This window comes from Saccostrea cucullata, unplaced genomic scaffold (assembly GCF_032062105.1).
Source record: "Saccostrea cucullata isolate Sc308-1 unplaced genomic scaffold, CSIRO_AGI_Scuc_v1 ctg71, whole genome shotgun sequence".
Classification (NCBI taxonomy): domain Eukaryota; kingdom Metazoa; phylum Mollusca; class Bivalvia; order Ostreida; family Ostreidae; genus Saccostrea; species Saccostrea cuccullata.
The window spans coordinates 240,589-384,767 of NW_026936410.1; the positions used below are offsets into that span (position 1 = coordinate 240,589).

General features: G+C 33.2%; 6 protein-coding genes across 7 annotated transcripts; 4 read left to right on the forward strand and 2 right to left on the reverse strand.

Moving 5' to 3' along the window:
* The first annotated feature begins 576 nt into the window (after window positions 1-576).
* Window positions 577-32,862, forward strand: LOC134245532 (glypican-6-like). Of its 2 annotated transcripts, none has more exons than XM_062727812.1 (8): window positions 577-1,148; window positions 10,510-10,668; window positions 14,743-15,134; window positions 17,060-17,225; window positions 23,609-23,739; window positions 25,122-25,477; window positions 26,345-26,520; window positions 29,833-32,862. In XM_062727812.1, exons 1-8 carry the CDS (start codon window positions 977-979, stop codon window positions 30,291-30,293), a joined length of 2,013 nt encoding a protein of 670 aa, XP_062583796.1. In that variant the 5' UTR covers window positions 577-976; the 3' UTR covers window positions 30,294-32,862. The 2 variants fall into 2 exon arrangements, with proteins under 2 accessions (XP_062583796.1, XP_062583797.1); XM_062727813.1 differs by having other exon boundaries at window positions 580-1,148; window positions 29,836-32,862.
* A 5,248-nt stretch (window positions 32,863-38,110) lies between these two features.
* Window positions 38,111-93,769, reverse strand: LOC134245527 (dedicator of cytokinesis protein 9-like). Its single transcript, XM_062727808.1, is given in 54 exon segments — window positions 38,111-39,103; window positions 42,229-42,367; window positions 42,619-42,719; window positions 44,458-44,648; window positions 45,064-45,274; window positions 45,942-46,091; window positions 46,221-46,331; window positions 46,481-46,603; window positions 46,698-46,807; window positions 48,029-48,086; window positions 48,476-48,691; window positions 49,872-49,907; window positions 51,060-51,113; window positions 51,527-51,640; window positions 52,002-52,127; window positions 52,444-52,500; window positions 52,752-52,889; window positions 53,170-53,285; window positions 53,499-53,611; window positions 53,732-53,785; window positions 53,922-53,988; window positions 54,191-54,345; window positions 55,155-55,287; window positions 55,562-55,814; window positions 56,064-56,242; window positions 58,541-58,555; window positions 58,847-58,955; window positions 59,260-59,343; window positions 59,597-59,743; window positions 60,849-61,055; window positions 61,178-61,247; window positions 63,993-64,108; window positions 64,995-65,048; window positions 66,670-66,762; window positions 69,773-69,855; window positions 70,022-70,081; window positions 70,084-70,112; window positions 70,344-70,519; window positions 72,385-72,477; window positions 72,935-72,995; window positions 74,568-74,761; window positions 75,656-75,874; window positions 76,204-76,368; window positions 76,617-76,697; window positions 76,833-76,901; window positions 79,794-79,804; window positions 80,227-80,386; window positions 82,229-82,360; window positions 82,608-82,700; window positions 83,201-83,273; window positions 83,744-83,916; window positions 84,212-84,334; window positions 93,183-93,248; window positions 93,520-93,769. Coding segments are annotated over 54 exon segments (6,087 nt in total). The 5' UTR covers window positions 93,559-93,769; the 3' UTR covers window positions 38,111-39,016.
* Window positions 93,770-98,536: 4,767 nt separating this feature from the next.
* On the reverse strand, window positions 98,537-101,468 carry LOC134245534 (uncharacterized). Its single transcript, XM_062727815.1, has 3 exons — window positions 101,203-101,468; window positions 99,301-99,497; window positions 98,537-99,067 (listed from the first exon to the last, which is right to left on the reverse strand). Exons 1-3 carry the CDS (start codon window positions 101,215-101,217, stop codon window positions 98,782-98,784), a joined length of 498 nt encoding a protein of 165 aa, XP_062583799.1. The 5' UTR covers window positions 101,218-101,468; the 3' UTR covers window positions 98,537-98,781.
* A 517-nt stretch (window positions 101,469-101,985) lies between these two features.
* On the forward strand, window positions 101,986-104,559 carry LOC134245533 (insulin-like growth factor-binding protein-related protein 1). Its single transcript, XM_062727814.1, has 4 exons — window positions 101,986-102,726; window positions 102,913-103,056; window positions 103,415-103,588; window positions 103,861-104,559. The coding sequence occupies exons 1-4, from the start codon at window positions 102,309-102,311 to the stop codon at window positions 103,902-103,904; spliced, it is 780 nt and encodes a 259-aa protein (XP_062583798.1). The 5' UTR covers window positions 101,986-102,308; the 3' UTR covers window positions 103,905-104,559.
* A 32,271-nt stretch (window positions 104,560-136,830) lies between these two features.
* LOC134245523 (uncharacterized) lies at window positions 136,831-138,144 on the forward strand. The gene is made up of 3 exons (XM_062727805.1): window positions 136,831-137,366; window positions 137,621-137,693; window positions 137,825-138,144. Exons 1-3 carry the CDS (start codon window positions 137,076-137,078, stop codon window positions 137,989-137,991), a joined length of 531 nt encoding a protein of 176 aa, XP_062583789.1. The 5' UTR covers window positions 136,831-137,075; the 3' UTR covers window positions 137,992-138,144.
* A 4,366-nt stretch (window positions 138,145-142,510) lies between these two features.
* LOC134245543 (uncharacterized protein F54H12.2-like) lies at window positions 142,511-143,818 on the forward strand. Its single transcript, XM_062727823.1, has one exon. It carries the CDS (start codon window positions 142,511-142,513, stop codon window positions 143,816-143,818), a length of 1,308 nt encoding a protein of 435 aa, XP_062583807.1.
* The last annotated feature ends 361 nt before the right edge of the window (window positions 143,819-144,179 follow it).

Sequence of the window (144,179 nt, forward strand, 5' to 3'; positions counted from 1 at the left end):
ATTATTCCAAAGTATCATTTGTTAGCCACTCTCCTGCTGCTGGATGCATAAAACTGTCAAAATCGAAGAAAAAAACAACTCCACTCCGCTTCAAACTCAATCGGAGAAATTCTGCAGTCTTCAGTCGTTAAATGTTCAAGTTTAAGAGACGATAGGAAAAGTGCAATTAAACACACTAATAAGCATTTTACTAGGAATTGTATCTTCGAATGCATATGTGACGGTTAACGGGGGATATCTACCGAAATCTCAGGTACCTACCTTTTTCGATTTGTTCCCGCCGCCATCTTGTTTTGTCCAATCCGGCACGGGATCACGACAGTGTTGTTGAACAAATTCATTTGTAGAGTTTAATTTTTCATTCGAACTAAAAAAAAATCAACATACCCAATAGGAATATATATTTCTGATAGACATGATAAAACTATTTTTATTTGCCTTGGCCTTTTCATGAATGAAAACACAAGTGTGTTATGATTGGACACACGTGTAAAATAGACGGCCAATCAAAATTCCTCTTACATCTGCTTTGAAATTGTCTTAAACTCCCTCGCAGTACATAGCTTTAACCATTTATAATCATTTCGCTGATTAATCGTTTAAAATTCATAAAATTATATTTGAAGTCTTTAGAAATGTAATATTAAAAAATCGGCCAGATTAGTACCTTATTCTTCAGTGAGATAAATGCGAACTACAGAAATTCGAAACTAATGTTGGCTGTTCTATTTTCCTCCTGCGCTTAGTGAGTGTAAACACACACATGCCGAAAGGTTCGTAGACGGATGGAGTGAAATACCTTTCTTTTTCGTTGAGGATTTATTCTTTGAAATATGTAAAGGATATTATGGACAATGTTTCGGAGAGTAAATTTTGGATTTTTTGTTTATAGTTAACAATCCCAGACTCGTTTTTGTTTCAATAATCAGCGAAATATTCCAACAAGCAGTGGATAGTGATTCCAACTTCACAGAAAATGGCCGACATTCGAAGACAAGGGGTCGTTGAGATTTGGTTAACATTATGTGTATTTCTCATTTTATTTGTTTTTGGGCATTGTACTCTTGATTTAGCCTGTATAGAAGTTAAAAAGGCATACACGGAAAGGGGTTTAAATGAAAATGAAGTTCCTATCCAAGCTATTTCGGGTAAGTCGGCTGATTCAAAATGTTTTAAAAACTGGAAAATAAAAATTCAAAACTTTATCAGCACAATTTAAAAAGCTGTTTTGAAGTCTTAAAGGAATTTTTTAAAAAGTTATTAAGTAAATCATGTATTACTGAAATGTCTAGAATAACTTCAAATTCAAAAGGGATTGTTGTATATCAGCTGATACAAATGTATATGTCCTGACTAGTAATTTCTATGACTTTAATCATAATCAGATTATTAAGTTATTAGAGGTAAAAGTCTTGGTGCCATTTAGGCCACCTTTTAAAGTTGAGTTAATGTGATTAACAAATGCCGAATATATACACGAAATTGCAAAATATGATTTATTACATAATTAATTAAATTTTGAAAAGATTCAATTAGCTGAGGTGTTTCTGTCAAGTTTAATTTAATTCTTTGAAGTAAAGCTTAAATTCCGTTGAAGTATTAATTTACACTTTGAAAATTCATAATTGAAAGAATTATCTAAACCACTCAGAAAAATAAAAAGGTCTTTATGCAGATTTTATGAACTGAGTGATATGCAAATTTAAATTCCTTCTTAATTGATATGACAGAGAAGAATTTGTGGAGAAAAAATGGAATGAAGTTTTACATTGATATTCCAGTAGGGTCATTCTCACAACACAGTCAATAGATATTTGAGAAAAAATTATATTGATATGGAGAGAGAGAGAAAAATGATTCATAATCATTGGTAGTTTTAGTTGTTTTAACAGAATTAAAATGCTATCTTATTTTGAATAAACATTATTTTTTCACACTATCATTATCAGATAACGTTTAATCCCTGGCATGACCAAGTTAATGGCTGGAGAATTATCTTTTTATTCCAACACTCTCTGGATGAATGTTTAAACCCATACTGGGCTACTTAGAGGTCAGCTGACCTGGATTCTGTTGATTGCTAGTTAAACACTTGATAGCTGAAATACCAGACCAGACCCTGTAAATTAAACCCACTCCTTGTTCGTAGAACATACAGGGGAAAAAATAAATGGAACAAATATTTATGTGCACGATACATATTAATCGGAGTGATCGGAAAAATGTCTAACAATGTGATAAAGAGGAAATTGATTGGTTGAGGTTATTAGGGGTAAAGGTCACTCTGGCTTGGGTAGAACTTTCTAAGAATTCGACATTTTTTTCCTTTATATAAAAATTCAATGACCACAGTGCTCAAATTCATTAGGAAGAAATATTAATATTAAAAGAAGCAGCAGAATGTCGACATATACCCACTTAATTTTAAGTGATTTGGCAGGTATTATAAAGACATTCTTTAATTGAAATTTTGTTTGTTGAAGGCAGGTTTTTATGACAGCTTAAGCCTGGTTGTGTGTTGATTATGTTCTGACAGGGAATTTGTCACTTTGCCACCCTACAAGGAAGACATTAAAGAGAATTAGCATACAAATTAGGTCTGCTAACAAACACCCCAGGTCCCTTTGTCCTAAGGCCATGGGTGGCCATATCAACTTGTAAACTTACATCATCAAGATTTAATTGTTGACTCTTTCTGTAGAAGTGGGGAGAGATTTGATAGTGTTTAGAGCCTTCCACACATTATTAGGTGGGGTTAGGTTGTGCTATTGATACAGTGGTAAGATACTAATTCTATTATTGCCCCCTGGTGTCAAGTGGATGGTGTAGTCATTTGTCAGAGGGGGCAGTCATTAATTACAACACAAAAGGCTACAAAGAAAAATATACTTGTTTTACAAATGTAGTCTTCATTCTTGTGTCAGTGACTTGATTGATTATGACAAGTTAAACAAAAATTCCATTGGAAATATTTGGTCATTTTTTGTTAATTGACTGTTCAGTAATTTTTTAACAATGTTTGCCAGCATAGAAAAGAGCTTCCCAAAATCTTCAGATTCCATATAGCAGTTTCACTACAAAAAAAAATCAGGAATTTTTAAATTTCAAAAATGTTGTTGAAGTTGAAGGCATTGTCAGATTAACCAAGCTAGCACATGTAGCGTGAAAAAAAAGAAGATGTAGGAGATTCCTCATGTTGCAATTACATCAATGTACATTTTGTTGGTTAAAAGCTAAACAACTGTTCAATATCTTAGTGAATAACATCTTTCATCAGCTGATGGTAGATAAAAGGCAAGCTTTGTCCAGAATGTTGACTTTAGCCTGCCTTGTATTGTTTTTAGACCAGGGGGTTATCTTGACTAGTAGAGATAAATAAATTGGATGATGTGCTAGTGGGAGATGAGAAATCAGCTGTGGGGAATAAATAATCTACACCAGGGGAGAAATGTGTACATATATACAATCTATTTATATCTGCAGAGAAAGGAGGGATGGGACAGGGGTGTGAAAGGGGGAGGCAACCTACAGATTTTTTTGGTTAAAAAAGTTATTTTTGTGATGGTCTAAGTTGTCAATTGGGTATTTTTCAGTGCAGTTTTTCTCAGACAAGGGATTTTCTGTCAGGCTATATCTCAGAATTGTGTTTATGCTTGTGAATGTAAAATCAGTCTCCATCTTGACCCCATCAATCTTCTCCATTGCCAGTCTAGGGTTCTCTGTAGTTTTGGTGTTATTGATGGGAATTGTACTGTAAATGTGCTAGCTCTGATGTTTTGCTCAGAAAATATGGAAAGGACAAAAGAAACATTAAGTTAATGTGGATACTAAAAATAGTGAAGAAACCTCAGTATTATGTAACAATGTGTTGACTATATGTACTGTTACATAAACCAGAATAGTACTAGATAAGTCAGGCAATAAAACCATGAACTGCACTAATTAGTGTGCATTAGACAATCCAGCTTGTCATAAAATCCATCAGTGAAAGACTTTGAAGTTAGGTTTTTATGGGATTCTTCATACCATTATTTTTATAGATTTGAGCAATTGTTTTCGACATTCAGATGAAATGAACAGTGCAGATAAGGTCACTTCATAGAAACTACAATTTACATATTGCCGATTGTATTGACAAGATAAAAGTTAGTCATGTTTATTTTTGGACAAAAATTGAACTTTGATCATGTTTGATGTGATTGATTTTAAACTTTTATAGATGATGTTTTGTAAGATTTTCAAGTGAATTACGTAACTTGCACTTGCTTATTTGTTCATGTGCCATGGAGTAATTTTTGAATCAATATGGTCACAGACAAGAATGCCAGACGCTTGGAGAAATCTGCAGAAGTTTAGTCACTCTGATGATTGTAATTAGCCAAATTCCTTGCTAGATCTCCATTCCTATTGGCCATGGAGAAATCTACTGGCAGTAGATGTTTTGACTTGAACTGTGAAGAGAAAGGCACCTTGTCTGTATAGAAACCCCCCTTCTCAAGTCCAGCGTAAAATCGATTGCAGGAGATTGCATCTTCATTCTGCCATTAGGAACTAGAAAATTGTAACAGAGATCAAATCATTTCACTGGTAAATTGAGAAAATGGCGAATTGAAATCAGTTGCGGAAATCACAATTTCTTTAGAGAAATTGTGTTTTGCACAATTGCACACAGATTTGATTCTGTATTGTAAATTAAGTAGTCTAACATATAGGATGGGAAAATACAGCTTTTTGTATACTTCGAAGTTTGCTTTTTCCCTTTGAATCATAATTATTTGAACCTGTATTACACGTAAGAGAGTGATTATGTTGGTGAAAGATGAATTAAAAAAAGGTACGGTGAAATGTCCTAAAGCCTCCAAATAAGTCATGCCTGTCTGTTCTGTTTTGTTTTGTGTTGGCTCTGACTGTCATTCCCTCACTAAAGTCACAGTTCATCACCAAAGGCCATAAACTGGCAGTATGAACTAGCCTCCTACATCATATGGTAGGAGTAGGATGGCTGCGCATAATAAAACCCAGTGTCTAGGTCATATAAGGTCACTGGTTACCAGGGGTAACCTAATCACTCATGTGAAACCATCACAGTGTTAATTATACTGTCTGAGAAAAGGCTGAAATGTAGACATGTGTCATTAAAAAAAGTATATTAATGGCAGTGGTTTCATGGGGTAAATTCCTATTACAACAACAAAAGGTTTACTCAGCGATTGTCATTTCAGTGCTTGTCACTGAGATGAAGTACTTAAGTACTTGAGTATTGCACTTTGTGGAGTGTTCCTGGGATTAGAGTGAGTGTGAGACGGGAAAAGATGAATGAGAAAAGTTGATGAATGGAGGGTCATGACGACATACGATTTATATGATGCATATTTGTGTATTTCTAACAGATTGTAAATTAAACAGTGCTGGAAATGAAATCATTTACTTAAAGAAACGTAGTATTTTATTCACAACATAAATTCATTTATCAACACTTCTCATATCAATAGATCAGCAAATTCTACACACTTCCAGATATAAACAAATGTTGGTTTGACTAAATAAATATGTTGGAAAATGTTATCAGAAACAAAATTTGTAAATAGATGCCTGAAAGAGCTGGAGGAATGTATTATTGTATACTGCCTCAGTGTTTTACAGAGAAAGTAGAATTTTGATTTTATACGATTTAAATAAATAATTATTTCCATCAGGAAGTTGTATATATGAAATATTGATAACCCTTAGACAAATACATATATATCTGACACACTTTTGAATATATCATTATCGTGGTAATGCATTCCAATGCACTTCGGAGTAGTAAAATTCAAAAAAAGTTTCAGAAAATCAGCTGTGGAACATATCAATTGGTTTGGATATACTTTATTTTGTCCTTTCTGAATTTACCAGAGCCTTCTCTATAGATACTTAGTCCTACATTCTCAGTGTACTTTGTTGATCAGATTTATTGTTTGGTTCAGACAAGATCTTACTGGATGGATTATATGTCTAGTCCTATGACTTAGCAGGTTTTTATCCATGTAGAGATGGTTTAGAATACATTTAACTTAGGTCTGGTCATGCTATACCACACATACAAAGAGGATAATGTTGCACCCCCTTCTATCTCCAGCTTTGTTGTCTATCTGAAAAGGTTGCCCAGATCTGTTAAATTAGTGGCAAAGAATTTTATCATGTTTCTTAACCCTAACCCTGCATAGGTTATCACTGCCATATTTCTGTTTTTATTATATTTAATATTTTCTGTATCATTCTTTGTTTAGCTAAATCAATGTACCGCAATGAAATTTTACAATCTGTATGTACATAATTTATAGATGAGAAGGCCTTCTGGTTTTGTGAAATCCTGTGTTATTGAACTACTTATCAAATCATGCTAGATAGTGAAATGTGTATTGAATCCTGTCATATCATCATTGGCCTATAATGAAAAGTAATCTATTCAGTATATCTACTTGAATTTCCCTAGGGAAAATGGAAATTTATTATAGTCTGTTGTGGTCAATAAAAAGGTCTTATTCACGTGTACATACATTAGTAATGGACTTACATGTGGGAGTAATTGTGATGACTGTACATGATGACCATTGTGCACATTTTCAATATTCTGACCAGTGTATTTATTTTAATGGCCAAAATGAACTAAGTCCTTTAAAAAATGATCAAAATTTCTGGACCAGTTGAGGGAAAAATTATTTCCCCCTTAAGGCTTTTGAGTAGGCAAGGAAAACATATAGCCAATACAGTACAAAACCATAGCCTGTAGTATGAAAATTGTCTATGGAAGCACCTTTAAGCAATGAATTAGTACAATGAAAGATCAAGCATGTTCATTTAGAAAACTGGGGGTGACATGTGAAGCATTGGTCTTTGTCTCAAAGAAACAGCCATGAAAACACAGCCTGATAGGTGTTGTGGGTCTTAGACACATGATCCTGCTCGGATACAATAGAGGGGGAACTTTTTACACCTGGCATGGAGTTCTGAATACTCAGAGGTATAAAGCTCTATCAAAAACTGACAGGGCAAGAAAACAGATCTTCATGTATGGTCTTTAAAGAGGATGTCGCAGAGGGGACTATCTGTATAGTCTTTGTTGTTATATCTGGTTTTACCATTGCCTGACTCTTGACTGACAAGTTCAGACAATCTCAGTGCCCTTGCTTCAGTCTGTTTCATTGTCTTTAAGTTCATTTTAAAAATAAAGTTTTGGTTGCTTACTCATCTTGTGTGTTGTTGGATCTTTGTTGAATAACAAGACACAAAAGTTAAATGGGTGCGCACATAAAGAATGATAAACTCAGGCATATGGTTGAACGGTAATTAGTATACACTGATTTCTATCTACCATTTGGTTAGGGTGAATGGACAGGATTGAAATACAGTTATTGTTTAGATAAGTCTTAGTACAAGAAACGTCAATGTGATTATGACAGAACTGGATATCACCTGATTAAAATGCTTTTCAGTTTTCATGTTGCATGCTTGTAAAATAATCAGGAACACCAGAAAACAACCCTCAATTGGTTGGATTAAGTCTGAAAGTCGCACATTTAGTTTGCCAATAGACAGTAAATCCCAGTCAACCTTTGTTTGGAAATTGGAAAATAATTGAGTCTCCCTTGAAAGTAAGCGTGTAAAGTATCCCAAAGACCATTATGAGCCATTGTTAGGTAGCCTACCAGAAAAGGGGATTTTAAGTAGTTGAGATTGAAATCTAAATCAGCCTGTCTTGAATTACTGGTTGGCATGACATGATTTTACCACACAGATGTTATGTGAAAGAAAAATATACTGAAGATTTACCATTATGAACAGGCAAAATAATCAACAATATAAACCATGTTAAACTAAGTGTCTCATTGAAAAAAATAAAATGTATCTATAGTGTTTATTAGGATAAAGCTTTTTATGAGCAAACATATGAAATATTAAAAATTTGCAGAGCCACTTGCCTATACAGGGGAAAAAGAGAGACAGAAATTCAAAAATTTCAGATTGTTTGATTCATAAATAAAAGACATTAGTTGAAAAGCCTGTGTTTAAACTTGAGAGAGCCATCCAATTTTGCAATTTAGTAGCAGTAAATAAAATTTTCTGATATTTTGACTTGGTCACATATTTTCAGCAAGTAAAAATTAGCAGAAAGTTTAGTCTCCACATGGGGTAAAACAAGATTATAGTTTTAATTTTGGTAAATCTTTGAAAATCACAGTACCAATTTGCCGTAAATGAGAATGATATACATCTGATTGAAATAAGAAACTCTGTCTCCGCTGAGGTAAAGTTAGTCTGATCTGGTGCGGTATTCATGGCATTTTGATGATGCTTGTAGGCCAGTCCTTGTTTGAATGATTGCTGATCTGTTCCTTTGTATTTTGTCCCGGTATTTTCTATTGAGGACCTTGTTGTAAGTGGGCACCCTGTATAATCTTTCTCCGTTTTCACAATTCATGCAAGCTGCAAAACCACGTGACCTCATGTCAGAGTTATTAATATTTGTAGGAGAGATAAGGTTAATTAATCACTTCCTCTAGAGTCTTGATAAAAGAAACCTGAAAATTTTTGAAATCTAAATTTAAAATTTTGTGGTGTACTAAATGTTTGTCAGTAGAATGCAGCATTCCTCTTTTAATTCTGTCAGTAGCTAAAATACTAACTTTAACATAATCATGATGTATTATTTACTCCCAAGTGTTTTATATTGTGGAATTATGATAGATCTCAAGTTAAAAAGGTTAACAAAAAGTACCAGACACAGAAAGGCTCGTCCATTAATCCGCGTCTAAGGCTATTCAGATTTTATATTGTGGTGTCATAAAGACACTAATACAACTGATGACTTCCTTTGAAATTCAGCCCATTTGAGGGATACCATAGACCTAGAATGTAAAATGTATGTAAATATAGAGATCAGATTTACCGCCTATACAAAGGAGGTTTTCATTCATTGACAATTTTAATTCATATCTTTTTTATAATTTAAACAAATTCCAGTTTCCAGAACGCTTTGAATGTGTGGTTAAACCGTGTGCAATTTTTTCATCTCTCTGTATACCTGTATACAATATACACACCAGATTTCATGAATTATGTATTAGATTTGAAGCCAATGGGTAACAAATTGTAAAGTTGGCCTGTATATAATATGTGTTCAGTAACAATTGGTCAGATTAAATTTTCACCTGATTTACATAATCCATTTGGTTCCGGCGAGGAACTTTAATGAATATTCTTGATTTCCTTCAGACATTTTAAATGAATATTTGTATGTTATGTGACTCAGAATTAATGTTGGCTCAAAATTGTCCAGATGTATTTGATCTGATGCTTGATGTTGGGTGTATTGACTTCGGAAGTTTGTCTTTTTCTGCAACATGTTTGAGTTTTGTAGTTCACATGTAAGAAAATAGTATCCAACATTCTCTGTAAACTAAGAAAGATAGCTTATAGTACTTGCTTATAGTACCTGGTAATTAAGATCTTTATAGTGAGCAACACACTTCCATTCTCCCACTTACAAAACTTAAAATCTGTTAAAACCTAGAGTTCACAACTGGAATAGTACTACATCAGTGAAAGTCTTCAGTAAATTTAAGTTTGTAAATCACTCAGAATTATTACTATACAGTTGTTCTGCTCAAACAGTGGTTAACATTCCATCCTTTTTGAAATGGAAAAAATATGTTAATGAAATGGAAGAGAAAATGAGCTGTTACATAAAATGTGGATATTTTTAAACAAAATATTTTAATGGCATTTGGCCCCCCTCTTTTTGGCATGCTGTGCAGGTTTGTAGATTACTAGACTGGGGATCTCCACTGTGTGTTTGGAGAATCTTGTTTCTGAAGAGCAATGCTTCTGGAAAATGTCGGCTTTCCTTGTAATGAGAAGCAAGATAAACCAAGCATGGTACCTCTCTTTAATTAGAGAGCTGTGAAAGATATATTGTTAGTGCAAGGAATTTCTGTGCATAGAGTTCAGAAAAGACAGCGCATTTTAAGTAATTTGCCTGCAGATGGTGCACAGATAGGTGACTTTAGATATGCACCTGATTAAGAAAAAGAAACATAAACCTTGAGCATAAATTGACTGGGTCAACCATGGTAACTGAAAATGACTGTTTAATGTGTAACAATTTGTCTCTGAACCGAATAACCTACTCAAGGACAAAAATTTAGGATTTTAGTTAAAATGGGTCTTATTTTCATTTGGCAGTTTTATTCCTATAATCTGAACTTTAAAAGCAGTCTTATAGCAACATTTCCTTCATCCATTTATAACAATCACTTTTAATTAAAAAGAAAGTTCTTTGCTGTTTTATTTGTTTGTCAACAGGGGGTGCTTACTTCTTCTAGGCCCCTGATCCCACCTTTTCCTCTGTTCAATATTCGTTTTATTATTGAATTGATGAGATTGATCCACTCTTTAGTTGATTCTCTTCACCTTAAACATTTCACAGGATTATATGTGATCTAACCAGTATTTTATTGCTTTTTTCAGGGAATCATTTAGAAGTGTGTCCTCAAGCTTCCACCTGTTGTACGAGAGACATGGAGTCCAAGCTTAAAGCTCTTAGTGCCAGGGAATATTCTAAATATATAGGAGATGCATTCAGATATGCCAAAAATACATTTGTTACAAGAACTAGAAAATTTGATGGTAAGTTAAAGACTAAAACACACAGGCAAACATAATGCATCATTTCATCAGGAGTTGCTCAAGTTAAAAATTCATTTGTAATTTTTTACAGAATGAAAATGAATATTTTCAGCAGCAGACAAAAACACTCAATGTTAATGTATCTGTGGCTTTGTTAATCACGTAAGAGCAAGGCTTGGTAATGGATCTGGTGAAAGGTTGGGATTGAATCTCACATTCACGTGCCTTGTTCTGATTTATCCCCTCCTTACATTTCACCAGGGCTCCGTGTGTACTAACATTAGGTAGTTACACTCCAAATGTGCTCCTGGTCCGCCAAAAACTGAATTACTGCCAGGGTTTGGCAATTCAAATTCAATTGTGCCATCTGTGCAGACTCCTGAAAGTTGTTCCATATGTGTAGAGGTTCCTTGTGTCTATAGGTTAAAAAAAAGTTTATCGTGATTCAAAGATTAAAGGAATAAGAATTTTTTGTTAAAAACTTCAAGAATTTGAAGCAAATTGTGTAAAAATTTCCTTGAATAAAGATAACAAATTGCATGATGTGCAAAAAAATATTGTAAAGGTATGAAATTTCCCATCCTTTTTTTTCTAAATAGTTTGTGCACAGTTTGTGAGTGAAATTAAGAAATTGAATTATTGAAATGAATATTTTTCTATTTCATTTTTGGAAATTATAAAATTGGTTTGAAATATCCATCATTATAATCCGTAAATTACCTAGTTAAGGAGTAATTTAGCTGCATATAAACATCCCCCTTGTGGTAATGATGTATACTATGAGTTTGACATATCTGTGGAGAAAGACAGCTGTATATTTTAATTTAGACGTACACTGTAGATATTCAGAAAGGAAAAGAAGTGTCAGATTCAGGTCATAAACTGATGATAAACTTTTTATGGTCAGGCCCAAGCACCCAGTGTATTAATAGTATCCGTGTGACAGATGGTCATATTATGACAACAACCATTTGCCCTCTCCATGGCATAGGAAGAAATTCATTACCTCCCCATTTGATAAGTTTGTAAATTGATTTAGATAACTACAATACAATTATATTAATGTATCCGCTCAGCTGATATGGTATATTGCACAAAGTGAAATCTTGAGAGAGGAACTGATGCATAGTACATAAAAATTATCCACCATCTGATAATGAAATGAAAAAAATATTACAATAATTTCACCGTTGACTGACGTCCATTGATTGTCTGAGATAAATTTATTTCTACATTTGTGTAATGTGTTATGCTTTTCCTGTATCAAGTTGTGGGAAGGGTGTTGCCACTTTTTGTCCATAAAAGGTGTCATTTAATTAAAGAAAACATGTTGTTACTCCCGTATACAAAGACAGGTATCTTGTATAATTCCCCAGGTGAGGTGTAACAACTTTATACCGGTAATGTGCAGAAAAGTGCTCTTTAATGGAGCCGCTTGTAACAGGTTAATTAAATATGATTCAATCATTTGACACAAATAGTTTTTCATTCCAAAACATTTCTGATAAGCTTGTGACATTTAGAGGATAAATTGGACAATTTTTGAACACTGCTTCCTTCCAAAAACAAAATGTTTGCATGAATTAGGTGGTACAAAATGACTTTGCCTATGACCCCTTGCAACACATTTACCCTTTAGCTTGACAAAGTACCAAACCATGTATGTACAATGAAATAATAACCCTATTATGTATTTTGTGATAAAGATCAGCTTGAATTTCCAGTCATTAAATGCAGAGTCAGGACTAATATTCAGTGTCAGACTGATTGAACATGATTGCTTGATCCAACAGAAAATCAGGTTTTCGTAAAATTCTCGAGTTAGGCTAATGCCCTTTGTTGTCACCTTTTACCTATAAGTGAGGAAACTTAGGCTTTGAACTGTTTGACATTGTATTTTAACAAAGGTCTCCACACTGTCAAAAAGTCCCTACCACCCCAGGCATTCTAGCACTTGATCTTTATCATAGACTTCCTAACTGGTCTGTAATGAATTTGATCTAATTATGCCAGGAAGATGTGAAGAAAAGTCAGATATTGTGAATATTAAATCTTTTATCCTTAGGGTAAAGTTGTGAAAGTTATTTCCAGCAATATTTTGGCAGGTCATTTGTGGCCTTGGTCCTTGGCTTTGTAATCGGATGAAATTCATTTAAAGCCTCCTATTAAATGTAAATCAGCTATTGATAAGTCCTCTCTTGCTGTGAATGGAAAGCTATTTGCCCTGTTTGCTTTACATACAAGAGTTAACAAAAAATCATGAGTAGCATATTTTTTTATTCATTTTCTTTCTGTAAAGGCCAGACATGTCAGCTTTAAGTTCAGCATAGTTGATCAATTAACATACCACATCCCAAAAAACCAGCTATCAGAGGGCTTAGAGAGAAGAGAAAGAATGCCGGGGAAAAATGATTGGCCAGATCAGCCCCCATCTTTCTTGAAACTGACAAAATTTCCATTTAATAGACCTCTCCCTAATTACAGTTTGTGTGTCCAGGAGCACTTCATAGAGAAAGCATAATGATAGGGCTACAGTTAGGTCTTTTAGTATTCATCATGATCCACGCTTGCCAAATCACCAGTGGCTCAGATAGAACTAAATATTTAAGTCTCATCTACCTACTGAACTCAAGTGAAGGGGACATGATTTAATATCGAGCATTTAGTTGTAAATATTGACTTTAAATGGGAGACATATCCAATATCAAGTATCTAAATATATAGCTCACTCTTACATTATCTAACTCCTGGATGTTATAAGTTTGATTATTGTCAAACTTGGCACAGTGGTTTAATTTATTGCCAGGTATCTAGAAAGTTCAAGATGATTCCCAGTGTGGTTAAAGCTATAACTTAGAGTGAATTATTGAGCAATTATAAATTATTTTTGACTAGCTATAAATACACTTTACTAACTGTAGTATTAGTGTCGGGTGTGAGAACTCAGATATATTGTGTGGCTTGTCAAAGTGTCTCCCACGTCATCTGTAAACCAAAATTCAGACATTTCATGCTTTTGCAGGGTTGTCCTTAAGTATTGAAAAAGAAGGGGGATCTGGCTGTGATATGTGGTACCTCCCCTAGTGGGTAGTTTGGAATGAATACCAAAATAAAGGGGGAATTACATCATGATAAGCGGGAAATTCCCCAGCCCTTAGCACTAAGGGACAACCTGTATTGAGTGCTGGTTATCATAGATTAGAATTTATCTAAGTCAAAGTCTACACAGTGATAATGCATTAATTTTAAAAAAGTACCAGTAAAGCTCCAAATTTCTGATTACAATAAAACTTTTTTTTCAGAAAACTATATACAAAGGATTTAGGATTGTGGGAAATAGACTTAATTATACTTGAATGGTAATTCCTGCTGAGAAAATTGTTTCTTTGTGGAAGCCAGCAGGGAGAATTCTTGTATTTGAAATGCATACATTTATAAAATTATTAAAGACATACCTACCTTTAGATAGTTCTAAAACTGACTCTGAATATAGTTGTGATTCAGACATAGATAACTTAAATCGGTAACAATTTTCAATTAATAAGAAAAAAGTTCAAACATATAGGACCCGTAATTGCGTAATAGAAATGTTATCAAGTAGATACAGCTGTTGAACATTTATAGAAAAGCAGAAATAATTTAGTTGTCATTTATGTTGCGTGTGCAGAAAATAACTAGGCCTGATGTTTTATGTTGGTGTTTTTTGCAGACAACCCTCTGTGACAAAAATTGAAGAGAATTTGAAAAAAAAACATTTCATGTCAAACTTGCTCATTTCCTCAAGAAGTATACAAAAATCAGAAGTCTAATTAGAGCACATCTGTTTGCATTTGTAAATTTTAATGATTTATGATTTTAGTTTCTTATTTACAAATATTTAAACAATAAACTTGTTTTTAAAAGACTCTAAAGCTATTGCTACAATTGAAAATTTGATTCATGCAAAACAAACCTTTTCAATATATAAGTATTTTACAGTTTAATTGCCACTATTAAAGTAAAAAAAAAAAATATTTGATATATGTTCCATAAATATTTATGTTTTTGATAATAACTCTTCATTTTCTTTTTCAGAATTCTTCACAGCCCTTTTAGACAAATCAAAAACGGACTTGCATACAATGTTTGTGAAGACATATGGATTACTTTACCAGCAAAATTCACATGTATTTACAAGTTTATTTCAAGACTTGCGGAGTTATTATAAGGGCAAAGACATGAGCTTAACCAGTGCTCTTGACAATTTCTTCAAAAGATTGTTTAGCAAAATGTTTGAGTTGCTATCTGTTCCACACACATTTTCGGATCATTACTTAGAATGTGTGACAAGTCAGATGAAGAATTTGAAGCCATTCGGGGATGTTCCGGGAAAACTTTCCACGCAGGTCAAAAGGTCATTTGTTGCTGCTCGTACCTTTGTTCAGGGTCTTGCCATTGGACGGGATGTGATCATGGAAGTTTTAAAGGTTTGTATGTTAAAATCTTACTTGATTAATCTACACCTTTCTCTTATGAAAAGAGTTGCATCTCTTTCATTAAAATAAGAGCTATAATCAAGCCTTGTTGAGGTACATTATGAATTTGCAGTAAACAAGCACATTATGGTAATTTTCATTTTGAAGAAAAACACAAAAAATGAGTTGATACACATTAAATTCTCATTTGTGCATCCCCCTTGCCTGTAAAAACAGATTCTGATTCTGCTCCATGTATTGAAGATGCACTGTCTGTAGAAAAGAACTCAACAGAACATCTGATTTTATTGATTGACAGAGATCAAAGGCAGAATACCTCTGCTGTATCAATGAGGTGCCTGATCTTCTATCCTAGGTCTTCAATGGCATAAACTCCATTTTACTTCCAAGGAAAATTTATTGTTTTTCAATTACAACTAAGGGCTATACCATTTCTGCAAGTTGTTTGGAATCGCTTGTTGCAGCAAAGTGTCATCAATTGATCAAACCAGATGGCACCAGTCCAAACTGGTCCAGACAGATGTGTGTACTGTACTATCTACCACCATGCTGCAGTGGAGGGGGAAAACTCTTTTTCCTTGTCCATGTTAATCAGCAAAGATTGACCAGATTTTGTAATGAGCAATGCTAAGCAACAAGGTATTGACTACTTCTGTCAAGATAGATATGTCTGATAGGAGTCTTGCAACATTAGGATGATGGACTGAACACATTGAGAGCATGAGAAAAGATTCAGTTTTTTTGCTTATCGTTTAAAGGCCTTTGTTTTTCATTTTACCTGGTTTTGACTTTGGAATGATATCAAGAAAAAGGTATTTTGTTTGCCAGAGAGCGATTGGATCTAATCTTTAACTAAATCACAAGATGTGGTCTCGGTGAAAAACTTGCTATTTACCCCAGGTATTTTCAGGTATCTTGTCTGAGTTTCAGGTGGGGCTTGCTTTCACAACACGTGTTTCCACCTCGTATTGTTAAGGTAACAGGGACCCCTGCACATTCCACTACAGCGGCACAATAAAAAATGCACAATCTTATTCAACCTTAGATTTTAGCCGCAAGGTAGAGCAGAGGTTTATTATAGCTGTCTGTTTGCTATTTGTCATTGTATGCTGTTTTGTTAGTGTGTCCTTTTCACAATCTCGGGTTACATTGTCTGGGGGTAGCGGAGATTTGTATGTGTCTAATCGTACTGTGAAATGAAGGTGCTAAAGTTTCTGCACATCACACATACTTGTCCTCGGCCCCGTCTGGCCAGGTTGATTGCTGGAGGTAATCATCAGGTAAACAACAGGTAAATCTCAGGTGTAACGAAGCCAGGATAACAGGGTTGACTGGCTGAAGGGGGGGCTCCAGTAACAGTTCACAGACTGCCATCTTAACTCGCTGTACAGGTATACAGAGATCTGGCTTCACAAATACTTAATCTTGTCAAGCTAGAAGTCAGATAGAGCAATAATCAAGTTATTCACTCCTTGTCCCCTGTTTCTAAGTTGGCCAGCTATAAATAAAGTGAAAATAGTTTTCTCACCGAAAGCGATTGAAGAACAGGTACCCCTTTCAACTCTTATGAAAATCCATGCTACTGAAGAATCCAAACAGTTGAGAAATTTAATTCCATACTTGTATAGCAATGTATATCTGTATGGAAAACAATAAATTAACCCCTTCCCCTCCTTGATTTCACTCTACCTTTTGTTTATATCCTATATATCGGTTAGATATTAAATCTTAAAATCATAAATCTTAAAACATTTATATGCATTAAAAGTCTAGATCTGGTAGACATCAGAGTTTGATCTGTGTTTTTGTTATTCATGAAGTCAGTCTATAAATATTCTTAATAAATACATCAAATACATCACTCAATCACAAGTTTTATATGAAAAGAAATTAAAACATTTGTATGATTGTTGTAGATTCCTCCGACAGAAGCTTGTAACAAGGCTCTGATGAAGATGATGTATTGTCCACACTGTCGAGGACTGACTCAGACTAAACCCTGCAATAACTACTGTCTGAACACAATGAAGGGATGCCTGGCCTACCACTCTGAGCTCAATGCAGTCTGGAATGATTACATCGGTAAGAATTTCTCCTGGTTGGAAACTTTCATTTTGATGTCAAGAGAGAAAACTTGCAGACATGACAAGATGTCTATCACAAAAGTGAATAAAACAGTTACTGCATACAATGGTGATAAGGGTGTCTTTTTCCCACAAGACGTGTTGGGTTTTGATAGATATTTTATGTGTGTGTGTTCAGATTTGAAATGGTTATATGTGTTGACGTTTTAATGGCTAAGGTCGACCAGAAGAGATGTATGTGTGTACTCTGAAATCTGGGAATTCACTCCATTTTAACAGTTAAGAGGTCATTGCTTCTAAAGCTCACATCATTCTTGAGAGAACTACGAGCTCTAATGGTTTAGCCTAGGTGAAGCAACATTACTTTGAAGACTTCTGTCTTAATTGAGCAGAAAATCTATAGCTGTATAGGTCTGATGCCTTATATGTAATCCAGACCTGATAAAGCCATTTGTTATGATGAAACTTTCCAATCATTGATAGGAAATGGGAAATCAAGACAAAAGAAGGCTGTAAAGATCTAAGTAGCTCAAAATGAGTTTTCTGTGTGAGGCTCGTTTCACTTTGGATAATCGATTAATGTTCTCGGAACAGCTTACTTCGTACTTTTAACAGAATTCCTTTGGACAATACATATTCAACAACTTTTCTTCTAGGAATAACGGCAAATTATATATTTGTCTCGTTTGATCTGATGATCCGCACCTAAAAACAAGTCTATTCTAACAGTATAGTATACTGTATACCATACATTTAAGAATTCAGATTTTATGGATAAACCAGTCTATTGTCTATTTACGTTCATAAATTTATAAATGAAAATTCTATGAAAATCTGATTGAAAGATTAAGACGCCTACAATGGACAATTGAAAACTGTCATGAAAGTAAACTGCTATAAATAGATATTTTCTACTTTAAGTACAACTTGATAGACCTCTTAACTCAAGTACTACACTTGTAGAAATTTCCTGGTATCTACTGGTACTCATGGCTCTTCTTGTTCAATTTTTAACTTCACTGTATTTGTTTCCCACCATGAGGAAAACATTGTTTTTTAAAAAGCCTTTTCTTGTCACCCCTAGTTTTATCATTTGATCCTTAAAATAAAATGTGGAAATATTTCTTTTCTCCAGTTCTTGAGCGCAAATACGAAATAAAGATTTCTTTTTAAAAAAAAAACATTTTCAATGAAAAACTAGATTAAGTAAATAAATACATGAATAAAGATATTAACAGTTAAGTACTTGGTCCTTATCAGAAGAAAAATTCCAATCAGTCAATATTCTCAAATAAAATCTTTCTGTTTGACTAGGAGCAGAAATCAGATTTCCTGTGATGAGTCACTTTCAGTTATGAGTAGATATTGGGTATTTAAATAAGTTACAAGTATCTGATTATTAGAACCAGAAGTGGGGGTGGGAGTTGTGGTTTACCCGGGGTCATATGTGACCATTAAAATAGTAAAAGCTTTGTCCAAATTCTTCACTTGCTGTGTTCTTAATATAAACCATGATAAACTGTGAGTAATGTACATTAAATGATTACACAGTTATGTTTGATAATCCACTGTTCATCAATAATCAACAAAAAAAATGTATATATTATGTACTATTAAGTTTGGTAAAAATAAAAAAAAAAAGTTTTGGCAGCCTATATGAGTAAATCTTCCTACACATAACTCTGCACAGTACTTTATCTATAGGTATAGTTTCATCATAATTAATTCATAAAACAGTTTTATTTATTTAGAGATTTTTGTGTTTCAGTATTTAAATTTTATTTTTACAGAGGGAAAGCTATTTCTCCCTATCCACACTCTCTGACTCCTAGCTGTAATTTACATTCTAAATGAACATATTTTGATTTTGTGTAGTCTTAAGGATTTGCCCTGAGTGTGTGGCCTTTATTGATCAGAAGTGAATCACGTAACAGAATGCTGTTTTGCCTGTAATGAGATCGGAGAACCCGTCAGAATTTTATGCCCCGTTTTCAGACCATAGAACACCCTCTCTTGTCTCTGAGTTTGTGAGTCATACATTAACACTCCAGCGACAAGACCCAATATAAAGCAGAAACTGGACTGTACAATTAGGGATTACAAATGACAGTGATTGCTGGCAGAAAGATCAAACATACTGGGGTTAATTTTCTGTATAAAGCTACTGGGTGGTTAAATAAAAATTGGATTCCAGGTTGACAGACTTGAAGAGCAATTAGATAATAATTTGTCATTTTTTTCAGGAAGGAGAGAATTTTCCACGGTCAATATTGAACAGGAAATGGTTGAGAGTCGATAAAAAGTTATAGTCTTGTTAAATCAATATCAAGCAAATGAATAATCCCTGACAACTTTATCTTTTTGAAAAAGTAGGGGAAAATGTCTCCTCAAAAATTGATAGTGGAAGTACCTAAAGGTAAATTGTACCGAAAGTGTTATGTCAAGATTTTCTTGAGACTTCATAAGTATTCCAACGCATTCCAGAGTGTGCATGAAGAGGAAAGAGAGAGTTAATCATTTGGTCCAATTTTCCTCGTGGGTCTAAAACAAAGTCACTTAAGTTTACTGTGACACATCTTCATTTCCTAATAATGTTAGGTTTGTTGACAACTGGCTGCATTGTTTGAATTTTTCATGAGATAAGACATATATGATCTCATAGTCTTTCTGTAAAGATTTTTGCACTGATAAAACTTTAGTCTGTAAACAGAAAAATTGAAGTGTTCAATTTGAATTTTACTGAGAAAAACTTAATAACAATGAGGAAAAATAGAGAAAATTAACGTCTCATTTAGAAAATGTTTGAAAAAGTTATAATTACATGGTAAATAATCTGACATCTATTGGAATAATGGTAATGGAAAAGTTGAGACAAAGTTCCTTGTATTGATGATTGAGAGTGGAATAGGATACAGAAATTATATTTCCATGTTATTGGAAAATCATGGTGATAAATCTGAAATAACTATAGCATTGGAATCGTTAGCATTAGCTCTCAGAAATCCTACCATAGTCTGTCTGAGATTGTGTTGAATATTCAGATATTATCTTCAAAGCTTTTCAGTTTCGAAATTGCTTTTTACTGAAGCTATTTGGATGAAATTCCATTATGAAGTTTAAAAAATGTTGTTACATGTGTGTGAATGTTATCAAAACAGAAATGGTAGACATAAGCCTCTGCAGAGAAGATAACGTGAAATTTAGTAAGCAGATCTGATTGACCTAATGATGGCTGTGCTGTTCCTTTAAAGAGGGGAATATCAGATATATCCCTTGATAGTGCAGCCAAGATTGGGGTGTTTATTTGATAAGATTTATCCTTTCCTTAGCTTTCATCTGCACGCTTTTCTGTATATATGCTTTCTGCACCTTGGCGTTCAGAATCTTATGTATGTATAGAAAATATGCACAGAAAAATTGTATCTTAATGCTTTGCAGAGAGAACTGTGTATGTTTGGGTAAATGGGAAGTCGGGCAAATAAACTGATGCTGCTGTTGTAATTATATTTTTCTCAGCCTTGTCTGCAAGTATTTGTCTTAAAATCGATTTTCAAGACACTTTTCTAGGCTTTAGTTTGATGATTTGATGCAATTGACCAGATAACTTCAGTTCGAAATTTGGCTCCTCTTAAGTCTCAAGTTGACTTAAATGGTGAAGAACAAAGTTCTCATTGTTTACTTTTACAATTTTGTATGTTGAGGGATAGCCTTTCTTACTTTCATACAAATATTAAAAGTATAAATCATTTTTCAAATATTTGATAAATATGGTGTTATGAATTTATTCAGAAAAATGTTTAAATATGATAAGTTTTCTTTATTAATGTTTTGTGGTAAATCAAAGTGATGCATCATTCATGTTGATACAATGTCCAGAATATTTTGAGTACATTAGTACATGTAATGTCTTGTGTCTGTATGTTAATGACACTGCAGAGTTTCAGCCGGAACATAAATAACAAAGGCCTCCAAACATCTGCTACAGCAGAACGCAAGATGGCCAAAAAATCAAGAAGTGAACTGAGTGTTTTGAGGATTTTTATGTGGGCTTACTGCGGAGATGCTAGTATTTGTGTTTAAGGGCTCAGTGTCACTGACGCAAATTACAAAACTTTTATCTTATATAGGAGTATCTGCAGCTTTTTTGTGCTCTGTTAAATGTATGGTTTGCTTATAGTCTTACGGTTTACTTAACTTTCACAGAATTACTGCATACGTTGCAAATTTGAGGCATTTTGCTAGAATTGTTAGAAAGTTTATCTTGTACTGTCAGAATTCTTTAATTAAATCAATCTACAGTTTGATTCTGGTGTGTAGAAATCAAAGAGAAATGCAGTCAGGGGAAAGGAGCATTAAACAGAGTATGTTTGAAATTCCATTGTAGAAATAGAGACTGCTTGCTGTGAGTTTGTTAACTTGTAAAGTACAGAGAGGGAGAAGTTAGACTATATTACACAAGCCATCACAGCTTGTTCTATAGTCACCAGTCAGTAATTAAATTGTCAGAAGAATCAAACGTGGATCACCTGCCCACAACCCTCCATACAATATAACCTTGTAAAGACTATTTAACTTTTCCTAGATTGGAAATAGAGCCACTAGACCATTGGTACCCCTAGGGGAAGGGTAGAGTGTTTCTCTAATCAGGGTGACATTTTACATCTCAATTTCCTCATAAAAGGTGAAAGTCTAAGGCCAGGACTAAAGTCAATCAAGCCAGGGGGCAGTAATCCAGCCCCGGTGTATTCCTGCTCAGCTGTGTGAGTTATTGCTCTCCTCAGCTGATTAAATTAGTATTTTAACATAAAAGGGAGGCTTAGGAAGTTAATGGAAGGACCAGTATTTCCTTTGATATCTAATTTATATGAGATAATAAACCTCTTATATTGCATCTCCAATACACATTAAGTATTCAGGTGTAAAACCTTCTCTTTGTGCTGAAGTGTGTGTTTGTCCTTTGCTAGTTAACTTTTAAACAGAGATAGAAGATTTTTCGGTGAAGTGTTTGTGCCGTGTGGAATATTCCACACTCTCTGCAGAGTTTTCTGTTTTGTTGTATGTGGTGCATAGAGAGGGGGTAATCTTGGTACAATTTAGAGTGGGGGATAATTGAAACAGTGATTATGTGAGGGTAGTCAGACATGACTAGATAGTAGAGATCTTCAACAAGACAAGGCATTCAAAAAAGTTAAATCCAAAACCGGTGTTAACAGTGTGTAAACGGACTTTGTTAACTTTTTAACAAAACCACAATACAAAACCCCAAAAAACTTAATCAGCTATTTTGAAAATTAAGTGAGGCAGTTGTTATTTTGGCAAAAAAGTTATTTTTTCAAATTTTTGCATTTTTTACTGGTGAGTCAGTCAGAGTCACTGATTACTTCATTTCTCGGTTTTAATGAATCTTTTAACCAATTTTTATACAATTACGAAAGGAATGATGAAAGATCCCGCGATAGCTTATTTGCATAGTTGCCTTGTTCTCTGGTAGATTGTCAATAACAGAGGACTATAAGGAGGTTGGCTGTCTCTTTCTGCGTTATTAAGTTTCATCTGACATCTCCTTCCCATAAAAAAATGACTCAAACTTGACAAAATTATCCCCCCATCTCTGACTTTTAGCATGCAAAAATTTATTGCTTTCATTGTTACAATGTAACTGTGGTAGAGAAGTTGTCTCTTATTGTAATATTTTCTGTCAAAATACAGATTTTAGAGTAGCATGATGAACATTGTTCAAGTTGTTCTCTTTTTGTTAGACAAACTAGACAGAGTTAATAGCAATGACTTGAATTTTGCTTTTGAAACAAGATTTTGTGCTGTTCATTATTAAGGTTATATAAGAAATGTTCTATTCTGTTTGTGTTATTTTTATCGATGGGTTAGAAATAAATATAACTGAGTGGTTAGAGAGGGTAGGTTATTAATAGAGCCAGTAATCCTGTCTGCTATGTACCGTTCCTCTTGTTGGACACAGTATGGTTCCTCTGCCCTGTACACACGACTTCTACTTGATGAATTATCTTTTTCAACATAACTCTGTCCCTGCTCTTACTTCAAAGACATTTTTCCTCGAGAGATTTCAAAAGGATATTGAATGGATGTGTTGTTGTAGGGAATGCGGTGTAAAATTTCATCAAATAATTTCCATATCTTGGGTGGCTGTCTTTCTGTCACTAGTTTTTTGGTTTGCAGGACACTGTACATCAAACTCAAAAGACTGAAGGTCGACACTAAAGTTACGCCTTCATACTTTCTAGACCTCTTGTATAATCTTGTTTATTTAAGACATTGTGTTGACATAAGTAGTAAATAATAGATATAATAACTCATGTCTGTGTTCATTGATTAAAATTGCAACTATTTTGATGTATTTTTCAGAGGCTATGAAACAGTTGGCAAGCCGGCTTGAGGGCCCCTTCAACATTGAGTCTGTAGTGGACCCAATAGATGTTAAAATATCTGATGCCATAATGACGCTTCAGGAGAACAGCACGAATGTCAAACAACAGGTGAATATCCCTTTAATACCTGAATATCATGAGAAGATAATCTAATCTTGAAAACTAATGTTTACTTTGGTTTGGCCTTAATATTTCTGGCAAGGGAGATTACTCCAATGGAATGTTGGCTTGAGGTAAAAAGTTCAATATTCTAACACAGATTTTTATCTCAGTTACATGTGGTCAGAGCGCATGATTTAAGAGCTCCTCGATGAATTTATTTAATACATAGATGAAAAATACATTTTATTATGGGAAAAAGAATCTCACGATATAAAAGAGTACTCCAAAACCATACCCAACTTAAACATGAGATAGGGGAACATAAATATCAAGTCATATTTGACTTCAGCCAAAGGCTTGGACAAACGGTATCCATTTTTCATGTGTGAGTGATGGTCCCCAGGTGTTAGTTCTGTGTTAACATCCTCAGGAGAAGTGGACTCCCAGAAATAGACAACAAACTCTCTTGTAAAGATACAGAGTTTAAGTCATGTAAATTAAGATTGATTTTAGATCAGAAATGATGAAAGAAAATAAAGGTTTTTTTTAAAATTAGTTTTTGTTTTTGAAGTGTATAAATTGAAAGCATAGCAATGAAGTTTGCATTGAGAACTGGTTTTGGAGTAATGAATGAACATGTTTGAAGTTATAACACCTTTTTAATTAGTGTAAAACATAATGGCCTATTTTATAGTTTCATATTTAATTGTGTGTAAATTAGAAGTGTACACCTCTTTAAGACAGTTATGGTATGCATGTTGATGTATAGGTTAACAAAACTTGTGTCCTAATTTTCAGCATTTTTTCAAAAATTACAGCATACGATGTCAATCATATGGAAGTACATTTACCTATTTCAAGAAGATAAAGTATTGAAACTTGATAGGCACAAAAATAATGATTGTTTAACAGTTTTCTTAAAACAATAAAATAGCTAAATTGATTACCACTAATGATTTTGCTGTGGTAAAATTTTCAATTTTATGACAAGGTATACAGGCCATATTTAAACATGAAATTTATCTGTATTGTCCTTTCACCTGATTCAATACACCTTAATTATCGTGACATTTATAGAAACTCATTTTTCATTAATAGCCATTGTTGGAAGATTGTAAAACTCTCTATAATGAAGTGCTGCACAAATTTTCAATTTGCTAAATCAATCAGCACTGAAATTTAAGCATGTTTAACACAGAGCATCAGATGACTGCTATGTTTAGTGAGTGAAGCACCCTTTGTATATTTTTCTGATTAATTGCACATCATATGAGTTACACCATCAGCAGTTTAGTTTGAAGTCTGTGTTAACAGTTTTGACAAGATAAATTGATTATTTCCTGCCTAAATGATTGACATTGGGATATTTTTTTTTTTTACCCCTTTAGGTTCACAATGGATGTGGACGTCCCAATCCTCAAAACATCAAACATAAACGGGAGGCCAGTAACCCACCCCTGGCAGCCCAGCCCATCCTACCGGTCAGTAAAGACCCTGGGTCCCTGGGTCACTACGACGAGTTTTCTCTCGGCAAGTACTCAGGACCAGGTGACCAGCAGAGGTCAGTCAAACCAACGACGGCAGCGGGAACCAGTTTAGATCGTTTGGTGAAGGACATCAAGGAAAAGGTGCGGGTCGCCAAGGATTTCTGGGTACAGCTCCCATACACCGTCTGTAACAACGACCAGATTGCGGCACAGCCAGGGAATGATACCGACTGCTGGAACGGCAAAGATAGAGCCCGGTTTGTAGTTAGATTACCTCCCAATATATAGGTTACTTAATCTGTAAAACACAGCATTGTGTCAAATGTTGTTCAAAAGGCAACCAAAGTATTTCAACTACTGAATGAAAAACAAAGATAAGTGGAAGCCAAAAAATATGTGTGTTGCAAATAGGTCTGGAGTTCCATTGGTACTAGGTTGTTCAATAGGCTATATTGAAAAAATGTATATATTTATATATGTTCCACTTCTTGTGCCAAGGTCTTTAATAAAAGATGAATGGTGAAAATGACATTTGTCTGACATTTGCTCCTGATTTTTTAAGGCATATTTTTTGTCTTCATTCATATGGAGATCTAATCCACTATTTAAATAGTCAGATTTTCAAATGGTTAAAGTGTTTTAAAAGTTTGACCGAGAACTAAATATGATAGCCTTTGGATAGGCAGGTTTCATATGTTACATATGTCATTCACAAAATTGTCAAAGCATGCACATGGTGACATAATTTTTATAGAAGATTTTCAGTGCAAACCTATCATTTAGTTCTGTACACAGACCACACATTAGGCATAGAATAATTACAGGAAATGCAGATTGATAAATTAGAAATGCAAATATATTTTCTGATCAATAACACTAAACATATGATTCTACGTAATCTGTTGTAAATGATATTCATTTACAACTGACCCAGCTTTAATGGTATCTTATATGTCTATAAATAGGTAAACAGTCATTTGACATTTAAAGAAGAAAATCTTAAGATTGTTAAAGCTTCCATATTAATCACAATTTATAATAAGAGTACATTTTGTTTATAAACCAATAATTCAATGAGCATAAACTTGTTCCCGAATGATAGATTGTAATCCTGGTTTTTGTAGGTATGATAGTGTTGTACAGAAAGATGGCATGATGTATCAGATCAACAATCCTGAGGTGGAAGTTGATGTTAATGAGGCGAACTACATCATAGAACAACAGAAGATACAACTCAAGATCATCACAGGCAAACTCAACAACGCCTTCAAAGGGGAGGAGGTCACGTGGGTCAAAACAGGTACAGGTCACGGACAGTCAGTGGTTTTATCACTGGTCACTTAACTCTTTCACTGCTTACGTTTTACTTTATAAAGTGAAAGAAACAAGATAAGTATGGAATCCTGTTAGGGCCATGTAGTTTATTATTGTATCATTGCATCATCACAGTTTGGGTCAATAGTTTGATGATGTGATAGTGTGACAACAAAGTGATGGATTGATAAAGCCATAGCGCAATGAAGCAATGGCATGATAAAGCTATAGCACAATGAAGCGATGGCATGATAAAGCCATAGCGCAATGAAGCGATGGTGGGATATCTATGACAGGATGGTGCGATGATGATGGTGTGATATTCACTATCGCTCCATTGTGCTATCACACCATCGTCATCACATTGTTTGCGCCACTGCATCATCATCATTGTGGTTTTGCACCATAGCTTCATCGCAATTGCAGTAGTGAACTGCATGGCCCTTTCCAGAGTCCATACAAACACATTAACTAGAATGAAAGTGAATTAAGTAAGTTCTGGTTTTGAGGCAGATTTACCCCTAACACACACTAACAAACACACGTATTTCATTGATTGATCCAGTTGTGACTTAATACAACTTCTTGTAAAGAAGGAGTTATATTTTGTTCTTAATTAGATTATATAATGTTTGAGTACCCAGGAGATGAAAATATCACTAGATGTCATTGGCGCCTATTGTTGATGAGAGCATATTTCATAAAGGATGCCCTTATTTTTGAAGGACATCTTGTTATGAAAGTTTTGTCTGGTCATGGCAGCTGTAATTGTATAATTGCTTGTATTGGGTCTCGCACAATCAATACCCTTCCATGGGTTATAGCTACAATAATTTCATGTCTGTGGCTGTGTTTGACAAATTAGATTTAATTCATTTTTTTTTTCCATGCAAGGAGGGAGCATTTCTAACTTTTGACATTTTAATTTCCACGTCTGGTTTATTAGGTCTTGGTCGTATATTACTTGTGCTTAGTCAGTAGTCTTACCCCCTTGGTTGAAAAACTTGGTCAGAAAGTTATTATTCTGCTTGTAACAGTGAGTGATTCTTTTATATATACTTTAAGGGAAGGTTTTTCACGAAGTTAAGTCATCTTGAAGTCACAATGGATTAGATGTTGATTTATCAAAAGCACAAAGAATTTTCCTGTGTATAGATATTATAGAAAGTTGATTGACTTTTACAAACACCAGTTGTGAGTTTCTTTGGAGATAAGAGAGATATGGTGCGGACTTGGTGAAAGATGAGGGGGTGATTTCTCTTCCCAGATCCCCAGATATAAATTGCTGCAATGGGTTTTAGTGGAAAGAATCTTTTTCTTCATTAAATAATGCAGCTTTTATACTACTCTGCATGCCTTTTGTATTTCATCTTTGTCAAACTTAGTGCTACCCCACCAAGAAATCATGAATTATTCAAGGTTTTGGTCGATATCTTACACCTGAAAATTGATTATATTGCAGACAAATATAATTACATCAGGCATTCAATTTTTCTCCTTTAAGCTGTGTGCAGCCTGAAAATGTGTTGTTATAATGCTGTTTTGCTTATAATAAAGATTAACATTTGATCCACTTGATGAGTAATGTTAGACTTGATTTTATTTTTTGTTGTTTATGAATACTCTAAAAACCCGAGGAATGTGTAGTAAAAATCTAGTTTACATGGGCTTTTTTTGATGTTTTTGTTGTTGAACATCATGACGTAATTGTTCTGAAACATGAGAATGCTATTGGACCAGATTTGAAAATAATTTATAGGGGGTATAGCATTGACCCTAGTAAGAACAGGTAATTCACCTGCTAACAACACAAAGATTCTAAATTGTCAGGGAATATTCGTCTACAGTGTCTGATAATGATTGTTGATTGGGGCAGAATTCCAGACAAATGTTCTATTGTTACAGAATTAATTGAGTCGTGTCTTGTTTATACATGCATTCCCACTGCACTCTGAGCACTGACATTGTACAATCCATCTTACATCCATTAATCAGACTTGGAGACCAGTGATCTGATACATAACACACTCACTAATCTGTCTAGCTTATAGTCTCCACTACAAAGGATTTTACATTTGATGATTGTTTTTCCTGCATTTTCAGATTTGAAGATGCACATTGTCCTGTATTTCTATTAAATTCTAGTCAATTAAATAGATTAGATATCAAGAAAAATACTACTGCTTTCAATTAAGATGCTGCATTGAAACTTATTAGGGCCCCGCAAGAATTTGCGGGTGCCCTATAGTAATCACTCTGTCTGTCATTCTGCCGTCCACAAATTTTCTGTTTTTTTCTAATAACTTTTTTTATGGTTGCCCAATTAAGTTCAAATTTGGTATGGTTGTTCAATAGGCAGAAATACATATTTTGACACACTTCTAGTTTGGAGCTGGGGTGGTGGGGTAGATTCCTTAATCTGTCTATGGTTGCCCAATTATATTTGTCTCCACATATTTTACAAAGGATTGTACACTTTATTGATGATTCAATTTTTCCAGTAAACTGAATGCTTTCATGAGATTAATTAGAAGAAAATCCAGAGCATTATCTTTATCTGTCACATTGAGATTAATTACCACCTCTGTCTGCAAACTTCAGAAGTTTTTTTTTTAGAAGTTAACTTTTGAAGTTAAATCAATTTGGAATGCTATGAACACTCTGAAATGTGGATTTAAATATAAATTTTTATTATTTTTTTTTTGTTTGATAGTTATGATTTCATTAAATTCTTAAAAAAAAAAAAAATAGATTAAAGAAAAATACCACTGCTTTCAAGAATATTTTTAATTTTTAATGCTACATTGAAACTTATTTTTAGAAGAAAATTCTTGCTGCAGAAAAATAGGCTTTTCTTTTCTGTCACTTTAAGATTAATGAAAACCTTAAATTGCTGTTTGTTTGAAGTTAAGGTCAATTGAAGGCTGGCATTTTATATAACACAAGTATTCATTTGTTTAAATATACATTCAATGTTAAGTTGTTCTTTAATGTCTAATGTAAATACATGGATAATATTTTCAGGTTTTTGAATATTCAGGAATTATCTTGAAATTTTAAGAATACAGTTGCTGTTGCTTTTTCTTTGTACATTTATTAATCATTCTGTAAGCTGCACCCTTTTAATTCTACCCCATGGCGGGGCCCTTGCTGACTGGTCAGTTTTCTAGTTTTTCAATTCTTTAGAAAATAATGTTCTTTTATTTTTAATTTTTTTTCTTGGTAAAATGGAAATAAAATTGCCCATAAAGTTATTTATTCTAATGATATTTTGACAAATATTTCGGTTTGCTTTCAGCAGAAATCCCCGACATATATGGTACAGGATATGATTTGGGTAGTGGTGATGATCTGTACAGCGGTAGCGGTGACCACCACTTTGAGGGTTCGGGAGCGGGAAGTGGACACCACATCGGTAGCAGTGGTGACGGATCCATCGGAGACGATGAGGACTTTAACCCTAAACCTACACATAATCGTGGCCATGGCAACATGGACAACTTCAGACCGCCGCAAACAGTGGGAAGTGGAGACGACCATCCTAATCGGTATAACCCTCCGTATACCGGGGGTGTTAACCCTCCTGTCAATAAGCCAGGGGGACAGGATCCTACATATAATGTTAGGAAATTCACCCCCAGGCCACCACCTTCTAAAGGTCCAGAAGATCGAAGTGCGGGAGTCAGTCCATCCGTGTCATGGTGGTGCTTATCCATTGTGCTCATTTTCCTCAAGAGTGTGCAGATCGTTATGGAATAAAAACAGATTCCTTCAAAATGCACATGTGATTAAGATTGTACAAGAAATAATTCATTGTATAGGTTGTGTATATTTATATTATGATAATATGCATACTCACATATAAATGTATTACAAATCAGAGAGGAGGAAAAAAAATTGAAAATTATTTGTTTCATTTAATGTTTAATGTCCAGGTGTGATACCTACTATTCCCACATGTGCATATGCATTTACTTGGCAAATGTGATAAATTCTTGTACAAAACTTTCTAGAATGGAGAGACCATGTAGATGGTCGGGTGCCATATGTTTTCTTCAAACGAACTATTAAAATTCATATGAACTGAACTGCAAAAGTGTTTGAAGAATGAAACACAATTCGTAGTGACCATTTAGTTGTCTGAGCACACCTAGTTGGACTGTACAGACAGTTGTATGTGCTGTACTGTGAAGAGAGGAGTGTATAATGTGATTTCATCAGTGATATATCATCTGAGGCCAAAGACACATGAATTGACCCTGGCTGTCCTCCCGGCAGCTGACTTAACATCAAGTGCTAATATAGATATGGGTAAACCTGGCAAATCAATGGCTACAGTCTTAAGTATTTCTATAAAAGACTGTGACCCTTTATGATTGTGTAGGAAAAATGCCTGATTTGCAAAGAAATGATTTTTTTTTTTTTTTTTTATAATTCATGTGTAGATTGTGTGTACATATTGTATAACTTTTTCATGTTGATATTGAAGTATTTTTAGTGTTTTTAACTGATTGCATGTTTATGACTGATTGATAATAACAAGCCAGGACAGCAAATTGTTAAATCATGGAAATCAAAAATAAAATGCAATGTTACTGTCATCTTTTTCAGTATTTCAGTTGACCATTTTTTTTAAAGTAAGGAAAATTGTGTAAATTATTTTAATGCCGTAATACACAACTAAAAACCTCATATATACTGTAGCAATGTTTATATTATTTTTCCTTTGACTGTCAGAGTGCACTTGTACTGATAAATTCAATTTTCCATACCAGAAATGGAAGCAGTCTTAACTGATATTCTACAGCATGTTTTTATTTAGCTCAGGGTTTTCTAGCTATTTCTCGTTTCTCATGCAGCATTCATTTTGTTTTCTTGATTTATTTTCTACATACTTAAAGGTACTTAAATGATTTTAACTTGAGCATTTTAAAATTCCATTTGATAAGGATGATTTATAGTTTTTATAACAGTTTTTACTACACTTAAAACAAAATCAAAAATGATGATCTAAACACAATAATGATTTTGTGTAATGTGATATATTAAAAAATCTCTGCTCGATTTTACTTTCAATTTGTAATATGTACATAATGAATCTTTGTACAGATTTTTTTTTTTAAAGAAAGTCAATCAGTGCTCTGATTTTTGTGTTAATTTATTCAAGCTTTGTACATTTTGCTGTCCACCCATACTAGATTATAGATGATTTGAGACTTGCGTCTTTGAGTTTTATCCTACAGTATACCCATGTACATTACTGTATGTGATTATCTGGACATGATGTTAATTACACACCAAAGAATTGTTTTATACATCTCCTACACATGTAGCCATATATTGTTAGCATACCCAGAGAGAAAAAAAAGAAATGTAATCTTTATCCATCTTCAATATTGGACATATCTTTCAACAAAGTTGTGTTTTATATATATGTATGTAATTTTATCACATCAAGGTGCTGTGGTCATTTTTCACCATTTTTTCCCGTTGTATACCTCGTGTGAAGCTTTTAGGAGTAGAATGGACTGGGCACTGAAGGCATTGAGATAGCCTCACCTCTTGACCACTAGAAAACATCTACCCACCTTATCAAATCGAGTGCCTTCCTCAATCCCAGTTATTAGACTATAGCAATGTCGCTGTGTCATTTTCTACCTATTTTTGCATATAATCCATAACTACTAAGTTTGGAATTCACAGATGTTAATTTTTTATACCAAATTATTTCTTTGAAGATGTATAACAATTATAAATTATATTCTATTTCGTTAAATACAGGTTCTGTTATGTAAAGGATAGAAGTACCGTAAGTTAATACAGCATTAGGATTTTTGTTAACAAGAAATCCAGTGATGCCATGTGTGGCATATTTTTTTCTTGTCTCTGTGTATTTTTAAGGTTATGACTTTTTTTTTTTGCTTTGGGACTGGCTTTATTCCTTAAAAATATCCCTGTTTATGAAGTTTATTTTTACATTGAAATTTATGATTAAGTTAAACAGTTTACAGGAAGTTTACTGGCCTTTTAATATTTACTGCAAGTTAGCTTGAATAGACAAAGTGAAAAATTTTGAAGTTTTAAGTTTGCTACTTTTACCATATTTTAAAATGTTGGTACATTTTAAACGCTACAATTTTACAGCAAAATGTTTGCACAGCCAGCTGAAGTTTGTGTTGCTTTCATTGTCATTTTCATCTCTATTATTGCCTTTCATCAAATCATTTCTCTGTTGCAGACATTTTAGTAGCATTGTCAATGTTTTTGTTCTTTGATAGTATCATACAAAATTATTTTACTGGAATAAAAACTGTATACATAAAAAACATATCTGGCTTCTTCTTCTTTGAAATTGGCAGTGGTGTATGAAAATGAGTGGAAAGATAACAGAATCAATGCAAAGATGAGACAAATAGGATAATATATAAAAGCTTTGGGCTTGTCAAACAATTTTTCACACATGATTCTGTTCTTTAATTACAGTAAAACTTGGTTATACCGAAGTCACTGAGACCTTTGAAATTACTTCTGTACATCCATAATTCTTAATATCCATATAAGGAATTCATTTATATAGCTGCAGGGGATCCAAGATCACTTTGCTATATCCATGAAATCAAAATATCTGTGTTCGTACTAAACAAGTTATACTGTAATATCTGGATGTCTTGTTGCTCCTTTGTGTTGATTCTAGGCACTAACAGTTCTTTGAAGAAGTATCAAATTGACAATTTTAGTTTTTTTGGACAGATACCTAACACTTGAGTCTTCAAGTGGAGTAAAATTTGTGGGGTGAAAAACTCAACATACATTGGATTAGTTTGATCATCCAGATCATTGGTCAAGTCAAATGTAAGACGAAATATCTCAGATGAAGCAAATACAAAGCAAAAAGATAAAATACTGCAGTAAAATATTGAGTTGCTGAGTAATAACTTAATAAATAAGCTATTTATTCTTAGTGGAAAATGAAAATTTCACCCTTTGACCTAATATTTCACCATCAAGCAGAAAATAGCTTTAGTCTTTTTTATCTAAGAAGCTTGTCAGAAATGACACCAACGGTTATGATGGATGCTCTTTGTACAGTTATTCTGAACATAACTTTATCTTCATTAAAATTACACAAAGGATACAATGACCTTTGCTATTAAACAGATTTATAGATGCTACATATGTGGATTTCCTCCAGTTAAACTAATTAAAGGTAATCATAATGGATATGATATACCACTAAGTTACTGAACTACAATTTAAAATTCTCTCCTGTAATCCCAGTATTTGAGCTTGATTCTTTTTGACAAAAAATTCAAGTTTGAGCTTTATATTTTTCTCAAAACAGTCATATTTCAACTATTTTTAAAATAAAGCTTCTGAGGCAAGGACTCAACCTTAACAGGGAATGAAATATTTACACAGACATCTACAATAATAGTTGACAGCAAGCTCTTATTATGATCATTTTGAAAACTGTGAATATCAAAACTTTAATTTGGATGCAGTACTGTATAAGAGCATTCTTTTACTAAGCTGAATCTCTGCTCACCCAATGTCCATCAGTCTGTAAACTTTTTACATTTTCAACATCTCAGAAACCCTCTTGCCAGTTTGAACCAAAGTGGCCCCAGAGGAGTATGGTGTCATGTTTGATAAAATGGTTATACCTATCCTTCTGTATGGTTGCGAGATATGGGGATTTGAAAATGTAAACATTATTGAGAAACTTCAATTAAAATTTTGTAAACTTATACTTCATCTTAAGACATATACTCCAAACTATATGGTTTATGGCGAGCTTGGTAGATACCCACTGAGTGTTAATATTAAAATTAGAATGATAAAATTTTGGGTAAAACTGTTGAAATGTAAAGAAACAAAATTATGTCATATTTTATATAATTTGTTATACAGTTCATCAATGTACAACAATGTTAATTGTAGTTCTAAATGGATTGAATATATACAAAATATTTTACAAGAATGTGGTTTGAATTAAATTTGGATGTCTCAAAATGTAGAAAATGAAAAATGGTTGTTAAATATAATTAAGCAAACACTCATTGATCAATTCGTACAAAATTGGAATTCAAATTGTGATGCATCGAGAAAAGGCAAAATTTATAAATTGTTCACTAACAGTAATTTTACATCTAGGCAGTATTTAAATATCGATGTGTCAACTAATACTATAATTACATTAGCAAGATTTAGAACCAGTAATCATAAATTACCCATCGAAATAGGCCGATGGAGTAATATACCCTCAAACCAAAGACTATGTACTTTATGTAATAATGATATTGGAGACGAATTCCATTATATTATGTCGTGTCCAGCTCTAAATGATAGTAGAAAACTGTTAATCCCATCAACATATACAACTCGACCAAGTGCTTACAAGTTTTCAAATTTATTTTCATGTAAAAAAGTATCCATTATCAATAACCTTTGTAAATTCATTACTATAGTTAATAAGAGAGTTACCCCTCCAGGTTAACGTATACTATACAAATACTAAAGTTTTGACTCCGAACATTATTTAATCTAAAACAATAAAATTCAACTAGTTATACTATGTAAATCTATTGGGTCTATTATTGAGAGAGTTGGTTGCTTGATTTATGACACTGTCATTTTTCATCGTTTATTTTATTTTTCTCACGCATGCTGTATTGTATTGTATTGTACATAATTTATGTTTGTATTTTCTCTATACTGTTGTGCAGTTTAAGAGAATAAACTATTGAATTGAGTCATCGCATTTGGGAATTGGTTTTACATGGCAATATATAATCAGCACTTTTCTCAGGAACTGCAGTCACACCATTTAAATGCAACATTCCAAAGTTGAGTGGATTTATTTTTTTAATCAAATTATGCATCTTGGCTAAGAGTTAGCTAGAATATGGAAAAAAATTTTAAAATTTAGAATTTTTTAAAAAATCTTCTGAGGTGAGCATTGTGGCACATGGTCCACTTGTTATGTATCTTCAACATTAAATAGATATCATCTTGGAAACTAAAAAAATAACACACACAGGAGTTTCATGATTTTACTTGATTAAGTGTTTTATAAAGTACATAGTAACATTATATTGAGAATGTGATACACTGCCCACATAAAGCAAAATATAATAATCATAATAATATAATAAAATTATTATCACAAATATCACAGTCAACACAGATTCAATGGCATTACATCAACATGAAACCTACAGATCATCTTACATAATACATTTGTCTCATACTCCTAACAATGCTAATGAAAAAATTGTGGGCTCAAATTTAACCGTTTAATAATAAAGAAACATTGATAGATTTGGAGACTCTACAAAGAGATAAGGTGGTAAAATGAATATAAAATAAAATGATGCAGTAAAGTACATGAACCCTACAGCTTATATTACCTCATAAAATACCCAAAGCTGATTATTCATGATGATATTCTCTGTCAATACACAAATAAAATTCTCTGTGTATATAAGTTATCAATACTTCTTTTTAAGACTTTCGAATTATAATTTGAAGTCCGTAAGATAATTGAGAAAACCGATATATTGAATTATGTACTTTTAAATCTGTGAAAGTAACTGATCATGGCTAAGTCAAAGAGTGCTGAATCTGGTTAAACTTCCAGCTATAAAAAGTAATACACATCGAACACTTCCTGCTAAAGCCACACCTAAATGTAATTACATAATGTACAAAAAGAATTCTCCTCTAACTATAGGCACACACTACCCACCAGTAATCCCATAAACACAGTCGTAAATTGTTATCACATGCAAACCAATGATCTATTCTCTTTAAAAGGATGAGCCAGTAAAGATGTTTGATCATTAATGTGTGAAGAAATTGCTCATTTCAAAGCAGAACTGGTGAAATAAAATACTTAATGCACTCCTAAAGATCAAACCTCAGGCTAGGAGTTTTTATACCAGAATAAATGGAGCATTTAAAATAATGTTTTTATGAATTCATTGAAAAAAAAACTCAGAATTTACATCTTGACTTGGATTTTCTGATATATGCTAATTTATCTTTTGATATAAGATGATAATTACTCAAAACCATTTTAAAGAAGGAATGTTTAAATTGCAACACTTAAAAAAAGACTACATATACTTCCAAAATAATGTCACCATATTAAGGTATTTACAAAACCAGAAGTCTCTGTCGAGACTGTAGCTCTACTGGTTTGTACTTATCAAAAACCATTGCACTATTTTATGTATCTTTGTGTAATCTACTTGTGTGCCAAGTTATATTGAAATCAGACCAAAACTGTAGAAGGAGTAGCGTTTTTAAGGAATTTCACAGAAAATTCTATTTTTAGTAGCCATGTAATACCGTTAATCGAAATCAGAAACCAATGCACTATTCTTGTATCTTAGTGTAGTCTACTTGTGTGCCAAGTTATATTGAAATCAGACCAAAACTGTAGAAGGAGTAGCGTTTTAAAGGAATTTCACAGAAAATTCTATTTTTAGTAACCATGGCAACACTGTTTATCAAAATTAAAAACCGATGCACTCTTCTATCTATCTTTGTGTAGTCTACTTGTGTGCCAAGTAATATTGAAATCAGACCAAAACTGTAGAAGGAATAGCGTTTTTAAGGAATTTCACAGAAAATTCTATTTTTAGTAACCATGGCAACACTATTCATCGAAATCTAAAACCGATGCACTATTCTATGTATCTTAGTGTAATCTACTTGTGTGCCAAGTTATATTGAAATCAGACCAAAACTGTACAAGAAGTAGCGTTTTAAAGGAATTTCACAGAAAATTCTATTTTTAGTAACCATGGAAACACCGTTCATCAAAATCAAAAACCGATGCACTATTCTATGTATCTTAGTGTAGTCTACTTGTGTGCCAAGTTATATTGAAATCAGACCAAAACTGTAGAAGGAGTAGCGTTTTTAAGGAATTTCACAGAAAATTCTATTTCTAGTAACCATGGCAACACCATTCATCGAAATCAAAAACCGATGCATTATTCTATGTATCTTAGTGTAGTCTACTTGTGTGCCAAGTTATATTGAAATCAGACCAAAACTGTAGAAGGAGTAGCGTTTTTAAGGAATTTCACAGAAAATTCTATTTTTAGTAACCATGGCAACACCGTTCATCGAAATTAGAAACCGATGCACTATTCTATGTAAGTGTAGTCTACTTGTGTGCCAAGTTATATTGAAATCAGACCAAAACTGTAGAAGGAGTAGCGTTTTAAAGGAATTTCACAGAAAATTCTATTTTTAGTAACCATGGCAACACCGTTCATTGAAATCAAAAACCCATGCACTATTCTATGTATCTTAATGTAGTCTACTTGTGTGCCAAGTAATATTGAAATCAGACTAAAATTGTAGGAGGAGTAGCGTTTTGAAAAATTGTTTACAACGCAACTATCGCATAAGCTCTTCTGGTCTCTGACCAGTAGAGCTAAAAAATGTCGCATTGAAATGAATTTTATGTGGGAAATCCTGAAATTACTCAATGAAATATTAATGTGCTACCCTTTTGTTCATTATTGGCAGGTACACTGCATGTAAATAAGTGCTCTTAGGCACATTTGTTCTTAAAGGACTTTTGACATGGAACTAAATAACTTCTCTGATATTGCCAGTAATATTTTGTCTTTAATATATTTGTAAAATGAGTGCTTTACCCCTGGTACTTAAGTCAATGTCAGCTAAAAGCATTTTACAAGCCTCTCATGAAAGGGAAAATAAAGTGCATATTTAACAGTTGCATAGAAAATCATTAATTTAAAAATATTAAATGCATATAGAACATAGAAAAAAAACAAAACATATACAATGTACACTTTTGCATATATAACAAAACCTAAGATATACACTCATACGTACATCAGCATAAAAAAAATATACACAAACACAAAATATGTTACCGGTACAAAAAAATCAAGCCAATATGTTTACAATAATAATTAACACTTACAGAAAGAGAAAGTACATTTGCAAACAAAACAGTATCTTCTTATTAAACTAATATAAACAGAAAAGTTACTGTCCTCATAAAAAAAGGTGTAAAACAAAATAAACTAAACCGTAATCAAACAAACAAAAATGATATGATTTTCATTTATCTTATACAGATTTTATTGCAAATTTGCATGGCTAATCCAAGCACTGTTTGCAAAGCAATGTTCAGTAAGCTTTCTTTCTGGGAACCTTGTTTCAGTCAAAGAGTCAAACCGAACAAGACCATTCTCTGTTCTAGTCCAACAACAAGCTCACAATGGTGGACCTAGGACCATATTCAATGATGACCAACATCAGAAGGGGTGGTCTTGATTCAGCTAACTTCAGAGTAGTTTTGAATATCAGATCTTTGAACATCAGAAGGAGTGGATTCCACTAACTGTTGGGTGGTGGATTTCCAGAAGGAGTGGACTTGATTCCACTAACTGTGGGGTGGTGAATGTCAGTTTTACTAACACAAGGTGGTTCTAGGCCGAGCTGACATCAGAGGTGGCGCTGACAATGTTGAACACAGTTGACCCCCGTGGTGTGAGTCCCTGCTCCCCAGAAAAAATCTGAAAAGCAAGGAAGTTCTCAGTTACAGATCTTGGTACTTTTTATCATATCTATTTCTAAGGGAATCTCTCTCTTTACACATTAATCCTGATTTCCATTTAATCATACATCTAATACTGTTATGATAACATCTTTGTCAACAAATAAAAAACATATAAAGGAGACTCATTGTTTCTTCAGATTTCATTGTAAATGTAATGCATAGACAAAGTGTTGAATACAACATTAATGTTTATAATAGTAAGGTGATCCAGACATGCTTGAAATAGCATCAAAAGCTGAAATATGAGATTTCCTGTGCAATTTACAATTAAATCAAATCAGAGATAAATATTACAAAACCAGAGCAGTGTCATTTTTGAATTTCAAGGTTATTTATTGTGACAATGAAAAATAAGATTTATGTGTGCACTGCAATAACAAAGGTGTCAGATTGTTTGTGAAAAGAAATGTGTACTATATTCTTTATCATAGTAAATTACAATACCCTTTTTGATTGCAATGACTTCAACATCCACTAAAACACATATATATTGAAATTGATCATGAATGAAATAATTAGTATACACACAGTATAACATTAAATTCTATAACAAGATGTGTTTGTGAAACACTGATGTCCCTGTATGGCAGCTTTTTGTAAAGGTTAAAGTTTCTCGTATGAAATTGAAAACTACAAGGTCAAGAGATGAAAAATTCAGTTACCTAGAGAAAGGACTTGTCTCAATGAATTTATAACCTTTGAAAGATGAAAACCCAAGCACTAACCATTCAATATCATGGCCAAGGTTGAAGTTTTTTTAAATGTTGGTCAAGCTTCAAAGTCAGGGTCAAATAATGAAAGTAACCAGGAGAAGGCCTTGACATAAGAAATATACTTATAAAATATTAAAGCCCTAACATCAAATTTTCAAAAGTTACAGCCAAGGTTAAAGTTTTTCAAAAGAAGGTCAAACTCCAAGGTCAGGGTCGAAAGATCAAAATTATTTATATCAAAGGAAAATTTTGTCATAATGAATTTTCCTGTGAAGTATGAAAGCCCTAGAACTAATTGTTCAAAAGTTGTGGCCAGGGTTAATTTTGGGTAAATTCTTGCAAGTAGGTCAAACTCCAAGGTCAAGAGTTCATATATTTAAGTTGATACCCAAAGACAGGTATACAAATGTTAAATATGAAAGCCATATCTCCAACCAATCAAAAGTTATGAGCAATCTTGGTTAAATTTTTTGTAGGCAAACAGACAGCTAGACATATGGACAGGGCAAAATCTACATGTATATACTCAAGAATCTTTGATAAGGGGTGGGGGTGGGGCTAAGAGAGTTCAAATAAGCAGTTTTATACAAAATATGCTCAAATGGCGGGAAAAGGTGAACCTCATGTCATATTTATAAATAAATGGCATTTTGATCGAAGTTAAAATCACATATAAAGTACACGTGTATAGCTGTGCAAAGTAGACCTATATGTAAAGTAAAATGGAGACTTTCATTTTAGGGGTCATTTGAGACACTTATCATATATAGTTTTTTTTTTAAAAGAAATTTTATCAAGTGGGCTTAATTACAAATTCTATAGCTGCTCTAAACCCCTTTAAACATTTAATTTTTAACCATAAACCAACAGCATCTGGCCTAGAACTGACATCATCCTGTCTGAGTCAGTACAATTAGTCAATGATGTAATACCACTGACATGTATCACTTCTATTGTTTACACTGTCCATGCATGAAGCTAGCATAATGAATGCCCTAATCCTAAATGCCAAGGGCATAATGCACATTCTGCATTCCTTGGGAATTAACAGGCCATGCACTGCAAATGGTAGCTAGTAATTAATCCAGTAATTATGTGTAACATAATATTTTTACTTGTGTTTTTTCCCCAAAATGCATACTTTTTATTATTTTGATGAATAATTTGGTCACATGGCATTTGGTATGATTTTCTAATTCATTTAAACTAATATAATGACTCAAAATGAGCTTCCCTGAAAAAAAAAATATGTCCATCTGTCAGTTGTACACTGCTGGTAAAACTTTCAAAATTTTTAACATGCTGGATTTATTTCAACATTTTTTTTCCACAGAGCATCCTTGGATTAAGGAGATTTAAACTTAATTGTTCAAAGTTGCTCCATAGGAAAGAATGGCATCAATTCAAGAAAGAATAATTACAATGACTTATAATATGGGAATTCTGAAAATCACTTTTAATTCATCAAATTTTTTTTTTTTTGCATAATTACATTTGGCTGTTAACTATATGTGGCTATTTGTAAGAATATCACTCTCAGGTATATCTGTTTTATTAAAAATTAGATGCAACAATAAACAAAAATTGTTTTGGCTTTTAAATACATAATAATTATTTTATGAAAATAAAGTGTCATGAAAATTTTATGATTTCTTTTAAAAAAGGAAAGTTATCAAAAAAAGTAGGACTTAAAGTAGGACTTATAGACATCAGTCAAATATATGCAGGCATTCCTAGGTAGAGTTAACATAATGAGCCTAGATGTGTTGCAGTGAAATAATGAATTTGTTGACAAAAAGGGTCAACATTTATCTACAAGTACAGGTGACAGAAGTGACTTGGGTGAGTGTTTTGGCCCACAGGCCTCTTCTTTACAATGTTGTTGAAATTGATAGGTATAAAAGTCAGAGAAATGGAGGACTTCAGTTCAAAAAGTGACAGTTACTGTGTTACAAAAAGCATTTAAAAGGTGTTGTAAGAAAATATTATGTTATTAACACACATCATTTAGTACCGTAAATTAAGTGACAAACTACTTATTATTAGTGTAGTAGCTCTTCTTACCATCTTATATATAAAACTGTAACAAGTTAATAAGTGGCATTCAGTCATTATAAAACATGCATAGTAGATTAAACAGGAGGTTTGCTAGGGGAAGTGACCACAATTTAAATGATAATAAACTGTAGATGCAATTAAAAGAAATATAAATTAAAAAGCATTGAAAATGCTATAAACAAGAAAAAAATATATCGCAAACATATGTAAGATAAGAATGACATTCCATTTTGCTTTTATAATGTTATTTTCTTTTTACAAAGTTCATGCAAATTTCTGGTTTAAGCAAATACAGAGTAGATGGCTTTACCTTTTCTCCGAACATGTCTGAGAGTTTATCCACGATTTCCTGGTAACCTGTGGAGAGAGACTCATGATACTCCTTCTGTTCTGTTGTTATCAGTGTACCATTCAACTCCAGAGCATCAGAACATACATAAACAAAGTCCCTAAAAGGTCAACAAATGTAGGATTTAAACAAAATAAAAAGATTCTGAAAATTTGTGCTCTGCTTCTTAGCAGTGTTAGTACCAGAAATGAGCTGGAAAAACATCAATACAGTTGCATTTCTTTTTTTTTTTTTAACAAATTGCATATTAGTTGTAAAATGGTAAATTGCTATCATTGATTTTTTTTTTTTTGAATTTTCTGCATGCTGTCTTGAATCTTAAATACATGATTGATTAATATGTATACATACTTGAAAATTGCTTTAAGAGTGTCTGTCTTTTCCACTGGAAAACTGTTTATTTTTTCTTTGGTCAGGAATGCTTGAGCATATGCCATTGGACCTGCATTTACCTGTAGAATAAGATATTTACATTTAATAACTGCTAAATGATATGAAATTTTCATAGATGTGTTAATGAAACTTTAATAGTAGAATTTTAATATTGTTGAATAAGCAGGTAATTTGTTTAAGGAAATATTTATTTATAATTAATAGTTCATTGACAAGATAAATCATAAAATAAATATTTCCTGTGGGTGAATTTTTTGCAATAAAGGTAGTAAATCAAATTCTGTGTTTTAAACTTCTGAGGTTGCAATAATCTACAGGTGATTACCTTTTTTGGAAGTGAGCACCAATAGTATAGGTTAGGTGAGCAATTACAGAGCTCTTGTGCTCCAGTTGGTTTCTGGAGATCAGGCACTGAGTCTGAGGTAGATTTCCTTCTGTTCACCTGCTTTTACACACCTGATCTTTACTTCAAACTTCACTGAGACATTTATCACGTGATTGGTTGATGATTTTTTCGTCTGCATTAGTTACTTTCGGTCTGTGAGCAAACATTAGATGAAGAGAAACATTCTATTTTATCACTGAGACAATTAAGTTTGACACTAAAAGAAATATCGGATATTATCGGAAGGCCATTATCAACAGTGCATACGTTTTTGAAGCGTCAGAAAACAACTGAAAATGTTGAAAACAAACCAAGAAGTGGCCGACCCAAAAAGTGCAGTGCACAGGATGGGCGACAAATTTTTCGAATGGTGAAAATGAATCGCAGGCAAAGTTTAACGGAATTAACGAATGTTAGGAATGAAACTGGTCCTGGAACTGTCTCAGAAAGTACTGTGAAAAGAATTTTACATAGAGATGGATACAGAAGACGACTGGTAAAGAAAAAAATGCGTGTGCGCGAAGTGAATAAAACAAAGCGTGTGAAATGGTGCAAAGAAGCAAAGAAGAGAACTGTGGATGACTATTGGAAAAAAGTAATTTTTACAGATGAATGTAAGGTTATGATCGATGGCGAACGACGTGTATATGTATGGAAAAAAGCCGGAGAGGAATGACAACCTGCACCACCCGCCGGGCGACGTTTGGATTTAATGATCTGGGGATGTATTACGTATAATGGAGTCGGCACACTTTGTGTTGTAGATGGGAACATAAATGCTCAGAAATATATAGAGATAATTGACAATCATCTTTGGCCCGTCGTTGCTGCACATTTTCCATCAAATGAATACCTTTTTAAAGACGATAATGCCCCCGTTCATAGGGCCAGGTCTGTGAAGGAATTTATGGTTCAAGAGAATATACCGACAATGGAATGGCCTGCTCAAAGCCCTGACCTGAATATAATTGAAAACTGTTGGCGAAAACTTAAACAGGAACTGTGTAAAAGGGTACAGAATTTGAGAACCGAGAAACAGCCATTCGACAGGTATGGGAAAATATCCATCCTAACTTCATCCAGGACCTTTACAGGAGTATTCCACGCAGAATCCAAGTGGTAATAAAGGCAAAGGGGTGTTTAACAAAATATTGAGGTAAGATTAAACTTATAAAATGATGTAGACTGAAGAAAAACATCGATGACCTAATTTTGTTTACATCGCCGCCATTTTGTTTTTACGAATACTTTTGCCACGAGACTGTAGATTCCCTTCTGTTCACCTGCTTTTACACACCTGACTTTAGTTACCTGAGCACTGACAGAGCCCTGTAGCCTTAGATGGAGTTTCTTGAGATCTGGCCAGGACAGATAGACCCCCACCCCCCTGATATCCTGCTAACTTTACTTACCTGAGCACTGACAGAGCCCTGTAGTCTGAGTTGGAGTTTCTTGAGATCTGGTCGGGACAGATTGACCACTTCTCTGATGTCCACCACTTTACTCTGCATCTCATCAATAGCCACCTCTATTGGCTGTAGGACTGTATCTGTCTTCTTCACAACCTCTATCCTCTTCTTCATGTAGGGAAAACTGTGGGAGGCTGTTAACATAAACATAAATCATCTAAATACACTGTATCTGTTAATAACCTATTTATACTAAGGAATTTACAGTTGGTCCAAGACTGGATTAAAATCAGTCATTTACATCTTATATAGTTACTGTAAAAATTACTTTGCATAGTAAGCAAATACTCAGTACATGGACATATATCTCATCATCAAGTGTTTAAATGTTTGTTTGAAAAACTGTAAAAATATAATTAAAATTCTGTATCTTGTACATCATTCTGTCAAATACCAGAGAAAGATTGATTTGGTAGAGGCCCCCCACCCCTAAAATTTCCAGGCCAAGTGGTTTCAAGATAAAGATTTACTTCACTTGTTTTAAACAAAGCAGTTTCTGTTTACAGCATTTTTACCATACAATTCAAAGAGACTCATAAATGAACTTACTAAGTAGAATGGTTCTACGTTTACACTGTTCGTGTATCTCTCCTCTAGCTTTGCCTGCCTTGGTGAACGGTGTCTCAAACATAAATCTCTTGATGTTGTTGTTCCTCTCAAACTCTGTGATTCTCTTCTGTAGCTCCTTCTCCTCAAAGTACGGCGTCACATGGGTCACCTGGATGTAGGCAAACTTCTGGTCCAACTCTGATGGGTTTACCTGTTTAACAATTTGACAATATTAAAGAAATGAAATAGGAAAAGAATCTTGAAACTTACACCTTCTTTCTGGTCATAACATTAACAATCTGCCATGTGATATTCTCAGGGGCATCCAAGCATACTTCACTCTTAACATGCTCTGTTTAGGTGAATACACAAAACTTTAATGTATTCCACATAGAATGCTTTCAATCATTGTTGTCTCAAAGTAAAATTGAATTTCTTAGGTACGTAGGACAACCAATACCGTATAATCCCTATTAACCGCCCCGGGCGCTTAGAAAATTGCAAAAAGGGGGCGGTTATTTTGGTGTTCTCTTTATGATATTTAATGTCATATTTTAACTTCAAAAAATCGTTTGAAAATAAAAATAAATACAAGAAACAACTAAGATAATGTCTAACTTTATTTAAAGTGAAGATAATCCACCCAAATTATGCTAAATTGTTCATTTTCCATTGAGAAATTGGATGATAGACACTATATTTTTTTGATACGATTCTGGTTGATTTTAATCACTTACAGGGGGCCATTATTTCCTGACAATTGAAAAAGACCTAAGGGGGCGCTTATAGGGGTAGGGGCGGTTAAAAGGGATTATACGGTATGTGATGAATATGTTTTCCCAACAAACATTCTACAGTAAAGGCTATGGCCCGCCCACCTTATTAGAGTCCATGATGAGTTTGACTGTGTCTTTCCCGTACTTTTCACTGTACATGGTTTTAAGTCTCTCACAGATCTCTGGTAGACTTGTTACCTTAGGTTCCTTGTATATGTATTCCTTACCATCTTCCTCCACAAAGAATGAGGACTGAAAGTATAATGATAAACTTACAACAGCACAAGCAATAAGAAGAATCTATATATATAACCTGGTAAACTAATAATTAAGTGTTCGGATTTCTGTGAAGCATTTATAACAACAGATGTGAGATTTTACCCCGAAGAAGGCAATACGGAAATATTTTCCCAGCAACCTCTTCCCTGAAGCAGTGACATCCACCACCTTTGTGTAGGCCTTAGACAAACTGTCATAAGAACTGGCCAGTTTCTTAAAAAAAGAACGATTTCTTCATGTAAAGAACAAGTATGATGCTAAAAGTGTGAAATATAGAAGGTTCTTTCAGTACAAAATATGATCTCTAAGTTTTCATTTTTCAGTTAACATCTACTAGTATATCAATTAGACTAAATTCTCACATCAAAGTCTCTTGAGTATTCATAGATAGGAATGATCAGTTTATAAATGTCCCCCAGGATTTCATATCTCTCTGCCAGCTCCATAGATCTACAGGCTTTCTCCAAGTATTCCACCATTGTGTCCTAGCAAAGGGAAGAAAGACAACTGCTACAAGAATCTCCCAAACATTGCAATATAATTTTAAACTTATACCTGGTCATTGTATTAAATATGTACCTCTGTGTATTGCACATCCTGCATCCCTGAGTCGTCCTTGATTCCTGATTCATCCCCCTCAACATTGGGGGAAATCCCAGAAAAGGCTGTACAGCCCTGGGGGAAACAGTCTACAAAATAGTGTCAAATTGTTAAAATTCAATATGAAGATGGAAATCTGATTTTAAATGTATTTTTATTTTAGAGAAGGGTTTAAACCCGGATTTTCACAGTTAAGGCTCTTTAATAGTGCTTTTGCAAGAAAACCATACCAAATTTTCAAGGCTCTATCATATCTGAATGACTCAATAACTTTCTTATTGCCTTTAACAAAATGGGGGCTAAAAACATTGACTCAAAATTACCAGACATTTCTAGTTTTCAAATATACTTTCAGTGTCTACTATGTGATATGTGGAGTTTTTATTCATATTTACAAGTAACGAGTAACAATATGCCATTAAATAAACTAACTAGTACATGAAAATAAACAGTATATTCCAAAGTTGCTATAAAATTAATAATAATTGTTATTGATATTATTATTTATATAGTACACCCCCAAAAATCTATATGGATGATAATAAAATATATATGTACCAAATTCAGAAGTTGTGGAAAACATTACACATGCAGATAATAAGGGACCCTGTAATTTCTAATCTTCCCTTTATAATTCATGTTTCCTTCTGCCCCTAAATCTACTGACAAAATTGTACCTTGTTTACCAAAGAAAACTGCAAGAAATGTGGAAAATGGTAAAACCATAAATTTCTTATTTTTGAATAGGTATATGAAGAATTTGTCTTATATGATGTATGTCTTGTTCTCTATATCACTGAATTCCTAACCTACTTGTAAACGTGAAAGTAGTGTTCTCTTACTCAACATGACAAAAACCGTGTTTATAAATCATACACAAATGTGAAAAAAGAAGCAAAATATAAAACAATAGGCAACACAAATGTTCCATGGACATGCTATGTGTTATTTACAATATCTTAAAATTGTACTTGATTAATATAAATAAACTGACATAATTTTGCTACAAAGGAAGTCAACATTTTGACACTGCAAAGTTAAAAATAAAAAAAAAAATCCAAAATAAACATGACACCATGCTTTTATAAAAATACAACATTTACATGTCAATATTTGTCACTTACGTGATTTTATTTTGCCTGTTACGAGTATGTATTCACATTGAATCAATTTCTAACATTTTTTTTAATAGATTGGAATTCCAATGATATTATTATTCTTCAAACAGAATCTTTACAATTAATCATGGTTTTGTGCAGTTCAAGTCTCATCTTCTACAGAAATGCTGACTGACAAAATTAAACACAAACCTCTCTTCTTCAGGTATTCAGCAACTAAGGCAGCAATGTGGATGAAGCAGTGGGCTTCCTGAAAAATAAAAACAATGAAATTTACATCTCACTCTGCTTTGTTGCTGGAAATACTGCTGAATATACATGTAATACACTTTAAAAATATGACATGTAGGTTGCAAGTTTGTGACTTTGTCCTTTCACCTTCAAACCATTTAAGGCAACACATGAACTTCTGACCTTGGTTTGTGACCTCAAATCAATAGGGTCTTCTTCAAATTATAGGGAGTTTATATGAATTTCATTGCAAAAAAAGGAAAAGAATATAAGAAATATCATCCCACAATTTAAATGTTAAACAGACAGAAAGGAAGGATAGACCCAAACTGATGTTCCCTGCCTTCAGAGAGCAGAAAACAACAAATTCTATCCTTTAAACAGAATATGATAGTTAGCCACCCTTACCTCAGAGTAGTTGCAGTTTTTACGATGGATTTTGGCCATAGACTCTAGCCAGGTCTTCCTGAGCTCTGGGGTGGTGGCGTAGGACTTAGCAAGGCTATACTGAAGGTCAATCAACATCTCAGGGTCGTTCTCGTGCTCCTTCATCTGAGCCGTCGCCATCAGAACGGTACGGATCCGCTTCGTTAAATCTTTAACCTCTAATGGGAATCCACTTTTCTGTATTGAATAGCATTATTCATATAAATACTATGATTCAGAATATCAAAATGTTGCAAGTGAATAGCATTGAATCAAAGTTTCTATCATTTTTTTTTAAACCTAAATTTGATCACAAGAAACATTAAGAAATGGAAGATAGAAATGTAAATATCATATGGGAATCAGGTGTTCATGAGTACAACAGATAGAGGGGTGTAGATGTGCAATAAATGTCTGCTACTATAGATCTACATATAAACTGCTGTGTAATTAGTGTGCCAAAACATGGACGTAAACAAGATAGTGACTAGGTAACAATGTGCTTGTTGAAATATCTTGGTCGGTGTTCTTATTATACCACTTCCTCAGTCAAGGAGTACTATATAATAATTATAGACACGTGAAAAAATATGACACTTAATTGTAATCACAAACCATAATGAGAATTTCAAATCATCCAATTCTACGCAAAATTACCAGTAGATTTTATATGTCAAATGTGATTTGTTTGGTCTATTGTGCATGTAACTCAATTTTCATGTATGTCTTAAAACATGTATTAGTGTAATTTGGAGACAAACAATAGACAATTTCGGAACAACAATTTACAAATGATGCAGGCAGAACAAATAGCAATTACTGATGAAGATTGTACTATAAACATGGCTGGAGCAGATATATATATACCACTACATATGTTACCCTAGCAAAACTGACATTGTATTACATATACTACTGCAGCTTAGATGTATAAACCATTAGCCTAATTGACAAAGACGCTAGCTCATACTGCAACATACACCATAAACATTTCTCTAGCCAAGCTTAGGTCAAAATAAGAATGTGACAGTTCTACTTAACATCAGATCAGATACAAGACTGTCAAGAAAGGTTTGTAAACAAGTAGTTAAAACAGTCAATTTATACAAACCATACTTAGTAGAAGAAATGTCAGAGTTTAATCAATTTATTAAAAAAGTGAAAAATATAATTTTATCATGACGTCTTTGTAATGCAAGGTGCAAATGATTTTACGTTAATTCTCAAACTTGAATTTTCCATAAATTACCAAATTGAATGATAGTGAGTTTAGATTTTTTTTAAATATTTGAATATGAATGAGTTAGTTTGCAGATAATTGTTAGTACATGGAGTGCCCCATAGTAGGTTATTAGCAGACGTGGCCTACGACCGTTACCTCTTTGTTGCCCTTTCTGCGTCCTTTGCCATCACCCTGGTAAAAATTAATCATGCTTTTTTTTCTAAATGCTTTAAAATTGTAATTAGTAATAATCCAGAAGAAACTGTCTACATAAAATGGGAAAAAATATGTACTTGATAGTGACTATAGCTTTGTACATATGCATGTATAAGTATGTGAAGAAGCCATGCATTCTGGACATAGGCACCAATTAATTCTGGAAATAATTACCAGCAGTGTTAAATTTCACCCCAATGATGCATATTCAAACAATCCTGTTTACTGTATTATGATCCTTTTTAACTCCCAGCTTATTCATTTTATCACAGTGCAACATAAAGCTTAGCAAGTGTCCTTTGACCCTTCCAGTCACGTATATGATGAATGAAATTGTACTTCAAAAATGCATGGACAAAAATTATGTGATGATTTTAATGTGTTATGACTGCTTTGTTTCATAGTCACTATTATACACGGGGTGAAGACAACATTTAGACATTGATACAAAGGTTACTTTAATAGCAAGAATGCACAGCAAGCTAATTCTGACTGTTCCGTACAACTAGCACATAAAGTATAGTAGAATTTCAATCAGTAATACAAGTTCAGTATTAAGTAAGGAGACATACATCATTTTGTGGGTTGTCACATTCTAACAAAGGTGTATCTTGTGTAACATGTTTAAATTATGCATCTGGGTGAATGAATACACCATTATACCAAATACAAATCTCAATGTAATGTTTGGGCAAGCAGATCATACCCTTCTCTCTGCACAGAGGCCATTATAGGCCGAGTCCTTCAGAATTACCCGAGTCTGCAGAGTATGAGAAGCAACAACATCAACATTCAGTAAATGCATATAAATGTCAAAAATACTGGACAAAATTTCAATGTGTTATTCAATATACATCAATAACATGAAATTAGTTAGAAAATGTATGCAAAGATAGAATTTTCCAGTGTGAATAACATGACATGACACTGAAAATTTGTCCTTTGATTTGTTTATGATACATGTATTTTCAAAATACAGCTATAGAAAATCCCAGACCTCCACAGTCCTGTAAAAAATGTTCCATAACACTTACAGCAAATTTATAAAATAGAGCAAGGCTGTAGCAGAGGCATTCCAAAGTCAATAAATAAAGAAAATCAGTATACCAAGAGATCTGACAGGGTTACCTCAGTGTGGTGCCTATATATTCCCCCGACCAGACTAGCAAACGGACTTAAAGGCTTTAATCAAAGAAACAGTAAAGCTTAACTCCTGGTTATCTTCACACATTATCAGTTTTCATTCTTTGCAATTAATTTTTAAAGAAAATTAAATATCATAACCTTCACAATTAGATCACACCATGAAAAAAAAATTTCTATAGAAAACACACACTACACTCTAATATAAAGCAAATCATTTAGCAGCTACCAAACTGACACACATACTAGATTACATACATGGTTTTCATCAACCATGATCTCCTACAAGCAAGAAATCACTTACTTTGACAATAATAAAAGTAATTTGTAATCATTACACTAAGACTCTGGCATAACTGAATTCAGAAATCTGAGCTCATAAGTAAAATTACATTTAACTAAGTTAACTCTTTACAGTGAGAGCTCAGTGGTTACAGAGTTGGATAAGTTACCTGCATTGCCTTGTCACTGGCAGCGTAGCTGTTGATCATAGCCAGACTGTCTGTGAACCTAGAGTTACTGAGTTCTACCACCCCACCGATCAGCTGGGACACTGAGATGATCACCTACAGCAACACAAAATAAAACTCAAACTTGATAGGCATTAAAGGTCATCAAACAAAATTGTAAATACATGTACATCATACAGAAATAGATCCACAAGTAAATTTACTACCTAAGCCTAACACTTTGGCTACTGTAAATCACTTTTTCTTTGCGAGAACTTTATTTTCGCACAATTAAGCCTCGCGTATAATACATTCCTTAAGATTATATAGAGCAATGACCACAATACGTGAAAATTTTGTCTCGCTGACAAAGAATCAATGACTATCTCGCGAAAATAAGGTGTCGCGAAAATTAAGTGATCTACAGTATATCGGTAAATCTTGTGATATATCAGTGTCTGTGATAATTTTTACACACCTGTAGATGGACTCGGGTAAAATTCTTTTTCTTGGTGAATTCAAAGTTGTTTCTCATCAGTAGATAAAGGAGAGCACAGGCCTCTTTCCTCGTGGATTGTAGCTTAGAGTTACAGCACCTCAAAATCTACAAAAACGTTTTCTTCTGAAACATACATTCAACTATTTCAATTACTGTAAAATCACATATTTTCGTGGGGTCAAATTTTTGTGGTTTGAGGAAAATCTCTTGGTTCCTGGGGATTAGATTTCGTGGATCAAGAATTATTGATTACTTATGCATGCAACATTTTCCATTTCATGGTGGACATGAATTCGTGGGTCTCGTCATACCTCGAAAACAACGAAAATTAAACCCCCACGAAAATTTGTGATTTCACAGTATCACTAGAACTTTTTTTCTATACTGATACACAAGTTTTGTAAAATTTAAGTCAACAAACCTCATAGCAAAGTTCTCCACAGAGAGAAGCATTTCCTTTGAATAAAACTGGTTGAAACTGAAATGTGCAAATAAATTTACATCAACACAGTCTATTTGGAAAGTGATCATCAACAACAACCTTTTCTTTCAAGTCCATGAAATTATCATATCTCACACATGCATTTATCAAGACTGAAGATTTTGAAGTAAATAGAGAAAAAGTGATTGGGACATCCAACTCACTTTAACATATCCAATCTATTCAAGATATACAATGTAGATGTTCTTGATGCCAAGTGTATTAGTATAAGAAGACAAAAATCTCACCTTTTTAATGAAGGATCTCCAGGACGCAAATACGTGTTTCTGTAGAGATTCAGACTGACTGGTCTGTAGGAAGTTAAGGTACAGACTGAACACCTTCCTCATCAGACTATTGTCACCATCCTTGTGTTCCAGGTTACGCTGTAATCACAAGTCAGAGATATCTTACTTAAAAATCATTTCAATGTACTGTAAAACTGTTATCATAATGGTGAATAAAATGAATTCTCCTTACCATGGATTCTTAATATTGTTTTAAGAGTTTAAGATAAACTTGCTTGGATTTACTTGATATATTTAATTTAACAATGTGATGGAGCAATTCTGGCTGTGCCTGGAGATCTGCTATACCTATTATTTTTACCATAATGTGAGACTTTGCAGCACATTAAAGTGAGCCATTTAGATCTAGTCCACTAACCTTAAATGTCTGAGTGTATAAAGTTAGGACATCTAACACAACCAGTCCCACTTCTGTAGACATGTTAGCTTCCTGTAATGCCTTCATCACAGCATTCCCTTCTGATGGGGTGGATGCTGAAATAATCAAATTGGGAAGTGTCTTACTACAGTGATAATTGCTTTGAAAAAAGACAGTCTATATCAATCCTTTTAATAAATGTAACAAGATCACTGAATTTAATCTAGAGCAAAATGTTGTTAACCTCCTTTATATACCATCATTACATATTAAGAACTACTGTTTTATGAAGCTACAGATGAAATCAGATGTCCATAAGAGAGACTGACCATGCCCTGGTTCTCCCATGCCCTCATACTGACTGTGTGACCGCGGGGTCAGACTGGGAACAGATCTTCTATTCATGGGCATTGTAGAGGCTTTTGTACTGTCCCCTATCACACTATAAAGTCAAAATGGAATCCCAGTAGTGTAACAATCAGCATGTATATTGCATTGCAATTTCCACTATATCTTCAGCAATCAACATCATAAAATTATGGGTAAAATTCAACAAACATACCTTAGGTCAACAATTTTCTTTCTTCCCTGGTATTGGAAATTCTTTAAGCACACCCTTGAATAAATCATGAAATTATTGAAAGCAAGTCTTCTTTATCTTGCAAAAATCACTAGTACATCAATATCATCTAACAAAAATAGGACTTGATCCACATTTATGAATATAAATTAAGCAATGTAAATAGACTTACTCTAGTATACTGAAGAAATCAATGATATCAAACTCTGAGGAGTTATGGAACCAACCAAGAAGAATATCTGAAATGAAAGAGTTCAATAATGAAAATGCATAATGCAAAGAACTACCCTGTGTCATAAATGTTCTTAATTTTTCTTTTAAACAATCAAAAACTCTTGAGAGCATTGTCTTACTTCTTATTCTGAATTATCAGATTACCAGACAAAATATATGACTGATTTTAGTTTACAATATAAGTAAAAACACTTCTAATATAGTCACCTTCTGGCAGATACTTGATGACATGAAGGAAACACAGTAACAGGTCTTTGACCTCCATAATGTCCAGTTTCTGGTACTTCATCAGGATCTGTGAAGGTTTGGGGGCTCCAGAAATGTCAGAGGCCGAGTCCTTAATGTTCTGGTTGGAGGACACCCTAAAACAGATAAATAGAGATCATTAAAAAAATTAAGAAGTGTACTTTTCAGAGGTGAACATTTCCAAAAGCAGAAAACAAACTGTGTTAAAAACACACACAACACAGCAATCTATTATCAATCCATTCAAATTTGTCCCAGTCCAAAATAATATATTTCCCTTCATTATCTTATGTGTTGCAACATATAAACATGTTTAGATATAAAACAAAACAAAATACATGAAGATTCTTCTATATAAATAATTATATAATTTAAATATTTTACATGCTTTTTGACAAATGAAACATCCCTTCAGAGATTTGTAGACATTGGAAAAGAGTGGGGTGACTGAGTTTTTAATTTATGCTATATATGTAAAGAGATATTGTGTATGGTTGAAGTTCCATTATAATAGACTGTTGGAAGTGGATCTCAAAAATAATCAAAGCCATTATATTTCAAATGTTGATGTCATCCAGTAATAGTAAGGTCTCACAGCAAACTTGAAGACCCCATGACCTCTGAATATCCCCTACCCCTTAATATTTAGTATATGTAGTAATATAAGTAATTTTCATAACAAGCTATAATTAAGAGATTTTTTTTATTTATGATAGTCTTTAGTTTCACCTTGTGACACTCCCAGAGGATTTTTTCCTTAAGGAAAATCTGTAAATAACTTTCAAGATTAGGATAAAGCTGAAATTTTGCTAAAATTTACGAAATCACCTCTGTTAATTAAGTTTCTTATAGGCAAAATTTCTCCATAACTTGAATCTGATCATAATTGTGGGATTAATATATGCATATTTTAAAAAGGACCCACCTCCTATGAACTTTCTCGGTGGTTTTGCCCTCAGTTTTATCAACAGAAGAGGTACTGTTTGTTCTGGACAGGGAACCAGCTGACCCATTCATCATCTGGGCTTTCATTTCTGAAAGGCTCTGGAGAGGTGCACCTACAAAATGTTGGAGAAGGTAATACAGTCCACCTTGTGAAAATTAAAACTACATATAAGGCATTTACAAGGATATTTGTAATTAATGCAAAAACAAAAGAAAATCTGGCTTGTCCAGTGATATTGATGGCACTTGTCTTTTCTAAATGAAACACTCTTTAAAGTTAGAAGTTATATTGATTTTTAGCCGGGCTTTGCTGAAAGCAAAGTCCTGGCTCTAGGCATCATGATTGACTGTCTTACTTTAATTAAGTAAAGAAAATCACAAAAGTACCATGTCCAGCTATCATAGCAAACACTTTGGACTCCCTCTGTGTTGTGGGGGCATCAAATGTTACCGACTTCTGAGGCATCTGAGGGGTTCTAGGCCTGCTCTCTTGTTTAACAGACTGGACATCCCCATTAACGACTATGGTAGGGGCCTGTTGAGGAGGTGGGGCCGCTGGGTCGTCCACCAGGTGGTGTTTGTGTTCCATCAGTATAGATATCAGAGGTAGGTACAGAGCAGCAATCCTCCCTTGTAGGGTCTAAAAATAGTGATTACAAAATCAGTTCACAAAATAAATGTTCAAGATGTAAATTGAAAAAGTGCAAATAAAATTAATTCCAATTGCTGATTTTCTGTGCAGGATATGCCTTAATTGTTTTCATGATAGCTTCTGCATTAAAATACATGTATAACTAACTGTAAATTCTTCTCTTATAAATTGGAAAATATACACCCATGCATCAGTCAACTAAGTTACAAAGGATTGAAGAAGTTTTGATGTAGCAACCTTGGATGTGTATCTGTCATCAAAGGAATGTTTGGCAATCTGATTTCTCAGTAAGTGGATGGCATGCCTTCGGACCTCCTTTGGCTCATTCATACACATCTTTACTTCCTGTATAAGTAATCCAACCAGATAATGGTGCTTTCGGAACTCATCTGACAGTGTGTAGTCACATTTCAGATCTGTAAAATATAATTGTTTTTATTTAATTTGGTAACAATCAACATCATAATTTCACCACTGCTTTAAGCATGAAGGGTTGAGTACTAGAACAATAAAATTGAAACTATGTGAGATAAAAATTTCAAATTTTTCACACTTTCTACATCACCAGACAGCATATTTGTCAAATAAACATTTTCAAAATCAAAAACTTAATGAGAGTTTTATTGTGCCAGCCCACTAACGTTTTGATCGCCCATCGCTACATTTTTGAAGTCACATGGCACAAAATACAGGTACTCATGACTGAATAGTTTTAAGAATATTTTATAAAATGAATTAGTCTAAAGATATGCTTATACAATGTTATAGTGAGGTATAACCTGCAATAAACACTATTTTTCATGTTGAAATAAAAAAAATCTCTTTTCAAACAAGGATACTTATTTCTATTCTGTGAAATCATTTGTTTAATGGTGACCAATCCTTCTTCTTACATAGGATCAGCATTAAAACACATTATACCTCCTAATGAGAGATTTTTTTTTTTTATTACACTTAATTAAAAAAAGATTTCTGAAATATTTTGAATCAAAATTAGCATTTAGTCTTTGAAATAAATTATGAACTATAAAGATATACAAAGTGTTCTTAGATTTTTAGATTACAGGAAAGGGGAATCAGAATGATCTGAAAAAGAACCAGTCACCAGAAATACAAATAATTCCACAGCAATCAAAGTCATTTCTGATTAATTCTGAAAAGAAGACAGGAATTATCTGTTAGTTTTATGGATCCATCTGTATAGAAGGAATCTGAATTTTAAAAAAAATGTTAATGATGTTAAATGAAGGTCTTTTTATCAGTTTTACTGTACTATGAGTGAGTACAATCTAATTAAAATTAGATGTAAGATCTACTCTCATACTCAATACACTAACATCTTACAATATCCCATAGAGGGTCACGTCAGAGGTCAGATTCTGAACAACTGCTTTGACAAATATGTGATGATTTTGCAGGTGACGATTTGATTGGTTGATCCAATTTAACCTCTGATGTGATCCTCTATGGGATGTTGTTAGATGTTAGTGTAGCGAGTCTGCAAGCAGATCTAACATCTAATTTTAATTAGATAGTGAGTATGGCTAATATGTATGTATAGATATAATGTATATATTGTTTTAAGAAATTCTTTTTACTTATTAATTGAAAGCTTAGATAAAATAAACAAGACAAACAAGACAGGTAAAAAATAAAACTTAGCTTTTACAAGTTAATGAAGCAGCATGCTGTTAATTACAGTATACCATATAGCGGGTTATTTTAACGGAGTGCTAATTTTGGCTTATTTTGATATTTGAATGATAGTCCGCTAAAATTTTAATAGCTAAAATATTAAGTACTCTTTTTAGAGTGCGTCTGCAAAGAGTTGAAACCCTGCGTCTGCTAAAATAAATGACGCCAAAATTATTGGCATACCTTTGAGTAGGCAAAACACCAAATTTTACACCCGCGAAGAAAACCTGCTATACAGTATCTGCTGCATCAATCATAAAACACTTATTTCACCATATTTTCACCTTTCTTCCTGATCAATTTTCACTCTTTGATATCTTATGCTTAAAATTGCAGAAATATTAAAGCTAAGCTTAGATTTTCCCATTTGAGTATCGATAAAGCTATTTACACATTTGCAAAGGGTACAAGAACTTACCATGCAGATCTAGGTAAAATTCAGAGTGATCATTTATTCATTGAACAAATTTTTAAATATCCTGCCCCATTTTCCTTTCACATTTTCAACTTAAATTTAGAGCAACATAACCTAGTTGTATATATTTCAATTACAGAGTTCTGGTTAAACACATTAACATGAAACACAAACACCACAGATATAAATTAGTCATTTTAAATGTGGATATTTTTTTTCATAACAGAAAACTTACAAAAATGCCCTAAAGAAAGTAGAAAAAAAGAAAAGCAATTCTACAATAACTAAAATATGTGTGCAACCAAACCATGTAAATTTGGCTGGGATTGAATTGTTAGTAGAATGCAGTCAGGGGTATTCCTACAAAACTTGTCTAAAGTATCTTTTATTTATATGTTTTTAACATTCCGTCACTTTAAAGGTTTCAGGTTTTTCATGGTTAGACAATGTGTAAACTAAAAGTCTAAAATTCTAGAAACAAGGCAGAGCAATGGGAACACAACAAAGCAACAAAAGCTATTGTTTTAGAGCAGCCAATGATGGGGGTATCTGTCCTTTACTTCTTAAAGACCTGCATTCTAAAAGAAATGGTGTATAAAGTTACCTTCTAATTTGATGTCTGTTGCAGCATGGAAAAGAAGGTCAAAAAACTCTTTTTTGAAATCTTAGCAATTTTTAATAGTTTTTCAAAACATAAATATTCAGCACAAGATTATATAATGTTAGAAAAATATAGTAAATCACACACTATATAAGCTATTTTTCTTTTCAAACATCAACTGAATGAAAGATCAATGACACACAAAATTATTTTACATTAGATTTTTTTACATTCTGTACACATTAAACAAATGAACTGCACACAGTTATAAAAGCCTTCACACTGTACTCTCAGTGAAAGCGTACTCACCTTTGAAGGACTTGATCATGCCTTTCCTCATGATTGGAAGACAGAGGGGAATATAGTGCTCGTGTGAACAAACCTCACATAGAAACTCAAACTTCAGATCATACAGAGACTGAAACCAAAACAAACATTGAATTAAGGTAATCCAATCCTCAGATTCAGAAAATCAGCAGTCAAGTAATTGAAAATGCTCACAAAATCTTTGAAATCTTGATTTTCTTTAATACTCCAACCTAGTTTCCTAGTTTCAGGCAGTTTATTACACACACAAATACATTATGATTTTGCTAACACTCCTTTTTCATTACCTACATATTTTTTTAAGGTCTAATGAATCAATTACTTGACTCTGATGCTTTTGTTTTTCACTATTTTTATTAAAAAATTTCATTCAATTTAAATTCAAGAAGATAAACCTTGGAATCCCCTGGTCCAAACTGTTCTACATAAGATGCAATGTTCTTAAACACAAATCCTCTATCCATCAGTGTAAAACAACTCTACAATAAAATCAACAACAAAAATCATATACTGAAACAAAATCATCTAAACCTTCAAAGATCTTGCAGAAATAATGTCTATCAAGACAAGAGTAACTTGAAAATACATACCAAGAAGAAATATATTTTGCTATGAATAAATGACTAATCAGTTAGAACATCTTACAGTTAACCAAATGGCAATTCCATATTTGATTGCCATCTTAACTTATAACCAATGACTTTGACCATTCAGGATTAATTTAGATTATACCTTCACAAACTTGGCCAAACTTTGATTGGCCATCTTTGTCTCTCGTGGCATCTCTCTTTGTTTCTGGATGATATTTGGAGTTAGTGTCTGAAGTAGGTTTTGTATTCTGAACTGATAATCGGATGTAAATCTCTCATTCCTTGGCATCTGTAAGATACACATATAATATAAAATCATCTTCTATTTCAAAACATTCTTTCAGGAAAGTTCAATGATTTCAAAAGTTTTTCTTCTCTGCAGGATCTGACCATAAATTTCTTGGATAAACTTTGGTATTTCAAACACAAAGATACCAGATACAGATATTGCCTTGATTTATTCAATAGAATATGTGTAAAACACTCTGTTATTGCGAATAATGTGAATATGTTAAGTGATTTGGAAGTCCCAACCACTTACTCTGAAAGTATTTGACCCTCCATATCTTGCAATCCAATAAAAGGCATGTATATTTTTTTTTCTCTCAGTCACATTGAGATCAAAGATTACAAGGTTTGACATTAGTTGAACATACACTGTGTAAAATTCATCAAAGAGCTGGGAGAAGTATTCTTACCTTGATTCTGTCTGTGCCTATGAGGTAGAGAGCCATGCTCTTAATGAGGAATCAAAGAAGTATTCTTACCTTGATTCTGTCTGTGCCTATGAGGTAGAGAGCCATGCTCTTAATGAGGATCTCAAAGAAGTATTCTTACCTTGATTCTGTCTGTGCCTATGAGGTAGAGAGCCATGCTCTTAATGAGGATCTCAAAGAAGTATTCTAACCTTGATTCTGTCTGTGCCTATGAGGTAGAGAGCCATGCTCTTAATGAGGATCTCAAAGAAGTATTCTTACCTTGATTCTGTCTGTGCCTATGAGGTAGAGAGCCATGCTCTTAATGAGGATCTCAAAGAAGTATTCTAACCTTGATTCTGTCTGTGCCTATGAGGTAGAGAGCCATGCTCTTAATGAGGATCTCAAAGAAGTATTCTAACCTTGATTCTGTCTGTGCCTATGAGGTAGAGAGCCATGCTTTAATGAGGATCTCAAAGAAGTATTCTTACCTTGATTCTGTCTGTGCCTATGAGGTAGAGAGCCATGCTCTTAATGAGGATCTCAAAGAAGTATTCTTACCTTGATTCTGTCTGTGCCTATAGGTAGAGAGCCATGCTCTTAATGAGGATCTCAAAGAAGTATTTTACCTTGATTCTGTCTGTGCCTATGAGGTAGAGAGCCATGCTCTTAATGAGGATCTCAAAGAAGTATTCTTACCTTGATTCTGTCTGTGCCTATGAGGTAGAGAGCCATGCTCTTAATGAGGATCTCAAAGAAGAACCAGGAGTATTTGAGGAACTTGCAGACCACTACATTGTCAGCGTTGGCTGGCCGCAGGATAGTGGTCAGGTTCTTGGCTAGCTCCTCATGCACTGTGTGGACATTTTTACTGCCTTTTGGAATGGGGTCAGGGTTGAACACATACTGAAAGAAAACAATCTATTTAAGTATGGAAAAACTTGTAATTTATCTGTGGTCTTTTTATTTCATAATATAAATAGATCAATTAGTTTGTGTTATTCAAAATACTTGTTGAGTGAACAAACCTTGACATAACTTTTAAGAGCATCTTGTTTATCAGCTAGGGACACCTCAGTGACAATGTGAATCAAAACTCTGAAATAAAAATGTCACTTCTCTACTTAAAAGTAGTCAAAAAGCTGTAATAAATTAAATTGAAAAAAAAGTTTTATTTATTCAATAGTGGCAACACATTTTTAAAGTGTAACTGATTACATGTATTTGGAAATATAACAAGAGGCCAATGGCCCATAATCAGGGCTGTCACAGCACCTTTTTACAGGGACCAGGTCCCTCTATATTGGGAAAAATCCTCACACACATTTTTGTTAAATTGGAAAAATTATAAACATACTTACATGTACATGGATTAACCTCCCCAGCAAAATATTTAATCATGAAAGCCATTTATCACTTTAAAAAATATACTTAAAAAACTAAAATTTACAGGACATAAGGTCTGATAAAATCTATAATCAACAGACAAAACATTTACTTACTAGACAAGAAATTTTTCTTTTATTTTCATATGATACAGAGACTGAAAAAAAAAGTTTTACCTATTTAATTGCACCCTAAATAATTAAAAAATTTAGATTATAAAGAATGATTTTATTGAAATGATCAAATTACTACTTAAAAGGTTAGCATAAAATTGCCCAAAATTTATTTCTTTTTTTATGGTCATTTGACTCATGCAAATGAAACAGATAGTGTCCAAGATTTTATTTTAATTCATAATTCACTTTAAAATATATATTATTATTTTATGAACTAACTCATAATAGTTATCCTTGTTTAATAATGAGTTCCCCATCCCAATCTACGTATGACCTATCTATAGATCTCTATTCCATGACAGAGGAAATTCGAATTAGAAATAAACTATCTTGACAGGTTGTTCAGATTAAAATTAAGCATGCATTACTGCTAAATGGATCAAATAAAGGATGTGTGTGTGGGATATTAGGTCGTATATCCGAGAAAATACGTGTTTGGGAAATTTTTAGAAATTGGAAAATCTAGCACTTTGTGCCATTGGGAATTCCGATATTCGGTCCAAATTTGAGGGGAGTGACGGCCCTGATAATAAACATAGAGAAGAATCCTTTCTGTAATTCAAAACACATACATGTACCTTGAATTAAGGGGGGACCTACGAAAAGTCTTTGTGTGAAATTTTCAAAACTTTGACATTTCTTTCCTGACCACTTGATCTTAATTTTTAGTTATTAAAAACAATACCTTTATATGCCTATTTTTACACAGGAGCACGTGCAAAAACAGTGTGAAATGCTAAAAATAGATTATTTTCAGACATTTTTGTTCTACTCCAAATATGCGCAAAAAAGAACCAAAAATGTGAAATCACACTCGAAATCAACATGTATTTAATTTATATGACTTGTATCTTTAAAATGAAGGCAAACTCATTGTAATTCATTCGCCTGAAATTTTATAAAGGAGCACAATGTAAGTATTACCCCGTTTTTCTTGTCGTATTTTTTACAACTCCGACATACATAACAGGTAATATCTTAAAAAGTCTTTGTGTGAAAATGTTGTAATTCATATTGTTTAAGAAATGACCCCTCTCTTTAATTTAACAAGGAAAAAAGTTACCTTTATGATAAAATAAACGAGAAATATGACGTTTTCTTTTATTTTCGTACTCTTCTGTCATAAATATTGACCTTTTTGCACTAAAAAAGGGTAAGAGCACTGACAAACATCTGAATATAAAACTATTTTGCAAAAAACGAGTATTTTGTTTTGATAAGAAATAATTTAAACAGATAAACTCTTTTCCTTCATTCTAATCATTCTGCCCCCCCCCCCCTTCCCTAAACTCTGAAATATCAACAACCAACACCCAATAGAACCTAGGAATGACTTTATACAATAAAATCTACATACACTATAAATCAATAAGTAAATATATGTACAAATAATATTTCTTAACTTTTTCTTAGTTTTAAGAAAATACAATTAATGGTAATCATAAAATTAAACATATTTCCCTAATTTAAGCCACTGTCTTTGCTGAATTTTATCTTAATTTTTTGCATTTTTATATCAAATTGTAAACCAACTTTTATTCGCGAGTTTTATTTATTCACCGAGAGTAAACTAGTTCGCGACGATTAATTTTCGCAATCAAGTCATTTTTGGAAATGTTTTAATAGAAAAAGAGACTTTAAAACATGTATTACATGCTCTCGCGAACCTCGGAAAATTATGCACGCGAATAAAAGTTGGTTTACAGTATCATAGAGGTATTTCTTCACAACTGAAATGCTATGAATTATCAACCAAAGGAAGAGAATTGTGATATTAACAAACTCCATAAATCAAATAAAACTGTTTTAAATAATGAAAAAATTTTCCTTGTAAACTGTGTAATTGATAACAATGTAATGCCTATAATCACAGTTGCAAAGTCAGCGGGAAAAAAACAAACGTGGCTATTGTGACGTCACATTACGCTGCTTTGAGGTCCCCCCTTAAGAGCAAATTGAAGAAAAAGAAAACTTGGAGAGTGCAATTCAATTGTGTCAAAATTTTCTGACCTTGAACTTCTCTTTGACTTATATTTTTGTCATAGTTGAATTTCTTTTTTGGATAATAAATTTTACAATGAAAGAAAAATTGAGGTAAAGAATGTTCAACAAAAGTACAGACCAGTTTTCTATGAAGACTTTGTCCATTATACCGATCAAATAATTATTTTGACTTGCATAAAATCCATCTGGCTAGCTACATCTTCCTCCATATAATATCCTCCTCTGATGTGTACCTTTCATACATTATAATTATTACAGTATATAAGTGTATACATACTTGACAGCATTGAGGGCCACGTCGTCACTGATGGTCTTAACAAGGAGGGAAAACAGCTGATTTAACACCGTCGGCAAGAACTGGACATAAGTCAGTACATCAACAGCGTGCAGAGACTGGAAAAGGAAAATATATACCTTAAAATACTCTGAATGAAAATAAATTAATACTATTATCAGAATGTAAATCATTGTTCATGTTTTATACACCTTGAAACATCACATTTTATGGTTTTTTTCAAATATATCTATAATTCCAATAAATATGATTACACATATACATTTCATTGCTTTCAATTACATTGTAGGTTTTCAAAAAAATTAATTTTGATTTTCATTCCTGAATTATAAGTGATACATGCCTGCATTAGGTATTTTCAAGCTCAAAATTTGGCCTAAAACCTGAAAGTCATTAAGGTACCCTTTACCTGTTAATTTTCCCTTCAAAATAAACCCCTCAAACACACAAACTAATGCAGATTTTTTTCTAGGATTGCTGCTTTTGTGCTGATATTACATTTCAAAAGTGGAAATCATTTTTACATTTGTCTATTATTTGGTGTATTTACACCAAAAATTACTGAAAAAATCCTACAGTGCAGCTGTAAGAATGCAGTGACTTCTTGTGCTGAACAAAAGCCCTCTAAATAAAACAAAATACAAAAACCTCACACAGCATTTAAAAAAAATCATCTTTCAATTTCAAAAACCTGTTTCTGTTTTATAATGGCTGCATGTTTTACAGTGTAATATTGGTTTTTTTAAATTAAATAATGAATATTTACATGTATATGTAATCACTTGCATATTGTATATGTGTACTTGGCTATTTTAATATAAGAAATAATTGTATTAACAGGGAATGTATAAAGATCATCACTGATGGGTCGACATTCCAAAATGCACTTTAAATGTATGTTTATAGGTGTTAACAAATGGTTTGCTTGCATTCATTATTCAGGTTTTAGATAAAGTGGAGGGTGAAACCCGGAAGAAATGTTACCTTGGCTGAATTTGATAGAAAGGTTTTCTCCAAATCCATGGTAGGCTTGTCAAGCTGTTATATGACATATTAACCAATAGGATCATTAATAAAATAAATGTTCTCAAAATAACAAAAGATGTAAAATTACATCAAACTATAAACACGTATTATAGCCCATATAATTTACATCTGTATATTTTTTCCTTTACTTATATCATGGTGATTTTGTGAAAAAAAATACACACAGTTAGCAGTTGTATGCAGGCGTGTGTGGACAAGGTGGGACAAGGTGTCTATTTGACCTTAAAAGTCTGATTCTGACCAACACAAATCATTTATATTGACCAATTGAAATAAGATGATGCTAACTTAGAGAGTTCAGAAGCCCTGGCCAAGGTTTATACTCAGAAAGGCCAATCTACCTTCCAACAGCAGTCTTTGAGACATTAAAACTCAATGATCTTGAGAAAATTGCCTATTTGCAAAGCATGCAGAATTGATTAAAGTTTCATCTAAAGTAAATCTGATTAAAATCAGATCCTTTGATCCGCTCACATAGATCGCTACACAAGGATCTGAAGAAACCCCATTCAGGGTCATCTCCCGGTGACCTTTGAATTAGCCAATCAAATGTTCACTTTAGAGAATTGGAAAGTATCTTGGAATTCAGTAACAGAGGGGAAAGGCCCGATGATACACGAATGGAAAAATCGTGAACTAGTTTCTGTAGCCTGTCAAGAGAAGAACCACAGTCTTTTCTGTACAGTAATATAATAAGTACTTGCTTTTGTCTTGTTTTATAGCTCTTTGTTTTGTACGAAACGATAAGATCTTCTCCGCAGCTACTTTCACTTCTAATTTCATTTTCCTGAAAGTCGCTTAAGTATGAACTCTCTGATTGGTCAAAATTTTCATGAATAATTTTATTAGAAAGGTCACCAGGAGATGACCCTGAATGGGGTTTCTTCAGATCCTTGTGTAGTGATCTATGTGAGCGGATCAAATGATCTGATTTTAATCAGATTGATCTAAAGTTTTTACAGGAAATGTTAAAATAGAAGATACAGCAGTAAACAAAGAAATGAACAATACCAAAAAATAGGGCTACAAAATATGTAATACATCCAAACCAATATAATTCCATAAAAACAAAAGTTTCATATATTTGCAAATTACATGAATGTTATCAAGTACAAGTAAACCCGAGACAAAATACTGAATCTACACATAAATAAAATTGAAATACATGTAACTGCATGACTATGATCTTTGAATGTTATGTAACTGCATGTACTTGATGTATATTTTTATATTATATTAAACAGTACCTAAATACACTCAGTAACTAAATACAGATTCCTCATAAATATCTTGCATAAAATAAAGAAAATATACAAGAAGATATTAATTTCAAAATTCGAGAATCAGCTGAGAGTAATAGGTTACAATTTTATCCTTGTATGTATAAATCAATTTATTGTTAATTTTTTAAATAAACTAAGTGCATTAGACACAAAAAAACCTCAATAAATAAATAGGTAACAGATGATAAAAATGAAAAAAAAAATGCTCAAAATTAAACAAGTTATTTCACTTATTAAATATATATACATGTACATGTATATTAAATTGGTGTCAGTACTTAAAAATTATGTCACATTAACAAGACTTAGAAATAAGTGCATGTACTGACCTTAATTTTATTTAAGCTATCCACATCTGTTCCAGGCATTAATGCATTTTCTATCTTTTGGCAGTGGTAAAAAAAGTTGTGTAAATGTTGATCCTGAACAAATAAAATAATCACGGTAAATTAATTCTTTCTTAACACTCTTCAAATATTGTCAAATACATCTATAGTTTTGAATACAGGTGTTATTACATTCTGTATGTACTGTAAATCCCTTTTTATTTGTGAGAACTTTATTTTCCATAATGTGAGACAATGAGCTCACAAAAATTTCATTATAACATATAAAAGTATTCCTTACAATTATATAGAGGAATAACAACAATTCGTGAAAATTACATGTATGTTTCGCTAATAAAAGAGTTAATGACTATCTCGCGAAAATAAGGTGACACAAAAATTTAGTGATCTACAGTATTTGATATCCTTAACAAATGTCTGGATAAAATTATTTAAAACTATATAAGAGTTGTACATTGCAACGCTCCTATGAAAGAAAACAAGAGGCCCAAGGGCCTTGAATCGCTCTTCTGATAAATTGTACAATCTATCACTTCTATTAGAAGCCTCCAATTCTATTAGTATCATAAGACCCAAAATGCGTCAACTTACAAAGTTTGATAATATTTAGCCAGTTAAGACTGAAGATATTATAATATAATTATAAAATACTATAAGTAGGTCACAGTGACCTACTTTTTGATTGAAATTTTCTGAGGACTCAAGATACATTACTTGACAAAGACTGATGATTCTAATTAAATAAGTACCTGAGATATTCAAAAGTAGGTCATCATGACCTACTTTTGGTCAACATTCTCTGAAAACCCAAGATGCATCATCTGACAAAGATTGACGATTCTAAGCCAATTAGTACCAGAGATAATTAAATATCAAATGTCAAAAGTAGGTCACGGTGACCTACTTTTTGGTCGACGCTTTCCAAAAACCCAAGATTCCTAAACTGACAAAATTTTATGATTCTAAGCCATTAAGTACCTGAGATATTCAAAAGTAGGTCACCGTGACCTACTTCTTGTTGGAAATTCAATGAAACCGTAAGATGCCTCAACTGACAAAGTTTTGATGATTCCGAGCCAATAAGTACCAGATATCATTAAATATAGCCATAAAATGTCAAAAGTAGGTCACTGTGACCTACTTTTTGGTCGACGTTCTCCGAAAACCCAAGGTGCCTAAACTGACAAAGTTTGATGATTCTAAGCTAATACGTACCTGTAATATTCAAAAGTAGGTCACCGTGACCTACATTTTGGTCGACATTCTCTGAAAACCCAAGATGCCTCAACTGACAACGTTTGATGATTCTTAGGCAACAAGCGCCTGAGACACTTAAATATAGCCATAAAATTTCAAAAGTAGGTCACTGTGACCTACTTTTTGGTCTACAATCTCCAAAAATCCAAGATGCATCAACTGACAAAGTTCGATGATTTTTTAGGTCAATAAGTACCAGAGATACTTAATTATAGCCACAAAATGTCAAAAGTAGGTCACCATGACCAACTTTTTGGTCGTCACTCTCCGAAAACCCAAGATGCCTAAACTGACAAAGTTTGATGATTCTTAGCCAATAAGTGCCTGAGATACTTAAATATAGCCACAAAATGTCAAAAGTAGGTCACTGTGACCTTCTTTTTTTGGTCGACAATTTTCCGAAAACCCAAGATGCATCAACTGACAAAGTTTGATGATTTTAGGTCAATAAGTACCAGAGATTCTTAATTATAGCCACAAAATGTCAAAAGTAGGTCACCATGACCTATTTTTTGGTCGTCACTCTCCAAAAACCAAAGATGCATCAACTCACAAAGTTTGATGATTCTAAGCCAATAAGTACCAGAGATGCTAAAATAAAGCCATGAAATGTCAAAAGTAGGTCACCATGACCTACTTTTTGGTCGTCACTCTCCGAAAACCCAAGATGCATCAACTCACAAAGTTTGATGATTCTAAGCTAATAAGTGCCTAAGATACTTAAATATAGTCATAAAATGTTGATAGTAGGTCATCGTGACCTACATTTTGGTCGACATTTTTCAAAGACCCAAGATGCATCTACTGACCAACTTTGATGATCATAGGTCTGAAGGTAATCAAAATATGCGTTTTAAATAATTTGAAAACAATTGTTGGCAAAATTCAAAAAGTAGGTCACAGTGACCTACTTTTTCATAAATATGTTTTAAGGTCCCAAGATGCATCAAAGTACAAGATTTGATGATTCTAAACCTCCCAGTGTCTGAAATAATGGGATTTAATGTTTTTAAAAGGATAAGTCATAAAGTTCAAAAAGTAGGTCACGGTGACCTACTTTTAAGTTGACATTGTTTGAGGACCCAAGATGCATCAACTGACAAAGTTTGATGATCATAGGCCTTAAAGTGTCCAAAATATGCCTTCGAATCAATTTGGAAACAAATCCCCGCAAAATCTAAAAAGTAGGTCACTGTGACCTACTTTTGAGCTAACATGATGTGAAGTCGTAAGATGCATCAACTTACACAATTTGATGATCCTAGTCCTTATAGTAAGCAAAATATACACATTTTTATTAATTGTAAATTTAGGTCAACTTTGAAGTGACCTTGAGACCATGCCCTTTGCCCCAGGGTAATTCCCCGTGCAAATTTAAATCTTCGATATATCCTGATCCTTGTATGTAAGTTTGGTGAAAATCTGCCTGGTGGTTATGGAGAAGATTTTTTAGCAACCAGTACTTTTGGTTTTGTTTTCCTGATTATCTCCCCTTGTTTAAGGGTCCCAACCCTTATTTTAGTATAAATGGTAGCCCTTGGGCCAAGGATACCCTGTGACAAATTTGGTACTGATTGGTCAAGGGGTTCTTGAGTTATGGCCCATTTTCTAAAAAGTTTACGCACACCACACAAATGGCCATAGCATTAGCTCTTTGAGCCTTTGGCTCAGAAGAGCAAATAAAATACATTTTAGTATGAACACGCAAATGTGAGTATATCGCAAATCAATGTTATTATATACACATTTAAAGAAAAGTAACCTTATTGGTCCCTAAAACTTCACTAAAACTGAGTTTTAATACAAACAGCTTTTAATTTCTACTAACCTTTGTGTACACAGTGGATTGTAGATAGACCTTGACTTTAAAGATTGGTTTGCCATTATCCACCCATTTGATTTCTGGTGCACCTACAAATCTAGAAAACAAGAAATCAACAAATTAATTTTGAAATTTTATCTCTATCAGACCTAAAAATGTCATGAGATGTAATTTACTTTTTAGTTATTCAAGATACTAAGCAGTCAATAGTTTTCATTAAGCCAATGTTAGGTTAAAGAGATTTCTTGAGAAGACCTACTGATCTGTCTGGAGATCTAGCACTGAGGTAGTCTTTAGGTAATGAAGTACAGGCAAAACTTGTATACTCTGTTCCCCTACTGATACTCTGAAATTCATAAAACTTCATACAGTATATACTGCTATCTAATTGCATCTACTTGTATAAAAGATTTATCATTTACATGTATAAAGTCATAGTTCTAAGAACAAGCTGTGAAATAACATTTTTCTGAATTGTGATTAGAATGTTTGCTGTACAAGTGAATAGATATAATTCAGTAATAAGCTCTAACATCCTTTCCAAAACGAATACAATGTGAGATTTTTTATCACTAACCTGCCCTGGGACAGAAGAGGAAGCCAAGCGAATCCTACAGGTGTCTCTATATTGTCTCGTTTTTTAATGGAAGATGCTGAACTACGATTAGACTTTGAGCCTTCACAACTAACATGATAGAAGCGGAATAATATATGATGTTTATCATGCAACTGTATGGGAAGAGCGATCTTCACCTACAAACCATATAAAATTTACATTCAAAACTGTCATCATTTTCCATTGTAAATGAAAGAAAAGGTTAGCAAGCTCACATACTCCACGCTCCCCCAAAAATTAAAGTGCTGAAATTGCTGGCAAAAATATAAAAGGAATCCCAATTTCCTGATAATATACACATCTACACATTGTGTCCTAAATATCTGCAAAGTTTGACAGTATTCTGTGCAGCAGTTTAAGAGGAGTTGCACTGACAAAATGTTCATCTCTATATTCAAGAAATGGCCAAAAATATAAGTTGAAAAGTGCCGAAATTTCCAGAAAAATTAAGGAATCAGAATTTTCTGGTAATATGCATATCTACACATTGTGTCCTAAATATGTGCTACGTTTAACGAAATTGTTTGCAGCGGTTTAAGAGGAGTTGCGCTGACAAACTGTTCATCTCTATATTCAAGGTATGGCCAAATATGTAAGTTGAAAAATGTGGAAATTTGTAGAAAAAATAAAGGAATCCCAATTTCCTGATAATATGCATATCTACACATTGTGTCCTAAATAACTGCAAAGTTTGACGAAATTCTGTGCAGCAGTTTATGAGGAGTTGCGCTGACAAACTGTTCATCTCTTATTCAAGGTTTAGCCAAAAATCTAAATTGAAAAGTGCGGAAATTCCCGGAAAAATAAAGGAATCGGAATTTCCTGGTAATATGCATATCTACACATTGTGTCCTAAATAACTGCAAAGTTTGACGAAATTCTGTACAGCGGTTTATGAGGAATTGCGCTGACCAAAAAAATGGCCAAAAATATAAGGAAAAGTGACGACGAATTTCCAGACTGACACCGACTACAGAATTTTCGGATATTATTCCATATCTAAACATTGTGTCCTAAATAGGCAACTTGTTGCTGCGGGTATAATTAACTGACAAACTAATTCATTCAAACAATCAAAACCAACAATATTTGTTTCAATTTTAATTGAGATACATGTAACTAGTTTGAGAATGTATTTTTTTTTATTCCAACAGTGCAAATCTATATTGAATGAGTTGAGTTTTTGAGAATATGCATATCTACACTCCTCTAAGGAAGTCTGGTGAAGTGTTATGATGGAGAACAGTGGCAAAGCAATAGTAGTGAACACACCTACTTCGATATTTTGGGCGAGCATATATACGCTAAGAAAAAGAATTCAATGAACATTTGACTATGAGTTTTGAAAGACATTTTCTTTTAATGAAATTAAGGAGATTGAACTAGATAGATGCACAACAGATAGCAAATCAGATTCACAAAATTACATCAACTTAAATTTTTCCAGAATAGTATGAACAAAATTAAATATTAAGGCATTTTTGGTGAGTTACTTTTACTCATCTTCATACCTTCAATGGAATTGCATTTTCATCATCTGAATCTCTGATTTCCACACAACATGAAATATTTCTTGCCTGAAAAACACATAAGTGAACAATTCATGATGCTTACATATCACATTACATAAATTTAAAATATTTCTAATGTTACAAAAAAATTAAATAAAAAGGCTTACCTTTTTGAATAGTTTTATAATTTTATGTTGTGTTCATATCAAGACAAAAAAATGAAATAAAATAAGGTTCATGGGATAAACATAAAGATGATTTACATAAGAGTCAAATGTATCACAAAAAAATGATGCCCTATCTAGGACAAACTGTTCACCTCATAGCTTGATGCGTGGGGTATGGGGAACTGGTTTAATTGGCACTAGAGACAATCAAAACCAAAATATTTGTTTAATATTTACATAACAAATACATGTTATAAGGGTATGAACAATAATTTATTCCAACAGTGCAAATCTAAATGAGTTGAGTTTTTGAGAACTACCTACCTCCTCTAGGAAGTCTGGTGAAGTGTTATGATGGAGAACAGTGGCACTAGCAACAGTAGTGAATACACCTACTTCTGGGCGAGCATATATACGCTAAGAAAAAGAATTCAATGAAAATTTGACTGAGTTTTGAGACATTTTCTTTTAATGAAATTAAGGAGATTGAATAGATAGATGCACAACAGATAGCAAATCAGATCAAAATTACATACTTAAATTTTTAAGATATATGAACAAAAGTAAACATGCATTTTCGGACAGTTACTTTTACTCATCTGTCAGAAATGGTAATTGCATTTTCATCATCTGAATCTCTAATATCTCCACACAACATGTATATATTTTGCCTGAAAAACACATAAGTGAACAATTCATTGATGATGTACATATCACATTACATAAATTTAAAGATATTCTGAGTTACCAAATTAAAAAGGCTTGACCTTTGTAATGATTTTTGGTGATCAAATTAAGGTTCATGGGTAAACATAAAGATGCAAAATTTAATAAGATAAAATGTATCACAAATGATGCCCTATCTAGGACAAACTGTTCCAAAAAAAATCCGGGGGGATGGGGAATGCAATTTAATGGCACTAGAGAAAGTCAATCTGAAAATAGGAATTTAATATTAATACACTAACAAATATTCTGTTATAACTGTAAATAACAATAATTTAACCAATTATAACAAATAAAGAAATGCAGAGCTCTTAGCTGTTGTCCTGGCCTGCATATTTAGTAGACACAACATGGCCAGGTAAGAGATATGATCGGAAAGATTTAACTTTTACACTATCATATCCAAAATAGGAACACAATTTTCTCATTGGTACTAAGTAATTCAAAGGTTAGTCCACCTGTTCAACTCATAAAAACAACTAATGTGCAAAAACAAAGTCAAATTTAAGAAATTAATGTGTACCATACAGCTGTATATCAATAAATTGGTTTATATAGGGTATTAGTCATGTCACAAACATTGTGCATCAGAAAGTGAATAAAATCAGATATTCTGAGAGGTTTCTAATATGTTCTAATGAAGAGATTATATTTTCACATTTACTGTTAAGATAACTTAATATATAAAATTGTACTGAATTACATAACACCAAAGTACCACACAAAGACTATACAATGTAATTGTAAAAACTGATAATAAAGTTTACATCTACAACATACCCCATTTATAATATTCTAATAATAGAATAAAAATCAATGAAATTTACTTTTCTTCGAGAACAAAACCTGCTTTAAAGAATGTACTCCTTGTTTACTAATTGATTTTCAGAGAAAAAAATATATAAATTGTTTTTCATATAATTAAAAATTATGTAAAAAAAAAAAAAAAAAAAAGCAATAATAATGCATGAATATACTGATCATCTTCTGTTACATAAAGGTGATAATATAAATGCATACTTTGTAAAGGCTAATTTTGTGAATTGTAATTTTTACCCTGGGATCTCTTAAGTGATTCCTTTTTTTATTATAGTGAAAAAATCCAGTAATAATATTAATTTTAATCCTTCATTCATTCAAGAAAAAATTGGAATTTTTTAAAACTTATTTTTACAAGTGAAGCACAAGAGGTCAAGAATTAAGGTCTATCAATTGAAACAAATATTAAGAACACTAGCATTCCTTCTTAAATTATGCCTTTCTTCCCTTGTGCTATTTTTTAACTACTTTCCCAAAAATAAAAGAATTATCATGCACCTTCACTTACTTTTTCAAGTCCTGTAGAACTTTGATGACTTCCTGTGAATTGAAAATTTTTAAGCACCCTGTCTGTAATTTTTAAGTTCTTCCATTTGTTTTTCAATGCCTATAATTGTCTAAAAATATTACATATAATAATACATGTAAAAATTCTTCTCCTTTTAAGAACTCTATCAAGTAAACATGCACTAGATTTAAAGTTTAAGAACTTTATTTTCATAACTTAAATAAGACATAGAAACATTTTCTGCAATACAGCTGTTAAATACAAACGGCAAGATAAAGCTGAATACAATGAATGCTTACATTTTAGTTTGATATTAAATATAGAACAGCAAAACTAAAATTTTAATAAAATAATATTTTTCCTGTTTTCTGTCCATCTTGGAACACTGAACATACATTTATTATGTATATACATGTACATACATGTAAATACAAGATAATCTCTATTAAATCACCTTGCAGCCCATCCAAATGGCATTCTGTGATGTCCGATCTGTGAGCAGAACTGCCTCATCTGTTTGTAGACTTTGTTACCAGAGGGGGCTTTGAGGTACTGGTCACAAGCCTGGGACAGGGAGCCCTGGAGGACCTTCTCTATCCTCACAAACAAGTACACCTCAGCGTGGCAGGAAGTCACCGAGAACACACCCTGTAAATGCATAAAATACACTCTGATCACCAAATTTTTGTGAAACCTTAAAGAGCTCGGTTCACATTATGCATAAAATGGCCCTGTCGATATACCAATTGATTGATTAACACTTGATTTTCCATTTCAAGCATTAAAATAAAATAGACACTTAGTGCTTTCATTTCCTATTAAAAATTTTCTCCTAAAAGTCAAGGTCTTGGAGAACTGGCCTTATGAAATTGCAATGTTCTTGAATTTTAAGGTAAACGGGTAAAATTGAGTACTTTTAGTGAAGAAAAATAATATCAGCACACTCTCTGATCTAAAAAATAAAACTTTTTTAATCTTCAGAAACAGTTCTATCATTTAGGAATTGCATATTTTAGATCAGCTAGAGGTTGTGCTCCATACTAAATATCGAAAAATAACTTTTTTGTAGACTTTTTCAGAATAGAGGAAATTGACGCATTTTCTGACGTCATAATGCATTGACTAGCTGGGAAATTACGTCATTTTTTATAGATATGTAGTCACCAAAGATCTAAGTGTTATTCAATGCATTATTAACTAAAACTATGCAGTTTCAATTTTTCAGAAATTCATGGGCCAAATAAGGCAAAAGTGAACCTTGTTCTTTACATGCTGTATTTATAAGCTAGACAAAATTTTCCTGAATCCTGGTTTTTGCTCTATATATCCTTTGATAATAAAACATACACGAGAATAAAATTTTTGCAACAGATGGTTTCACATATTAAATTATGCAAAAATAAAGTTCTACAGTACTAAACATCAAGCACTCACATTCCAAAATTCACACACAACCTCTTTTCAATTAAAATAATGAAAAGCTGACCACATATCATGATTTACATTAAATCTGAGTCCATGTAACTACTTAACAGGTCTTACATGTCTGTCCTTTTTAAGCAGCCACTCCTCTGACAAGTCGTGGAGATTTGGGGAGGTGTTTCTGCCCTCTATAGAGTGGAGTTTGTCTGAAGCTAACAAGACCTCATCAGGGACCATCTGTCTGATTTCCTTCTCATTGGGGTCTATGTAGAAATCCTCCGAAATCTTCTTTCCTTCTTTGGCATCATACAAAGCAAAACTCAGAAAGAAGGGCTCGGGCTGTAATTCAAAGTATGTACTGAATTCAGGTTACCAAGAACAATATTGACTTAACCTTAGGACAAAATCAGTTAATGAATCTGCATATGCATAATTTGTAAGACTTGTCATTGCACAGAATCCCAAAATGCAATCATGCCAAATTGTTATCATACACAGTTACACTTTGGTATCTTGAACACCAATATCCCAAATACCATGGATATGTTTGAAGTGATTTGGAAGTCCCAAGCACAATTTCTTTAAGTATTTTACCATCCGATAAGTTTTTTCTTGGTCTCATCCAGTTCTAGATAAACTGTATTTGCTTAGTTATTAATTTTCCTTACATTTGCGAACTTCTGTCCGAAGCCCTCCTCAGCCAGATTGACCTGTGTTTTAAGCTTGAAGTCCACCAGTCTCATCAGGTAGTGGTCACACACTGTGGCCGGGAACACCTCAATGTCCTCCTGATTATCATCTTCCTCCTCATCGTCCTCATCAAAGTGGAACCTCTGTAAAAGATAGAGATCTAGCATGTAAAACCAATGTGAAACCATTATAACAAATACAGATTGAGAGTAAATGAAAGATGAACATGTGTAAAGAATACACATTTGCATTTTAAATTGGAATGGGCATTTTGTAGACAAAGACTTTAAAGTCTTTAAAGAATTAAATTCTCTTCAAGAATTCATCATTTATATAAAACCATTATCCTCAAATAGACAGTAAACCAAGACTTGTTGCCTTATCAACTCACAATGCCAGGATAAACTCTGAAAAGGTTGTGCCTGTTTTCTTCTCGAGCTTTTGTTAACATCATATCACTTTCTCTGTTATACTGAAAAAGATTTATTAAAATTTAATTTTAAAAATGTCTATTTATCATCTAACTTTTGCAGTATTCTACAACAATCTCTTAAAACTGAAGAAATATTCACAAAGAAATAAGTGGGTGGAGAAAATGATCCTTTACCTTCACTAACTCTGGATGCATGCTAATTTCTGCTTTTTCTCCAGACTTGTCACAAATTTTGAACTTCCTCTAAAGAAATAAAATACATTCAAAGTTAGATTAATCATCTAAATGAAGCGAATTATAAAATTAACACAAGAAACACTTGGACACTAATGAAAGACATGTTACTATTTGGTGCTCCATGGTATATTACTGGAATCTTAAACTAGAAAACTGACCAGTCAGCAAGGGCCCCGCCATGGGGTAGAATTAAAAGGGTGCAGCTTACAGAATGATTAATAAATGTACGAAGAATAAGCAACAGCAACTGTATTCTTAAAATTTCAAGATAATTCCTGAATATTCAAAAACCTGAAAATAATATCCTTGTATTTACATTAGGCAGTAAAGAACAACTTAACATTGAATGTATATTTAAACAATTATGAAGCTTGTGTTATATAAAATGCCAGCCTTCAATGAATGCAAATATCATGAAGGCTTGACCTTAACTTCAAACAAACAGCAGTTGCAGACAAAGGTTTTCATTAATCTTAAAGTGACAGATAAAGAAAAGCCTACTAAATTTTCTGCAGCAGGCAAACATAATTAATCCCAAGGGATTAATTGTACACCTCTCTCATCATTTTCTTCTAAATTTACAATAAGAATTTTTTCAGTATTAATGATAGAATGGGGGTTTTATACAACTACATTAAAAATTAATAATATTCTTGAATTAATATATTTTAAAAACATAGGTAATCAGAGATTACAGTAATTTACCTCAACGTTTGTTATCTTTAAGTAAGGCAAAGTCACACAATTAACCAACAAAAAGTGTACATTCCAAAAATGAAAATATTTAAGCAATTTTGATCTGATACTTTGAAATAGACCTACATAAACAATTTAAACTAGTTCTTCTTCATGAAAATGTAATCAAAATCCAGCATCTGAAGCAAATATATAATTTTCATCTCTTGATGAAAACTTTAACCTGTTATATATACAAAATGTAGGTCAGATTCAGCATCCGAAGCAAGCCCGGTAGTGTGCATTCTTAGATGTATCATCCATGCAAGTTTGGTCAACATAGGTCTCATAGTTACTTGGAAATGAAACCTGCACCAAAAACTTTAACCTGTTCACTCAACCGGAAAATGTAGGTCAGATTCAGCATCCGAAGCAAGCCCGGTAGTATGCATCCTTAGATGTATCATCCATGCAAGTTTGGTCAACATAGGGCTTATAGTTACTTGGAAATGAAACCCACACCAAAAACTTTAACCTGTTCACTCAACCGGAAAATGTAGGTCAGATTCAGCATCCGAAGCAAGCCCGGTAGTATGCATCCTTAGATGTATCATCCATGCAAGTTTGGTCAACATCGGGCTTATAGTTACTTGGAAATGAGACCTGCACCAAAAACATAAACCTGTTCACTCAACCGGAAAATGTAGGTCAGATTCAGCATCCGAAGCGAGCCTGGTAGTATGCATCCTTAGATGTATCATCCATGCAAGTTTGGTCAACATAGGGCTTATAGTTACTTGGAAATGAGACCTGCACCAAAAACTTAAACCTGTTCACTCAACCGGAAAATGTAGGTCAGATTCAGCATCCGAAGCAAGCCCGGTAGTATGCATCCTTAGATGTATCATCCATGCAAGTTTGGTCAACATCGGGCTTATATATAGTTACTTGGAAATGAAACCTGCACTAAAAACTTTAACCTGTTCGCTCAACCAGAAAATGTAGGTCAGATTCAGCCCGGTAGTATCCATCCTTAGATGTATCATCCATGCAAGTTTGGTCAACATAGGGATTATAGTTACTTGGAAATGAAACTTACACCAAAAACTGCACCAAAAATGTTAACCTGCTCCAAAAACATTAACCTGGTCATTCCTTTGCTGAAATTGCAGCATCTGAAACTTTGACTGGTACAATGAAACACACTAGAACCATCTTCCATGCATGTCTAATCAATATAGGACATAGAAGTACTTAAAAAGAAAACTGCTCCAAAAAACTTAACCTTAACCTGGGACGCCGACGCCGACGTGGACGCCGACGCCGACACCGACGCCGACGCCGAGGGTATTACATAAGCTCCCCCAACTTCGTTGAGGTGAGCTAAAAAAAGTGAAAAAAGTGAAAAAAAGTAAATCAAAAAATCTTCTTTCATCTATTTCTTTTTTTTAGAATTCAATGAAATCATAACTATCAAACAAAAATAAATAATAAAAATTTATATTTAAATCCACATTTCAGAGTGTTCATAGCATTCCAAATTGATTTAACTTCAAAACAAACTTCATTTGCAGACAGAGGTGGTAATTAATCTCAATGTGACAGATAAAGATAATGCTCTGGATTTTCTTCAGGAGGAAAGCTACATTAATCCCAAGGGACTCCTAGCAGCATTCAGTTTACAATATGGGAACATCTTCAGCAGTTATCTCTCTTTGCCAATGCATTCTTATATAAAGTTAAGGAATCTACCCCACCACCCCAGCTCCAAACCATGGGACATAGAGAACCAAACTTAGCATCAAAATATGTATTTCTGCCTACTGAACTACCGTACCAAATTTGTACTTGATTGGGCAACCATAAAAAAAGTTGCCCGTTCATTCTTATGCATAGTTAAGGAATCTACCCCACCACCCCAGCTCCAAACCATGGGACATAGAGAACCAAACTTAGCATCAAAATATGTATTTCTGCCTACTGAACTACCATACCAAATTTGAACTTGATTGGGCAACCATAAAAAAAGTTATTAGAAAAAAACAGAAAATTTGTGGACGGAAGTTGTGACAGAAGACAGACAGACGGACAGACGGACGGACAGAGTGATTACTATAGGGCACCCGCAAATCCTTGCGGGGCCCTAAAAACATTAAACAATCGGGTTAAGAAGATTTAATTTTATCCAAAACAAAATTTTAAAAAAATTAAAAAAACACACACACACAAAAACACTAAAAAGGGAGCAGGTTCCAACACCCACCAGAAAAAAAGTATATTGTGAACATTTTGAACTTATTAATAGAAAAGTGATGGTGTTTCTACCTTATTTGAATATCAAGTAATTATTGAAATCAGACCAAAACTTCTAACTCATTTGACTATACAGTTATTAGCAATAAGTTTTCCCACAAAATATATCTACTTTTATTTGTTGTAATTTGTAAACATGTTTATTCCTGTAACCACGAAAAAAAACAAAAACATTTTCTTCCTGCATTTTCCTTTACCTTATGTCAATCAACAACCTTTTGCTGATAAATAATCATGCAAACCCTGAAGTGATTTCAATGAAGTCATGAATATTACAATACAAACATACATATATAACTGATATAAACAAAGCTTTTATATATATAAATTCAGTCTGGAATACCTTTAATCCTTTCCATAGAGACATTGGATGCCGTTTCTGCAGCGTTTATTGCTTTGTTCAATACTCTGATCCAATCATTCATCTCTGTTTCTGATTCAGCAGCGAACACATACGGGGGGCGGTCATTGGTGAGGACCACTTGTGTCCCTCTCTTAGAGTTCTGAAGAAAACAGGTGAAATGATAACATATATATATATAAATGTAGTACTTTTTCTCTTAACATGGACCGCATGGGTTTATATACCTTTTTTTTGAAGTCAGTACATGTACTTAAGTATTTTCATCTAATTTTTAGTATATGGTGACTACAAATTTAAAAATGAATGCATGAGTAAATGTTACATATCCAGTACATATATGTGTGATATTTTCAAAAATTATTTATATTTTCAAAATCGTAACAGTGAAATATCAATATCTCGAAGTTGAAGGGACCTGGATATGACTTCGAGATATCCGGGGGTTTGAGATATCAGAAGTTAACTTCCAAAGTCGAATCAATAATTTCCCGTTTTTTTGTATATACCTTTATGCATACCACTATCCTGTATTACCAGGCATGTAGTCTTTATGGTAAAGACTCAAGCATATTCACAATAAATATTAAGAAAAACAATGTTGTTGTTTTCTTTATTGTGTATAATTGTAAAACAATTTAATGTACATGCCTTATTGCATATACAGCGATTTTACATTTTCCAGGCTATGCTTACGTGGTCCAACGGGATGTATCATTAGCATTATAGTTGAAGAACAAAGAAGAAGACAAAATTTTTAAAAACATTATTTGATGAAATTTAGTGTTATTTAGAGCACTAAAAAAATAATCAGTATTTAAAATGTGTACTTGAATATTAATAGCTTACATGTATTACATTACGAAGTACATGTACTGCTAAGGAACATATAGTTTACGAAACTAACAATGTCAATGGCAGTCAAGGTTATCTATTTATATGCAGATAAGCATGAATGTAATCAATCACTGCACTGTGCATTATGCACTGCAACTTAACTGTTTAATTTAAGTTAATCGTGAAAATTATTATTTTTATGAATTTACTATTTCAATTATACAGAGCATATTATTAAATGCAATATCAGTAATACTGTCTGTCTTTATTTTCTGAATTGCAGCGAAATTGTTTGTTTTATCGGTCATAGACTACACTAAACACCCAAGCTGTGATACCAATTACCCTGACACAGATACCAAACTGAGATTAATTAAGATGGCAACCCCCCCCCCCCCCCGTTTGAATGTGTCAATTAATAGCCACTGGCAAGAATGCGTGAAGTCACGACGCCAGGTGTGTTCAGTAGACCCAAAAATTCACTGCACTTTTGAGATAAGCCAGGTGAAAAGGGGCTTGGGACTTTGAATATACATGTACTTCAACACAAGCAGGGTATTCGATATTACCATGTTCAAGATTTCAGGTGTTTTTTAAATCATATATATATAGAAAACAGCTGATACCGGCGATAAAAATTTAAGACATAAGCGGGGTAAATTTATACACCCAGTACATATAAATGTGATATTTTCAAAAAATATTTAAAACTTTCAAAATTGTAACTACTGATTGTTTTTTTAAATCTTTGTTTTGTGCTCATTTGTTTGAATTAACATATAAATCACCTCAACATCATTATTGAGATAAAGTATTAATAATGTTAATTTAACTTGAGTTCAGTCATTTGCTGGGTTTGAACATGAGGCTGACAATAGCTAACATTTGCTCTTTGAGCAATTAGCCTACCTGAAGACATTAGGATAAACAAAAGTATGTTGCAAAAAGTAGGTGGGTAGTTTTTTTTTCATATCTTTCATCAGGTTTAGGGTGTAATTCAGACAAACTTTCCAAAAAAATAACCATTGTAAGAGAATTTGTTTGCAGAGTTAAACAAAGTAAATTGCAGACATGTATGGAACTCTCTCATTAATTCAGTAAAACTGCTATTGTGATGGGTATAAGAGAAAACAAATTGTCTCCTTACTGGCCTAGCTTCAGTTGCCAGGTCCAGAAATATGGCTCCTTTGGCATCTGTTTTCCGCTCATCTTTGTAGAACTGTAAACTGAATGTGAAGTCTGACTCTTGCTTTAGTATAAAATATCTCTTCTTGAATTGCTACAAGATAAATCAAATCAAAGTCATTGACCTCACATTTTTTTTTGTGCATCATGTGATACTTTCCATAATATTCCTTCAACAACAGTTTTTCAAACTTGCATACAATAAAAAGCTACTAAACTTATTTAATACTTAAATGTAAATTAAAACCCTAGAATGTGACTAAAATCCATAAAACATACACAGAAAAACTTTACATATTAATATTATTAAAGAATATAAAGCTGTCAGCTGTATAGATTACCCTTGTAAAACTAATGATGTTCTCTTTGCCCCCATCTGGACCTTTATACAACCAGCCTGTTTTCTGAATCCTGGCCGTCAAACTCTTTGTGTCCTACGTGATACAAAAAGGACCATCTAACATTGTGATGTAAAGTGAAGGTTGTGAAGAGTATTGCTGATATACATGTATCTCTACTTTTTAATATATATTTTCAGACAAATAATTGTAATCTATATTTTGTTTATCTTTGGGATGCAGAAGAAATAATTACAAGTGCAGTTATAATTGTTTCTTTTAAATAGACATTCAAGCTTCATAAAATCTCTTTCCCTTCTAAATATAACAATCTTATATACACACATACAATGTACTCCTATATAAACCAACTTACACATGAAGATGATCAATACAAAAATAGTACACACAAGTCCTATAAAGCCAAACATTGACCTTGTTGATATAATTTATGACAGATGACACACTCATGCATAACCATTAATGTCTACGTAAGTTTTATTTTTACACCGGTTCTGACAACATCCATATCTGTGAGAACATTCAGTCATCAGGACATTTTTTTGTGTATGAACTTATAACTGATATATTCTGACCTCGTCACCCCTTTCTTCTGGTTCAGCATCAATCTCAAATGTGTGCTGAGGTAGAGGGTCTGTATTCTTGATACTGAAATAAAGTAAAACTATCAATATCTCTGTCAACATAAAACTGAAATTAACACAATTACTAGCATCACATAAAACAAGAGTTACCAACATCAGTCAAAATAATACTGAAATAAAACATAGCTACACCACAGTCAACACAATATAATGAAATAAAATAGTTATCAACATCATATTCAGCATGGACTTTACATTTATCAGGTCATATGACAGGTATTAGGATTTTTAATGTTGCAGTAAACAATGAATCTACATTAATCATGAAAAACAGGTGCTAAGATTTTTAATGAAGCAGTAAACATGAAATCCACATTTATGACAAAAATGTTTTCTTTTGACAACCAAAACTATCATAAATGGATACAATATCACAAATTATGTGTCTAGTAAAATTATTAAATTTGTCTGACCCTGGATGTAAGCTACACAATGTTTACCTGTAATTCAAATATCCTGAGATTTCATACTCACTTGGGTAGTTTCTCATATCGTCCAGCATAGGCACCGTACTTGAACCTGACAATATGACAACTGTCTGTATAGGATTTTATACACTGCCGCAGCAACAAATCTTTGGCCTCATCCAATGCTGAATCAGGAACAGTGGAATACAGTGTACGCATCCTCTTAGGTGGATTTGGGGGCTAAAATGATATCAAAGTGATACCCTAATATAAATTTCATTTCCTCAAGTCAATATATATTCTGACAACAATCGTTACTGTAACAATAAGTTGAATATGTGTCCTCCTGCCTACTTATATTGTAAATATACTTACCAATGAAACATCAAGTTTATTTCTACCACGTTAAAAGTAAAAAAAAGTCAACAAGCAAACAAAATTATTCCTGATTCTTTGTTTTAGTTCCAACTTTCAACTCCCCCCTTTCCTGACCCTTTCTCAACAACAACCTTGACTGCTGAGTGTGAAATCTTACCGGAATGATGATGTCATCGTACGGGAACGTGAGCATCTCCCTCTGGGGATCATTGTGGAGGATACTCTTGTTCTTACCGATATAAGTCTCATAGTCAACCGGGTCTACTTGTTTGGGTCTGGCCTACAAAACAAAATTATAATCCTTATAGTACCAATTAAACACAGTTCAATGTTTGTTCTGGAACTCTACAATACATACATTATGTCTCAAAAACTGAAAATGTGACATTTTGTTCCTAAACTAGAAAATGGAACTCATGACTCCACAGATAGACTGTAAACAAAAATCTACTGTGAACTGCCGATAAATAAACAATCAGCGGAAATATGTGACAATGATTGCATGTCACTGACTGCTGAGAACATGTGTTCAAAGGAAGTAGATAAAGTGATATAATAAAACAAAACATTACCGTTATAACATACATCTCCAAACAGTCATTAAACCATTACCAATTTTAACTGCTCAAACTTTTAAAATAGCTGTTTTATTTTTACTTCCTTCCTTAAAATTTTTAGTTTTTTTTTTTTACAAGATAGACAGTGAGCAAACAAAAAAGTTTTCCCTCCATCAACAAGGAAATAGATACAGGAAGTGGGTCAAAATAGTAGGGCAGGGTTTAAGTGAGGCTTTGTTCTCATAAGCTTAGAGTCAATATATTGTTCTTCATATTTGTCACCATGTACAGTATGTCACTGAATTTTGAGAGCAGGAAAATTGTATTTCAGGTAAATTATTTTGACTTTTTGATTACTATTTCAAAATACTTGCATGTACATATTTTTAAGTGTGATCATGTGTTTGTATCTCTAAGTATCACACATTGTAGCATATGGATGTATTTTAGTTAGTTATAAGTAAAATTAACATAGATACTCTGCATTCAAGAATCTTCTCATAAGAAATAGTCTATTAAATATTTTGATTGAACCATACACAAACATTTTCTTGATGATGGGACACTTAATATCAACACCTCTACTTCCTAAATATTATGTAAAGCAGCATATGAAGTGTGCATGTAAAGTCTACATCAATCAAGAAAGAGCTATAATCTAAACCATCAGTCATAACAAATGTAATTGTGCACCTCTTCATTAAATCTCAACAAGCTCTTCTCTGTTTGGCCATACCAAAATATACATAGTGATGAGTAGTAATGACTCGAAGGCCTGCAGCAAGCATGACCAAGATCACTTCTTTATTTCCTTTTAAAATTTCTATTTGCAGTTTTTTTTCACTGCTGTTATGAGTCTGCTGTTTTCACTTAAGTACAAAATAATTAATTCTGATGTAAATACACAACTGAAAATAACTTAATAATGGTAAAAGGACAAATATGTTTAACATCCCTTCAAGGATTTTCACCAGTTACTTAGATGCAGTTGCTGATGAAGGTTAGAAAATATAAACAACTGTACTTGGCACTTAGATCTTTGACAAATGAGGGATATTTTTAGTGCCAGCATCTACTTCAACAAAGGACTGGTCTCGGTCATTTGGATTCCAACTCAAGACAAAAGGATCAACTCCTTACTCTACAATTCTAGAGCAAACACTTTAACCTCTGCATCATGTAGGAAAGGGAAAGTAAAACACAAAATCAAAGTGGATTGAAATCAGTGTTATTCCAATCATGAAAATAAGAATAAGTAAAATCAAAGCTTTGACTACAGTCGTAAAAAAAATGTTTTCTTAGACTAAATGGCCCTGCTCAGACCACAATCTATACATGTACCACTTGCACTAATCCTATAAGCATTGAAGACATTGTGGTATACTGATATATTTCATAATCTGATGCATAACCAATAAAACCCCAAACAACCCTGTCAATACACTGACTGTCTGTCTCTGACAAGATCTACAATCCCCTCAGAGATTTATACTGACACTCCGACTTTCTGCACACTAACACTGCTAGGTTCTTTAGACTTCTTGCATGCATCAATTTGCTTACACATTAATATACAGCCAATTGTTTATGCAATGTAACCAGTACTTGTGAAGTCTTGTTTTTTTTTTAATAAAAAGATTTTATTTAGAATCCAATGCTTCAGAAAAACCTTCTGATAGACTTTAAATGTATTCAAAGTCTACATATGTACATGTTACTTACATATTAGTACAAAATCAAATTCTGTTTTCATTAAACCAACATCTATTGGTTGAAGAAACAAACATTGACAGTTATATTTTGACCTTTTATTTTTGGTCCATAAATCAAAGTTCAATTTACGTGTAAATAATGGAATAAAATTGTACATTAACCCATTTCAAGGGTTCTAAGATACCCTGAAATTCCCTCCTGACCTTAATACATGAATGTAGATTACTTTTTATTACACTATAAACATCTTCAATGGTAGAGATTATAATCTAGTTGCCTCCTACACTTGAGATGTGGTATCCATTGGTATGTATCCAGAATGATTTAAAGTACCATGTGTGTGTAGCAAAGATACATTTCAACAACTGAAAGATGATCATAAATATATACCATAGCCATACCAGACCCCTGTTTTCAAGTAGTATAAAAGACATTAACATTCAGCAGCTTCATTATAAAACTTGTATTATACTAATAATGAATTTGTTTATTTGAAATGTAAACCTTTGATATTGACTCCCCTGTACTTGTTCAAATCCACAAGTTTAAGACTTAGATCATTAGAGAGGTTTAGCAAACCAACGTGTACGCGTACGTGTACGTGTAGCACCAGAATTATGTGCATTACGTCATCACTTTAGCTAATGACAAATTTCTACACGTATCTTCTTACGCAGATTACGTGTACATTGCCAAGTACACGTAAGCTAAAACTTGTAGCTTATAATTCTTTAACTGCTGTCTATTTTTCAAAAAGAATATTTAATGCTGATAGATCATTGAAAAATATTAATTTATAGGGATAAAATCACAACATCATGATCAAGTGTTTTGTACAATCTTTTTTCTCATAAGTACATGCATGTTTTTATGTAAAACGGTAATATACGTATTAAAATCATTGCTTTTTCAGATGATTGTTAAATGTAAACCACTTTTACATTTAAAAATCAAGTGAAGGTTATACTTTTAAACAAAATTAAAAAATTCTAACTTGTAGAAAACGTACAAGTGAAAGATATCCACCCATGATCAAGTGTTTTACTCATCAAATGACATATTTTGCTACATTATCAATGAATAATTAGACAAAATTAAAAAATTCAAGATTCAAAAGAAAATAAAGCAAAGAAAAAAAGGGCATTTATTTGTTTTAAAAAAGGTCAAATGAAAAACTATCAATATGTTTGCTTTTGATCTTCAGAAATTCATCAATGAATATGATCATGATGATCATGTGTTAGTTTATAAACAAAACTGCTTAAAATATGAACATGTACCCATACTACAGCTCAACTTCAGTATCTATTGAATACCATGAATATGGAATCCCAATGCCCCTTTTCCTTCACTTATATTTTTACCCTCTGAAATCAGGAAGTTCTCACTCCCAACAAGTCCAGGATAACAAGGTTTTACTGTATATTGTTTAAATTTGTCTCTAATGACACACATATCTTTAAACAATACTCTATCCAGGGGTGGGGAGAGGTGTTCTTTTTTTTTTAAAAACTGCCATTCTAGGATTAGAGAATCAAGCATTAAGAGGGGGATCTTTTACAATATTTATAAAGAGGACTAAAGAACGAAACCCAAACAACATGAGGTATTGTTCGACATAAAATGCAGATTATTCTTATAAACAAAGACAATAATGACCATGGTCCTGCAAAAAATATATAAAAATTGCTTTATTTCTCCTGTTTTATAGATAAACCAAGGGAAAAAATATCTGATCTTTGTGAGAATTTTTTGGCCATTATATGTTATGCTTGATGCATGATGGTACAATCTGTTTTTAGGAAGTCCAAGGGAAAAAATTCTAATCTTTGCTGAGAATTTTTGGGCCGTTATGTGCTATGCCTGATGCATGCTGGTACCTATAACCCTAACTACATGAACAATTTTTTATGAAGTGTTATGATGGAGTGAGTTTTATAGGTGTGTCATGAAAAAAGACCCAGTATAACAAAGAAATGACAGAAACAAACAGGGGGATAATGAAAACAATGATAAATCAAACAGACATTTAAAACAACTGAACATGATTACAACATAATCATAAAATATTACCTAATCGCTATCATTTCTATAATACCTGTCTCCATTCTATGAGCTGAGTGTTCACCAGTGAAGCTAGGTACATCACTGCCATGGTGCAGTCAATACACAGATATCAAGTAACTCTGTCTCCTAAAATCTACATCCTCCATCCAATATAACTTTATCACATTATAAACATTCCTATAACCACTACACTGCTTTGTATTCCTCTATCAACTGCATGTAAAAATCCAGTTACCTTTTTTTTGCACAGGATGAAAGAATTGTTTACGCTTTTATCAGAAAACAAAAGTATATATGAAATTTCCAACTGGCATCAAACTTTCATAACAGAATTCCAGACAGCAAGCAAGAATCATGAGGAAACACAGTTTTAGCATTAAAATGCCTGACCAAAACCTGCTATATATTACTTTCTAATAGACACAGATTCCTGGTGAATTCTTTGTCAGATAAGGTACATGTTTAATGTGATTTAGTCATTATCGATGCATGCTTCAGGATAGTTGATTCAGTGATGGCCAATATATCACAGGTTAATTACAGTCCACAGTATAAAGACTCGTGCCTTTGTGGACGATTTTAAAATCACTTCCAACCATCAAGAAAGTCATCGAACATTTCATAACATGCACTACAAACCAATAAAACCCAGACTTCATTTTTTGAGAAAATACAATATTATCAGAGAACATGACAATACAGTTGTAACATATTCTGATGCAGTTTCCAATAAAGTTCCCAGTGATTTGTTGCTAATAATGAAATTCCACACACATTAACCAGTTCAAATGAACACTTATATAAGCAATTGCTGGATTAAATTCGAGCAATAAATGACTCCTAACTATGCTAAAAGCAGAGCAGATTGGTTTCCCCCACTATGTGGTAAACTTAAAAGAGCTTGTCTTGTCGTAAAATACTCTCAAACTATGTATATTATAGCCTTATATTGACATCATAAAACTGTTTTCAAAAGTACAGTGCATTTCATTTTAGGAAACAAATATTATAGCCTTATATTGATATCATAAAACTGTATAAAAAAGTACAGTGCAGTTCATTTTAGGAAACAAATATTTAACCAAAATGTCCTTTCTAATGCTTGACTTTTGCATCACAAAAAGTGTTTGTCACCATGATTTGATTCAATTAATTTTTGTAAAGTTCTTTGTTTTTGTTATGGGACTGAGTGAACACATAAGAGATCATTAATTTTCCCTCTTAGACTATCATTGTGCCCCACAAAGACATGTTTCTGACAAAAATGTGAGATATAGCATTCAGTCAATGTGGTCGAAATCGAAAAAATATTTGGAAGGTATTCACTGTTCTTAAAGTTGTACCATTCTAAGTATATTCACCATCTCATTTCAGCAATGTGATTTCAAAGATCAGTGAATAATTATTTATTAATAAGAAAATGCATTGCCTGCATCAACAATAACTTTTTTAGAATTTGATACAATTAATGTGACTAGATTATATGAAAAAGAAATAAATTTTAAGCTTAATACATTATGATCTAAAGTTAAAAACTTTTCTTCACCATTAAGAGTCTTTTTATAAGACAAGTATTTAATTGGAGCATGAATAGAGGTGGGTTAGAGGGGCAAAAGCAAGCTTTAGAGAATGCATAAGCATTACTTTTACTTTTTCATCCTCCCTTGACAAGCATGATGTAAAATGATGAATTAAGAGAGAAGAGGCAGACAGGGATATAATTACATGTATGATGTACAAGTAAATGTAACATACTAATCATGATGCAATACATTAAGCAATATAGTCATAAAAATAAAATGTTTTCTGTTTAAGCTAAATACATTTAATATTCTCACATAATCTCTTAGTAGCCTGGCTAATCATTGCTTGCATTTCACAATGAAAGACTGTCTCAAAATGCTCGGAAATAGTGTAAGAAAGTTATTTTATTTTTTTATTTTATATACCCTCTAGTTATCTTGCTTGTATCTGGTGATCATGTGGTGATTTGGAAATTAAGTTTCTGATGAGTTTTATCTACACATATCCTTGGTCACTTTTTTGTATTTTCAGCACTCTAAATCATAAAAGTTGTCCTAAAGGTTGAGCTCTAACAATCATGTCTTCTTTATCACCCCTGTCAACGCGCGATCGGCAACGCGGATAGTTAAATTCAACTACATGAGGAAGATGAGGTTAAATAAAACATTATTTTGTCCTATTTCCTCGCAATTTTCCTTCAACATTTCTGACTTTTTAAATGCCACTAGACATGTTTAACACCATAAAAGTCCTCTAAGCATTAAAAATCGCCATATATTATGTTAAAGTTAAGTTTTCCTTGAACATGACTGCCCTAACGTGACACATGAAGCTCGTTTAAGTGGTATTTCTTACCTTATTACGTATACCCGACAGTCCAAAAGGCACATTTGAATTGTAAATAGGTAAATAATAAATTTTAAATCCGATTTGAAGTTCTTCATCAAATAAAAAGCGTTGAAATAACGGTTTGAAGTGAACACATGCCAAACGTTTTGGCGATCGGCAACGACTCTATATGCGATCGTACAACAAAGAAAATATGATAAACATGCGATCGTGCAACTTGAAATTTATAAAATACTTTTAATGAAATAAAGTAATAGATAGCTATGTGGTATGGGTGGAAAGTCTGTCGAAATAGAACGAGATACCGAGCATTTGATTTTCGAGAGGGAAAGAGCGAATTTATCTTGTATATTAGTTGAATAATGTCCGTATTTTTAGAGAACAAAATTTAAAACTTCATGGAACCTTAAATTCTTGATATTATTTGATTATTGTTTAAAACAGACACCTATAGAGTGTTATAGGACCGAATTTTAGCAATATAGAAAAAAAGGTTTTATTGTCTATGATATGGCAGTTCAATTACAGGAGTTGGCATACATATCAAAAACTGAATTTTTTTCAGAAAATAAAAAAAAAGATATGTATTAATACTATAAAAATAACGATCAAAGGAATTCGCATACCTAGCAACTTTACCGAATATTTTTAGTAAAAATGTTTTGTACACGCACACGTTAATATAACAGCATTATATGTATTACAGTGTATTTTCTAATTTACTGAAAACTGTTATCATTATTAGTATTATTTTTTTTTAAATTAATTGCCAATTTTAATATCATGCACGCACATGTACAATGTAGAATCGGGGGTGGGGTGAAAACTTTACTTTCATAGACGTCGGAAGCAAATTGAAGGGGGGGGGGCTAATTTGAAGTGGGGGGGGGGGCTAAACCAATAGACTGGTTGTCCCCCTTTTGCAGTATGTAGTCAAATCCGGGTAAGGCAGCTGGTAATTTTTGGATAAATTTGTTTGTTCAAGAACTTGAATCATAACACCCCCTCCCGCCATCCCACACAACACATTTCCGAAATTGAATCTTGAGTTTAGAAAATGTTCCTTTACTTACACTTTGCATGATAAACCATCTAAGATATTTAGGGTTTTTTGGGGGGTGGGGGTGGGGGGGGGTGACACTGTTGTGAAAATTGAGGTAAAAAATCTACTTTACATATTTGTTAGCCATCAAACTCTTTTTCAGTTGTATCTCTTTAATCTACGCAGTTAATTTCAATTTTCTATATAAATGTAGGAAAAATTTAAGATTTAAAGTGGTATAACAATGACTGATTGATTGCCTAATTTGAATGTAAAATATCTATTGTATATCAAAATAAACTTTTTGACAACAAGATTCTCTGAATTGTGCTATTCTTATTTCGTGTGTTGTACGATCGCTATTTCTATGTTGTACGATCGCTTCATAAAAAGATACATGTCGTTGACGATCGCCTCGTGGTTGTCAAATTTTCCAGTTAAAATTTGTTTAAAGATATTGTATGTAGTTTTAATTTAAAAATCTTTTAGTTCATACTTCCAAGAACCGTTACATAACAAAAGCAGCAAATGTTCTTAGGTAATAACAACAATAAACTATTTCAAAGCATGAAAATTTGATATTTTGAACATTGTCGATTTGATCAGTAGCATTTGCACAGAAACTGTGAACCAAATTTACTCTCGGTAAATCCTAAACTGTAGATAATTATCTAAATTAAATGTCTTTTAATTTTATTTTCAGCTGGTTACACTCCAGCACATACAAAACTATTTAAATTTACCCCCTACAATACTTTCTTCTTCAATGTTTTGATCCGCGTTGCCGATCGCATCCGCGTTGCCGATCGCGCGTTGACAGGGGTGTTTATCAAAAAGTTTAATTCTGCAAGTATTAGTTCCCTTTTGCTATATGTACGGAAATCGTGATCAGGATTTCAGCCTATAATATGCATGCAGAGAATGTAACGACATAAAGATATTTTCCATCTTAAAACCCTTTTAAGAAAACTCTTAAACTGGCTTTGGGAAATTATGCTAATGGACATCTATAAAAGGTTTCAAGAACATTAAAAATACACCAAAAAAAAAATTCTATGTGTAAAGTTGACTTCTTACTTAGTAAAACAAAGCAAGTAACAAAGTAAATGAACCAAAACCTGAAGGTAATAGCTTTATAGAGACATGTTCCTCTGTGGTCAAGATAGTGGTGTTACCATAAGGCATATAATCAAAATGCATCAACATAGAAAGTCACCACTTGGGTGATGTCTTGATCACACTGGCCTGATAGCAAAATGTCCATAAAAAATTCTCTCCACTCCAACTTAATGTAAATTTAATATACACATATATACTAGGATTTGTGGTCATGACTTGTTTGAGGTCATATTGCAAGTCTAGAAATAATACTCTACCATAACAATGCCTTTCTCAGGACTGGAAAAGTCATAATTGTTGTTGACCTCTATGGATATTGATCTCTGCAAAATTGGTGTTAAAATGGTGCAAACATACTGCATTTAGCATAAATATTGACATATCAAGTTAAAGTAATGATCTTCATCTGAATATATTGTATTCATTCTTTAAAATAATTGAATGCTAATTTTCATGTATATTTTGTTAAAAATATTTTTCACCTTTATTTTCTAATATATGTTGCATGAAATAAATTACTGCATAAAAGTGAATGCATTTATCCTTTAAGTTCCTTAACATTTGCATGTTACATGATTGAACAGCTGACAATACCTGTGGCAGAGGTAAAATAAATTTCTTTTTCTTATTCATGTCTAGCTACTCAAACCAAGGTTCCATTTCAGTTACACATTCCAGCTCTCCATCACAAAACAATCAAGCATCACAAAAAGAACAACCACTGAGCAATTCCATCACAGTTCTTTTACATTCCAGCAGAAAACGCATTATGAAATCACACAATAAGTCCAATGGACTGTTGATTAATTAACTACAAAAGCTGAAGTCTCTTGGCTAGAGTAGGACTTTGCAAGACCAGGCCATAATCTGAGCCGTAAATGTCAGTCGGCCCTTCTGCACGCCACCACCGCGTATAAAAGTGACAATCCCAGCAATACTAATCTATATGACATTCCACAATTTCTCTCTTCAAAAGAAATGTGAAACATATCTTTCTAACTGGTAATATAAATTTAAGAAACCAAACCCTACGTTGATGCGAAGGTGTGTTTTATACAGGATAATGAAATGTATACCTCAGGGCTTTATCAAATTACACGAACATTTTCACAATGACTTTTTTAAAAGTAAACATTTGTAAATTTTTTGAAATGCAAGAACAAGGAAATAAAAAATTATATACATAAGATAATTATGCCAATTGATACATTCCTGCATGAGGATCAATATTATAAATTATACTGAGTATACTGTATGTAGGTAAGTCTGCCAAATTAAATTTCCAGAGTGTTAGAAGGGTTATCTCAAGCAAAGCAAGACTAGCTTGAACATCTTATCTCGGAGTCCACTAATTGTTTTACATGCAGTTGTTCTCCTCAATTCATATGATTCAAGTAAAGATGTTACTGCTGTCAGATTGTTATTGTGGAATAGAATGACATTAAATCTAAATATAGAAGACATATGAAAGTGGACAACTTCAAGAATTTTTATTTATGTAAAAATTGTTTTTAAAAAAAAAATAGAGCTCAGAGGTACTGGTATTATTACACTGACTTTTCTCCGAATAACATATGTTCTGTTGATTATATCTTGTTTTGTCTTAGAGTACAGCAATGGAATTGTGTGTGTTTGGAGTTCTGGTTTATGTTTTCTTCAACAACTTCCTCTTTGTAAATACCACTGTCAAGAAACCCAACACCTTCCTCACAACACAAGAATCCACCTTATTTAAACTTCAACAAAGCATTATTTGAATAGAATACAAGGTTTTCACTTAAGTGCTTCATCTTGACACATTATTTTGCTTAACAAATACAAAAGCTTCACTTAAAAAAAGAAGCTGAAGCATAACAGTATTTCTTTTCAACATTGCCCTTTATATAAAATCCATTTTAATGTGTATACATATACTTTAATGGCAAACATGTCCTAATATCAAAAAATTGAGACACATATAGAGAGTAGCATTATCTATACCCCGTGGTTTGTTCAATAACAAATATCCCTGATAAAAAGCTTGTAACAAGTTAAAATATAAGCCTATCAGGATTAAAGTTGATGTTCCCTGGATTGACAAAAATAATTTCCTAAACTGATAAAACCAATAGATAACTCTTGTAATTTCCTTGATCTTTTATTTAGTTTCAGTAAAAGATACAGTGCTAAAGGAAATGTTATCATGGTTTTTTCTGACATTTTATAACCCTGTGAAAATTAAACTTTCACTCATTTGTAACAGACAAGGGTATAAGCATTGAGAACTGAGTGGTGCATCTCTGAACATGGTAGATCAGACCTTACATTTCTTTTCTTCACATGAGGTGTGTAGTGTACACTTACTACACCTATTGACCGCTGTTGGTTGGAGATGGGCCTGTCTGATATGTACCCATTAGTGTTGGAACATACAAAGAGTGTGAAGCTAGCCATTAAAATGCTATAAAACAGACCACCAAAACTAGATCCCTGGGAACGAACATAACCCCTACAGACATGTTACATTAATATAGACAACTGTCTGTCAATCATCCGAACATGTACAAAGGGAGATAATTCAATCACCATCTACATACAGTGTGATACACCATTCACTGAACATGTAATCAATGTTAAGCAGAGTTTTCCTTTTTAATGTATTAAATGAAAAATTATAATGAGAGTTGTTTAAAAAACAAGTTACTTCTAAAAATTATATAATTGTCTGTATTGATGAAGTGTTCATCCAAAACAATTTCCATACATATAAATCAATCATAATATACATCTCAAATCCATTTTGAATCTTTAACATAAACCATTTTAGGAGTGCTTTAATATCTCATTTTAGAGGAAAGCCCTCTCTGTTTTCATAATGATTCATATTCTAAATACATTAACCTAGCATTAACATGGCAGATATTTAGAAAATGCTGTTTGATAAAACAGATGCACATATGTTTTTACTAATCCATGGGCCTTCTAACTGAATAATAAAAATATAAACCATGTGGCATACACAGTTTTCATCCACAGAAATGTTAAACCATCTTTGACTGAAATGGTCAAGTGCACTCTTAATAATTAATGACACTCTCACAATTCGTTTTCGAGTGAATCAATCATAATGAATTTCAGTAGAGCCACACTACATTTGTTACATTTACTCCACGTTCACTGTAACTTAAAAAAATCATTCTCAAATAAATGAAGATCGTCATTTTATTGATTAAATTAATGAAGACGTTAACTGGTTCAATCTACTTGTATCAAGTCTATCTGTAGTCACGGTTCACTATCCCAGAACACAGAGTTTGTATACATCATTATTACACGACTGTTATGGATTATTATGAACATAATGATTTATTACCGAGTTGTTTTTTAAAACAAATATAAATAATAAAGTCTTAAGTTATCCAATATCAATGATATTCCCCACAAAACATTCAAAATTTTGTGCGTCTTCTCGTACAATTAACTAATTATAAAAAGGGGGATATGCTAAGAACCATTCAAGATATCGTCTGCAAAATAAAACAACTTTACCAAAATGATGTTCTCTCTCATCTGCAAGGCCACCGACTGTCGGATCTTTGCAGCCTCGCCCTGCCGATGGAGGACCTGCCTAAATTTTCTCTCAGTCATACTCTCTGTCACTTTCTATGGTTTATTTTCATCTCGTCACGGAAGTCGCCTTTCTCCGCCATAACATTTTATGACCTAAGGGACGTAACTCAATTAGAAGATTATAATACTCGAACCATCCTTATCGCTAATCCGGATTATATGACATCATTGAGGCACTTCGACACTTTGTCTGGTTAAAAAAAGACATCTTTGTGGAGGTAATGTGAGCATTATTATGCCAGCGATTGGAAAGTGAAAATTAAAACAATCATTATTTTTAATCTCAATATTGATGATAAGATTTAGCAGATAAGGAAGGAATCAGTGTTAACTAATCTTATAGATACTGATAAAGTAATCGATCTTTCAGATGGGCCCAGAAAGAAATAAAGACACGAGTTTTATTTTAAAACTTTAAGAAAGACACAGATTTCAATTAAATCAAAATATTTTCAGTGCTTGATATTTTAATATAAGTTACAACTCAGCCACGTAGCATCGTTTTTGAAAGGGGGGGGGGGGGGCAACCAGAGAAAAAAAATTACCTACTTGAAAAAGTTGACAAGGAAAAAAAAAAAAAGAAGGAAGTTGCCCAAAGTTGAAATCATATTTCAAGGGGAGGGGGGGTGGTTAGTGACCAACTTTTTTTTTCAGTGTCAACTTCTTTCAGTACCAATTTCTTAGCATTCAATATTACATTTTCCTGATATCTATTTCCTGTAATATATACAGTAGTGGGGACCAACCTTTCAGTTAACATTTCCTATAGTAAATGTAATGTCCCCCTGTTGCTACGTGCCTGCAACTAGTGTATGTTCCGACCAAAAAAAAGTCAATTTTTACGAATGCACAAATGATAAAATAAATGATTTAATTAATAGACGAATATATATTTTAATATTCTTATGAAACATATTGAATTGAGCATATGTAGATCCATCATGCAGTCTACATCGTCTTTTAAAAAATCTATAAAGGAAAAAATGATACAAATTACGTATGATCCAATTTATTTCTACAATACTTACTCTTGGGCATCTTGGGACTTGATATTGGATACCGGTATTGTGCATTTCCGATCAGCGACCTTTGTCAGAAAAGAAATTGACAAAGCTTTGCACTGCCCGGAACTGTATATCAGAATTAAAGGACATATGTTGTGTCTCATTTCTTCGTTTTATTTTTTTTTTTTTTTTGGTTGGGGGGGGGGGGCTTTGCAGCTGATTTTGAAGTCAAATTGTAACAGAGACGAGGACCAGGTATTGATGTACAGGGACTTTTTGGATATACATCATTATATTCAAAGAGGCACATATATACTCGGTCTACCCACATGCATTACTAGTAATTTACCACGAAGATGTACATTTCTGAACAAGGACTTAATTACCCTTTTTTTTCTTTGAAAAATTTAGTTCTTCTTTCGATTGAGATCTTGCCGTCGTATCCATCTGTAGCTACATATATGTGTACCCCTCCATCAATTCACCCAAGCTTTCTTAGCTAGAAACGATTCACAGAGGACTTGTCTAAAAGAAGTACATGTACTAGTATTTCCTGTCTAAGATCGAACCCCACTCATTACATTAACAAGCATTCCCAGATTATAGAAAATAAGTGTACATGTAATTGAATTTTTAGGAAGGAGTTCATAGCTTCTACACTTACGAAAAGTTTAATTCGCTGTTTGTGAACATGTAGACTAAAGAAATCTTTTTATATATCTGCATGGAGAGAGAGAGAGAGAGAGAGTCAGAACCATTTTATGACAGAAGTATGATAGCCCATGCAGATTATTACAACAGAACTTTTTTCTACAATATATAGCTATCCAGTCATCAAATTGGGACTTTAAAGACGTCATACAGTGTAGCGTGTTTTATTTTTTTTTTAAATATTATATTTCAACACAATGAGCTTATTAAACAACAGATTTACAGTGTTACACAATTATAAATGCAGTGGTGCTTCTGTAGTATCTTGACATTCCATGCAAAATAAGGATGTTATGAATATATATTTAATATTATACGTAGCTTCTCAAATAGAATGATACATGCAATTTCTCACAAACACGAGTAGCTGATTTAGTTTTTCTACAGATGATTTCAGCTATTTATGTTTTCACAATTTACTAATACCACAAAAAATGTAAAAAGTTTTCCTCTGTTATAGCAAACACTCGGTTGGACCAGATGAAGAGAAAGAAGTCCACACACATTTACACTGGATACCATATCATAACCATCATCTCATTGATCTGTTGGTACTGGGTACGTTGCCGACATACCGCCAGAACACCCTCTTTGTAAAGGACGGTATTTTAGTTTCCACGATTCTTTTGTCTGAAGTTCCTATATAACAACCACCTGTGGAGACAATGCCACAGTGTGTCTGACCATTATTGTTAGGGAACGCCACAATATCGCCTCGCATTGGAATGGATACGGGGTGGAAACTCCGACACGCATGGATGACCTGTGACTTCCGGTCTCCCCACTCCGAGGAATGCGCCGGGAAATATCCACAAAACCTAAAACATACAGAGATCTATGGATTGGCTCGTTCATCAATAATAACAATTTATCTGAATTTGTAAAAGAAAAATTTAGTTTCTTTGGTTTATAACATGGATATTAGAATTTAGAACCATTTTTTACTTTTAATTAAAGGTATTCGAGAAAGGACTAAAGGATTTCAAATTGTCTATCAAGGCAAAATTGTGAAATCCTATATCATTTTTATTTCATTTATTGGAATATCTACCAAGGTTTCTGACATGGCGCTACCAGATCAGCTTCTGTTATAACATCATACACAAACATGGCGGACTTGTCCTTTCTCTTGCCTCCATGAAAATCGCTGTCTGTGGACCACAACAGACTCCCGACATGGTGTTTGGCGACATTGTAGATCCGGAGATTGGGGGAAACACGTTCTGTTACAATCAAACCACCTGCAAGCTGATCAAACAGAGAATTTAAAAAGCTGCCTTACATGGAGTCACCAAAAGACTGAAAAACAGATTTTATGATGATAACGATTACGCTCCAGAATTTTGACTAGAAATAGTAACCACCCCTCACCACTTTGTCAAAAAAACCTTTGAATAAGTTTAGATAAATAAGTTCTTATGAAGAAACAGAACACCGATTGAGCCACGGAAACCAATGGTTTCAGAGCACATTTTTGAGAGAGAATGAAAACGTATATTAAAAGGTTCAAATTCAAAATTTTCCAACTTTCTTAATAATGATTGACAATTTGAAATATGAACTACTAGTATTTCCTTCTCTCACGTTACATACGGTGTACACCTTGATGTTTTTAACATACATGTGTAATATTCAATTTTCAGATTTTTATGCCACGTAATCGAAGATTCGGGGGTATATAGTTTTTGTCGTGTCCGTCCGTCTGTTCTGTCTAGCTGTCTGTCTGTTTGTCCAAAAAAACTTTAACCTTGCCCATAACTTTTGATTAGGTGGAGCTATGACTTTCATATTTCACTTGTGTATTTCTTGTGACAAGAACTTTTTTTGGGTACCACCAAATTTGACCTTTTGACCTTGGAGTTTGACACTTTTACACAAAAAATCCAAACTTTGACTTTGGCCATAACTTTTGAGAAGTAGATACTACGGCTTTCATACTTCACATATGTATTATTTGTGGCAAGACCATTGGATACCAACAACTTTGACCTTTTGATCTTGACCTTGGAGATTTCTGTACTTATGAAAAACTTTAAGCTTGGCCGTAACTTTTGAACGGTAAGGATTACGGCTTTCATACTTCAAAATGTAATTCTTGTGAGAAGACCTTTCGATTCATTGACACCAACAATTTTGACCCTTTGACCTTGACATTAGAGTTTGTCTTATTTTTAAAAACAAACCTTGACTATAATCTTTGAAGGGTTAGAGCTAGGGCTATCATACTTAATATTTAATCCTTGTGACAAGACCTTCATTGGATACCAAGAACTTTGACCCTTTGACCTTGGAGTTTGACCTACGTTTTAAAAACTTTAACCTTGGCCACAACTTTTGAACAGTTAGGGATGGGGCTTTCATATTTCACATATTTAATCCATGTGACAAGACATTTCTTAAGAAACCAACTTTGACCCTTTGACCTTGACCCTAGAATTTTACCTACTTTTCAAAAACTTATCCTTGGCCATAACCTTTGAACAGGTGGTGCTTGGGCTTTCATGTTTCACAACTGTATTTCTTGTGAGAAGACCTTACTTTTGGTACCAACATATTTAATTTGCATTTAAGAAAAGTTTAATCTTCGCTATGTTGCCATATGGGGGCATCAGTGTTTCACAAGTACATATTGTTTTTACGTTATCAAACTAAATTATCACACGTAACACAAAATTTTATTTGGGAAATGAAAAAGAAAAGATGGACAGGTAGACAAATTTGAATCTGCATATAGCTCAACGTATCAAAGTGCGAGAAAACGCATCTAAAAATTCATTAATATTAGTGTTGTTTTACTATACATGTATTGGAATTCACAGAAATATCAAACAGCGGCGTACTTCAGCACATTACAAATCACTTCATAAATAGAACAATAAATCTTAGAACCCTGAAGACTTGATTTCTAAATAATTATTAACTATACAGATCCTTGAGAACGTTTAAAACTTACTTCATATTTGGCCATGGTTTTAACCAGCTATGTTCTCCTATCTACACATTTTTAAATTGATTGCGAAAACGATCGACAACAATTACAAAGGTTTTGTAAGATAATGTGTAAATCAATCGTCGAGAAAGTCGGTTCAATTGAAAAGATAAAGAATTGTTTAAACTGTCAAGTTTTTGGACCCAGTTCAACAATTTTCTGCGAGGAACTTATTGAAATGGTAGATATAACAAGGCATTTATCGAAAATTTTTGAAAGATTATTTATGTTTTTTTCATTCAATGTCTGTGGATAGGGACAGTTTACATTTTCCGACACGGGCCACAATTTTACTAGAATTCAACCACCTTCTACAAATGCAAATACATTTTATGTTCATAAAACCGATTTGTTAGTACACGTACATGTTCTTATAAAGAATCAAAAAGATGTGTACCATTTAATGACAAAAAAAAAAAAAAAAAAAATGGGGCGGGGTGCATGTCATAAACCTGAAAAATAGTTATGGATACTTTTTTTGATTTTTTTTTTTTCTTAAAATTTTTATTTATTTTTTTTTTTATTTTGCTGCTTAATTGTAATATTCTTCATAACTTAGGTTTTGATATGCACTTGGTCATCTACTTAGTTTCCTGTAAATAAGTGGTATGGTCCTTAAAACATTGAATGGTGTATTGTGCTCCCCTCATGTCAGAATGGGAAATTCCACCGATGCCGTAGTTATGAGTAAAACATCTTGCTGTTCTCACCAGATTGCAATGAGGCACGTCGAGGGTACAGCTGAATTACTTATCGTTTACTTACATCGCCTCGGTCTGGAGGAATTAAGATAAGGCGCAGTGATTCACAGTAGCTTTATGGCTGTGCGATAATCACCGAGATAAAACAGACAAAAGCTGCACAGAAAAAATACATTATCCCCGAGGAGCCCCCGATATTTTATCTTTGGCATAAACACTGTGCAGTCGAAGACTCCCCACTTCCAAAAATCCGCCATTTTGTTCATCAACAGTTTCCGTCGGATATTTTTAAAGAAACATTTAGGAGCTTCTCCTTAGTGTTTCGTCCGTTGAAATTAAAGATCGGGGGACGAAATCTATCTATTCAGGATGAACGGGGTAGTGTACCTTTCGTGTTTCTTGGGGTTTCTTTGTCTTTCGATGGGACAGGTTGATATCCCTGCCGACTGCGGGGTCTGCGATCGCAGTGCCTGTCCCAGCCAGGAAGACATGGTCTGTAAGGCCGGAATCACACGCGACAGGTGTAAATGTTGCCAGGTGTGCGCCCAGGCAGAAGGGGAAGTCTGTGATTTGCCAGGACAGGGGAACACGTACCCGAAATGTGGTGACTACCTTACCTGTGTTCAGTCGGAGAGCAACAACGATTTGGGAGTGTGTGTCTGTGACTACCAGGATAACCTGTGTGGTACCGATGACGTCACATACACCAGTATCTGTAAGCTTAGAGAGGCCCAGTCCAAGAAAGGACGTGATCTGAAAGTACAGAGCTCGGGACCATGCAAATCAGGTATATTTTTACAAATACTACGTATTATATGCATAGATCCTTGTTTAATCAGACTTAAACCTTTTAAAGTTATGTAAAAAAAAAATGTATGGAAACACTTTATAACAAGAATTACATGACAATGTATACACTTCATTAGTAACCAAGTTGTTGAATTACAATAGACAATACGTATAACTGTTTCAGCTCCCCGTATCCTGACTGGTCCAGACAGCGTTACTAACGTTACTGGAGACAATGTGGTTCTGATCTGTGAGGCCGCGGGATACCCCATCCCTCACATCGGCTGGCTGTTCCAGAGGACGGACACGGAGATCAGCAACCTGCCAGGTAACTCGACAATATAAAAAGGAACTCAGAGAAAGGGGGTTCAAGTTAGGATTTCAAACTTAGCAATCCCCCTTCCTCATTGTAATTGGCCAAACTCCAAACTGGTATGGTTAAACTCCATAGAAATGCTAAGCATACCGGGTAGTTACTGTTTTTGTATCAATAATTCCATAATTGATGCTGCCTATTTGTATACAAGGTAACGCGTTATTAATTCAATTTTCTGAATTTTGGCTTTTCGAAAGGCATTAACATATTATACCTCTGTGTGGTTACTGCTCTTCTAGTGCGTTACATGCACTGATTAGAAAAAAAGGGTTCTATAAACGTTTTAACACTTGTTTCTTCAAACTTGCAGGAGACGACATGTCTGTCTCCACCGTATCCCGAGGTGGTCCCGAGAAGTACCAGGTGACGGGGTGGCTTCAGGTGGAGCAGGCCAGCAAGCACCACGAGGGTTACTACATTTGTGTGGCCCACAACAAGCTGGGCTCTGATAAAAAGACAGGGAGGATCAAGATCCACGAGAAAGGTAGGACATCTTCAACAATATATGGACTAACATAAACAAAATCTTAAAACTGTTTGCTCAAATGCGCAATGTATGATCCAAATTACGTTTGTTTTTAATTTATTGATGAACTGAGACACTAACGGTTTGATAACGTCCAAACAATCAATGCCAAAATTCCAAAATATTGAATTTCCTTCGAAATCCTGAGACACGGGTTTCCTTAAGAGATCAAATAAAAGCCATAAAGGTTTAGACTACTTGTAGTTTTGTGTACATAATTTTTTTTTCAGTATTGAACAGGGTGGAACGTAAAGAAGATGGAGACCAAATCTGAGTGGAATCACCAGAGTCTTTCAAATAAATAATTCTAGCTTTATGCTGTTTTAGCTCATTATGTTTGTTCATTAATTGTGAATTACATGTATTTTGGAATGAATGCCACTAGCTGTTCACTAAAATTCTCTGTCTCTGTACATGTATGTATGATGTAAACTAATCCGGGTATCTTGTCACGTTTTCTTTATGTTGTAAATCTGCAATTTTTATTTGTCCTTTGAGCAAAATCTGATTATGATTATTCTTTGTGCCAAGCTAAATACTCATTTGTTTCTTTTTTTTTACTGAATATCATAGCTTATATTTTTTATTATGAACCATATATAAAACTTTATAATATACTCTATTCCTCGCTCGAAATGACAAAATGTCAATGAACTTTTTTTGAAATACAATCTTGGTACTGATAAGATTTTCACATATTTTGCCAAATTGTTTTGTTTATTTGATATGTATAGTAATGATCACAAATTTCTTAAAACTCAATGTATTTTTAATGTCTTTTTTATTTATTTCTCTCATCAGTCAGATAAAATCGGTATAAATGACGTTGGATTATTTCTTAACTCAATAATTTTGGTAACATAAAATCTGGTTAAAAATCAAGTCTTCCATTTTTTTGACTACGCTTGAAAATAAACTTCAAAAACTCATTAATCTTGTTTTTTTTTTTTTTGTATGAGGGGAACCAAAGAGCGACTGCACAAGACTGGTTGTAAAAATATTCTTTTTCGTCTGCTGCTGGAAGCGGTTACTCTATGTTCAAAACACAACAGACTATACAAAACAATTTATCTTGCTACATCATTCTATATATCCAATGATGTGAATTTCCTGGTGCACCTAGGTCCTGTATTCAATACCACATTACGGTTTCTTGTATTTCTACATCGGTTTACTTAGTTTGCTTCCTGTATGTTAAGTCAAGAAAACAAAGCAACCACAACATTATCAAAGATCAGCGTTTCTAAGGAGTTATCGTTCATAACGTTTAATGGGGATTATAAGGGGAAAACCCTTCAAAATTTTTCTTCTGAAGAAGGAATCTTATGAATTTGAGAGCATTCTCTAAAAGTGCAGTTCATTTTTGTTCAAATCACGACCCTGTGTAAATGATGGGGCCATGAAAGACAATCAGACTATTATATAGGAGAACAGCTTTTTTTTGAGAGAACACCTAATGTACATTTAACAAATAATCCTTTAATGATTCAGATGAAAAGGCTGGGCAGTTTCCCAGTTTTCCTAATGGGGGTCCATCGTCTCAAGCTACGGTCTGGAGTCCGCATGTAGCTCTCTCCTACATGGAAGGATCGTATATTATGGCTGTGTTTTGCAAAAGTGCTATAGGTCATAATTTGAACAAAGTTTGAATCTACACCATTTGAAGATGCTTCCTTGCATAGTTCCCATTTAAAATGGTTGTCTGTTGAAGCTATATCCTACCCGAGGTCATGATTTGAACAAATTTGGATCTACACTTTATTATCGGCCACAGTAGCGACCGATCTATTTGTGGTTGTGTTAGAAAGTGAACATGGAGAAATGAGACGTTATTTGCTTATTAGTTCAGTAAAATAATCCTCAAATGATAACATGTACAAAATCATGAGTAAAAATATTTTAAAAACTTGCTTTAAATAAGCTAAGTATTAATTATTGTTATTATGTTTCAAATTCATTATCACCTCACATCAGGCACTTGATAATTAATAGGTAAATAAAAAAGTTTACAATAGGTACTCCCAAGCTTGGGAGTGTGTAAGATATGAAAGGAAATTGTCATGATTTTCCGGATAGTGCATGGTGAACAAAAAATGTGCAACTAGTAAAAATTGTTTTGAATATGACACAGCTGCGAATGACACAAGGATATTTTGTCGACATTTTGCACCACGACTTGCAGCATAACCTACTCTGCCAAAACCATGGGCATTATCACGTGACAAAGATCCAGATAGCAGCACGTGGTTCTTCCTGAGAGGTCTACTTCATTTTGATGACAACAAATTTTCTTATCATTTATTATTGGCTTTGTAATATTAAACAATGAATCCATTTGCAAATGCACTATTTCTATTTACGTTTTAAAAATCATTAGTTTATTTTGCTTTGAAGACAGTCTGAAAAAAAATATATGATCACAATTTACACAGATAACGAACATTATTCAATATCAAAGTCAATAAAACAATACAAAATAGGGGCAGAGCAAACATGGACCTCTAAAACATCACTGATCAGAAGTGGGATCAGGTGCAATGGAGGAATAAGCATCCCCTGCCGACCGGTCACACCAACCGTGCGCCCCCTGTCACAATCGGGAAACAAACGGAAAAACATGCCGCCAGCTCAGTGCACAATAATGGTTTAACAATTAGTATGAAAAACGTCAGTCTGCATTTGACTCAATGATAAATTGCATTTGCTGACAAGGTCATTGTATCGACCAAAGAACTTACGAAATGATGACTTTAACGAGACTGCTGATATTATTGTTTCATCAACTTGTTTGTCAATAACTTACCTCGTTTTAGAAAGTTATCAATATCTAAGTATGAAACAGATGTGTCAGACTCTGTGGTATCTTTTATCTCAAGCCCACCAGGACATATCGTATCGACAAAGGAATGGAAATTACCATTGTTAATTGACAATACGTCGTCGATATACCGGTATCTAAATGTTGAGTTCAAGGCCACAGCAACTGTTTTCTTCTTCTCACGCATAAGATTTTGCACAAATTCTGCTTCATATGAATACAAAAATAGGTATGCTAATAACGATACCCATGGGAATTCCAACAGATTGTTGGATAGATACTGTCAATCAGAAACTCATGCATCTTTTTAATGTGAACTTCAGAGTACTTTTGTGCGCAATCAGCCGTTTGAACAAAATAAATTTTGCAGAGGACCAATGACCAAGTAAGTGAATTCACGAGTTCCATTTTTATTGAAAAAGTATTACTATATGACACCCCCCTCTCCAAAATAAATAATTGAATAAATGTTGAATCAACTGTTTTTCAACATATAATCAACTGATTATCAATGTTGATTCAATGTTAAGACTTCAACGTTGATACAAATTTTCAAAATCTAACATAAAATCAATGTTGAATCAACATAAAAAACAACGTTGATTCAAAGTTTATTCAATGTTGTGTGCCTGCTGGGTAGCTTTCAATGGTATCTTAAAACCTGGACTTTGATCGTGGGGAATGGTTGTGTATAAAGTTGAAAAGTCGTAAATTTTTAAGCTGTTGATTTTGGTAAAATCTTTAGATTTCAAAGTCTCCAAAAGTTCTTTGGAATTTTTGAGTATCCACATCTGATTCACACCACTTCTTGAATATACTGTTGCACAGTACTCTTAAAGTTTTTTCATCACTACTGTGAATATCTTAGTGAGGAGCAAAGAAAGAGGTTTGGTAGAACATCTACTGGAACCCCCAATGTAACTTTGTAAGGATTCTTATGAAGTTTCGGAATCCAGTTTATATATGGTAGATCAAAATCATTTTGGTTCTTGGGATATTAAAAATATTCAAAACTGACATATGATTTTGAGGAATTTCTTCCTTAGAAAGGGAACTATGAGTATAAGTTGGATTACCACTTGTAGAATGAAATCCAAGTTCTTCTAAAATACAATTTACATAATGAGCCTTACAAACGAAGACGATGTTACCTGCTTTGTCCGCAGGGACCAGTACGTACTGATCATGTAATCTATCCGATTCTTTTTTCACTGCTGGATTATTGAATACAGAAGGATAGATGGTTTTCAGATTTCCCCCACAATCTTTTAATACGCGATTTTAACATGGACCTGATACATATAATCAATTCTTTTTTTTTCATATCTGGCGCATCGTCTGGCGTAATCTTCAACATAATCCATAATGGATGCTTTAAATTTGGGAAAGTACTTTTTGAAATGTTAAATTTTGTGTTTGCGGCCGATTTGATACTTTGCATCAATTTTTCTTGTGTGAGTTTGTTATAAAAAAAAAACAAGAGCCTATTGGCCACATCGTTCACCTGGTCACTGTGGCTATAACTAAGGATGCTTACATATTTCTTTGATTAACCGTAGATTTTTTATGCCCCAAGATCAAAAGATCCCGGGGGTACATTGTTTTTGTCCTGTCTGCATGTCTGTCAGTTTTTATACCCCAGGATCGAAAGATTCCGGGGGTATATTGTTTTTGTCCTGTCTGTTGTCAACTTTAACATAGCCCATAACTATTGAGTGGGTGGGGCTGTGGCTTTCATAATTCACAGGTGTATTCATTGTGAAAAGACCTTTCTTTGCGTATCATCAAATTTGACCTCTTGACCTTGGAGTTTGACCTACTTTTACAAAAATATATCACACTTTAACCTTGGCCATAACTTTTGAACAGTTGAAGCTAGGGCTTTCATACTTCACCTGTTTGTTTATTCAGTCGGTGTAGATATTTTTCGACTTTTTGACCTTGACCTAAGAGTTTGACCCACTTTTAAAAAACTCTAACCTTGGCCATAACTTTTGAACAGTTTAATTAGGGCTTTCATATTTTACACGGTGTATTCCTTGTAACAAGACCTTCCTTTGAGTACAGACATTTTTGACCTTGACCTTAGGAGTTTGACATGCATTTGAGAGAATTCAACCCTCCCCATAAGCTGCCATACGGGGGCATAAATATTTCACAAACACATCTTGTTACCTTTCAAGTTTGAACTTGAATGAAGTAACACTACCTGAGGATGCTTCTATCCCTTTCTCGGATATTATGTGTCCAAGACTTTAAAAACAAACACTTTCTTGCTCAGCAATTTAATCCTGCACAGATTCTCTACCATGCCCTCAAATATTTAGCTATCGACGACGATATGGTCCAAGTAAATCAAACACAGTCCCAATTTAACCCAGCAAAGAATTTGTTTCCTTCAATCTTTCAAGTGTTGATCCGGAGTTGAACAGTCCGATAGGCACCACTTTAAATTTAAGCAATCCTTTCTATTTTTACATTTATTCTGAAATATTTACATCCACTGAATATTTTCTCCTTTATTTCTTAAGAAAACCCACTGCGTTAATCACTGCATGAACTACAGTAGGCATGTCGCCTGTACAGATTTCATGATCAGTGGCTGTTCCATAAATGAAACGTATCATTAATACAATAATTAATCTTTTTAATCCTACTTTAAATGATTATTTAAACAGATATAAATATAAGCAATAAAATGTCTTTCTTTGTTTGTTATTACTGGAATTAACGGTCACAGGGTTATGTATTTTTTCTGCAACAGCTGCTTCCGTTAATTTCAGTAATAACAAACAAAGAAAGCATTTTATTGTTTAAGTCTTTCATCTGAACCAGCTGTCCCATATAAGTTCCCTTGTAAATTGTTGGTCAACATGTTTCTGATTCGTAATGGAATTTTCTTATAACTACTGACCAGGGGTCCGTTTTACAATAGGACTTACGACTTAAGACCAGGTTTAATTATTCATATAATTTTTTAATTAACATTATATCGAAAATTATTTTAAACTTTTTAAAAAGAATATAGTAAGATATTTTTACACAGACAATCTAAAGGGAGTTACTGTAGTATTAATTTTGCAAAATTTCACAATAATCTGAAGTTTTTGGTCTTGGTCGTAAGTTCTCGTCATTGCGATCTGCCCACTTCATTGAACTTGGTGACTTGCTCTTTATTTCACGCCTTTGTGTCTGAAGTTCCATAAGTGAACATCTTTAAAGAGTTTGGGTCTGCTCCTCTACATTCTTCTGGGACTTTAACTGAATCAAGATCTTCAACTTTGGATATCTGCAAATGTTTGTCACTCGGTCATATGGCACACCACCACTCGCTGGTGGAGAGCTGCAAAATTTGACCTATACTTAGCAATATTCGGCCATGGAGCAGTGAAGGATATTTTTTCGTGCCAGCATCTATTGCAACACGGGACCTCGGTTGTTAGGTCTCATCCGAAGGACCATGCGATTTGAACTCGCAACGTAAGGAGTCGCTTTTATGGAAACAATGTTCTTGTTGGATTCGATGTTCATTGACTCTAGTTTTCAGCTGATGTTCTCGAATTCTAAAACGCCGTCTTCCCCATTAGAACCTTCCAAATTGCAATCTTAAATTCTAAGTTTCTAACTTATGTTGGTTGTTTGGAATATTAAAAAATATTCAAAACTGACATGATTTTGAAGAATTTCCTGCTTAGAAAGGGAGCTATGGGTATATATTGGACTACCACTAGTAGAATTAAATCCCAGCTCCTCAATAATACAATGTACATTTTATATACATGTATCCTGTTTTGCAAGACCGTGAAATCCATCTAATTCTTTTTTCACTTGTGAATTACTGTAGGCAGAAGGATTGTAGATTTTTATCTGGCCCCTCAATCGCTTAATGCAAGATTTTAACATTCAACTAGTACATTTAATCCATTAGATGACGACGTGTCAATGTCAATTCTTTTTCATTTTTTGTCCAGTGTCTGGCGAAATCTTCTACAGAAACCATTATTAGCTCACCTGAGCTGAAAGCTCAAGTGAGCTTTTCTGATCACATTTTGTCCAGCGTCCGTCTGTCTGTCCGTCTGTCTGTAAACTTTTCACATTTTCGACTTTTTCTCAAGAACCGCTGGGCCAATTTCAACCAAACTTGCCACAAAGTATCCTTGGGTGAAGGGGATTCAGATTTGTTCAAATGAAGGGCCACGCCCTCATTCAAGGGGAGATAATTGGGAATTAATGAAAATTTGGTGGCATATTTTCTTCTCAAGAACCACTGTGCCAGGAAAGATGAAACTTATGGGGAAAGATCCTCAGGTAGTGTAGATTCAAGTTTGTTCAAATCATGACCCCCGGGGGTAGGGCGGGGCAAAAATGGCCGACCAAAGTTTTACATAGAAATATATAGGACAATTCTTTAAAAATCTTCTTCTCAAGAATGACAAAGCCATAATTCATCATATTTATATGGAAGCATGCTCAAGTAGTGTAGATTCAATTTTGTTCAAATCATGACCCCCGGGGGTAGGGCGGGGCAAAAATGGCCTAACCAAATTTTTACATAGAAATATATAGGAAAATTCTTTAAAAATCTTCTTCTCGAGAATGACAAAGCCATAATCCATCATATTTATATGGAAGCATGCTCAAGTAGTGTAGATTCAAGTTTGTTCAAATCATGACCCCCGGGGGTAGGGCGGGGCCAAAATGGCCTAACCAAAGTTTTACATAGAAATATATAGGAAAATTCTTTAAAAATCTTCTCGAGAATGTCAAAGCCATAATTCATCATATTTATATGGAAGCATGCTCAGGTAGTGTAGATTCGTTTGTTCAAATCATGACCCCCGGGGGTAGGGCGGGGCCAAAATGGTCTAACCAAAGTTTTACATAGAAATATATAGGAAAATTCTTTAAAAATCTTCTTCTCGAGAATGACAAAGCCACAATTCATCATATTTATATGGAAGCATGCTCAGGTAGTGTAGATTCAATTTTGTTCAAATCATGAACCCCGGGGTAGGGCGGGGCAAAAATGGCCGAGCAAAGTTTTACATAGAAATATATAGGAAAATTCTTTACAAATCTTCTTCTCAAGAATGACAAAGCCATAATTCATCATACAATGTATTTATATGGAAGCATGCTCAGGTAGTGTAGATTTAAGTTTGTTCAAATCATGACCCCCGGGGGTAGGGTGGGGCCAAAATGACCGACCAAAGTTTTACATAGAAATATATAGGAAAATTCTTTAAAAATCTTCTTCTCAAGAATGACAAAGCCATAATTCATCATATATATGTGGAAGCATGCTCAGGTAGTGTAGTTTCAGGTTTGTTCAAATCATGACCCCCAGGGGTAGGGCGGGGCAAAAATGGCCGACCAAAGTTTACATAGAGATATATAGGAAAATTCCTTACAAATCTTCTTCTCAAGAATGACAAAGCCATAATTCATCATATTTGTATGGAAGCATGCTCAGGTAGTGTAGATTCAAGTTTGTTCAAATCATGACCCCCAGGGGTAGGGCGGGGCAAAAATGGCTGACCAAAGTTTTTAAAGATATATGTAGGAAAATTCTTTAAAAATCATTTTCTAAAGAATAGCAAATCCATGATTGGTCATGGGACTACTTTTGGATTTAAACTTTACAATAAAAAGCCATTTTCTACTTTTTCCTACCCTTAGTGCTCAGGTGAGCGATGTGGCCCATGGGCCTCTTGTATATTTATGAAGTTATGACGATAGTTAAGCATCCCCAGTTCGTGTAGTGTCAAATTTGTGTTCAAATCATGACCCCAGGGTATGATGTGCCTAGCCGTATTTAGCTTTAAAAAAGATGAAAATCTAATAGTTTAAAGATAACGTGTTTCAGCAGGAAATCCTGAAAATATGTACTTGACATGCATATCAATTTTTACTCGTATAATATGAAAATTTTCATTACATAAATACTTTTCCATTTTTTTAAATCTTTGTTAATTTATTGATGAAAGTGACATTAATTCAAACAATTTATCACGAAAGCAGATGAATTGAAAAAAAAAATCATTTTGCTTTAATTTGTGGTTATATATTTTTTTCATTTGAGAGAGCGTGATGAAAGAAGATGGTATATGTCTTCTTAAGATTCTGTTCAGAAACGTGTAAATACTTATCTTTTGGCATTGATTTTATATAAGTAAATAAATAAACAAATAAAAATAAATAAATAATAATAATGTAGAGCTCAATGACTTGTATACGAACCGTTTATTAATGTGTTTTTATCATTCTATGCCCACTGCAAAATATCATTGACTGTGAACGTTTAGATTTAGAGTTATTCCTCTTCCATTGCTCCGGGCACCGATGCATTGGAGGTTTACACCTTTCTGGAGTTCGGGAGAACCAGATTCGAAATCATTCTACTTCATATCTCTACTTAACTTTTCCTGACAGTGCCTTTGAATCAATGGGAAATGGGAATCGGCTTTTTCAGAGGTGGGTGAGGAGTGTTAGAACACTTTTAAAAAAAAATCACAGATTCCAAGTTCTTAGTCTTAGTTCTAAGTCTAAAACTCGAAATCCAGCATTACATAGGGATATTCTTAGTTACAAGATACATATAAAATATGTACATGTATACATATAGCATACAAATATATATGTGCACAATATGTAAAAGGATAAAAATACTTTTACAATACAAGGACGTAGCAACGGGGGGGGGGGGGGCAGGGGGGTATTTTTTTGCCAACAATACTTTTACTATTGAAAATGTTCATTGAAAGGCTGGTTGCCCCCCCCCCCCCCCCCCACTTTATACTAAAGTAAAGTAATATGAAGGAAATTTAGTATTGTAAGCTTTAAAAAATGGATATTAAAAGGAATTGGTAGTGGAAAAGTTTGCTTCAACCCCCCCCCCAACCCCCACGAAATAGGATTTTCGAGTTTGGGCAATTTCCTTTTTTTTTTGCTTGTCAACTTTTTCAGGTAAGTAAAAAAAAAATTCTGTAGCTGGCCCCCCCACTTTCAAAACCGATGCTACGTGCCTGCAATAAGTTAGTAAACTGTAGAAAATGTAAACTAATAAATGTACAATATGTAACCTGATACATGCCAAATATGTAAACTGGTGCAGATGCATGTACAATAAACTAGAATACGCTGATACAGAAGCATATACATGTACACTGATATAATGGAATTTAAACTGTATTCTATGTACACTAACACATATAAATATTCTGCAGATGCATGTACAAAATTTACACTAAAATAGACACCTGTATAACATGTACACTAAAATAGATACTTGTATAACATATACACAAAAAAACCTGTACAACATGAACACTAAAATAGATTTCTTTATAACATGAACACTAAAACAGATACCTGTATAACATGTACACTAAAACAGATACCTGTATAACATGTACACTATTATAACAGATACCTGTATAACATGTACACTGAAACAGATACCTGTATAACATGAACACTAAAACAGATACCTGTATAACATGAGCACTTGAATAGATTCCTGTATAACATGTACTCCAAAACAGATACCTGTATAACATATACACTAAAACAGATACCTGTATAACCTGAACACTTAAATAGATTACTGTATAACATATACACTAAAACAGACACCTGTATATTTCCATTTCTAATTTTTCTCTCTGTGATAACTCTTTGAAAGTTAGCGGAGTTAATTGCTTGATAATTCTACCGGAATGTAAATTAGGCAGGTCAATAGGCCAGGAGCTATGGAGGCCTAATATGCATGCAATTCTCATGCGCATTTGTCTCTGAGTCTGACGCTAAGGAGGCCAAATATGCATGAAAATCTCGTGCGGCTGCCGTTGTGTTTGACATAGGTAGGCGAGGACTACTGAAACTGGGATGGGAATCCTTGTGTAATTTAAATCTATATCTGCATTTTTAAAGTCTTAATCTACAATTTTATTTCACAATGAAATGGAAATATAAGGAATCACTGTCTAGTTAGTATAGTATGCCAGGGACATCAACAATAGTTGGAAACATTGGATAATTTATGCATAACCGGCGAAGCCCGTTATGCATAAATTATCCCATGTTTCCAACTATTGTGGATGTCCTGGCATACTATACTAACTAGACAGTGATTCCTTAAAAAACATATACACTAAAACAGATACCTGTATAAAATGTACACTGAAACAGATACCTGTATAACATATACACAAAAAACAGATACATGTATAACATATACACTAAAACAGATACCTGTATATTATGTACACTAAAACAGATACCTGTATAACATGTACACTAAAACAGATACCTGTATAATATGTACACTAAAACAGACACCTGTATAACATGTACACTAAAACAGATACCTGTATAACATGTACACTAATAAAACAGATACCTGTATAACATGTACACTAAAACAGATACCTGTACAACATGTACACTAAAACAGATACCTGTATAACATGTACACTAAAACAGATACCTGTATAACATGTACACTAAAACAGATACCTCTATAACATGTACACTAATAAAACAGATACCTGGATAACATGTACACTAAAACAGATACCTGGATAACATGTACACTAAAACAGATACCTGTATAACATGTACACTAATAAAACAGATACCTGTATAACATGTACACTAAAACAGATATCTGAATAACATGTACACTAAAACAGATACCTGTATAACATGTACACTAATAAAACAGATACCTGGATAACATGTACACAAAACAGATACCTCTATAACATGTACACTATTAAAACAGATACCTGTATAACAAGTACACAAAAACAAATACCTGTATAACATATACACAAAAAAAACAGATACCTGTATAACATGTACACTAAAACAGATACCTCTATAACATGTACACTAATAAAACAGATACCTGGATACCATGTACACTAAAACAGATACCTGTATAACATGTACACTAATAAAACAGATACCTGTATAACATGTACACTAATACAGATACCTGTATAACATGTACACTAAAACAGATACCTGTATAACATGTACACTATTAAAACAGATACCTGGATAACATGTACACAAAACAGATACCTCTATAACATGTACAGTATTAAAACAGATACCTGTATAACATGTACACAAAAACAAATACCTGTATAACATATACACAAAAAAACAGATACCTGTAAAACATGTACACTGAAACAGATACCTGTATAACATGTACACTATTAAAACAGATACCTGTATAACATGTACACTAAAACAGATACCTGTATAACATATACACAAAAACAAATACCTGTATAACATATACACAAAAAAACAGATACCTGTATAACATGTACACTGAAACAGATACCTGTATAACATGTACACTATTAAAACAGATACCTGTATAACATGTACATTATTATAACAGATACCTGTATAACATGTACACTGAAACAGATACCTGTATAACATATACACAAAAAACAGATACCTGTATAACATGTACACTAGAACAGATACCTGTATAACATGTACACTGAAACAGATACCTGTATAACGTGAACACTGAAACAGATACCTGTATAACGTGAACACTGAAACAGATACCTGTATAACATGAACACTGAAACAGATACCTGTATAACATGTACACAAAAACAGATACCTGGATAACATGTACACAAAAACAGATACCTGGATAACATGTACACAAAAACAGATACCTGGATAACATGCACACTTACTCAGGATACAGATACCTGTATAAAATGTACACTATTAAAACATATACATGTATAACATGTGAAACAGATACCTGTATAATATGTACACTGAAACAGATACCTGTATAACACGTACACTAAAACAGATACCTGTACAACATGTACACTGAAACAGATATCTGTATAACATGTACACTAAAACAGATACCTGTACAACATGTACACTAAAAACAGATACCTGTATAACATGTACACAAAAAAACAGATACCTGTATAACATGTACACTATAATAATAATATAATAATAATAATAATAATAATGCTTTATTTAGAGAAGGTAACCCGATTAGTACCAGGTACTATTCTTCCCCGGGGCCTTCTAATTTCAAACAACATATTACATAAAATGATACAATCAAAGATAAAACATGTAGAGTTCGTTAGTGCATAATGTAATGTACATCTAAATGAGATATAGATTCAAAATTAATAAAGAAGTCAATATTAATTGTTCAAGAGACATTGTCTTAAACAATAGTAATAGTCAAACATCTTGTACAAAGGACATATTCAAACATTTATTTACATACGTACATACTGTACGTACATACGTACATACAGATACCTGTATAACATGTACACTGAAACAGATACCTGTATAACATGTACACTATTAAAACAGATACCTGTATAACATGTACACTATTAAAACAGATACCTGTATAACATGTACACTGAAACAGATACCTGTATAACAAGTACACAAAAAACAGATACCTGTATAACATGTACACTAAAACAGATACCTGTATAACATGTACACTATTAAAACAGATACCTGTATAACATGTACACTGAAACAGATACCTGTATAACATGAACACTGAAACAGATACCTCTATAACATGTACACTGAAACAGATACCTGTATAACATGTACACAAAAACAGATACCTGGATAACATGTACACAAAAACAGATATCTGGATAACATGCACACTTACTCAGTATACAGATACCTGTATAAAATGTACACTATTAAAACAAATACATGTTTAACATGTACACTGAAACAGATACCTGTATAACATGTACACTAAATTAGATACCTGTATAACACGTAGACTAAAACAGACACCTGTATTACATGTACACTATTAAAACAGATACCTGTATAACACGTACACTAAAACAGATACCTGTATAACATGTACACTAAAACAGATACCTGTATAACATGTACACTAATAAAACAAATACCAGTATAACATGTACACTATTAAAACAGATACCTGTATAACATGTACACTAAAACAGATACCTGTATAACATGTACACTATTAAAACAGATACATGTATAACATGTACACTATTAAAACAGATACCTGTATAACATATACACTAAAACAGATACCTGAATAACATGTTCACTAATTCAGATTCCTGAATAACATGTACACAAAACAGATACCTAGATAACATGTACACTTAAACAGATACCTGTATATTATGTACACTAAAACAGATACCAATATAACATGTACACTGAAACAGATACCTGTATAACATGTACACAAAAAACAGATACCTGTATAACATGTACACTGAAACAGATACCAGTATATTATGCACACTAAAACAGATACCTGTATAACATGTACACTAAAACAGATACCTGTATAACATGTACACTATTAAAACAGATACCTGTATAACATGTACACTGAAACAGATACCTGTATAACATGTACACTGAAACAGATACCTGTATAACATGTACACTAAAACAGATACCTGTATAACATGTACACTAAAACAGATACCTGTATAACATGTACACTAAAACAGATACCTGGATAACATGTTCACTAATTCAGATTCCTGAATAACATGTACACAAAACAGATACCTGTATAACATGTACACTAAAACAGATACCTGTATAACATGTACACTAAAACAGATACCTGTATAACATGTACACTATTAAAACAGATACCTGTATAACATGTACACTATTAAAACAGATACCTGTATAACATGTACACTATTAAAACAGATACCTGTATAACATGTACACTAAAACAGATACCTGTATAACATGTACACTATTAAAACAGATACCTGTATAACATGTACACTAAAACAGATACCTGTATAACATGTACACTATCAAAATAGATACCTGTATAACATGTACACTAAAACAGATACCTGTATAAGATGTACACTAAAACTGATACCTGGATAACATGTTCACTAATACAGATTCCTGAATAACATGTACACAAAACAGATACCTGTATAACATGTACACTAAAACAGATACCTGTATAACATGTACACTATTAAAACAGATACCTGGATAGCACGTACACAAAAACAGATACCTGTATAACATGTACACTATCAAAATAGATACCTGTATAACATGTACACTAACACAGATACCTGTATAACATGTACACTATTAAAACAGATACCTGGATAACATGTACACTAAAACAGATACCTGTATAACATGTACACTATCAAAATAGATACCTGTATAACATGTACACTAAAATAGATACCTGTATAACATGTACACAAAAACAGATTTCTGTATAACATGTACACTATTAAAACAGATACCTGTATAACATGTACACTAAAACAGATATCTGTATCAAAACAACATGTATAAAATGTACACTGAAACAGATATCTGTATAACATATACACTAGAACAGATGCATGTACCTGTATAACATGTACACTGAAACAGAAATCTGTACAACAGGAGCATTCATAGTTACATGTACACGATGTACTTTGAAATAAATATCAACATTGATATAGCTACATGTACACTGATGTAAAAAAAAAAAAAGAACACTTTGTCACAGATGCTACAATTTGTAAACTTGATACATGTACAATTTACATGCTTAATGATATAAAATACATTTTCAAGTAAACTTACTGATGCATATACATTGGCATCACTACAGTGACATAGGGTACTTTTGTAGTGTGCATGCATAGTGTTTTAGGACATATTTGGCCTCAACTCCAAAACCCAATTTTGAGGGATCTCTCACTTATTGATTTTTTGTTCAAAGCAAGAATTCGGTCCAACTGCAGCGAAAAGATGTGTTGCGGGAGAGGGTGGGGTAAACAGCCCTTCGGAGACATTAACTAGTGTCCCCGTTCATGTACTATACCACGGGTCTGAAAATCGTCCTCGAAGAGAGGTCTCATTCTAAATACACTTCATTATATACACTAGCCTATGCATGTATATTGTATTAAATGCAGAATATCTTTTAATTTAAAATTAGATCGAATGACAGCCACTAGTGTATCTGAATGACCTCCCGGGGTGAACTAGTAACTCTAAACTGGTTCCCACCTGAGAGCCTTCCTGAACACTTGACAACACGCTTCCAAATATGTCTAACCTTGTCTTTTGATGTACTCGGCTAAAACGATTTGTCTTTTCTGGAACGTAGATCAGATTTCATTTTCGTTTTATTCGAAGTACTAAATTGCATTTTTATTGAGAAAATGTGGCTCTTATTCTCTGAAAATTGGGACTCGCACTAAAGAAAGACTAACAATAAAAGTGATTTACTACAAGAGATTCATCATGGTAATGCAGAAATTCTTCATTAGATTTAACTTTGCTTTACCGTATTCTATTGTTGTTTTATTTCTTCTCTTTTATGGATCAGAAATACGAGATACAGGATAATTAATGGGCCGGCTTGATGGCTTTTTGGATGCCCACTACCGGATATTTGCCAGCAACTGATAGAACTGTGATTTAGTTTTAATCCATTTCTTTCCGACTGACATCGTGCGCCGATTTTAATTCACTGGTAACAAAGACCATTGACTGTGTGATCCTCCCTCCAAGAATTTCCTCCCCTTCTCTTCGGAGGGACGGTTTGACAGGGACACAATGACTACCCCCAGCTAGACCGGCTCCGACAACATAATCACACCGCCATCTGCAGTTATTTCTAGCTCCCAGTTCAGGGACGTGCGAACTACGAATTGTCTTTTGACGAAGGGATTCTTGTGCAGATTATACGAATGATACTCTCCTCGGAATTTACGCACGATACTCTAGCAAATTGTATACAACATTTTTTTGCTCTGGTTTTCAGTTTTTGTCATTGTTTCTAATGTTTTGTGGTACACATTTGCTGTGAGACATTAGATAAAGCAAGAAATCCATGTAAGTTATTTGCAAAATATTTCATCGACGAAAATGTACACATTATAAAGCATACCAAAACTCTACAAAAGCCATTAAGACACAGACAACAACGCATAACAATATAACATGCGTGGACAGTTGTAGTTATGTAAAAATATCATTCACAGATAAACGAATTTTCAAAAAAGAATCATTGCAATTTTCTGTAACTTTAAGATGCCAGCATATACCAGCTGAATCTTACACGAGGAAAAAACAATACAGTTGCATATAAATCTAAATTCAAACAAATTAATTATGTAAAAAAAATCAAATATACATTGCAAGAAAAAAGTCAAAAGGACAAAACTTTGCAAGGTTAACTTTTTACTTACATTTGAAAAGAAAAAAAAAAGATTTTGTTGAATTATATTATGATAAGATTTTTTTTTCTACTTCACAAGAAAATAATCGGGATGTGCGCCAAAATAACAAAATTAAATCTCGTATCTCTAAAATTTTACTTGTCTATTAACGACTTATTGAAAGTAAATTTTTGTACATCTGGAAACTTATATTAGTTAATCAAAATAATGACTAGAAAGAGCAATAACGGAAACCACCCTCTGTTTTCCTGCTGCGCATGTCAAAACCGGGACATCCTTTATTTCATCATCAGCTATTTCAAAATGGCGCGCTACGGGAATTAACGAATTTTAACCGTATCGCACGTTGCTGGAAATGGGGTCGCGTGATCTGGCATATTGTCTTTGGTCAACATCACAGTGTGAAATTCATTTTTGTTCGTCTCACAATTTTTCATAATGTGCTTTTTTGCCTCCCTAAAATAATGTTTACTTTCACTAAAAAGCCTCAATATCCTTATTTCCTGGAGCGCTCGGGTCTCTGCTCCATTCAGTTAATTACACCCATAGGAAGGCTAATGAAAGTATAACTGATATTTACAGAATCATTACATTGAGTATATATTCTGTTTCACTCTTAAATTCGATTTTCTTTTTAAAATGTGTATTTATTTTTCTAAATACAAATTTGCTGCAATTCAATTTTAAGAGCCAATACAGTTGATGCTTGTCTTTAATGAACTTTAAGGAATGAAATCAGATCTTTTTATGTAGAATTTTATGAACATTTTTGTCTGTGACGATACTTACACAATACAATAGCAAGTGACATGACGACAGAATCTTTACAAGATACTGTTGTGAAGAGATGTTCGGGGGGTTGCGATATTCTCTCAGGCACGTGCTCTTTTCTCTCGTCTGCTGGGATGAGAAGAGAAAATGGAAGGTAAACCAAATCGCTGCACCTCATGACGGCGGAGGTTCCCGCAGTTTTACATCATCTTAAAACACAGGAAAGACGGAGAACCCGACATGAGCAGCAAATTGAATAATTATAAGACGTGCCTAAGATTTATTCTCCGCGGTGGCGTTCGTAAAATGTGAGTGTAATAGGGGTCTGTAAACCTGAGCGTTCACCGTAAGGATCTGCAGTGCCGTATGGGCAACGCCACGCTTTTATGTCGCCAAATTATATCTGACAAGGGATCCATGGTCCCCTCGTGAACGTGCTGAGAAAGATATTTATATAATCTATTTTTCTTATCCGACTTAATTACTCTGGCGTTTTTAAACACCGAAGAGTGCTTCAGTTAGTTTTATAACGTTGGTTAATTAGTTTTTGTGTATTGTTGATATCCATTTCAATTATATTTTAATGAATTCTTGTATCAGAAGCATAATCCAGAATGGGGCGTGTTGTTTTATAATTTTCTTCTCTATTTTTTGCTTAACGATTCGCCGGTAGGGGTCATTAAAAATCTACTCCAGATCCACATCAAAAGTTTTGTAAATTAATACAGATATTATCCTCATCCCTGTAGAATTACACAGATTAAGATTCAAACTTTGTACAAAATGTGTTTTTGTCTTTATCAATAATCAATATTTTATAATTTACTCGAAGTATTAGGTGATTATAATAGCGCTAAATTCTTTTTTTAACAAAATTTTTTTAACGGATTAAACGACATCATTTCGGGGATAATTTATCATATAATATCAATATCTTGATAAAAAATTTCCCCTAGCTGTTAAGATCGAGTTCTGCAAAAAACGAAAATATTGAATTATAATATATCAGTGTGAAAGTAATTCTGCAATATATAGTGACACCCTATAGTAAGCGTTCGATTTAACTCACCACTTCGGCTACAGGCAGAGTAATTTCTTCTTTATTCCTTTCCTTAAATATCAGTATTCTCTTTCCCTTCATTCTGAAATTAAACATCAAAATTCGTTGTCCGGTCATGGATTTTAATTATATTTCTTGTAAATGCTCAACTTTACGAAAAAGTCAAGGCGAGGTGAGGGGATATTTTATATGTATCAAATGGTTTGTAAAATGATATCAGACGTGTATGTATAAAAAGTAATATGGATGGTTCGCTTATTTAAAAAAAGCCTATCATTTTTGTAGTCGTATCATTTTACATCACAAAGTTGTTTTTTTTTTAATATTTCGCATACGAAAAACGATCAAAGTATGTTTAATTTTTTGGCCTATCACAGGTTGTAAATTTAAAATCGTTTTTTTCCATTATTGCAAATAAGAAGTTCTGCATATACAATATGCAGGTTTAAGGTTCGCTTTCATCACATTTACCAGGTCACAAAAACTCAAGAGAGTAGCGAAAATAGCAACAAACGTGCATAATTAACTAAAATAAAATAAATAAAACATTTAAATTACGATTAATAAATGTATCAAATTTAGAAATTGTTCAACGATTTGTTTTACATGACTTAGTTAAATAAACTATATTATTTGGCATTTTAAAAACTCTGGGGATATAAAAGGTTCTTCTTAAGACTACATGACTTTTATCATTGTGAAATGAAATGGCACTCACCTGCTACTTTATTTGAGTTGTATAACACTCAAACTGAAGTCATTCAATTGAATGTTTAATTTTTTACAAAGTTTCAATGAAATTTCAGGTGCATATTGGTTATAATTTAGTTTCTTTTTTCTTAATTTATTTAATAAAAAAAATCTGGAAATTTTTTCAAGTGTAATACCGGTATAAGAATTGAGAACTGAGTAAATGAAGCCTTTTCCATGAAATCCTTTACGAATTAATTTTTTTCATAACAACATCTGTATGTGGATATACGATTTTAAAAAGAATTGTTCCATATGTTGTACCTTCTTTTTGAGATTTTTTAATTCGCCATTTTTTTCTTCAAAGAGATGAATAATTACTAGAATACTTTGTTGGCTTTTGAAGAGAAGTATTTTTATAAAATTACTAAAAATGAGCGTATTGCTTTACATGAAATTAAGAACTAGAATCCGCTCTAGTACTAAAAGTAAATGTTTATGCTTTTGCATAGTCGTCATTAAGTTCTTGATTTTCATAAAATTTCTTTCATCTTTCACTGAAACGACTATAAGGAATATCAGAAGTTAGAAAAAGTCTTGCTGCGGTCTCATATTTATTGTTTTTATCAAATTTTACATAATTCTATCCTCTAGCTTGTCACCTGTTCACACGCATTGATGGCAAAGATGGGGGTAAAAGTAGATTTTGTTTGTTGTTGATACAGTGGCTCTGAGATCGCATGACAACAATTAAAGTTTCACCAACAACCCCCTCTGCTGATGCCCTTTGATAACCTATAGCATACAGCTCTTCTGAATTGCATTTTACATTTCTTCAGGAGATACGAGGAAGCGAGAAAAATGATTTAGTAGGTAGTATTTTAAAGCTACATCAATTTTCATTAGCTCTGTCGTGGAAATAATATCTTAAAAAGATTAAGCCGTTAATGACGGCAGAATATTTCATCTTTTTGATATAGATTTTCCAAGATACGGAACTGGCTATCTTGAACTGAGACCCTGACCGTTTCTCGTCTTATCTCGCGAGATCTTGTTTCTCGCAGCCGGAAGGAAAAACCAAGGCGCCAACTTCGATACTATAGAAAGATCAAAATCGCTTTATCTACACAATAAAAATTATAAAGTTAATAAAAAAAAATACAATGTTCAAGAGGTCTCTCTTAATGCCGAGTTTATAAAGAAACTTTTCTAGGAGACTTTTACGACTCCACGTAAATGATGTATGGATAAAGCTCTTAATTTCGTCAACAAAAAAGTTTCGTCACGACAGGATTATTTGTAGAGTAGAAAATTGCAAAAATACAAAGCTTAGAAAGCAATTTGCTTTCTTTAATCACAGTTAAAATGGTTTTAAGTCAATTGGTTTGTGAAAGACTTGAGATATATGTATGGGTAACTATCGATATTTATTTTGTAAAAAGTAAAATAATAACAATTCAATACAAAAACACACATAAAGGATCTTGAATATTTATAAAAATATATTTCATTCATGCAATAAGTTTTGTAATATTTTGGCACAACCTGTTCCTGTTTCTGGAAGGACTTCTCACCTTCCTCTACGAAATCTTATATACATTCCTCAAATGATTGTAAAAATATAACCTTATCATTCTGCAAATTTTTTACACTGGATAAAACTGACACATAAATACAATGACCATGTATATAATTAACTTAAAAACAGTTATATCTTCTTCACCAAACCTGAACCCGCTCTCAATTCATCATTCAGCAGCTGTTCACCAAGGAGAAACTGATAACTTGTCTATCATCCCGAATGATATGATGAATTTGGGGGGCAGGTTTCTTCCCGCGGAGGCCCGGGGTTGTATTTATGCTATCCACGGGAGGCTCCCCGCTCGCCAACCCTTTCCCCAGCGAATCATGCTGATTTTGATATAGACATTTTAAATATTCATTAATTTTAGCTCCATCATACCTTCCATCAGAGATGCGAAGTTAATAAAATAAACGTCAGGAATATAAATTATTTTTTATTCTCTGCTCAAAAACTATATAGGATATTTTGAGATCCATTATAAATGAAAATGGTATTATATATTGGAATCAGTATGACGTCTTGGGTTTATTTTAACCATGATATCCTTACACTTTTGAATTCTTTATCTGTTTGAGGATATCTTCTTATTTCCGGTAAATGCGCTATTTAATGTTTCATTTTAGCCTATTGGCCAGAAAAATAAATTAATAAATAAAAAAAGATAAAATATTTGGAATATACTTGTTGTACAATGTACTTTTAAATTCAAAACGGACAAAATCTCAATGGATAGTTAACTGCAAGTTACTTATTTTTTTACATATGAGAAAAAAAATTATTTATTAAAGTACAGAAATATTATATTTTAGTCTACAATGACAAAAAAAAAAAAAAAAGGAAAAACGCACCCTTACACGCAATCTTTTAAAGTAACCCCCCCCCCCTTAAAAATGCAATTTTCTAATAAAAGTACTTGCATTTATCGTTTGGAGAAAGATCTTGTACCATTTAATTCTAAACATGTTATAACATAATCCATTAAAATTAGAAATACATCCAAATTTCTGACAATAAAAAATCCGACAAAACACACTCCTCTAAAAAAATAAGTGTTTAAAAAAAAAACCTGCAATTTTCCTTTAACCCCTTCCATGGCAAAGATTTTAAGCATTTCTACACTGTAAAAAATAAGTGTTTAAGAAATAAACACCAAATTGCAACAGATAATAAACACTTCAACACGTTTAAGATTTAAACACCTCGTGAAGTGTTTAAGAAATAAACACGTTAGAATGTTTAAATTCTAAACACACGAAGTTTACTATTTAAATACTTCTTTTTCATTCTGTTTAAATATTAAACACTTCAAAAACACAAAATGTTTAAATATTAAACACTGAATTAATACCTAGAGTTTACTAGATAAACACCGTGAATGTTTAATATGTAAACATGTCATGTTTAATTAATAAACATGTTCAACCTAAACATCTAAACACTTAAACATGTTTATTCGATGCAACAGATAATAATCACTTAAACATGTTTATACATCAATTTTTAAACACTTCAACATGTTTATTTTACCAAATAAATAAATACTTAAACGTGTTTATAAGTTTTCAACATTTTATTTGAAACAAACATAAAACAGTACAAAACACACAATTTGGTTGATAATGAACATGTTATACATAACTTTTTTTTAATTGATAAATGATTTAATATTGATTTGAGGGTTCAAACTTTATAAACAATTATAACATTAAACAACACATTTATTTACACATAGATACATTTAAATTTAAGTTTAAAAAAAAATAAAATTATCAAAACAAACTAGCACGAACATGTAAAACCTGCATGTGTAAACTAAAATCAAATAAATTGATTTCGGGAAGGGAGTGTCTTTGAAATATAAAATAAAATACATTATCGATTAATAAAATAAAATAATATTTTCATCAGTAAAATTTTAAAAAGGGCTAAGTCGTCCTTTACATCTTTTTTTAATAATAAAAGAATTAAATCCATGAATATATATGATGCGAAGTATATGGGATGTACATGTATATACATGTATTACACTCAGTCTGATAAATCTAGTTGTAAAGTTTACTTTCATAAATATTCAATAAATATTCAGAGTTTTAACCAAATGAAGAAATTTTCTAGTTTCGACCTGTAAAGGACTAATTCATTAAATATTCTCGATACTATACATGGGCTGCAGGGGTATCACTCACTCAATTCCATATGATATTCTAACCGAGTTAAACAGTCTAGCACCTCTGGTTGTGGGTAAAATTCAGGTTCTTCTACAACAGATGATGATCTCCTGTTTTCCATTCTCCAAAATTGTATCCACACTAAGTAGTTCTAGTTCCTTCTTCTCATCAGAAATATCCTGAAAAAAGATAGATGAAAAAAAATATTCATTGTGTAAATTCAGATAATTATATGCAAAAGAATACATATTGAGATCAAAAACTAAAATAATTTGTTATTCTTCACGTCAATATTAATTATATAATACATACTGAGACAAGTTTGGAATAAAAATCTGCAATTGAAATAAATCATATAAGCGTACAGGTATACACTAAAAAATTTAAATGTTCATGTACCTGCAGGATCAGCCCAACAGCAAAAATTAAGAAAAGGGGTTGGGGGGGCTACTTTGTCTCAAGACATTTTCTATCATGTAAACAAGCACTCCAAAACCATGTACAAGTATGTGCGCGGGCTGGAGATGAAAATTTTTGTACATGCGCGATTGTAGTATTTTTGCATGTTAGGGAACATAAATGTAAGCAAGGGCATGTACCTAATTGGATTACATTTATTTATCAGGAATCAATGGTGTGTGTGTGGGGGGGGGGGTGTCTTTTAAGACTCACCTCTCAAGGTTAAGTATGATCTTCATTTAAAATCCCTTTTCTTTATCAAGTAATGTTTGCTTCTCAGGATTCACAATAACAGATGAACGTCCCTGCAAATTAATCAGATATCAAGACTACAATATTTTATGTCTATATCAGCACATGGCCACATTGCACTCAGACGATTACTTAGTATAGGAAACAACCCTGCATTTCAAAAAAGAAAAACATTTTAGATCTCTAATCATGTATTTAGCATTTTTTTAAAAAGATTTAACATAAAGAAATGTATAAATACCTCCTATTTCATTGCTGGATATGGTGTTTCTTTGTCAGTATATGCATGCATGATTCTACATCTTCTGCGTCCAAATGCCATGTGTATGACATAATCAACTGCGTCATTTTCTATCATAACGTATTAAACACTGGTGTTTAATTTGCAATTTCTAAATACCATGTGTTTAATTTATAAATATATATGATTAAGAAATGAACACTCGTGTTAAACACCGGTGATTAAAATGTTAATATAATTATAGAAATCATCATAATATTGGTTTTTATTTCCCCATTAGAGGTTTGTAAAAATTTTGAAATTTTGGCACAAAATTACTACTAATTAATGCTAATTGTAGTTGCTTTTTGTATGATCTAAAGTCAACATATTGCCTTGCGATTCATACTTTTTGTCTGTGTCGAAAAATGTCTACAATTATGTGCGGAATTGCTTCATAAATTAAGATATTGTAAAAATGGTGAATTCCTACAGCAAATACTGAGAAGCAACACCTAATTTATTTTTTGATTTGATGCATATGAACATTACGTGTTTAAGACGGATGATTAAACACCCTACTTATTGAACACTAGTTTAAATATCAGTGTTTATATATAAAACACTAATGTTTTGTATTTAAACCCTCTATGTTTAATTGTAAAACACGACTGTTTAAAAATAAAACACAAGTTAAACATCATTTTTTACAGTGTAGGCAAATTGATATTAAGATTTCAATGCATTTTTTTTTTTAGTATTTCTTGTAATTTTTGTATATACCAATGTATATATATTCTGAAATTAGGTATTGTGTAGTTTCTGAAAATGATTATAAAAATAACATGTCAGTTGCCATGGCAACGAAATACACCATAATCATGCTGGAATTTCCATTTATTCAAGAATAATTATTTTGCTTAATCAAATAGTTAAAAGATATTTTATTGTTATGTTGAAAATTATGAGCATGTTGTACATTTTTTTACAAACCAATTTTAAGTATTTTGGGGGGATGGGGTGGGGTTGGGAGTAATCACCAGAATTTAGCATTTTACATAGAACGTGTTATCCCTGTATTGATTTCGATAATGGCAAAATCGCTCAAATTGTGCGCAAAGTTTAACTCAAGCTAGCTAAAAACTGGTACATGTACAACCAATAAAAAACATTTCTGTATATTATTTTATCGTAATTATTTTCTCTTTCCAACGGTCTAAGATTTATTATGATATTTGCAGTATTAATGAAGTCATGAATGTTTTTCCACACTACTCTCGTTTTTCAAGTCACATGCGTAGAAATGCATATACGCCATGTAAGGGGTTAAATGCACATTTTAAAAAATATATATCATATACAGAATAAATGTATCATTAAATTGTTGGAGTTTTTATGATATTTTTGCACCAAAATTATAATTTATAATATTTGAATCAAAATAAACACAAGATCTTCATCGACCTCAATGATTTTTTTACCAGAAAGTTGAATTGACATCTTGGTTCCAGTAATTACTTTTTCCAGAAGATTTATTCTTTAATCTAGGCCATTTTTACGATCGTCGGATATGAGCCTTAATAGTTTTTTTTTTCTAATTGGGTTCCAGAAGAAACAAGTCATTTATATTTATCAATGAAACTAACAATTACACATTAAATATTGATGTCTCTGTGATGAAGATTGGTGATGAACAACTAAATTATTTCCTTGAAGACAGTAAAAAATGGCGGAATCCAGACAAAAAAAGCACTTCCGACGTCCTGGTGTCAATTGAATTAAAAAAACAAAACGAAAAAAAAAATACAAACTGGTTTCCTGAATTTAATCATAGCTTTAAAATTGAATATCAAAATTAAATAAGTGGTCAGAATAATTTAACATACTTTTTATGATGTAAAATGGATAAATTTGATAATCATTTTATCGATACCGCGAATAAGTGAAACTTCATGTAAATAATGGGTGTCTTCTTAATGTTCATGAGTTCTTTTGTTTCAGTATACATGTACATTATATGAGCAGAGCAAAAAAAAAAAAAAAACATCAAATTTATAACTTTATTCCCATAAATTTATTTGTTTAAATAAAAAATCTCAGAATTACCTTATTTTAATAATATGAGATATTAAACTTTAATATTTTTTCTTTCAAAATTATGGACATATAAATTTGAAAAACTATTATTTCAAAAAATGACTTCAAAACAAGATACATGTAATTGTACAAGTACAGTTTACTTATACAATATGGTAATCACAGAGCCAGAATTAGGAGAGGCGAGAAACAGCGTTACTTTTTAAAGCAGAGTTAAACGAGTTTATGCCCTAGAATCTAGTCTTTACAGTAGTTTTATGCTTTCGTATCAATTATTTAATGGTTGTTCTTGCTTTCTTTGACAATGTTCAGAAATGTATTAAATCTTGTGAAGGCCATACTTGTCACTTGGTATTAACAGAGATAGTCAGCAGAAAGCCTTCCAGTTCTGGGCTGCTTTATTGCTCCTGAAGCGGAGTTATTTAAAAGCACCTGTTACTAGGAGCTTGTAAAGTCATTATTTATGCAAACTTATCATTTCAAACGTAAAATTCAATTACAATTCGCAGACCTGCCAAGTTGTGTAACATTACATGTTGATAGAAATTTCTAATTGGGTATCAGAACTTTTTATCAGTGATTGGTTGAGGAGGGACAGATATTTACTGAGGTAAACAAGTTTGCATTTACTGCTGAAGAAGAAACGGTCGAGATATTCTAAAACTTGGATAAGCTTTAAAATAATGACAGTCAGAGGACATTCTTCGACAAATAGATGTAATTCAAAGAGACCATTTACAAATGGTGTTTCGTTCTTTATTTCAATTTTTCTTTTTTCTTTTTTTCTTTTTTTTTTTTTTTTTTTTTTTTTGCTTTTGTAAATGATAATATTAAAAATCGAAAGTCTTCAAAGTAATTGTACTTATTGGTATTACAGCAACCTTGACCTTTGAACTTTTGAACCTTGAATCTGAGGATTGTCTTTTGTTCCAACTTTATTCGTTACAAACATGGGAATCATCTGTATAAACATGCACCAACACATGAATCTGTGTGAAAAAAAGAAAAATTTAACAGAAAAAACCAAGAGACTCTTAAATATCTTTTTTATTTATTTGTTTTTAAAGATCCCAACACTATGCTTTAAAATTACAACAGATAAATTGCTTAACATGAATATCAAGACTGAAAGATATGCTTTCGAGATGAAAGGCGTCTGTAATGTAAGAAATACACAAACCGGTACATATAAGAGACAGTTCTAGGCTGATATCATGTGAAATGCCCTTAAAATCTAAAATATGGTAAAGAATTGACCAATTTCTTGAAATAAAAGCAGAGAAACCAGTAACTGTTATTTTCACTTGTCGGCTACATCTGAGCTTCTGACCAATTTATGACTCTCAAAAAGCAAACCATAAGGAAAATATGAAGCGTTTTTGTGGGTCACTTTGATGTTTTTTGGGAGGTAAAACATCACATAGAACGAAAACTCATCACCGGAATTACAGTCCCAAAATACAGAGAGGTAGATCTCCCTGAAATATTTCCCATCTCAGTATTGATTGGCTTTTAAGTCGACTAGGATTACGAGGGATTCACCAAAATGACTTTATCACTGGAGGGGGAAATCTCCTTCTTCTGAACGAAAATTAATGAAACATGCCAAGACCATCAGCGATTTCAATAAAGTTTCTTGTATTGTAAACTGTATCAGCACTTTGGCGAGATGCAAAAGATTCTCCCTAGGATTCACCATGCATTTGACATATCGCTACATTTTGGAGTGTTATATCGGCCCTAGGCACGAGTTTCCTGGAGGGAGATGTAGGAGCCCTATGTAAAGACATAGAAAATTCAGCAAAGATTTCGCGCTGCTTTCCCTGCAAGACAGCAGTCAAATTTAAAACATTCGCGACAGGGTAGAAAGTATGAAAGCTTTCCTTTCCAAATAAAAATCTTGTCAATTTGTTTCTGCTTGTTATTTCTTGTCTAACATCGACATTAGGCGCATCTTAAATGATTTATTGACGGTAGTTTTGTGAGTTTAGGAAAACTGATTCATGTTTACTGCCTTTCTCCAACAACGTGTCGGGTATGTATTTATAACTTTTTTATAGCGCTTAATTATGTAATGGTATGTTGCTACCTGTCATTTGCTATTTCTCAATATAAATATTTTTTTCTAAGGGTTATATTATGAGAAAAGTATCAATCATCTTGTACGGTTTACAAAAAATAAATTCTCGTAAGTGAATTTAGTTATTACTTTTCATGCACTGTTTGTAAACTTTCTTATCATCGGGAGGGGTCCCTCTTTCTCCGTGGTTTCCTTTCTAAATTCATTACAGGCATCTATATATAATTAAAATGTTCCCTAAAGTGTCTCGATGCTTACATTGGATTCTGACATTAGCCAGTACAGAATATAAAACTGTCCCGCCGGGAGTAAGAGACGCCTTTCGTCATTAAATTCTATATTGACTCTATACCGTCACGTCCTATTTCCTATATTTTCCGGGCTCGTCTGACGCACGTAATCGGTCGTGATAAGTGCTTTCAAATTGTACTCACCATATTTATTTACCACAGAGATTTTTGTGTCAAAACTTCTCTGTTATATGTAGACCTTCCTGAATTATCTTCATCTTAGAAAGCAAGATTATATAACATCATTGAGGAAGATCCTGTGTGAAGATAAGAGTTAAAACCGGGCTCGGATTTTTTATTATCCTTAAACGTAATTGAGTTTTTTCTCTCTAAATCCCCATTCAACGTTAAAGTTTTATGATATTTTGATATGGGCATTTTTTATACAAAATAATCTATTATGATACATTTCAGATAAGTCGCCGGGGTGAAAAGTTTTCAATTATTCCTGAAGTCGATTAAATTTTCATCTTGAAGATACATTTTCCTCAAACTTCCCGCGGAGAGGGGGTTCTTGGTAATGTTCGTTGATAAAAATTCACCATACAAATTTATTATGATGGTTGATATTCGGTTTCTTGATAAATGATTTTACAAACCTTTCTGCTGATAATCGCCTCATTTCTGGTAAAATGCGCCACAGGAATTTGAATAAAAACAACGGGAGCTTATCAACACGGGCGCCGGACAATTTTTACCAAATTCTGAGCTATGCATTTTCGAGTGTATTTTATTATTCAACATGAGTAATTAAATCCTAAGAAATGTCTTTTTCCTAATTTGTTACAGATAAAACAGATGTGTAATACTCCTACAAAAAATTCACGTTAATCCAGCGATGAGAAATTTTTTAACAAATCAAACCTTTGCATATAAATGGCGACACAAGGCCTATTTATAAAACACATACTATTTTAACATGATTTATTCAATGATAATCTAAAACAGACAGATCCTTGAAAGAGATAATTTCACATATTATATATATGTATATGAATTGTCTAAAAACAGACTGCGGATTTGTGATGTTTTCGTCGTTAATTTTTGTACCCAATAATACTTGGGTTGGACAAGAACCTTTCTTTTTTCAAATAAAGCTGAAAATAAATTTCAGATAAAAACAAAGAGTGTCAAATCTGCTCGAGAAACGTCAGTCCTGTACGCAAGAATAATATTCAATAAAAATGATTAGTTTTTCACTTTATCATGAATCTGAAATTCCTCCTTGATTTAAGATACTGGAGAAAGAAATCTCAGAAACATGACAGAAGGAAAGAAAAATTCAAATCTGTTTTCTATATTGTCGTGTTTTCGCATTGATGACCTGTCTACGAGTTTATCTGGTACAACTTGTGGATTGAAAGAGTGATAAGGAGGCCTGGCATTTTACGTAATGATCACGGCAGTTGATGTCATAATTTCGAATAACTTTGTAAAATACTTTTTATATATTTTTTTTCTGATACTTTGAAATCGTATTTACAACATTACTCATCTCATTAATTGATCCTGATGATTTTTTTTCTTCTAAAGGAAAAAAAAGATAGAAAAACTATGATGAAAGTGCCAGTACGTGGCTTATGTCTCACTTAATAACTCAGGGTACCCCATAGTTGCAAAATCTATTTATGGCATAACAGAACGTTGTTTTCGACCAAAGACATCATTTAGAAAAAAAGATAAAAGAAGAAAATGTGGAATTCCTAAGAGTATAATGCAATAGTGCAAACTGATAACTTTTAACGACAAAAATAATATACATTGTATACTGTATGTTTTATTATATTAAAAAGCAACGTGTAGAAATGATGATATAAATTCAATTTATCTTTAGACATTAAAGGACGATTTGCAGAAATGAAAATATAATATTTAAATATCATTGATCATAAACATCCTGAATTTAGCAAGTTAAAAAGTACTTCATTATACAGGACCAAATCAATGTAGATCTCGAAACTTAAATATAAAATTTGTAAGTAAGCCTTTTCACTCAAATCAAATATTTCCTTAAAATACAGTAAAACCTACTTAACCCGAAAACATTAAGAACGCATATTTTAGGTCGGAATAGAAAGGTTTCGGAATTCATGGGTAAAAGACTGCACACTTGTCAGATTAGAAAGTTTTACTACATTTTTAAAAAAATTTTTATCCCCTCCGAAAATAAAAATGTAACAATCATTAGAGACTAAATATACAACATACACTTTAACTATCGATTCTAAGCATCATATATAAATAGATCACAATTTCTTAGGTTTCTTATTCTCGGATATAGCTAAGTTACAATAGATAAAAAAGAAGATACATTTATCTTCCTACAGAATATTGTTTTGGAAAGTAAAGTAATATTTATATAGGGTCTATCAGATGGAACTACCAAATTAAGATTAAAATATTAAATAAAATAGATATTCGATAATCCGACTTTCCTCCTTTATCATATTTGAGGGAATATTAATTTGTTATATATGTTTCGTATATTTAAAATTTTTTATATTCTTATATTGTGAAGTAGTCATATAAAGATACAAAAATGAACACAAAAGGTGTTTAATAAGAGAGAAAAACGTTTAACTGATTTATAATCGAATCTGTTCTTGTATTTGAAGCTTTCAAAAGCTAACGAGTTTGTATTTATTGAATGACCAAGAATTTTACAACATCTTTGACACTTTGGTTCTTGTCACCAACAAATATAAACAACACATTATTAATATATATTTCTATAGTTAGAAATGGAAATAATATTATAAAGTAATAAATACTCAACTAATACGGAATTTTATGGCGTCTGCCATGTTTACATTCACAGCGACACATGCTAAAAAACGTGCGATTTGATTGGTCAAGAAAAACGTGCGATTTGATTGGTCAAGAAAATGTAAGAAAATCTATAAGTAGTATATGGTATAGCAAATCTCTCTACCCTCACCGGATGTGCTTGATGGGTAAACTAAAAATAGACACGAAAGCAGATCTCTCTACCCTCACCGGATGTGCTTGATGGGTAAACTAAAAATAGACACGAAAGCAGATCTCTATACCCTCGTCGGATGTGCTTGATGGGTAAACTAAAAATAAACACGAAAACAGATCTTTCTATCCTGTCTGAGATGGGTAAACTAAAAAATAAACATACTAAATGATCAGACTAAACATTCAAATCTACTATTCAAATAAAAAATATTATTCAACAATTTAAGCCGTTACTACACAATTCGGCGTTACTTGAAATCCGAATCTTTAAAGACGCTTTATTGGTTACTTAACAATCAAATATATGCTTGTAAAATAGTGAAATATCGCATTGTATCATTTATTGAAATCGTACACTTATGAAGTAAATATGGATTTAGATCAGATTTTATATCATGCTGAGGATGTTACAATAGAAAGTAAAGCACAAGAATTTCAACACAGAAATGAATTAATTCAATGGGCAGAGGAGAATAATTATTTACAACACTATAGCGTTACAAGGAAATTAAAGGAACTGGAATCTGAGTAAGTGAAAACTTTTTTTTTATATTAATTTTACATATTAAGGTATAACTTTTTTACGAAGAAAAATCAAACAATTTATGTGAAAGGGGCATATACGAGGAATATTCAAAATTTATTTTAAACTTTCTGTCAACGCGTTAATAATTTGATATCTTTTTATTTCATGTAGGAACGAAAGTAATGAGGCGGAGGACGAGGATACATCTGACGAGAGTGACAACGATACACAAAGTGATGATACGAGTAATGTAAGCAGCAACGAATCTGACACTGAAGATACAGAGGAAGAAGATGTAATTATTATGTCTACTTTGCAGAATCCTCAAAATCCTGTGCATTTAACCAGGGAAGAAAAAGAAAATATATGCAAGACACTTAATATTCCGATTTATCCAGATTCGGACATTCATGGAATCCACAGAACTAAAGAAGACGGGAATTGTCTTTTTAGAGCTGTATCGTATGCTATAAGTAATACAGAAGACAATCACGACAATCTCAGAAAGAAAGTCGTTCAATATGCACTTCAAAATAAGGATCAATTCAAAGAAATTCTACGATCGGACTTTACTACTGTAAATGAGTATTTACAAATCACAGAAATGGAGAAAATCGGTACATGGACTACTGAATTCGAGATATTTGTGTTAGCGCATTTACTTGCATGCGACATCTACACGCATACATATGAAGACGCAAGACCGCTAAAATTCTCTGCTCGCGTAATTGAACAAAACAAAAACCTTCTGACGGGAAACATTCTATTAGAACATCGCCACAAAAGGCATTACAATGTATTTAACAAGTGGTGAATACGTAGAAAACTGCGATTTATGTATATATGTACAGTAACAATTTAGAGAAATGATTTTGTAGTGCAATCTGTTCTTATAATTATCTATTCGTAATCTATTCAGTCAAAATGATGGGAAATTTTTATGATGTCTTGTATGTGCATATATTATGTAACTTTTTTATTCGTCGAGTTAACTTCCCGCAGCGGTCAGGGGTTCCGCACACCCTGGGGTCTTTTGAAGACAGGCGGTAACCACTGTTATCCTTTGAAGTGATGCGGTCAAACTGTCTGAAAGGTCTCCGGATTCTGTCCACGCACGTGCAGTTTCCTTCACTCTGATTTCAATACTAAAGACAATAAGATGCACCTAACGCTGACAATAACGACAATTTGTATGATATTTCTGATGCAGGGGAGCGTGAGCCAGAAATGTAAGAGGGAAAACAACATTGTAAGTTGTTTTACGTACAAGAGAGAATCGTTTCAAGGGGCAAGAACGATGCGAATTGGACAAGTCAAAGCCCCGCAACTGGACACGAGAGACTTCCCGGATCTTGAGCTTCTAGAAATTCTGAAAACCACTCTCAAATGCACAGACATTAAAACAGCTGAGCAGACCAAAGTCATCCTGAACAATATTCCGTGCGAACATGTAAGTAACCATTTTCTTAATTTAGGAGGCAGGGGGGTCAACATGTTAAACACCAGATTTTAACTTATTTTTACGGTATTTTAAGCGGTCAACTATCAAAATTTGGTCATTTTTTATATATCTTGATATGGAGTTCTTCTTGTAAAGAAGATAGAAATAATCTGAAAATGACTGCCCCCACCCCCAACCTCTATTTACGGAAAAAAAGAACAAATGAGTTATTTCTAAACATTTATATTTTACACGAATTTCAGGTAGAGACATCAACAACCAATTCCAATGTGACAATGAGCAGTATTGTGCAGGACGTGCTCAGCAATGGAACAGGTAATTAATTTTATATTTTCCTTAATTCAGATACGATATAAAACATATTAACATAGGAGTTAAGCATGTTAAGCAAAGAACAAAAAAATTATCAAAATTTAAAGCATATCTACAATTTGTTTTTCTTTTAGATGTTAACCTGATTATTATATACGGAGCCATTTCTGCAACTTTTATTTTGTTCGCTGGATTAGGCATTAGTCTGGCCTTATGGAGAAAATTTAAAAGGAACGCAACCCATATCCAGGACCGTGATTCCCTGGTATACTTCAGTATAAGTGACATTAAACTTGAATGAATTGTTATATTTCAGTAATTATCTGTATCATCTGTGTAGTAAAAAAGATTTTCCGTCATCGCGAACCGGAAGAAGAAGTCCATCAACCACCGGAGGAAATTCAGGAAGCGATTCCCCAACTCCGGAGATCAACCAGGTTAAGAAGGAGACCAAACCGCCTCACATTTTAAGATGTCAGAAACTGTATATAAGACAATCAGTAGCTTTAAAGTTTAATAATGTGCCGAATGTAAATTTTTAATCTGTCAACTCTGTAGTGTTCAATTTGAGAGAGAGAGAGAAAAAAAACAACATTAAATCTTTAAAACAAAGTATAAATGTTTTCTTTTTTCCTTTCCCCATTTTAATTACTAAGAGACATACTCTCGTAAATTCGTACCATTGGAGAAATGGCACGCAAACATCTGTATTTTTTTGGTGAAGTAATTAATCCGTCTAGTCATTGTTCTTTCCATTGTTTACATAATGTATCGAAGTATAGACGGAAAAAAGACACCAAATATTTTATCAGTCTTGAAGCATAACAGGTAGTAATGTACAAAGTAGGGCAAGTTTTAACAAATAAAGTTGTTCTCAAAGCCATAGAGACAAGTTATGTAAAAAAAAAGTATATAAACTCAGGAGTTTATCAAATAAGTCATTCAGTTTCTTGAATTCACTATGGCCGTTTCACTTTATAAAAGAGAACTTGGTGAGGGAAGAGTAGTGCAGGTACTAAAGAACGAAAACAGATTTGAAGTTGACTTGAGGATCTTCAGCGACGAAGACGAACCAACTGATAAGGGACAGTGTCTATCTCTTAGCAGATGGAAAAATGTGCTGAACAATCTTCCAGAAATTGAAGAAACCATTCAGCAAATGAAAGTTGAGGATGACGTCAGCTACCGGCTTCATTTAGGAGGAAATGTCTACGTAAGCATAGGCAGTCCTTACACCTGTGTGAACGTAAGGAAATTCAAGAAGGGCACAATTCCGACTTTCGAGGGACTGTCGTTAAAATTCTCGCAATGGGAACATCTAGTGTCCCTCCTCGATGAAATTAATTTCCATATACCCTTGGACATGGAAACCATCATTCCTTGTCAATTATCGGAGGACCACCAAAACCAGATGGGAATGCTAAGATGTCGAGAATGTAACCCGGACGAGTGGGAGAAGTACTAATAAGTTTGGACTCTTGAAAGAAAAAATGGGGAAAAAGAAAGACTTTTATTTAAGCGAGAAAAAAAGTATATTGTATATCTAGAAGAGAGATTTTTTAAAAGATGTCTTTATTTGAATATTATGCATGCATGTGGTAAAAAAATAAAAGATGAAACAGATGTATGATATCATTCATTTTTAAAGTCATGTTGATAGTGTGAACATGTTTCCCTTCAACAGTCACACAACCATATCTATATCTGGTTGTACGGGTTCTGGTAAAACTACATGGGTACGAAAATTAATGAAATACGCTCAAAGAATGTTTGAGGGACCGATTCCTTGTAAAATTTTATATTGCTACAGTATTTATCAGAGCGCATTTGACGAAATGGAGAAAGAGTCTCAGAATTTGATATTTTTACAAGGTTTACCTTCAGAGTCGGATATAAACGTTTTGTGTCAAAATGGAGAACATAATATGGTTATTATTGACGATTTAATGCATGAGGTGGTTAAAAATGGAGAAATGGAGAGGTTATTTACTCAAGGAGCCCATCATCGACAATTGACAATTGTTTATTTAAATCAAAATATGTACTGTCAAGGAAAACACTCCAGAAATATTAATCTTAATACACACTACATGGTTTTACTGAAGAATCCAAGGGACATTACTCAGATAAGCTGTTTAAGTAGACAAGTATTTGGTGGGAAATCCAAAGCTTTGATAGAAGCGTATAATGACTGTTTATCTACCCCCTATGGTTACCTCGTTTTAGATCTCGCACCTCATACGGAGGAAAAATACCGGATAAGAACTGGGGTGTTCCCCGATGAAACCTGTATCGTATATATTCCCAAGTAACCGAAATTATGGTTTCATTTTGGACTATGACTTGCGAGAGTAAGTTAGCTGTATAATGAGTGTAAACATATCTAAAGTTATCATTTTCCTGAAATTATTTTTAGATGAACAGACGCCTAAAGAACAAAAATTTGGTTTATTGTATACAGCGAGTCCGGCACAAATCCGGGCTCTAACAGAAATCATTCACAATTTGCTCCAAGGCTCCTTAACATTAAGTGAAAATTTAACCAGGCTCATTCAAAAAAGAAGAAAGCTGCTTTTAAACTTTAGTAATCCAGAACGTCCGATAAAAACGAAACTCAGAGCTTTAAAATCCCATTACCGTTACTTCACAGAAGTTTTATGTGAGGCTGGGACTGTCATACTAGATAAAAATGAACTTTACGCGGAAAATGGTATTAATTCCAATTGATCAATATGAACGGATGTTAAAACGACAAGATATACAGACACCAGCGCAGATCGGAGGAAATATTCCGCCGCCCGCCGCCGCCACCGCGCCCACCGCCGCCGCCGCGCCCCCGCCGCCCGGTATTCCCGCAGCGAAAAGAAAAAAGAAGAACAAAGAGAAGACATCAGATTGGATACAATTAAAATTTCTTCATTAAAAGAGAGAAGGAAAACATCAATATACAATGAACGATAAGTACCTAAACAAAATTTATTACGATTCCTCTCATCCGGCTGCCTATTCCAGTGAAGATAAACTCTATCGATGGATCAAAAACGAAGGAAAATTTAAGATATCGAGAAGGGAAATAAGAAAATGGTTACAAACACAGGAATCTTACGGGGTGCATAAACAGAGTCGTGGAAAATTTCGGAGACGAACTGTTATAGCGACGTATAAAAATTATCAGTGGGATATAGACACTGCCGTTTTAGACGCTTATAAAAAAGAAAACGACGGCTATGCTTATTTTGTATTAGCTATTGACATTTTTTCTAGGTTTGTATGGACATTTCCACTAAAGACTAGAAAGGGAACAGAAATGGTGAATGCTTTAAGTAAAATTTTTAAGAAGTCTGGACAAATTCCGCATAACATACGATCGGATAAAGGCACGGAATTTGTTAATTCCAATGTAAAGGAATTATTACGTCAGAATAAAGTGAAGCAATTTGTTAGTCAAAACAGTGTGAAAGCTTCTTATGCGGAGAGGGCTATCAAAACGATAAAAAAGAAAATAGCTCGTTTCCTAACGCATACACATTCCCATCGCTGGATAGAAGAGTTAAATAATATTACAGAAAGTTATAATGACACGTACCATCGCGGGATAAGAACAACCCCTAAACTTGTGACCAATGAAGACCGGTACCGACTTTGGCATTTACAACGGCGTAAAGCGGAAAAACAAACACCCTCGCCATTTAAATTCCGGATTGGAGATGCCGTTAGAATTTCACACTTGCGTAATTTGTTTAGAAGAGAGTACGACGAGAGATGGACGAGAGAATTATTTTTAATCTCCTCGCGCTTTCAAAGAGACGGGTTTAATTTTTACACTTTAAAGGATTATAACAACGAAGAAATCGTAGGAAATTTTTACCAAAGCGAATTACAGAAAACAATTGTAAATGAAGATACTGTTTACACCGTAGAAAAAATCTTACGAAAAAGAAAAAGAAATAATAAAACAGAGTTGCTCGTTAAATGGCTTGGTTGGGATAAGAAATTTAATAGTTGGATCCCACAGTCTCAGCTTAAGGACGCTCCGACAGCATGAGCGAACAATACGTTTTTTGTACTTCTAAAGATAGTCTTAATTTTCATCCTGAGAATAATTCGCATAGTTTCATAATTGAGCTCCCATATCTCTTACAGTTTACTGGTGAATGGGAATGTGCTTTAGTAGATATAAAATTCGAGACTTTGTCTTCGATTCAGATACCCGTCATTAATATTTGTTCAGACTTGTGTGTGAACAGTTGCCTGGGAAGTGAGAGAGTACCAGTTTTGAGAAGATTATTACATCCAGACCAGATTATAACGAATCCGTACTATATTCGACTTGCACGTGACCAAATTCAAAGATTCCGTTTGTACATAACCTACGACAATTATATCACAGAGTCATTACCTTTAACAAAGCTGTACTGTACATTACACTTCAGAAAATGTCTTGGAAACCTTTTATTCCGGATGTAAATGAATGGAAAAAGCATTTTGTAGAGAGTGTAGACATGAAATATATACCAAATCAGAAGACTTATATTATTGGACAGTTTGGAAATGGTAGTAAGCCAGTGACGCAGATTGAGCTCATCACTCCAACGCAACAAGCGGTCGAAATGGCAAGATCGGAACTAAAGAAACGAAAGCATGAGGGAGAACCGATAGTTCATTTCAACCCACCGCCTGAAAAAAAGACGAAAAAGAAACTTTCAGCAAAGAAGAATCTATTTGTTTACGCTCAATAGTTTTCATGTTAGAATTGAGAATAAATATTGTAGTTAACACTCATTTTTGTTTATTTTATGACTAGCTGTCAGAGTGAAAACATGTATTGTGCTGAAGGTTCAAAGCCGGCATTTAGTCGCCGTTTAGCGCTCTTCCATAATTTCCCCACCGAGGCGGGAGTAGAACAGATTGAATGGATTGATATAAGACCTACGGCAAGTCCGGTACACGGAGGTGCTGTAGAATTTAATATCTCGGGTTCTGGTACCAATTATATTGATTTACAAAGAACAAGATTGTATGTACGATTGAGACTTTTACACGAAGATGGTACAGTTTTAGGAGAAAAAGAAAAAGTCGGTCTGATTAACTTACCCTTACATTCTATGTGGAATCAAGTAGACATTTCTCTACAACAACAAATCATAACGCCCAGTGTTTCTAATAATTACGCATACAAAGCCTATTTAGACATGCTTTTAAAGCACGGTACTCTTTCAAACGATCCTGAATGTCAGACACAGCTTTACATTCAAGATAGTGCGGGCAGTTTTGACCAAGCCGATCCAGTTTCCGGTTCTAATATGGGACTCTATATAAGAAGTACCTTCACAGAGAACAGTAAAAGTTTAGATTTAGAGGGACCCGTCTTCATGGATATTTGTCAACAGGAACGTTTTATAATTAATGGAATTCAAGTAGGGGTTAAACTCTGGCCTGCGAGAGAAACATTTTGTCTTATGTCAGCTGAAAACCCGACTCGATATAAGCTTCAAATAGAAGACTGTATTTTGAAGTGTTGTTATGTAAAGATTAATCCTGGAGTCATTCTCGGTCACAACGAGGTTCTTTTGAAGCAACCTGCTATTTACCCACTTCGTCGCTCCGACCTGAAATGCTTTACTATAGCTGCTGGGCAATTTCACATGAATATCGATGACGTTTTTCAAGGAGATATTCCGGAACGATTAGTAGTTGGTCTCGTTTCTTCCAGAGCATACAGCGGTGACTATGCTCTCAACCCTTTTAATTTTCAGCATTTTCATTGTAATTCTGCAGCTTTGTATGTAGATGGAAAGTCTGTACCAACAAATCCGCTGGAATCTAATTACAACAGAGGAACTTACATCTCCGCTTACCTCTCGTTGTTCTCCGGAAATCGTATTAAAACTACTGGTCATCAATTTTCTCTCAGTCGCGAAGATTACGCTAAGGGATATTGTTTGTATATGTTTGATGTAAATAGTACTTACGACAGTAAAAATAATCTACCCCTGCTCAGGAAAGGTCACACCAGATTACAGCTAAAATTTGATACCGCTCTACAAGAAGCTGTGACCTGCATATGTTATGCGCATTTTCCTTCCGTTTTAAAGATTGACGCTGCGCGTAACGTCGATACCAAGTAATGGATGACAAGCAGTTACAGAAGGCAATGCTAGAAGATTATTTTATTCATAAATCATACGGAGGTGTATTTCCGGCAGATACTGTATTACAATTTAAAAACCCGTATGGGTTTTATATTTTAAACACCGAAGAAAAAGGTCATTCTGGTAGTCACTGGTGTGTCTTCTATTTTAATGATGAGTGTTCAGAGTTTTTTGATTCGTTAGGACAACCGCCAGAGCATTATCATGCTTACTTTAGATATTATCTCATTGCAAGGGGTAAAACCGTCGTCTATAATAAGCAAAGAATACAAAGTCATTCATCCAGCGTGTGTGGTCAATACTGCCTCTATTACTGTTACTTTCGAGCAAGAGGATT

What these genes read in the sequence shown, in the direction of transcription:
- LOC134245532 (XM_062727812.1), top strand. Translation starts at nt 977, where the DNA reads ATGGCCGACATTCGAAGACAAGGGGTCGTTGAGATTTGGTTAACATTA. An exon ending in TCCTATCCAAGCTATTTCGG is followed by an intron (nt 1,149 to 10,509) that starts GTAAGTCGGCTG and finishes TGCTTTTTTCAG; the next exon opens with GGAATCATTTAGAAGTGTGT. An exon ending in GGTCACGTGGGTCAAAACAG is followed by an intron (nt 26,521 to 29,832) that starts GTACAGGTCACG and finishes GTTTGCTTTCAG; the next exon opens with CAGAAATCCCCGACATATAT.
- LOC134245534 (XM_062727815.1), bottom strand. An exon ending in GCGCCATGTCAGAAACCTTG is followed by an intron (nt 99,068 to 99,300) that starts GTAGATATTCCA and finishes TGTATGTTTTAG; the next exon opens with GTTTTGTGGATATTTCCCGG.
- LOC134245533 (XM_062727814.1), top strand. Translation starts at nt 102,309, where the DNA reads ATGAACGGGGTAGTGTACCTTTCGTGTTTCTTGGGGTTTCTTTGTCTT. An exon ending in GGAGATCAGCAACCTGCCAG is followed by an intron (nt 103,057 to 103,414) that starts GTAACTCGACAA and finishes TCAAACTTGCAG; the next exon opens with GAGACGACATGTCTGTCTCC. An exon ending in GATCAAGATCCACGAGAAAG is followed by an intron (nt 103,589 to 103,860) that starts GTAGGACATCTT and finishes TTTTTTTTTCAG; the next exon opens with TATTGAACAGGGTGGAACGT.
- LOC134245523 (XM_062727805.1), top strand. Translation starts at nt 137,076, where the DNA reads ATGCACCTAACGCTGACAATAACGACAATTTGTATGATATTTCTGATG. An exon ending in ACAATATTCCGTGCGAACAT is followed by an intron (nt 137,367 to 137,620) that starts GTAAGTAACCAT and finishes CACGAATTTCAG; the next exon opens with GTAGAGACATCAACAACCAA. An exon ending in CGTGCTCAGCAATGGAACAG is followed by an intron (nt 137,694 to 137,824) that starts GTAATTAATTTT and finishes TTTTTCTTTTAG; the next exon opens with ATGTTAACCTGATTATTATA.
- LOC134245543 (XM_062727823.1), top strand. Translation starts at nt 142,511, where the DNA reads ATGTATTGTGCTGAAGGTTCAAAGCCGGCATTTAGTCGCCGTTTAGCG.